General features: G+C 36.9%; 5 protein-coding genes and 1 long non-coding RNA gene across 7 annotated transcripts in view; 2 read left to right on the top strand and 4 right to left on the bottom strand.

Annotated features, from left to right (window-relative positions):
- The window catches only part of OR6P1 (olfactory receptor family 6 subfamily P member 1), a 9,977-nt gene extending 5,022 nt beyond the window's left edge, over window positions 1-4,955 (bottom strand). The window contains exons 1-2 of the mRNA XM_054678523.1: window positions 4,817-4,955; window positions 1,119-1,213 (exon numbers count right to left, since the gene is read on the bottom strand). The gene's annotated coding sequence lies outside the window, so the exon portion shown is untranslated. The remainder of the gene's footprint in view (window positions 1-1,118; window positions 1,214-4,816) is intronic.
- An 8,328-nt stretch (window positions 4,956-13,283) lies between these two features.
- On the bottom strand, window positions 13,284-14,264 carry LOC469531 (olfactory receptor 10X1). Its single transcript, XM_016951137.1, has one exon. It carries the CDS (start codon window positions 14,262-14,264, stop codon window positions 13,284-13,286), a length of 981 nt encoding a protein of 326 aa, XP_016806626.1.
- Window positions 14,265-40,534: 26,270 nt separating this feature from the next.
- OR10Z1 (olfactory receptor family 10 subfamily Z member 1) lies at window positions 40,535-41,850 on the top strand. Its single transcript, XM_016929934.4, has one exon. The coding sequence runs from the start codon at window positions 40,808-40,810 to the stop codon at window positions 41,747-41,749; it is 942 nt and encodes a 313-aa protein (XP_016785423.3). The 5' UTR covers window positions 40,535-40,807; the 3' UTR covers window positions 41,750-41,850.
- A 3,224-nt stretch (window positions 41,851-45,074) lies between these two features.
- SPTA1 (spectrin alpha, erythrocytic 1) lies at window positions 45,075-120,547 on the bottom strand. 2 transcript variants are annotated; one of them, XM_009435126.5, is made up of 53 exons: window positions 120,484-120,547; window positions 120,308-120,351; window positions 118,921-119,160; window positions 117,184-117,309; window positions 115,338-115,478; window positions 114,396-114,542; window positions 112,221-112,354; window positions 111,510-111,654; window positions 109,968-110,122; window positions 108,375-108,510; window positions 108,164-108,265; window positions 105,890-106,027; window positions 105,174-105,284; window positions 103,545-103,622; window positions 103,244-103,399; window positions 101,698-101,902; window positions 100,157-100,338; window positions 96,543-96,786; window positions 95,111-95,233; window positions 91,628-91,845; window positions 90,715-90,807; window positions 88,775-88,912; window positions 87,437-87,588; window positions 86,630-86,816; window positions 85,519-85,620; window positions 84,009-84,100; window positions 82,659-82,803; window positions 81,689-81,870; window positions 79,651-79,750; window positions 79,345-79,542; window positions 78,410-78,553; window positions 77,480-77,583; window positions 76,972-77,134; window positions 76,569-76,700; window positions 74,010-74,147; window positions 73,722-73,826; window positions 72,173-72,381; window positions 70,905-71,025; window positions 70,176-70,297; window positions 68,811-68,943; window positions 61,925-62,023; window positions 61,145-61,313; window positions 60,454-60,530; window positions 57,299-57,508; window positions 54,493-54,789; window positions 53,544-53,656; window positions 52,361-52,378; window positions 51,859-51,910; window positions 49,538-49,725; window positions 48,577-48,630; window positions 48,045-48,191; window positions 47,137-47,281; window positions 45,075-45,744 (listed from the first exon to the last, which is right to left on the bottom strand). In XM_009435126.5, the coding sequence occupies exons 2-53, from the start codon at window positions 120,329-120,331 to the stop codon at window positions 45,619-45,621; spliced, it is 7,260 nt and encodes a 2,419-aa protein (XP_009433401.4). In that variant the 5' UTR covers window positions 120,332-120,351; window positions 120,484-120,547; the 3' UTR covers window positions 45,075-45,618. The 2 variants fall into 2 exon arrangements, with proteins under 2 accessions (XP_009433401.4, XP_016785405.3); XM_016929916.4 differs by lacking the exons at window positions 52,361-52,378; window positions 120,484-120,547 and having other exon boundaries at window positions 120,308-120,468.
- Window positions 113,041-120,392, top strand: LOC134808719 (uncharacterized). The gene is made up of 3 exons (XR_010152200.1): window positions 113,041-115,108; window positions 117,759-117,833; window positions 118,993-120,392. It is a non-coding gene; the product is annotated as an uncharacterized LOC134808719 (long non-coding RNA).
- A 13,001-nt stretch (window positions 120,548-133,548) lies between the features above and the next one.
- On the bottom strand, window positions 133,549-134,526 carry OR6K2 (olfactory receptor family 6 subfamily K member 2). Its single transcript, XM_001149392.6, has one exon. It carries the CDS (start codon window positions 134,524-134,526, stop codon window positions 133,549-133,551), a length of 978 nt encoding a protein of 325 aa, XP_001149392.4.
- Window positions 134,527-144,179: the final 9,653 nt, after the last annotated feature.

Here is a 144,179-nt window from a genome sequence, read left to right as displayed (position 1 = left end):
TTTTTAAATTTACTGGAAAACTATCTCATAATAATGTATATTATGCTTTTGTCCAATGTTTGTCTGTATTGTAAGACTTATTACCACAATGAGAAACATTTTAGCATCGATTCTATTCTGAATTTTCATTTTGGAGGTGTAAACACTAAGAAAACTAGTTCACATATAAGTAATATTGATGTACCATAGCTCCATGAATGAAAGTTTGTTTTGTTATAGAAATAACACTGGATTATTTAAACTTTTTATTAGTTGTGCGCCAGAAAATATTCAGTAACATATCATCAAAATTATTTTCATTCATCTATTAGCTGACAACTTGATTAGCTTCTATTTCAATTGCATTGAAAGAAATAGATTGCAAACCACTGACCTGCAAAAGGATTTGATACCCAGTTATTAGCCATTTACTTTCTCTACACTGACATTGGCACTGGCATTAACTTACACTCTTGGACATTTCCATATGGCAAGATTTTGCTATGCCTTTCCTTGTTAAAAAAAAATAAAAAAGAAGTGGGAAAGGAAAAGACACTTTCTCTAGCAGATCAATTTTAAGAGCTCTTAAAGGAGTTGAAGATGAGAGAATCAGTCCTTTGGAACTATTCTTGCCTGGACATTGGAAGATTTTTATTTTTATTTTTATACCCTCAAGTGTCCAAAAAGTCCAGTTTGGAAACAGTGACTTTAATGCATCAGATACTTTTCTGAGTGAGAGTTTAAAGAGAAGGTATGCGTGGTAAGGTTAGGGACATGGTAGGAAGCAAGCCCAACATGCCTCAGGAGTAGGTAATAACAGAGGATGGGAAAAACTTGAAAATGATGGCTGGAAACTCTCAAGAGACAAGGTAAGGGAACTGAGATGCTAAGGCAGACTGAACATCTGAAAGGGGACTTGTCCTTACCCCTCTATTATCAGTGTAACAGAGCAGTAGCAAATCATAGTAGGCACTCAATAAATATTAGTGGAATGAGTTTCAGTCTTGATTTGTTTAGTCTTGAATTTACATCATTCAGATTGATATTATACTTTGAAAATATAGGTAATTGAACTAAAGGAAAACTAGGGTTCTTTTCCAGTTATTGCACTGCATAAAATTGGTGAAATTCCAACTTACCAGGGTCAGTCCTGAGGGATGTGGGAGAGTTGTTGGAAAACGGAGTGAAGGGTGGGAAGCAGCAAAAGAAACCACCATCAGAGTCAACAGGCAACCTACAGAATGGGAGAAAATTTTTGCAATCCACTCATCTGACAAAGGGCTAATATCCAGAATCTACAAAGAACTCAAACAAATTTACAAGAAAAAAACAAACAACCCCATCAACAAGTGGGCGAAGGATATGAACAGACACTTCTCAAAAGAAGACATTTATGCAGCCAAAAAACACATGAGGAAATGCTCACCATCACTGGCCATCAGAGAAATGCAAATCAAAACCACAATGAGATACCATCTCACACCAGTTAGAATGGCAATCATTAAAAAGTCAGGAAACAACCGGTGCTGGAGAGGATGTGGAGAAATAGGAACACTTTTACACTGTTGGTGGGACTGTAAACTAGTTCAACCATTGTGGAAGCCAGTGTGGCGATTCCTCAGGGATCTAGAACTAGAAATACCGTTTGACCCAGCCATCCCATTACTGGGTATATACCCAAAGGACTATAAATCATGCTGCTATAAAGACACATGCACACGTATGTTTATTGCGGCATTATTCACAATAGCAAAGACTTGGAACCAACCCAAATGTCCAACAATGATAGACTGGATTAAGAAAATGTGGCACATATACACCATGGAATACTATGCAGCCACAAAAAATGATGAGTTCATGTCCTTTGCAGGGACATGGATGAAGCTGGAAACCATCATTCGCAGGAAACTATCGCAAGGACAAAAAACCAAACACCGCATGTTCTCACTCATAGGTGGGAATTGAACAATGAGAACACATGGACACAGGAAGGGGAACATCACACTCTGGGGACTGTTGTGGGTTGGGGGGAGGGGGGAGGGATAGCATTGGGAGATATACCTAATGCTAGATGACGAGTTAGTGGGTGCAGCACACCAGCATGGCACATGTATACATATGTAACTAACCTGCACATTGTGCACATGTACCCTAAAACTTAAAGTATAATAATAAATAAATAAATAAATAAATAAAACCACACAGACAAAAAAGAAAATTACTGACTGTTCACAAGTTTGTTGGAAGCCAATCCTGCTCTGTAGCCTACAGTGGCTTATATTGTCTGCTGATTCAAAGACAAGACTGCAAGTTGGTCCCCTTGTGCCCAGAGGTGCCCATACCCCACCTCCTGCCCACCCCTCAGACATATTATGTCATCATCTTCACGCGTTTCAAGCTCAATTGCTGAAAACTGAACCCTTTTTGCTATTTAACCTGGCCTGCTATTGCAGAGAACTTTCTTCTCCAACCAAGGCAACTTCAGCCCTTATTGTCCACCAGAAATGGTCTGTTCTTTTATTCTTTTCCTGCTCCCAGTCTGCCCTCCCTTTTTGAAGAGGCCCTCCTCGATAGACTACTTCTGAATCATAGTACTCAGATCCCCTCTGTAGCTCTGAGTATATCACGGCACTGTGCCCACTGAACTCTTCTTGTATTTGTTCTTTCTTTTTGTTTCTTACTTGCTTTAACTTCTAGGTGTGTCTTCTCCATCATCAGTCTGGGAGCCCTTCCTCCTCTATTAGTGCTACAAAATTTTTATATCAAGGGAGGATTCTACCATCAGGGCAGCAGAGTACAACTTAGCCTGCAATGTTAGCAGTCACACAGTGATGATCTCTTTAAACATACCCTTCTCATTTGGCAACTTAGATTCCAAGTAATAATTAATGGGGAACACCTTGAAGAATTCTCCTGTTGCATTTTCCCTCAGAACCAAGAACAGCTCTTTATGGGTTGGTCTTCTCAGGACTAGATGATATTGATGCTATTGTACAATTTATCTTTTATTTGCCTTTGAATGCTCCCCTTCAACATTACCCTCCCCTTTACTCATGTTTTCCATTCCTCTCATTTATTCCTCCAGTCACAGCAGAGTTCTTCAAGACACCACTCTGTTATTTTACCTCTGGTCTTTTGCACATGAATAAACATAATAAACAACAGAGCCTCTGTGAGGACTTTGTCCAAAAGGTCCTTCACACTCACAGCTGCTATTATGACCATGACTCTATTAATAGATCTATGGGGTAGCTATGTACCTTCCTGGATTTGTCCTCCTTGGTAGCAGAGATCTCACTCATTGCTCTATTCTAGTGAAGTTCATTGCTTTGGCCATAATACATAACCAACGTATATTTATCAAATTAGTTAAGAAATAAATAAGGTAATACTTTAAGAACTTGGAAATTTAAAAGGTAGAATGTCATTTCAGGGGTGGAATGTCGAACCTGTTTTATTATTTGTGAAATAGTTCTGCTGCTGCCACTGCTGGTAATATTTGTCATTCCTACTTCACTAGATTATATCACATTAACAGAGACGATTACCTGAGAATTATTTGCCCATAATATGAAACAACTTATTATTGTAAAGCGCATTGGTGATGCCATAGCTCTGTGGGCCTGAAACCATGTAGATATCACTTGGATCTTCCAAATTAGCTATTCACACCAGCACATTTGCCTGGATTCCTGTTTAACCTCTACCTTTTAGATGTTACATAAGTGAAGGTTAGTAGTAGATTGCCTGGTGTTCAGTGGTGCTCTATGGGAAGCAACACAAGCCTTCATCTGGAGACACATTGGGCAGAGCCCTATGCATAGGTATATCCCACTCCCAGAGAAAACTGCCTGTTTTGTTTTTCTTTGTTTCCCTGGACTTCCTCATTTATCATCACAAATTGAAGAATCTTAATGCACCTACCAAAAAACTGGTGAATTAACAACTGAGGACTGTCTGAAATTATTATAATTACTGTCTTCGTCTCTATCTATAAGGCATATAAAGAAGATATAATAATTATTCATTACTCTGTGCAGGGTAGTGAGAATTTTTCATATGCTAACTTAATTCTCACAACAGCCCAGTGAGTTTAAGCACCATTATTTCTATTTGTAAATGACACAGAAAGATGAGTGATTTTTTTCCTCAAGTTCATACATCTAGAAAATTGCAGAAGTGGAATAAACTTTGATAATCTCGCTATGTAGATATGGTGGGAAATTTAACCTCTATCCTGTACATCTTCCATGGAAATAAGTAAATGTCCATGGGTATAGCCAAGTGGACTCATTTACATAACAATAAAGGGTTTTTGTTTGTTTGTTTGTCTTCTCTGTGTATGGCAGTCAAATTCATTCAATAGTTGTGTTTTTTTTTTTTAATCTCATTCGAATTCGTAGATACAGACTTAATATGATAGGTATTTCTTTGGGTCTTGCCTTAGGGCAAGGGAAGTGCTACAGCCTAAACACACAAAGATTGGCTTCTGCCTCTCTTATCATGGCTTTCTGCTTTCTGGGTTCCCCTTTCCCACACATATTTTCCTGCCCTGACCAATGCCTTCACAAATCTCTAACATTTTACCTCATTGCCACTTAAAAAAAATCCCTCACCCTTGTGAACATTTCAGATGCATTTTTCAGGTGCTATCTCTAGAATCATAAACACATGAACAAAAGATTAAAATGACAGGGTACTCACTCTGAGATGTTCGAATGATTAAGCTTTTTCAAATTTTAAGCACATTGTATAGCTCGAGAAATTCAAGCAATTTTCAGGATTATAAGGAATTGAAAATCATAGGGAATGGATGAAGGATTTGAGGGTGTCTAACCTGAATAAGGACAAAATTTGTCACAGAAGTTCACCTACTTCTTTGCTTGCCTGTCTTCCACGTTCACACACATACCCTGCCTTTTGATATTTGTCAATAGGCTGATTAACTTTTGCCTCTGGGCAGGTATGGTTTGCCCTAGAAACTCTTCAATAAAGTTGATACTTCATGCTGGTCTCTAAGTTGTTTGTGGCATGGTAGGGCTGAGGTTTTGCAGATGGGGCCCTGAAGCAAACAGAGGCAGCAGTAGCAAGCCCTTATTACATTTCCCTTATTATATTCTCATCAGGGACATAGCCCCTTAGTATGCATTGTCATGGTGACCTACCTCTCCCCAAGAAGACTGTGTCCAAGTCGCCTCAGGGACCCTTTGTTCTAGGGCATAGGTGATACAATGAAAAAGCATTGTCCAGAGGGACACGGGTGTGCACTGAAGCGGAGTAACGTCCTCAGGTTCATTGCCTGAGTGTCATCCATGTAGTGCTTCCACAAACCCTATTTTCAGAAGTGCCTAAGAGGTGCCTAGATATAATGATAATTCAAAACTAAAATTCTGTTGAGGAAATAACACAATAAAGTAAGAGTTATGGACAAGTTAATTCTGATAGGTTATTTAGACTGTTACATTTTTTGAGAAGATGTTTATTTGTTAAACTCTGTTCACTGTTGCTTCTTATTACTTGTTTGTGCTTATGTATGAGGGAGAAATGCTTTATCTCTCTTCCATAAGTCTACAAGCTCCGTGAGGAAAGCCTGTTTGCTGCTTGCCCTTCTTTACAACCCTTTGTAAATAAAACTTGGTGCATGGGGAAGATCTCAGGATAATTGGTGGGAAGATGTGTAGAGGAGTGCTTGTGAATTCCTGAGTCCTGCCTCAGATCTGAGTCTGTTTCTGAAAATAATGGGGTTTTCTTTCTCTTGCCACTCTGGTTTTCCTGACTGTCATTCATACCCAGGTTACTTCTTTGCTTCTTTTTCTTCTGAACTGTAGCAAATGGAGTAGGGTTTCTCGTGGGGTATGTGCTAAGCAGCCTGTCACCGAAAGTGTTCAAGCAGAGCCCAGACGACCTGTTTAGGATGCAATATTGGAGAGGAAGTGCCTCCAGTAAAAATGATGGCTCTCTTCTCTTGGCAATAATGATAATTTGTTGTTACGCAGAACAATAGAGTTGTAAGTAAACACTTTGCAAAAGATTAAATGATGCTATAAGGAGTTGGAGAAATGCAGTTATTGCGGAGATTTTAGCTCAAATGGTAAGGAGATGGCGACTTTCAGAAAACACAGAAGGCAGAACAACATGAGAAAGACAGGGATGAGTTCAGTCTTGACATATTAAGCTCAAGGGAAAGGCAGATATATGCAGCAATAAATCAGAAATATTGGCTTGGATCTTAAGTCTGTCTTCAGTTTATAAACTTGGGAGTCAGCATTAATAAATATGTAAAATCACACTTGATAAATGTAACCAGAGGAACAGAGTTGAGAACAAAAAGAAAGAGAAAGATGGAAAGGAAATGCTTGAGAAATGCAGACCAAAGAAGGAAAAAGACCAAAAATTGTCCAAGAAAGGAATTGTAAGAGTACAGTGTTTTCTGGAAGTTAAGGGGCTAGACAATTTCAGGAAGGTGAGGGTGGTGATAAAACAAGAAAAAAGTATTAAAATAAAAAAGAGGAAGCTGTTTTTACACTTTTTCCTATTGGTGCAAAAAAACACAATTGCCATTTACTGAACAATCACTGTATACTGGACATTTTGCTGAAAACTTTATACATATTTTATTTAATTATCTTAGCAATACGATGTAGCTATAATCTAAACTGCCAAGTTTAGAATGGTACAAAAATACAACTGCTTAAATAAGACAGAATTTATTTCTCTTTCATATAGCCCTACAGTGATGAGTGGTCCATAATTGTCCGGGCCTGTGGAACAGCTTGATTTCACAAGATTGTAAAAAGCACAGGCAGATGGTTGGTCCCCCCAGACTCAATAGAAGGCTTCTACTGGAAGTCCAAGGCACTGTTCTGTTTTTCCATGTCCTCGTCATCAGGGAAGCAGAAAGAGAGAAACTGATCTTCAGAGAGAGAGATACAGAAGTTTCACCCATCATTTCCACTTATATCTCATTGATTAAAAACTTGGTCACTTAATAGTCAAACCCGGCCACAAAGAAAGCTAATAAATGTAGTAACTAACTGGCCATCTGTGTACTCAGCTAAAATTCCAGAGAGTTCTATTACTAAGCTTGTAGCGAAAATATATATTATCACTGGCAGTTTCAGACACAAGAAATTATGATCCTGTTAAAGAGGTAAAAATGATGCTTAAAAAAAGTAAGTGATTATCATAGAATCACACACTTAGTATATGGCAAAGACAGAAATTAAACTCAAATCATATTGATTCTGAGTTTATTTTTAGATGACTGTGGATTCATATGCAATTATAAGAAATAATACAGAAAGATCTCACGTATCCTTTACCCAATTATCCTCAAGAGTAATATCTTACAAAACTATACTATGCTGTGACAGCTAGGATGTTGACATTATTACAGTGAAGGTACAGAACATGTCAATCACCACATGATTCCATTCTGTTGCTCTTTTATAGGCACATTAACTTTTCTCTCACTCACATTCTTAACCGTTAGCAGCTTGGCAACCACTAATCTACTTTCAATTTTGATAATTGCTTCATTTGAAGGATGCTATACACACACACACACACACACACACACACATATCTCTGTGTATATATATATATGACAGAATCACAAACCTAGTACGTGACAGAGACAGAAATTAAACTGAAATGTAAATATTTATATATTTATAAATATAGTATGTGTTTACAAATATATATGTATATACATAGCTGTATGGATTTATAAATTTACATGTATACATTTATAAAGGTACATACATATATGTTTTAGTGCTCTTGTGAATTCTTCTCTTCAGTGATTATACTTTCAACTCTAGAGTTTTCATTTGGTTCTTATTTATATGTGTTTATAGTATGTACCTTTAATGATATTTTTCATTTGGTATAATTGTCTAGAGATTGATTTAGATTGTGTGTTTCTATCAACAGCTTGTCCCTTTTCATTGTTGAGTAATTTAAGTAGTTTCTTCTTGAAGAAAATTTTGGTGGTTTCCAGTTTGTGTGTGTGTGTGTGTGCGCGCGTATGTGTGTGTGACGCAGTTTCACTCTTGTTGCCCAGGCTGGTGTGCAATGTTGTGATTCTGGATCACTGCAACCTCTGCCTCCTGGGTTCAAGTGATTCTCCTGCCTCAGCCTCCTGAGTAGCTGGGATTATAGGTGTGTGCCACCATGCCTGGCTAATTTTGTATTTTTAGTAGAGACAGTGTTTCACCATGCTGGTCAGGCTGGTCTCGAACGCCAGACCTCAGGTGATCCGCCTCCCTGGGCCCCCCAAAGTGCTGGGATTACAGGCTTGAGCCACCACGTCTGGCCTCCAGTTTTTGATTATTTTAAATGGAGACAATTTTTAAATCCCTGAGATTGAATTCTTAGTTAACAAGTTTTGTTTTGTTTTTTTGAACACTGAGTATGTTATCCCACTTTTTAGTTTTCATTGTTTCTGCTAAAAAATCATCTGTTAAATTTATTGGGGCTGACTAGTAAATAATCAGCCATTTTTCATTTGATGCTTTCAAAATTTGCTCATTGTCTTTGACTTTCAGCATTTTTACTATGATGTGTCTTTTTGTGTACCTCTTTGCATTTATCCTATGTGAAATTTGTTGAGCTTCCTAGATGTGTAGCTTTATGTTTTTCAATAAATTTAGAAAGTATTCTGCCAGTATTTCCTCAAATATTTTTTTCTTCTCCTTTCTCTTTGCTCTTTCTTCCTGGTACTCTCATTACACCAGTTTTGATGTGTTTAATTGCATCCCAGACTTTTCTAACGCTCTATTTTTTTCACGTTTTTTTTTCTCGTTTTCCTTTGAGCTGCATAATCTTTATCATTCTAAATTCAAGTTCATTATTTTCTTTTCCTGTTAGTTCTAATTTATTGTTGAGTGCTCCTGTAAACTTTTCTCTTCAGTGGTTATACTTTCAATTCCAGAGTTTTAATTTGTTTTTTATTTATAATTTCTATCTCTCTGTTGGGATTCTGTATTCGATGTGATATTGTCATATATCTTCCTTTACTTCTTTAATCATGATTTTCTTTACATCTGTAAATATATTTACAATGGTTACTTTGAAGTCCATCTTTTAGATACGGCATCTAGTCACACTCTCACCAGCAGTTTTTGTTGTCTGATTTTCTTTTTTTTTCGTATGGGTCATATTTTTCTCTTTCTTTGCATAGTTTATAGTTTATATTGGAAACTGGAATTTTGCATAATATATTGTAGAAACTCTGGTTACTGGTCTTTCTCCCTTCTCTCCCCACTAGGTCTTTTTTCATTATTTGCTTGTTTACTTGTTCAGTTGCTGGCTGGATTATTTTAGTCTATCCTCCCCTATACTTCTGCTGTGTTAAGTCTTTGATGTTGCTTTTCAGAGGATACACATATGCCTAGTCACCCTGGGGTGACAATAATTTTGGCAGAGCTTATGTTGTCCCTTTTCCTGACTACATCCAGCTTTTAATCTAATAATTACCTGCTGATTGCTCCATTGTTTCCAAAATGCCCTAGAACATAAGTTTCTCTACTGAGTAATGCAATAAAATTCGGACTTCTTGGAAGGAATGATTACTGAGGTCAGTGTTTGCGATTTGTTATTACCCAAAGAGGGTTCCTCCTGGCTCTTTCTTTTTCCTGTTTAGAGGATGTATTACATGATATTCAGGTGGAACAGTCTGTTCTGGGGATGTTGGCCAACAATATAGGTAAATTCTATAGTGATCTTATGTGGGTACTGTATCTCCTGAGTGCTCCCATAAATCTGTATGAACCTTAACTCATATTGCATCATAATTTCTAAGCCTCCCCACTAGTAGAATGTAAGTTTTTTGAGAGAAAAAAATATATCTTGTATGTTCTTGTTTTCCTCATGGTTAGTGTAGCGTCTTGAACAGAATGAGTTATTCATATATATGGAAGAGACAAATGGACATTTTTTTCACAAAAAGCAATCTACATGTAGGTGCAGAACAGAAGTAATTTATCTCCTATTTTGATTCTTCATTAATGTCTTACTATATTGCTTATTGACAAGAGAGAATATTTTCATTTCTTCCCATTAAAGAAATTTCTTGGGTATAAAAATTTAGAAAACCATAATGAGAAATTGGGTCAGAGACAAAGTCTTGAATTATAATAATATCTTAGATTATAGAAGAAAGACATGATATAAAAAGGAGAAAAAGAGTTTCACATGTGTGCTGAAGTATGTAGCTATAGTTTATTCATTTTTATTACTGCATGCTGATACATACATGAATATGCCATAATTTTTCTATCTATTCTGTAGTATATTAGCTGAGTAATTTTTGGCTCTTGCCATTTTGCAAATATTGTGTCTAAGGACATCTATGTATGTCTTATGACACACACGTGCAGACTATTCTTTAGGGCATACGCATAGGAGTAGAAAAGTTTAACCACAGGGTATGAGAATCTCCAAAATAAATTTATAATATTAGACTGTTTTCTAAAATGACTAAACAAGTATACACTCTTATTAAGAGCACTGAAGGCCGGGTGTGGTGGCTCACGCCTGTAATCCCAGCACTTTGGGAGGCCAAGGTGGGTGGATCACCTGAGGTCAGGAGTTCGAGACCAGCCTGGCCAACATGGTGAAACCCCGTCTCTACTAAAAATACAAAAATTAGCCAGGCATGGTGGCAGATGCCTGTAATCCCAGTTACTTGGGAGGCTGAGGCAGGAGAATCGCTTGAACCTGGCAGGTGGAGGTTGCAGTGAGCCAAGATCGCACCATTGCACTCCAGCCTGGGTGACAGAGCAAGACTCATCTCAAAAAAAAAAAAAAAAAAAAAAAGGAACACTGAAGAGTTCTTGTTGCTTCATGTTTCTTTTTTGACACTCGTTAATGTAGCCTTTTAATTTTAGCCATTCAAGTGAGTATGTGGTAGTACCTCATTGGGGTTTTAATGTTCATTTTCATGCTTACTAATGAGACCAAGCACCTTTTAAGGTATTTATTGAACATTTGGATATTCTCCTTTATAAAGGATCTATTTGCATCTCTTAGAAATTTTTCTATTGTCTTTTAATTTATTTTTTGAGAATTTTATTTCTTTTAGAAATTATTTATACAGCCATATACCACATAATAATGTTTTGGTCAATGACAGACCACAAAGACAATGATGGTTTCACAAGAGTATAAAATGGTATTTCTACTGTACCTTTTCTATGCTTAGATATGTTTAGATACATAAACACTACTGTGTTAGGACTGCCTACAGTATTCAGTACAGTAACATACTGTACACATTTGTAGCCTAGGAACATTAGGCTATATCATACAGTCTATGTGCATTGTAGGTTTTTGTAAGTACATTCTGTGATGTTTACACATTGACAAAATCACAAAGTGACACATTTCTCAGAATACATCCTTATTGTTAAGTGACGCATGACTGCATATACCAAATGAGGGCCTTTGCCAGTTACATGTTAGAGACTTTTTTATCTTTCTGTGCATTGCTTTGTTTAATCCTTACATTAGAAAATAAAATGTAAACACAGAAAATTATCTAAACAAATACATAGCTTAGTGAATCTTTCATGGGCAAAAACCTTTGCAGTTACTACCTAACCAAGGAAAAGAACTTTGCCCATCAGGAGTTTTTCATGTACCCCTCATCCTACCCAATCACAGACCCTCCTTCTAAAAGTAATTATGATCCTAAATTTCGTACTTATCAGTCTCTGAAATTTCTTTATAGCTATATGATTTGGCTTTCTTTTCCACTCTCTCAATAGCGTCTTTTTGATGAATAAAATGTCTCAATTTTGATTTAATCAGCCTTTTTCATTTTAGTTAAAAATTTTACATACAGTTTAAACAGTATTTTCTATCTCAAGTTGGTGAAGATATCTTTTCATTACCTTTTAAAAGTTTTATTGCTTCACTTTTCAAATTTAGTTTTCGATTTCCAGAAATTGATTTTTTTTTTCAGATTTTGTTTTTCCCATATGGATATGCTATTTCCTAGCACTAGTTATATTGAAAGTCTATCATTTTCTCACTGTACTGAAATGCTTTACTTGTCGTAAAGCAAGTGCCCATATGGGCATGAGTCTTTGGGTATTTTCAGCTTCCATTTACTTACTTATTTCTGGCAACTAGCAATCCCCGCCACAGTCACTAAATCAGGCACAAGCAGGCTAATTGGTCCAAATTTAGGTTCAGGATCTTGAGTCTAGACTTGACATAACATCCTCTGCATCCATAATAAGGGAGTAAATAGTATTTATTTTTGAGACTTTTAGCTTCCCTAGATTGAATAACCAATTGTCGGGAGTGGAACCAAAGCAAAAGAAAATGCTTGCCACTAAGTAATGGCTGCAGATTGAAGGTAGCAGAGATTTTTGTCTGCACCTGTATCATGAAAATAATCCCAAAGAAAGAGTGTCATGGTCAGGGGTAAACTTAATCAGTTAATGTGCATAATAAATTTATCCATTATTTCATTTATTTCATAACATTCCCATAAGTAACAGAACTCAAAATTACATCAATACTCTTACATCTCTTATCAGAAATGATTTGTCTCATGGGAGGTGCATTTCAGTGCTTCATAACATTTGCCTAAAAAAACCTTAACTTTTACATCTATTATTATTATTATTATTATTATTATTATTATTATTATTATTGTTTGAGATGGAGTTTTGCTCTTGTCACCTGGGCTGGAGTGCAATGGCATGGTTTCTGCTCACTCTGCCTCCTGGGTTCAAGCTATTCTCCTGCCTCAGCCTCCCGAGTAGCTGGGATTACAGGCACCCACCACCATGCCCAGCTAATTTTTGTATTTTTAGTAGAGACGGGGTTTTACCATGTTGGCCAGGCCGGTCTCAAACCCCTGGCCTCAAGTGATCTGCCTACCTCGGCCTCCCAAAGTGCTGGGATTACAAGCCTGAGCCATGGTTGACATCTTTAGATATTTAAAACATCTCTCAGTGCAGTGGATTTATATGCTGTTTTTTCCTTCCACACTTTTTACTCAATTCATAAATACTGCAGGACACCCGGAAGTTGATTATCAGAATCTTTTATCTGCAGGGACATTCTTCTTCTGATACTGGATAGTAGAAGTGTTGGACAGCTTCTCTAACAAGCTAAGTGGATGCCTGTGGCTACTTAGTTCCCAGTCTGTGTCACTTGCTTCTTACATCCCAACCTCTGGAACAAGGCAAATGGTATAGGTTTCTCCAGGGGGTCACAGGATAAATGCCCCTATTGAATTCTGGGGACATTGAGCCCTTCTTCAAACAAGCAGCAACAACCCAAGATTATTTTTTCAAGGCAACTGTGTTTCCCATCATTCTTCTGAAAGCATTTTTCATGTCCTTATTCCTCAGGCTGAATATGATGGGGCTGAGGAAGGGGGTAATGACAGTATAAGGGACTGCTATGAGTGTGTCATCTCCTGAGGCTTCTGGCTTCAAATAAACAATAGATGCAAAACCAAAGTGGATTATAACCACTGTGAGGTGGGAGGCACAGGTGGAGAAGGCTTTCTGCTTGCCCTCAGCTGAAGGGATCCTGAGGACAGTAGAAATAATGAAGACATAAGTCAGGATGATGAGCAGAAGGGTACCCAGCAAACCAGACACTGAGATCAGTGTTACAATGAATTCTGTGTGGTTACTGTCTATACAAGACAGCCTAATAACTGCCCGCATATGGCAGAAGAAGTGTTTGACAAGGTTGGGTCTGCAGAAAGAGTCCCTGAATATCAGTGCAGTCTCTGTAAGAGAGATAAAGAAGCCTGCAGCGCAAGCAGAGGCCACAAGTTGTCCACATACAATGTTGGTCATAAGCAGTGGATATCTTAGAGGGTTACAGATGGCCAGGAAGCGGTCATATCCCATCAAAGTGAGAATGATACAGTTTGTGCCACCAAGTCCCAAGAAGAAGCACATCTGTAAGCTACAACCTATGACTGAAATGCTTCTGTCCTTGGCCAGTAGATCTTCCAGCATCTTGGGGACGATGGTCAGTGTATAGCAGGTCTCAGAGAAGGAGAGTGCAGTAAGGAAGAGATACATAGGGGTGTGGAGGGACCTGTCCACCCAAGTTAGACCCATGATGGTCAGATTACCTGCAAGGGTGAGAAGGTAGAGACAAAAGAAGACCACAAAAAGAAATGTCTGTACATGTGGGTACACAGAAAAGCCAACAAGAATGAATTCCTTCAGGATTGTCTGGTTGATCTTCATCGTTTGAATGCCTGAAATTTGAAAGAAACAACAATAAACATTCAACTCCATTATCTTTTGATACCATCAAAGGAAAATTGTGATGACTAAGATAAATCATCAGAATTACAATTACCAACCGCTTTTTCTTGTAGTTTAGCAAAACTATGTGTATGTAGGTAATGTGTTTTTCTCATTTTTCATCCATTCATTTTTTTCTTTATTCAGCAGCTAATTAGTGATGACTTAGTATATGACATCACTATGTATATGACAAGAAGTCTTGCTCTGGCCTATTTTTAAAAGGATTTTATGAGCATGTGGTATAATATGGGAGGAAACACTCCAGTTGATGCTCAGATAAAGGAGGTTCAGATGCATTAGGTGAGCTTTATTTGGATGAGCTTCTGAACACAGAGAGAACTTTTAAGTGGCGAATAGAGTCAGGGTCCAACACAGAAACTTCCACACAATGTATGGTCTATAAATATTTACTGCGTAAATATTGAGAATTGATTTCCAAGTAATTTTAGGACAAAACTTGGACAATCACTTGCAATTGTTGGAGAAGCCCAAAGTCATTAACCCTTCTTGGAGAATATATTTAGGTCCTAGAATTTTAAAAGAAAGTTAAAAAAAATGTGTCATTATTTCTGCTCTGAGAAGAGGGAAAGAAGAAAGATAGGGTAGCCTAGGACTCTTAGGATTAATAGTAATTAATTAAATCTATGGATGGTTTTGATAAGCAGACTATACAAGCATAGTGCAGGTGGCAATTGAGATTGTGCCTATTTTGTTAATTCCCAGCTCAGCACTCAAAGAAAATAAGTGGCATTTAATAATTGTATAAATTTTTCAATAATGCTACATCTGATTTAATCTCATAGTCCTCTGATTTCTATAGCATGTTGTTAGTCCCTATATTTAACACATTGTTTCAGCCCTGTAGTATATTGAGCTACTGTTTTCCCTGCCCCATATGTCAACATATTTAATAACTAGCATTTGTGGGGTTTATATTTTTCCAAATTATTTCAAATGTTTATTGATTTTACTCTTCACAGCATAAATATAAAGTGAATGGGACGGTTGTGAAATGGGTAGGACAAGTGTGATTACTTATTTTAGAAATAAAATTATGTCTCAGAAGTGGCATATTTGTGACTAGAAGCAAAGAGTTTTGACTTGAATTGTATACTCTTTTCATTTATCAATGCTTAGTGCTTCAAGAAAGAGACCATAAGTCTTATATTTTTGTATTTTTCAGAGTAATAATATGGAGCACTTTAAGAAGGTAATAATTCCTGTTGAATGTTAGATGGATGGGTTAATCATCAAAAAGTACTTAGTATATAAATGATTTTTGTTTTCCTTTGTTATTCAGCACTGTATAGCATTTGATTTTTGAGCATGGAGGTTAACAGACTTTCCACTCTAATTAGGTTTTGTTTAGGCTAAGATTAAGCATTCTCATGGCAGAGTCTAACTTATCACTGAGAGTCAGAAGACACAGTAGAAAAATGGCCTGAATTATAAGTGGTTCCTAAAATAATCCACAACCCTTTGGACTCTACTTTAAAGGTCCCTTTGGTTCTTTGTCTTCTTAGACCTTACAAGATTCTTACTCTCTGACAGTCATACATGAATCACATGACTTAATCTTTTCTTATCTCCTATCAACTCTTCCTCCATTCTGTTTCCCTTTCACTCACTGTATCTACTCTTCTTAGTGAGCAGTCATTTCCCAATAAGAAGACCATTTTTCTGTTCTCTTACCTAAGGGAATATTATAGAGGACCATGTCTATTATAACCCGGGGCTTCCTCTTGAGGCCTTTTGGTGTGAGCCTCTTTAGTAACCACATTCAGTACGAGTATCTTTGGTTTCCAAATCTACTTGCAGATGATTGTTCCACTTTTCTCTATGATCAGCATTCTGCTACATTTTCAACTATTTCAGAGGCATCTTTTTCCTTCCAAAAGTATTAGGTTTCAATAGGTTCCTTCTGCTTATTCCTAAGCCACTGTAAAAAATTCCTCCTATCAGTAGAGCACTTCATACACCAATGCTCCCAAGCACTCTTGACCCTTCACAGTAACTCTGTAAGAAAGGAAATTATGTGAATTCTACAACTAAAGGACTAAATATAGCAAAGGGTAAATATGAAATAGATTAGCAAAACAATAAGTTATTTTAGTACTTGATGGCCTTGGTACAAAACCCAAGCTTTTTCTAACATACTACCAGAAAAAAAACAGTTTGATTTTACACGTGTTCTACCTCTTCCAACACAGCCCTGGGATTTGAAACAGGGACTAGGGGGCAGCGAGGGGGTTGGAGGAGGTGCTGTTTTTAAAGTCACCATTAAATTCATAAGCTTTTTGAAAATGCAAATAATCACCAATACAAATTCCAAGATAGGTCTTTTCTTATCTAGTCCTTACTTGACTGTGTGCTAAATATTTCCTTGGTGAATCATCAGCAGTAGAGTATAAATGTCAGAATCTCTACTTCTGGTATATTCTAAATGTGTGAGTGATTTTGTGTGTGTGTGTGTGTGTGTGTGTTGTGAGGATATTATGTCCCACCCTACCTCATCTATCTCTGAAGTTGTCCCTAAATCCACCTGTGTCAAATTTAATTTGGGTTATGAATCCACTGACATATATATATGTCAAATATGACATATATGTGACATATATATATATACACACACACACACACACACACTCACACATACACACACACACTTTCCAAAGAGAAATGGTGATATGGAAAAGATATGTAATTTTATCCCAATGACCGTTTCTTTTTGTAGTGACAATTAGTTATGAGGAGAAGAGAGTAAAACCGTCTAAAATAGTTTCCTACCTTGTTTATTTTATCAGGCTCCAAAGCCAATTCACTGTCACGATTATATTCTTCCAAAAGATAATCTTCACAATATTGCTGGAAGCATACTTTTTTTCACCACTCAAAAGAGACTGAGATTGATTTAATATGAAAAACACTGGTGCTAGCTTAGTGACATTGGGAAAGCTGCTGTATCTTCTGGATTTGAGTTTCTCCAGATGGGAAGTAAGAAAAAAGGTCCTGAGTTTATGCAAGCTTCAATATTCTATGTCTTTAGAGTTCTGTGACATGAGTTGTGAGGTTAGGCCATACGTGATGTGATCAACCCCCACTGCCCACTAAATTACAATGGTTTAGAACCTTCCTTTCTACTGATTTAGAGATATAATTTGATTATTATAAGTGCTTGAGATTCCTGAGCTCTAGAGGTTTGGTTTTGGTTAGGAGATCCTAAGGGATTCCTCTCTCTTTCATCAGAGAAAGCAGATAACTTCCTCACCCAACTTTGTAATTTGCTCTCATTAGTTACAGTGCTTTGTGTAACATGTGACTTGTAAAGCTCTTCTGGGAGTCTCTGGAGATTTTAAACTTGCAGAGTTTATATCCTGCCCATAAACAATGCTTTCTGCTACTTTATAAGTTTTGTTTTGGCAGGGAGGGTGAATAAAATTTGCAACCCTAATGCTTATTCGATTCATTCTTTCGTTGTCAAAAATGCTCACCTAGACCAGACTTTAGTCACACTCCTTTAAGCTCTCTTCTCAACTGGGCTTCAAATTATCCATCCTTGTTGAGTCTGTACCACCTAGTTGTAGCAAGAACCTTGCTAAGTCATTTTGGAGAGAATCCCTTACCCTCGATATTCAGTCACCTCAACATCTAATAAAATTCCTCATCCTCCACCATCCTCTGGGTAATATCTAATCATCCTGGCCTGTCTTCAGCAAGTGTCCTGTTACATCAGTTCAGTGAGAATTCCTCCTTACTCCTTATGTGGAGTCCTATTCACTGACTCCACTACCCATCCTTTGGCTATGGATCCCCAGTTTTCCACAGTGTATTCAAAATTGAGCCCAGTATTAAATGGACGTCTGTTTTTCTCTATTGCAATAGCTCCTGAATAAAATATATTTTGCTATCTTAACTACTGCGTAGTTCTGGATTTCATTGACACCACTCACCACAAATATACTCACTATTTCCCTTTCATCACTGACTCCCTTTCTGGGTACTTAAGAAAGATCTACAGTGTGTAAAAGACTGCTCCAAGCATTGCAGGAGAACTCAGAAAAATACAAGAAATGATATCTTCTTACAAGAGGTTTATACTTCTTTGGAGGAAAGAAGGTTGTGCCCATGAAAAGTGTATTGGAGTAAGCAGCACTGTAGTAAGCTGAGAACTACAACAATGATTAGATGAGGTAAGATAAAAGCAACTGGACCAGGTTGTCAGAAAGACATATAGAGTAGGGGTGTTAGGAAAGACTTCTAAAAATAAGCAGCAAGTCAGTGGTGTTTGCTCATGCCTGTAATCCCAGTGACTCAGGAGGCTAAGACGGGGAGGATTGCCTTAGACCAGGAGTTTGATACAAGCCTGGATAACATAGTGAGATCCCATCTCTAAAAATAAATAAAATAATAAATAAAATAGAGTTGAAATTCCGGTTTCCGTTGTACTATAGGTTGTACTATCTTGTAGCAGTTCAGTACAAAGATATAATTAGATGGGAAATAAGTACTTGAAAAGATACTCAGCCTTATCATTTATTAGACAATACAAATTAAAAACACAATATGATTCTACTACATAAGTGTTCAAATACTTAAAATTAAGAAAAAAAGATTGACCATACCAGTATTGGTGAGGATTTGAAAGAACTGTAACTCATACACTATTCTTAGAGATGTGTAAGTGATAAAATAGTCCGGAATTTTGAAAAATAATTTGTCAATCTCTTGAAAAGTTTAATCTATTCAGGTTCCCAGACAAGATGATGTATATTCACTGTTTTTCTGTCCTTCTGTAAATACAACCAAATAACCTGGAAAGAATTCAATAAACCATCATAAGATGACTCTAAAAGGTGAAAAAGAAAGGAAGGTGGACTGACCACATACATCAGGACTTGAAGAACACCACAGTAAGCTCCCTAGGATTTATTTTATCTCTCATTTATTTTATGTTTCATCCCAGACTGGGATGTGGAAAGCCCTACAGCTCAAAACCTTGAACTGGCAACAGGCATAGACAAAAACAAAGAGAGGAAAGGTAAAATCCATTGTCTTTGGTCAAAGGAAAAGAAAAAGGAAGCCCAACAGAGGCTTCATAGGGAGACTCATAACCAATGGCAATGAGAACTCTAATCTGTTCATAGCTGCAATACCAAGAAAGCTTGAATCCTAATTCAATCTCCATCTTGCACCAGCTATTCAGACCTCATCTGCCCATAGCTGCATGGCCAGCAGTGCCTAGAAGAGCAATCTATCCTCTGCCTCGCACAAGCTGACAGTAGCAGGATGATCATTGCCAGAAAAACCTGGGAAGCTCAACTTGTCTCTTGGCCCAGTGTTGATAGGTGGTGAGCTCTTTGGCTCCAGAGTCTATGTCAACAAGGCCTGGGATGGTTTCCAGAACGTACGCACTAAACCTAAATATGGAGACCTTACCATAATATTAAATATGCCAAGATTCAACTGAAAATCATCCCTGATACCAAGAACCAATAAAATCTCAATTAAGTGAGAAAAGACAACCATTTGATGCCAGTACCAAGTGAACCAGATAGTAGAATTGAAAATGATTTTAAAGTAGCCTCCATAAGATTGATTCAATAAGTAATTACAAATTGCCTTGAAACATTAAAAAAATAAAAATTATAAAAGCAATAACAAAATGGGATTACAGAAATGAAAAATATAATAAGTAATATCTCAAGTTATTTCAGATCTGCTTGGGAAGTTCCCTTTATATTGGGGACTGCTAAATATTTATTTACATATGGAGATAAATACCTATCTATCATATATTATATATATATTACTGTTTTAACTTAGCTCATTTAAAAAAATGTATTCAACACAATTTAAATGCAACAGTAATTTGTTGTTTTACATCTTCCGCTAAAATATATCTTATTTTTCTTTTTGAACATTTCTAATACACACACACACACACACACGTATATATATAATGTGTATATATCTTTGGTTGACTGCCTTATACTTTTACTTATACTTTTCAACATTTACTTATAGTTTTGAACATTTCTAATGCACACACACACATATATATATATATGTATATATATATGTATGTGTATACCTCTTTGGTTGACTGCCTTATACTTCTCTATAACAAAATGTTCATTGGTTGATTGTAAAATAAGTTTTTATTATACATTATATAAAAGAGAAAATGTTATTAAATGTGATAGTTAAAATTTTAAAGTACAATTATCCTTGAATAAAAACACTGCTTTAAAATTACTTCATATATCCATGACTAGCATTTATTTTTATAAAAACAAAACAGATCAGAATCAATTTCATTGCAAAATGTTTTATTTTTACAAATAGAAACACTGGAAATTCTCATTTATGGTAACATGAAGAAAGTCATTAAAGGAGCTTTAATGAATTTATTTTTTAATAGTAATGCTACTTGATTCTTTGAATTCCATCCAAGTTATATACCATTCATAGATTAATGATCTATCACTTAAAGTTCAATTCAATGATTTAATTAGAGGATAATTTTATCAGTTCCTTTTTCTATGTTCCCAAAATAATAAGGACTCTACTTGACCTGTACAAAAAGGTATTCACTGTTTTTCATTAACATTCAATTTTCTTTCAGTTTCTGAGTAATTCGTCATAAGTTTTCCAGTTATTATCAAATGATTGTTAGGTATGATTGTTCAGCTCTTTCTTCTGAACACTTTGTTTAGTGTTTTATGTCCAAAAGTTTGGGAGAAATGAAAATACTATTGATTTCAGTCACCTTGGTTCATAGATATTTTGGTAAAATCCTTTTAGCCTACAATATGCTTTAGCTATTTTATACTCTTCTATTCACCCCATCTCCCACAGAGGTGTTTGTGGAGACCATGTAGGAACCTGGGATTTCCACCATCACTTGGAAGAAGTAAGGCACTCTGTGGTGTCAAAGACACTTACTGCAGAGCCAGGACTTTCACCACTTCCCAGAGGTAATAAAAATGAAGTAGAGGTTCCTCTTCAAAGGGACTTTTTTCCCAGTCAAATTAAGAATAAATAGTAACCTCTCTGATAAGCAAAATTTACTCAAATACCTGTGCTAATATTCTTAAATATCTGCTAGCCATAATAAAGAAATCAATATACTTTGTGTTTTTAGATCCTACATTTTAGCCTAAGATATCTGCTCTGGCATGCCTAAACAGGTCCAAGTAAGCATTAGGTCATAGCCTGCTCCTCTTCCTTATTTGGAGGTGTTTTTGCCTTTCTCAGCATTCCATAAGTTACTTCCTCTATTCCTTTGTTCTCCTCTGCTTTCACCTCTTTTGGAAAGTTCTAAGTTGCTAGTCAGTCGGGACAAGGATAGAATGTGAGGTCTTGTTCCAGCTGATGGAAACTGGACACAACCGTAGGGTGGATGCATCAGGTTATAAATGACCCTGTCTCCTTTTTTCATGTGTGCTCTTGTGGAAAGGCTGCTAGCAAGTGGCACCCTTTCTGCAGAAAGTAAATTAGCCTTGCTGAGAGATCCTTTGTCTCAGTGTCAATTCTTGTGACACCGAATGCCCATTCCCAACATAATCCTCAGTGATGTCAGTGGAGGCTAAGGGAGCCCTAAAGGGGCACCCCTTCAGAATGGTCAAGGTAGGGTAAGCAAAAGAGAGTGGGGAGCTGGAAATCCTACCCAGCCCAGCAGTAAGGAGGATTCTCTTGCTGTCCCTGAAGTCGACAGAGGCTGAATGGAGAATCTGGACTTCCAGCCTAACTAGTAGTAAACGTCAGCACTCCCACTTTCCCCTGTTGGAGCAGTGTTAGAAGAAGCCAGGTAAAACAGAAGGTTTAGGCCAGGCGTGGTAGCTCACACCTGTAATCCCAGCACTTTGGCAGGCTGAGACAGGCGGATCATGAGGTCAGGAGATCGAGACCATCCTGGCTAACACAGTGAAACCCTGTCTCTACTAAAAATACAAAAAAAAAAAAAAATTAGCCAGGAATAGTGGCAGGTGCCTGTAGACCCAGCTACTTGGGAAGCTGAGGCAGGAGAATGGCATGAACCCGGGAGGCAGAGGTTTCAGTGAGCTCAGATCTTGCCACTGCACTCCAGCCTGGGAGACTGAGTGAGACTGTCTCCAAAAAATACTAAAAACAACAACAACAACAAAAACCAGAAGGTTTAAATGAGATCCAAAGTGTCATAACAAGATAACTCAAATACCCAGGTTCCAACAGAAAATAACTCATCATGCTAAAAACCAAGAAAATTTCCATTTACTTTTTCTTTTGTTGTTGTTGAGCAAGTACCAAACAGGATAAAACCAAATAATTCTATACGAAGACACATCATAGTCGAAATTCCAAAAGACTAAAGACAAAAGTATCTTGCAATTAGCAGAAAAAGTGACATTTTACCTACAGGGAAAAACATGTTTAGCAAAGAAGTGAACTTTTTTGGCAGTTGATGAGTGATATGTGTTTTCAGTATTCCATTAAAGCATGAGCCCTTAATGGAAAATTAAATTATCAGTTTAGCCAACAGCTCCAGCTTAATATCATTTAGTTGTATCAATATCAGATACAAACGGTCTAACTCTGACAATCATCTCATTTCAAGCTTTTAGCATCAAAAAGAATACAAACTCATAAATAAGACACATTGAGGTATAGTTATAATGCAGTTTACTTGCCTCAAAGAACTTATGTCTTTTTTAGGAACTAACATATATAGTATTTTATTTAACTTAAACACCAATTCACATGTTTACTTTTAATGGAAATAAGAGTTAGGTTTATGACAGTCATAAAAACAGAGTTGACTCATCCAAAAGTGAATATCACATTTCATTTTAAAAAGCATCATAAACCAAGGTAATTTTACAATGTATATTTTCTCTAAACTGCAAATATTTATTGATTCTCTCTTCAATGGAAAATTGTTTTCCTGGCTATTAAAAAGTCAAAAAATAACAGATGTTTGCAAAGTTGTGGAGAAAAGGGAATGCTTATACACTGTTGGTGGGAATGTAAATTACTTCAGGCACTGTGAGAAGTAGCCTGGAGATTTCTCAAAGACCTAGAGGCAGAAATTTGACCCAGCAATATCATTCCTGGGCATATACCCAAAGAAATATAAATAATTCTACCATAAAGACACAAGCATATGTATGTTCATCACAGTACTATTCACACTATGAAAGACATGGAGTCAATCCAGATGTTCATCAATGGTAGAGTGGATAAGGAAAATGTGGTACAGGTACACCATGGAATACTACACAGCCTTAAAAAAGAATGAGATCATGTCCTTTGCAGCAACATGGATGAAGCTGTAGGCCATTATACTGAGCAAATTAACATAGTAACAGAAAACCAAATACTGAATGTTCTCATTTGTAAGTGGGAGCTAAACATTGAATACACATAGACACAAAGAAGGAAAAAATAGACACCAGGGCCTACTTGAGGGTGAAAGGTGGCAGGAGGGTGAGGATTGGAAAATTATCAGGTATTATGTTGATTACCTAGGTTACAAAATTATCTGTACATCAAACCCCTGTGAAACGCAATTTACTCATGTAAAAAACTTGCACATATACCCCTTGAACCTAAAATAAAAGTTGGACTGTGAACAAACAACAGCAAAAAACCTAAAAAAATTAGCGACAAAACCACATGCTGACAAGGCTGTGAATATATAGAATCTCTCGTAAACTGCTGGTGAGAATGCAAAATAGTGCAGCTACTTTGGAAAAATAGTTTGTCAGTTCCTTTTTAAATGAAACATATACTTACCATACCACCTTATAATTACTTTGGGCTTTTCTCTCAGGGAGATAAAATTTACATCTATACAAAGCCCTGTATTCAAATGTTAATAACAGCTTTATTTGTAATAGCCCAAAACTGGAAATTAAACGACGTCCCTCAATAGATGAATGGTAAAACAAACTGTAGTATATCTATATCATGGCATATTTCTCAGCATTAAAAGTGAATGAACTATTGATATTGATTTAGATGAGTCTCAAGTGTATTATGTTGAGGGAAAAAATTGTAAAAGGTCACATACTTTATGACTCTATTTATATACAATTCTGAAAATAGCAATTATAAAGAATGAAAACAAATTAGTGTTTGTCAGGCGTCATTAACGGTGAGGGTAGGTGGTGAATGTGGCTATAAAGAAGTAGCACAGGAGAGATGGAATACATCTTGATTTTGGTGAAGGTTAAATAAACCTACACATGCCATAAAATAACATAAAAATATACACATATTCCAACATCAATTTCCTGGTCTTGTTATTGTCTTATAATTATGAAAAATGTAACAATTGAAGTAAACTAAATTAAGATTTTAAAAAAAGAATCATTTTCCAAGAAGACCTTGTCAAGTTTTGTATCTGCAATTCACATCAAGAAGACAACATATTTTAAAACTGAGATATTATTTAATACAGTAGGATGCACAGATCATGAGTGTAGAGTGAGTGTTGACAAACACATGTGCATAGGAAATCAAATCTGAATGCAATATCCAGAACATTTTTATTACTCCAGAGAGGTCCCTCATGTTCCTTTCCAATCAAAATGCCAGGCAATCACTGAGCTGATTTCTGTAACCATTATAATATTTTCTTGTTCTGTAAACTCATACATGGAATCATACTGTGTATGTACTCTGTTGCTTCTCTCTTCTTTCACTCAACATGTTTTTCAGATTTATCCATGCCGTTGCATATTGATTCATTTTAATTGCTAGGTATTATTTCATTGTATGAATATTCCACAACCTATTTATTTACTTGCTTATGAACTTCGGGCTATTTCTAGTTTTTCATTATTATGAATTAAACACTAAAACTTATTTCTACAACTCGGTGGAAATATATATACTCATCTATGTTTAGCTAAATAGAAATGGGTATTTCTTATAAAGTAGTTATATAATTTCCTCTGCCTTTCTGCTCCTTGATGAGCAGTTTTTAATTTTCATAGTTTCATTTGTTAATTTTCTAAGTCTATGTGTTTTATGTTCTGGCTAAAAAATATTTTCCTACCCTACAATAATGAAGATATTCCCTTATGTTGTAGTGTAGCCACTCTATATTTTTGTTTCTTCATTTAGGCCTGTGCTCCATTTTGTATAACTTGTATATATAAAACAAATAGGAATTAGGGGATTGTTTTTGTTTTTCTTATACCAAAATGCAGTTATTTTAGTACCATCTGTTGGAAAGATTTTCCTTTCTTCATTTCATTGCACAGGCACATTTGTGGAAGTTAAATTGGGATATATGTATGAGTTTAGAATTAGCCTATGAATTTCTATAGCAAAGTTTGTTGGAATTTTGATTAAGAAGGCATCAAATATATGGATAAGTTTGAGGGATTCATATGTTTACAATATCGAGTTTTAAAATAAATTAATATTGCATGTATCTCCATTTATTTGGGTTTAACTTAATTTTTACCCATTAATTTTATAGTTTTAATTATAGGATACTTTACCACTTTTGTTAAATTTAATTCTAATTGTCTTATATTTTTGATGCTACTAAAATTGACATTTTAAAATTTCATTTCTTATTTCTGTTACTAATATAGAAAATTGATTTGATCTGTCATCTATTTACCTATCAAGCTATCATAACCTGAGATCTTGCTAAATGAACTGATTAGTTCTAATAGCTATTTTTGTAGATGTAGTGATATTTTCTAGGTACTCAGTCACATCATCTGCAAATGAAGAAAGTTTAATTATTCCCTCCAAATAATTGTACCTTTTATATCTTTTTCTTGCATTAGTGCACTGGTTTGGGCTTTTAATAAGATATTGTACATAGTTGGCAAGAGTGGACATCTTAGGAGAAGGAGTTCAATATTTTGCAATGAAGTGTGATGTTAGCTTTATGTTTTTCGTAGAAACAAAATATTTACCAAGAATAAATATTGATTTTTACAAATACATTTTTTCTCAAATATTGAAGTGAATGGATTAATGTTTCACTGTTTGTTCTGTTAGTGTAGTGAATTATATTAATGTATTTTCAAAAAGTAAATCAGTCCTGCACTCTTAGAATAAATCCCCTTTGACATGGAATATTATCCTTTATATACATTGATGTAATATGTTTTCTATTATTTTGTTAGAAACATTTTTGAAGGTATTTTAATATATTATAGTGGTCTCTAATTTTGTTTTCTGATAATGTGCTTCTTGGGTTTCAGTTTTAGTGCTATTCTGGTTTCATAAAATGAGATATTAATGATTCTCTAACATTTTATTTCCTGAAAGAATTTGTGTAAGCTTGTTTTATCTTTTTTCTTAAATAATAAAACAACCTTGGAGTAGAGTTTTCATCCTGGGAAGTTTTATAGTTTAAAATCAATTGTTTAAACATATTTTTTATTTTTGGTAGGCTATGGTTTTAAGGGAATTTGTTAGAATCTAAGTTTTCTCATTTATTGACAGTAACTTGTTCCCAACATTTGTAGGACCGGAATTAATATTCTCTCCTTCATCACTGCTTTTGTAATTTCTTTCTTTTTATTCCTGATCAGTCTTCTTAGGGATTTATCAATTTCTCTAAGAACTGCAAAGAATCAAACTGTGATATTGCTGATTTTCTTTTTGCTCTTTTTTAATTGTTTACTTTTCATATACTTATTATTTTCTTCCTTCTCCTTATTTTTGGGTTAAACTTACTTTTTCTTTTACATTCTTAATTTTAAGCTTAGACTGTTATTTTATTACTATCTTCTTTACTAATATCAGAATTTAAAACCATCTCAGTATGGTTCTATATCTAGAAAACACTAAAGACTCCACCAAAAGGCTACTAGAACGGATAAACAATTTTAGTGCTATTCCTACCAAACTACCACATCATTCTTCACAGAATTGGAAAAAAAGTATTCCAAAATTCATGTGGAACCAAAAAAAGATCACAAATAGTCAAAGCAATTTGAAGTAAAAAGATAAAGCTGGAGGCATTACAACACCAAACCTCAAACTATACTATAAAACTATAAGGTTATAAGAATCTAGTAACCAAAGAATCATGGTGCTGGTATAAAAACAGACACACAGATGAATGGAACAGAAAAAAAACTCAGAAATAAAGCCTCACACCTACAACCATATGATCTTTGACAACACTAACAAAAACAAGCAACGGGGAAAGGACTCCCTGTTAAACAAATGGTGCTGGGATAACTAGCTAGCCATATGCAGAACATTGAAACTGGACTCTTACTTTTCACCACATATAAAAATCAACTAAAGATGAATTAAGGATTTAAAGGTGAGACCCAAACTATAAAAATCCTAGTAAAAAATCTAGGAAATAACCCTTGTGATATTGGCCTTGGCAAATAATTTTTGGCTAAGTCACCAAAAGCAATTTCAACGAAAACAAAAATGGACAAATGGGCCTAATTAAACTAGAGTTTCTGCACAGCCAAAAAATAAAATAAAATAAAAAACACTATAAATAGAGTACACAGATAACCTACTGAGACCTACTGCATGGGAGAAAATATTCACAAAGTATGCATCAGACAAAGGCCTACTATCTAAAAATCTATAAGGAACTTAAACAAGTCAATAAGCAGAAAACATATAATTGTATTAAAAATGAGCAAAGAACATGAACAGATACTTCTCAAAAGAAGACATACGATTTGCCAATTAACATATGAAAAAATGCTCAGCATCACTAATTATCCAAGAAATGCAAATCAAAACCATAATGAGATACCATCTCCCAAAAGTCAGAGTGGCTATTATTAAAAATTCAAAAACCAGCAGATGCTGGTGAGGCTCAGAAGAATAGGTAATGTTTATATACTGTTGGTTGGAATGTAAATTAGTTCAGTCACTATGGAAAGCAGTTTAGAGATTTTTCAAAGAACCTAAAACAGAGCTACCATTCAATTCAGCAATCTTATTACTGGATATATACCCAAAGGAAAACAGATCATTATACCAAAAAGACACATGCACTCATATGTTCATCACTATGCTATTCACAATAGCAAAGACATGGAATTAACCTAGGTTCCCATCAATGGTGGATTGGCTAAAGAAACTGTGGCACATATGCACTATGCAATACCAAGCAGCCATAAAAAAGAACAAAATTATGTCCTTTGTAGGAACATGGATGGAACTAGAGGCCATAGCCCAAAGTGAATTAATGCAAGAACAGAAAGCCAAATCATGCATGTTCTCACTTACAAGTGGAGCTGAACATTGAGTACACATGGACATACACATGGGAACAATAGAAAACTGGGGACTATCAGAGGAAGAAGGAAATGATGGCAGCATGGGTTGAAAAACTACTTATTGGGTACTATACTCACTACCTGGGTGCAATACACCCATGTAACAAACTTGCACATATACCCCCTCTATCTAAAATAAAAGTTGAAATTAAAAAAAAATTTAAACTGTAAATTTTCCCTTAAGCAATTTTTAGGTGCATTTCATAAACAAAACAATTTTTGTTTTAATTATCAAGGTGGAAATGTTTCCTTATTGAACTTGTGTATTACTTTTTGGCCATAAACTACATAAAAGAACAAAAGAGAGAGAGAGAGAGTTATTAGCCTGGCTTTCTTCATTTGCCCACCACTTGTACCAATTACTGCATCCAGAGACTTATGTACTCAGATTGGCCCAGTTAATATTAGGTGGCCCTCCTAGATTGAGACATGGGTTGAGAGAAAAGGATATTAAGCAATAAACATGGGGAATAGGGATGTTGTATATGAAATAAAATAGAGATAGTAAGAATGGAGTGAAAAGGTCCAGTTATCCCTCCCATAGGTAAAAACTATGAAACATGAACAAAAGCATTAGAAACAACGATTTGAAGTCATTAGAAAAAACAAAGGCAGTCATGAACTTGAGGAGCAGTTAATATTAAAATATTGCTATTTTATATTATCAGTAAGAACTGTAGGTTTAAAGCTCTATTGTTTAGGAACAGTCTCCAGCATACCCAATGCAACCCCCAAGAGGGCAGATTATAGAGTTTAAAGCAGACACAGAATTGAAAATTTAGAAGAGCCATTTTGTAAATGAGAGAACCAAAGAAGAGCTAAAATACCAAATCTGACTATTATCTCTGCAAAAGCCCTGACTTACCACGGGAAGCTCAGTGGAAGATAAAATACATAGACAAGGAAAAAGGAATATACTCTTGAAAGACTGAATGACTTTTGGTATTATTTGTGAGTTTGATAGTTTATAAGCATTGCCTGAGTGTATTCCTCTGGTACCATACAGATTTGAAGGCTGCAAGTGGACACCATATTGGCTTAAGTTGTTAGACAGCAGAATTCAGAAGTACTACAGATCTAGGAAAATACAGAGAGAAAGAGTCTCAAGATCTGAGGATAAATTCTGTACAAATATTTGCTGCTAGCTAAACTATATGCAGATAGCTAAACTACACATTCAGTGGAGATAATCAGGAGGCCAGACTAGAAAAGAAAGAGAAAAGAAGTAAAGCAGCATCTTGAAGCCAAACAACATGAAAAAATACATAAATTGCTGCAAGAAGTTGGTAATAAATATTTTGCATTGGTCCAGAAAAATGAACTGCCTGTTAGACACAAAAAGAGTAACTCCCCAAAAAATCAGATTTTAGAATTACTACAATTTCTTTTTAAAATGTTTGGTTTTCAACCAAAAATATTTACTAATACAAAAATTTTGTAAACTACTTATACACAAGAAAAAATGTAGCCTATAGAAATTGATTTCAAGTGAACTCACAATTTGCATTTTGCAGTATTCACATTCACGTTTTTGAGAAATATGCTCGAAGAATAAAAGGAAAATATGCCAATAAAGAGTAAACATGTAGATAATTATTAGAGCAGTGGAAATTATAAAAAGAAACCAATTGGATATCTGGAGCTTACAAGTCCAACAATAGCTGAACTGCAAAGTGTGTGAAATGGCCTCAACAACAGATTAGAGATAGTAGAAAAAAGAATAAGTGAATCTGAAGCAATTTCAATAGCAATTATCTGATCTGAAAAAATACAGAAGAGAAAATATAAATAAAATAAACAAATCAGACTTTTTTTTTTACAGGGTCTCACTCTGTTACCCAGGCCAAAGTGTGATCATAACTCACTGCATCCTTGACTTTCTGGGCTCAAGCAATCCTCCTGCCTAAGCCTTCCGAGTAGCTGGGACTACAGACATGTGCCACCATGCCCAGCTAATTTTTTGATTATTTGTAGAGACAGAGTTTCACTATGTTGTCAAAGCTGGTCTCAAATTTTTGGAATCAAGCATTCTCCTACCTCGGCTTCCCAAATTGATGGAATTACAGGTGTGAGCCACCATGCCCAGCCTCTTTCAGACTTTTGAGACAATATTAAATGATCCAACATATGTGTAATTGAAATCTCAGAAAAAGACAAAAAGAAAGAAGACTTCAAGATGGCTGACTAGAAGAATTTCATGCCTGTATCCTTCATTTAGAAGAACCAAAATAGCATGTAGACAGTCACACTGCACATGCATTATCCAAGAGGGAACACTGGAATTCAACAGAGAAGCAACAGGAAACATCAAAAGCAGAGAAACAAAAGGGAGAGTGGTAGTGTGCCTGGCCAAGTTCAACTAGGAGCCAGGAGTGACTTCCATCATGGGCAAAGGGTAAGTGAGAGACTTCTAGCAGCCCACATTTGTACAATGGAATCATACAAACCTGGCCACAAGAGAATTCCTTGATCCTCCCAACTCCTAAAATGAACACAGGGAGCTCCTGGGATACTGTGGGATGGAGCTGCTCCAGAAAGGGAACTCATGATGAGTCCCACACCCTGTCTGAGACATAATTGGCTACAGTAAAATGCGAGCTTCAAAACTAATCTTTGGCAGACTCCCATGCTTTCCTGGGCCCCAGAAATGCTGGGACTGAGGTATTTCAGAAATTCAAGCTATCACTTCTGGAATGGAATAATGAGCTGGGGGTACTCCCAACACTGGAGCCAAGAAGTGAACAAGGTGTGGGCTACAGCTGCCAGTGCCAGGAAGCAAGTGCTACCAGGACAGAGATGGGAATCTGAGTGGGGCACAAGTTGCCACTGAAACTTGGTCACTAGCTGGGTTGGGGCTCCTGTAGCAGGAGCAGGAGTGTAAGCTAGTCATGGGCTATCACCACTAAGCCTGGGAAGCAAGCCCTGTTGAGACAGGGGAATGAGAGGGACACTCTTTCCTGGCCTTGGCAGTGGTCACTGAGGATGGCCCAACCCTCTCCATTGGCAGGGCCTCAACATGGATGGTACTACCCCTCACTGAACACTCCACCTGGGGCCTGATGATTGCCCTTCCCAGCAGGCTAGTGCCTGCTCTCATCATTGGTGGGGCTGGAGCACTGGGTGACCAAACCTGGTTTTGCCCCCCACCTCAAGAGCACATCTCCTGAAGTCCTGGAAATTGACCAATCCAATCCACCATGTTGGACACCTGAGCACTCCTGGGTGCCCAAGTTTTAGTATAAACTTCTAGCTGTTACCCCCTGTATTAGTTCATTTTCATACTGCTATGAAGAAATACCCAAGTCTGAGTAATTCATAAAGAAAAGGGTTTAATGAACTCACAGTTCCACATGGCTGGGGAGGACTCACAATCATGGTGGAAGGTGAAGGAGGAGCAAAGTCACATCGTACATGGCAGCAGGCAAGAGAACATGTGCAGGGGAACCGCCCTGTATAAAAAACCATTAGATCTCATGAGACTTATTCACTATCATGGAAACAGCATGAGAATAAACTGTCTCCATGATTCAATTACCTCCTCCTGGGTCCCTCCCATGACACATGCAGATTATGAGAGCTACCATTCAAGATGAGATTTTGATGGGGACCCAGCAAAACCATATCACCACCTCAGATGGCACCTACCTGAAGGCCTGAAGACTGCCCCACCAAGCCCATCACATTCAGTGCCAACATCAACACACACCATGCAAGACCCAGAGAATCATCAAACCACAGCTATTGCCGTCACTCACACCATGCCAGCTTCCCTGTGTCCTGAGAACCTCACCACTCACCTAGTCTACTACTGCCACTACTGAATCCAAATAAGTCACATGGAGGCCAAATAATTGGCTCGCCAGTAGCTGCTAACACAGGTGTCAGTATATACCACCCTGGTGCGTAAAGATAGGCACTCTCAGCCCACAGCTGCCACCACTGGGGCCTGACGACTAGCCCAACTGGCATCCTAGACTGCAGCACCATTTACCACAGCCTCCATTAATAATCACACCTTAATCCACCAAGGAAATCACAGATGCCACTAACCCTATTTGTAGGCAAAGAAATCATACAAAGACTACACTAATGCACACACCTAGATTCAAAGCCAAAGTACCCTACCCAGCCAACAACATAGATATATCTTCAAGAAAAAGTCCTCCCCTACAAAAGTAAATTCAAAAATTGAAAGAAGTGATGGTTATATCAGATGAGCAGATATAAATGTAAGACATAAAAAATATGAAAAATCAAGGAAATATAACACTTCTAAAGAAACATGTTAAATCTCAAGCAATAGATCTTAAATTTTAAAAAAAATTTAAAAATTTTTAAAAATTCAAAATTCAGGAAAAAGAATTAAAAATATTTATTTTAAAAAAGCTCAGTGAGACCAAGAAAATTGTGAACAACAATATAAAAGCTACAAAAATAATAAAGGATGTAAATAAGAAATAGGTTGTTTAAAAATAAGCCAATTAGAAGCTCCAGAACTGAAGAATTCATTGAAGGAAATACAAAATACATTTGCAAATGTCGACAATAGACTAGATCAGGCAGAAGAAAGAACCTCAGAACTTGAAGACAGGTCTTTTAAAAATAATCCAGCCAGACAAAAATAAAGAAATAATAAAAAAATGAGCAAAGACTTTGTAACATTTGAGATAATATAGAGCAATCAAATATTCAAATTATCAGTGTCTTCTAAGGCAAAGAGGCAATAAAAGAATTCAAAAACCTATTTTAACAAATGATAGATAAAATATTTCCTACTTTAGCAAGATATGTAGACATTCAGATATAAAAGGCTCAGTGATCCCTAGCAAGATATAGTGGGAAAAGTGCTTCCCCATGGCACATTATAGTCATATTTTCTAAAGTCAAAGAAGAAAGGTGAATTCTAAAAATTGGAAGAGAAAAGCATCTAGTAATCTATAAAGGAAAAACCATTAGATAAAGAGTGGATTTCTCAGTAGAAACCTTATAGGCCAGAAAAGAATAGGATATTTTCAAAGTGTGGAAAGGAGAAAAAAAGCTAACAACAAATAATACTATGTCAAGCAAAATTATCTTTCATAAATGAAGATGAAATAAAGTCTTTCCCAGATAAGCCAATGCTGAGGAAAATAATTGCCATTGAACTGACCCTAAAAGAAATGCTCAAGGAAGTCCTAAACCTGGAAGCAAAAGAACATAATGGAAACACATGAAGGTATAAAACTCACTGGTAAAGTAATCACACATAAGATAAAGAGAAAAGACTCAAATGATACCACTACAGAAATCCACCAAATCACAAAGATAGTCAATATAGGAAAAAGAAAGCAACAAAGAATATAGAAAACAAACAGAAAACAACTAATGATATGAGAGCCTCACAATTACTAGTAACCTTGAATGTAAATGGATTGAATTTTCTATTTAAAAATATAGAATGAATGAATGGATTAAAAAAAAATTATCAAACTATATGCTGCTTAGAAAAAAACTGGCCTTAAGGAAAAACTTAAGAATTTTTTTAAAAATCATGAAACAAATGAAAATGGAAGCACAACACACCAAAACCAGTGGGATACAGCAAAAGTAGTGCTAAGAAGGAATTTTATAGCAATAAATGCCTACATCAAAAAAAAATAGAAACATAACTTAACAGTCTAACAACGCACCTCAAGAAACTTGAAAGGCAAGAACAATGCAAACTTAAATTTAGCAGACTAAAAGAAGGAATAAAGATCAGAGCAAAAGTAAATGAAATAGAGACTAAAAAATTACAAGGGTAAACAAAATGAAAAGTTAGTTTTCTATAGAGTCAAACAAAATTGATAAATCACTAGCTCAAATAATGAAGAAAAGGAGAGAAGGCTCAAACAAAATTGGTCATTAAAAAGAAGACATTTCAACTGGTACGACAGAAATTCAAAAGATCATCACACACTATGCTGACATATAGGCTGACAAACTGGAAAACCTAAAGGAAATGGATAGATTCCTGGAAATATAGAACTTCCCAAGGTTGAGTCAGGAAGAAATAGAAAACCTGAACAGTCCAATATCAAGTAGGGAAGTTGAATCGGTTATAAAATGTCTCACCACAAAGATAAGCCCAGGAGCACATATATTCACAGGTATATTCTACTAAATGTACAAAGAACTAATACCAATTCTTCTGAAACTATTCTAAAAAAATTAAAGAGTATGAAATTTTTTTCTAACTCATCTATGAGGCCAGCATCACCTTGATATTACAACCAGATAAGGACACAACAACAACAGCACACCACAGGCCAATATCCTGATGAACACAAATGCATAAATCCTCAACAAAATACTAGCAAATGGAATCTTGGAGCTCATAAGAAATATATATATGATGATCAACATATTTATACTGGGCATGCAAGGATGGTTCATCATATGCAAATCAATAAACATGATACTTCACATTAATGGAATGAAGCATAAAAACCATATGATCATCTCAATAGATGTAGAAAAAGCATTTGCTAAAATTCAACATTGCTTTATGATAAAAACTTTCAACAAAGTAGGCATAGGAGCAACATATCTCAAAATAATAAAGGCTATATATGATAAACCCACAGCTAACATCATATGAATGAAGAAAATGTGAAAACCTTTGTTCTAAGATATGAAACAAGGATGCCCACTTTCCCCAAAACTATTCAACATGATACTGGAAGTTTCAGCCAGAGAAATCAGGAAAGAGAAGGAAACCAAGGCATCCAAATTGGAAAAGAGGAAGTCAAATTGTCCCTCTCTGCTGTTGATATAATCTTATATATAGCAAAATCTAAAGACTCCAGCAAAAACTACTAGATTTGAATTCAGTAAAGTTGCAGGGTACAAAATCAATGTAGAAAATTCAGTAGCATTTCTATATATCAACAATTATCTAGCCGATACAGAAATCAAAAGGCAATAACCTTTATAATAGCTGCCCTCCTCCAAAAAATACAGAGGAATAAATATAACCAAGGAGGTAAAAGGTCTCCACAAGGAAAACTATAAAACATTGATGAAAGAAATTGAAGATGACACAAACAAATGGAAAAACATCCAGTGCTCATGGATGGGAAGAAATAATAGCAAAGAACAAGAAAAAAAATACTAAAATTTATATAAAGCCCCAAACAAGCCTGAACAGCTAATGCAATTCAGGGCAAAAAGAACAAAGCTGGAGGCATCACATTACCTGACTTCAAAATGTATTACAAGGATATAGTACCCAATACAGCATGCTGTTGTAGAAAAATAGACACAAAAACCCATGGAATAGAATAGAAATTCCAGAAAGAAAGTCACATACTTAGAGCCAACTGATCTTCAACAAAGCCAATGAGAACTTACATTGAAGACAGGACATGTTCTTCAATTTATGGTGCTGGAAAAATTGGATAGCCACATGCAGAAGAATGAAATTAGACCCCTATTTCTCACCATAAACTCAAAATTGATTAAGGACTTAAACATAAGACCTTAAATGATAAAACATTAGAACAAAACCTAGAGAAATATTTCCTGGACATTGGTTTAGGCGAATAATTTATGACTAGGACATCAAAAGAACAGGTGACAACAACAACAAAAAAGTGGGACCACATTAAACTAAAAAGCTTCTGCACAGTAAAGGAAACAATCAACAAAGCAGAGAACAATCTTTTGAATGGGAGAAAATATTTGCAAAATATTTATCTTACAGAGAAATTATATCCAGAATATACAAGAAACTCAAACAACTCAGCAGGAAAAAAACACCCAAATAAACCCATTAAAAAGTGGGCAAAGAATATGAATAAACATTTTTCAAAAGAAGACATACAAATGGCTAACAAGTATATGAAAAAATGGTCAACACCAAAAATCATCAGATAAATGCAAATCAAAACCACAGTGAGATATCATCTTACTTCAGTCAGAATGGCTATCATTAAAAATAACATGTTGGTGAGGTTGTGGAGAAATTTTCACACATTTGCTAGTAGGAATGTAAACAAGTGCAGTCACTATGAAAACAGTATGGAGAGTTCTCAGCTATTTTATCCAGCTATCTCACTACTAGATATCTACATAAAGGAAAAGAAATGGCTATATCAAAGGGATAACTACTACACTCACATGTTTATTGTAGTACTATTTACAACAGCAAAGATATGCAATCAATCTAAGTGTGCATAGATGGATGAATGCATAAAAAACAAAAATGTGGTAGATATACACATTGAAATAATATTCAGGCATAAATGGATGAAATCATGCCATGTGCAGCAACATGGATGGAACCGGAGGTGATTATCTTAAGTAAAATAAACCAGACACACAAAAAGTAAATATTGCATGTTCTCACTTTCATGTGGGAGCTAAAAAATTTGATTCCATGGAAGTAGATAGTGGAAAGATAAATTAAAAATACTGGGAAGGGTCAGGATGAACTGTTGCATGAAGATAATTCTGTTAAATAGTGTTAGTCAGGGTTCTCTAGGGGGACAGGACTAATAGGATAGATGCATATATGAAAGGGAGTTTATTAAGAAGTATTGTCTCACACAATCATAAGGTGAAGACCCACAGTAGGTCATCTGCAAGCTGAGGAGCAAGGAAGCCAGTTCGAGTCCCAAAACCTCAAAAGTAGGGAAGCCGACAGTGCAGCTTTCAGTCTGTGGCTGAAGGCCTGAGAGCCCCTGGCAAACTAATGGTGCAGACCCAAGAGTCCAAAAGCTGGAGAACTTGGAGTCCGATGTTCGAGGTCAGAAAGCATCCAGCATGGGAGAAAGATGGAGGCCAGAAGACAGTCAGTCTAGTCATTCCACACCCCTCTGCCTTTATCCTAGCTATGCTGGCATCTGATTAGATTGTGCCCACCCACATTGAGGCTGGGTCTGCCTCTTCTAGTCTACTGCCTCAAATGTTAATCTCCTTTGGCAACTCCCTCACAGAGACACCCAGGAACAATACTTTGCATCCTTCAATCCAATCAAGTTGACACAATAATAACCATCACCCAGTGCCAATATACAATGAGATGGAGTAATGTTTGATATCAGAATAGGGTGACTATACTTAACAAAAATGTATTGTACTAAGGTGACAGAAGCCCTGGATACCCTGACTTGATTACTATGCATTATGTACATATAACAAAATATCTCATGTACCCTATACATTTGTACAAACAAAAAAGAAAAAGATAAAGAAAAATATTGAAGAAATAACAGCTGAAAACTTCCCAAATTTGGTGGAAAATATTAATTCACTAGTTCAAGATATTCAAGAAGCCACAAGTAAGAGAAACACATAAGGTACATTCAAGTACATTTTAGTTAAATTTCTTATAGTAAAGAGAAAATATTAAAGCAACAAGAGAAAAATGACACATTATATGAGTGGAAAAATGATACAATTAATGGTAGCATTCTCAACAGAAACTTTTGAAGACAGAGACATTGAAAATGGCATAGAAAGATGAAAGAAAAAGACCCTGATGACTAGTAATTTTATATCCAGTAAAAATACATTTCACAAAGAAAGAAAAAGTGAAGATATTTTCAAATAAATAAAAATGGAGATAATGTATTGCTAGCAAAACTACACCATAAGAAATACTAAGAGAAATCCTTAAGGATGAAGGAACATAAAATCCGATTATACAAGAAAGATTGAAGAGCACTGAAAATGATAAACATTGGTTAAATATAAAAGATTTGCACAAACATAATTTTCTCTTAATTTCTTTATAATAGCATATGCCTGTTCAAAAATTATGACAACGTGTTAGTAGATTTACATAATTGGGACTAAGACATTGCAAATTTTCTACATTTAACTGGAAATAATGCTAAGTTTAAGTAGATTATGTTAAAAATACATGCTGTAATTGCTAGATCAACAACTAAAACAATATTGCAAGAAAAATAGTTATAAAATCAATTGTTATTTTGCTCCAACATCTAACTCATCTTCCTAACCCCAAAGCAGGGTCCTGGGAATAGTATGGTAAACAAAAGAAAGGCTTCTTAAGTCTACTTACTACTGCATCACCAATTGACTGTGTTATCTTGGGTAAGTTATTTAATATTTTTCATGCCTCAGTGTTCTTATTGGAAAAATAGGAATAATAATAATACTCACATATTTTATTAAATTTATATAATGAAATTAGTCAATATCTGTTGAATACATGTTGCCAATTATCATTGTTGTTTCTATTAAATCAGTCAATGAGTGAAGATGTATATTGAAGGTGCAAATATTTACACCATTAAGTATATCAGAGAGACATGCATTTTAAGAGTGACAAGTCAGATTAACCTAGTTGTAGGTAGACTTTTGGGACATTTTAAGGTTTCAGAACAATCTGAAGGTGGAAAGTATATCACTTGTCTGGATGCAGATATTGCAGCATTGTTGAAACAAAGGAAGAAGATGAAAATAAGGTAAAGTTGCTTTTAAAATGATGCATCTGAGAAAAAAATGGAATAGACAGATGAGGATGCAGGAATAAATTGACCCTGAAAGAGATCAGAATTTTCTTCAGAATGACTTTGAAACCAGGCACATATCCAAAGTAGTTATATCAAGCTCTTGAGACAGCAGTGGGGAACAGCTGAATTCTTGTTTCATTTTTAAATTATAAATCTTATGGTATAAATTTATAAGCATAAGTCCTTAGTTCTGTAATTTTGGACCAGTTATTTAAAGTCTATTAGGCTCAGTTACACTTCTATAAAGTGTAACTATTAACACTATCTCACTAGGCTGCTGTAAATTTTAAAAGAGATTTATCTTGTGAAAAAAATTAGTGTAATACTTAGCACATGATACAATACTTATTATTTAAATCATGATGCTAGTATCTCTTGTTCACATTCCCCTTTTTGCTTTCCCCAAAAGGATATTCCCAACTAATGACAAAAATACACAATTAGACGTGCTTCCTGAGACAGCACCCATTGGGACTAGAGAATCCTCTGAGAAAGAAGCTGTTTGGATGGAAGAAGGTATTATTTACCACCTGGAACTAGGGGTGTGGAAGAAGGTTTCTTTGTATCATTTGGAGACATCACACTGCTCAGAGTAGGAGATTTCAAGATGCATCTCAAGTCTTTCTCCTGTGGTCTATCCTGCTGGGAGGCAGTCTAGTGCATGGGAGCTAAAAGGCAGGACTTGCTTTGTGAGCCTCTTCAGGTCAGCGTGAGTCTGTTCAGGTGAGTGGAGAATCCTCCCTTGACTTATGCTTTGGTTTAGAGTAGAGTTTTTGGAGGCAGCAGTACCTGATTTTGGGCTGAGAGATGCATGCTGCACAACCTGCTTTGAGCCCTGACATTTTCTTCAGTGCTTAACATAGATTCACAGGTAAAAGAAGCCTGCCCTACTCTGCCCAAGGAATTTGGAAAGGGTAAAATGGCTTGGAAGAGGGGTTGTATAGATAAAGTGATTATCGTTGAACTAACTATTTCTTACTCCATATTCATATTAGTGTGTGTTCCATAGTCTCTAAAGAGAGTCATCATTGTATGGGGAAAATAAGGATAGATTAAGACTCACCATACTTGTTTTCTAATACTGGTTCTGTGTGACTTCAAGAAAGTCACTTCACCTCTCTTGATCTTTGTTACCTGATCTATAAAACAAAATCCATCAAGATCAAGTTTCCCTACCTCCCCACAAAGTTCTAACAAGCAATATGGGTGTGTCCATATGTGTATTCTTATGTGATAGTGTATGTATAAAGACAATATAAACGTATATGTGGTGTATCTTTATATGTGATGTGTGTATCTACGAATTTGCATGCTATCTATATACATATGTGTTTGTAATGTATGTGCCTGCCTGATATATTTGTGGATATGGCCATTAATAGCAAATGTATAATTTATAGTTTTGAATGTGTAAGATATGCATAATTATGTGTGAATGCTATAAAGCATATATACACCTGCATGTATGTAGTCATACATATGTTTGTGTGCAAGTATGTGCATATGAATGTCTGTGATTGTGCATCTGTGTATGTGTATATGTACATACAGTCATATGGGAATGGACCCATACATTTGTGTCTAATTTAACAAATACTTTTTTGAAGTTTGAGTAGAGTCTAAATCAGAGCTTCCTTTTTAAGTTACAACAGGAACAAGAGAAAAAGAATCCATATCATCCACCTTTTAAAGAAGTTAGGCATCTACTGGCAAGGTGGAAGAAATCAACAAATCTATCAGGGATATACCTCTCAGAATGGGGCAGACCAACGTAACCTCCTGGAGGGATTTTGTCTTCCTGGGCTTCTCCAGTTCTGGGGAGTTGCAGCTCCTTCTCTTTGCCTTGTTCCTCTCTCTGTATCTAGTCACTCTGACCAGCAATGTCTTCATTATCATAGCCATCAGGCTGGATAGCCATCTGCACACCCCCATGTACCTCTTCCTTTCCTTCCTATCCTTCTCTGAGACCTGCTACACTTTGGGCATCATCCCTAGAATGCTCTCTGGCCTGGCTGGGGGGGACCAGGCTATCTCCTATGTGGGCTGTGCTGCCCAGATGTTCTTTTCTGCCTCAGGGGCCTGTACTAACTGCTTCCTTCTGGCTGCCATGGGCTTTGACAGATATGTGGCCATCTGTGCTCCACTGCACTATGCCAGCCGCATGAATCCTACCCTCTGTGCCCAGCTGGTCATTACTTCCTTCCTGACTGGATACCTTTTTGGACTGGGAATGACACTAGTTATTTTCCACCTCTCATTCTGCAGCTCCCATGAAATCCAGCACTTTTTCTGTGACACGCCACCTGTGCTGAGCCTAGCCTGTGGAGATACAGGCCCGAGTGAGCTGAGGATTTTTATCCTCAGTCTTTTGGTCCTCTTGGTCTCCTTCTTCTTCATCACCATCTCCTACGCCTACATCTTGGCAGCAATACTGAGGATCCCCTCTGCTGAGGGGCAGAAGAAGGTCTTCTCCACTTGTGCCTCGCACCTTACAGTGGTCATTATTCATTATGGCTGTGCTTCCTTCGTGTACCTGAGGCCCAAAGCCAGCTACTCTCTTGAGAGAGATCGGCTTATTGCCATGACCTATACTGTAGTGACCCCCCTCCTTAATCCCATTGTTTATAGTCTAAGGAATAGGGCTATACAGACAGCTCTGAGGAATGCTTTCAGAGGGAGATTGCTGGGTAAAGGATGAAGGTTACCCCAATAGGACACTTTCTTCTGTGTAGGCTGGGCATAGACCAAGAACCCAAGCCAAAGGGCCAGGTATTCAAGGCCTCAGGCCAAAGCTGTCCTACCCCCAATCTTCTGGGAAAGCCTTATCCTGCCTCTTGCCCTTCCCCCCGACTGCTTGGAATGCAGAGGTGGGGCTTCCTGCTCTGCTCACTGTGCACAACTCAAAATGAGCCCAAAATCTGAATTTTAACTTTCAGCCTCCTAGATGCCACCCCTAGTTACTGAAACCCATTAAGAATTAAAAATTTAATTAAGATAATCAAGAATTTTTTAATTGAGCTGAACAAAATGAGGGAAGTTTGGAGTGTTCAAGTTCAAGGCAGGGCTGGCAGGAGCCCATCAGGGATACTGTAGAGATTTCTAAAATCATTACATAATTAGACTATTTGACCTGTAATGTTCTTCCAAGATTTGAAACCTGGGGAATATCAGCTTGACAGGTTAGTTTAAAGCTTTGTTAAATGAACAGGTGGGTCATTTTTACTCCCACTGGGTGTCTTTCATCTTTTTATGTTTTTATTTTTTTTTAATTTCAACTATTATTTCATATACAGTGGGGCACATGTGCTTATACGTTCCTCATTGTGCTATTGACAGTAGCAAAAACATGGAATCATCTTTTTATATAGTTGTCCTCACTATCTCTGACTCTGTTACTTTGCCCTTTTTGTTTTGATTGATTTTCCAAGCTGGGTGGATTCTATTTCAGAAAATATATTTACTTCCTCTTTTTTTTATAACTGTTAATGTTCTCTGGTAGCTTCAGAATCTTGAGTGTCAAAGACCCTTCTCATTTGGGTAGCTTACCAAATTGGATACTGTTCTTTTGAATCTACTGCAGAACTATCTATTCTGCCTATTCCACTTTCCACATATAATGTGGTTATATATAGCGGCAGACATTATTAGAGAAAGTGTAATGAACTCACAAGACCATCAGGCAAGAGTTTGAATCCAAACTCTTCAACTTACTAGCTGTGTGACTCAAGGTAAGTTATTTAACATTTTTTCAGCTTCCGAGTTCTTATCTTTAGAATGCTTGGTGACTAAACAGGATCATGCATACAAAGAATTTAGCACAACCCTTGGATCATAGCGATCGTCCAATAAATTCCAGTTGCTACTCTTAAAATGTGTGAAGGAAAAAGATATTGGCTTTTAGTTTAGGTAGAGTTTACTCTAGGTGGAGGATCAGAGAAGACTTCATGTCTTAAATAGTATCTGAACTTGTTCCTAAAGGATGGGTGAGCTTTGAATGCACTGACTGGGGAGAAAGTACATTCTCAGAAGAGAGAATGTAATAGCCAAAGGCTTGATGGTAAGACAATATAGGCCTATTTTAGTGTGTGTGAGTTATTCAGAGGGGCTGGAAACAACTCACAAATGATGCCAAGAAGTTAGTTTGAGTCACGACTTACTTGTTGAAATAATTTGAATACCTTGCTTCAGACATGGTCCTTTTGTCTATAGGAGATAAGGCACAGTAAAACGTTGAACAGAGAGAGGCATCTGGGAAGGGATTCAGGAAGATTAATCCAGCAGCAAAGGGGATGATAGATTTCAGTAGAGAGAAACCAGAGGCAAGGAGATCAGCAAGAAACCCATGGATATCAGCTTAAAAAAAGGCAAAGAGGCTTGAATATGGATAGTGACATTCAGAGACTGAAGGAAATCACAAACATGAGATTTTGAGAAGGTAGAATTCATAGGATTTGGCAGTGAGATAGAAGTGGGGCATGGCTTGAGAGACAAGGAAAGACCTTAGGCCGAGAAGATATTTTTCAGACAGAAATCCATATTTTTTCATGCTTTAAGGAAAGAAATACATCCTCTAATTGGAATTTGATGAAAACTGAATTTGAGAGGAAGGAAGCTAGAGCTCAGAGAAGAGAACAGGATGAAGACAAGTAGATGAGTTAGTCAGATAGCCAAAAGGGCCTCATCAGGGGAGAAAGGCCATCTACTCTGAAGTTCTCAATATTGGAAGAAGTAATCCCTCATTGCACTGAGGCCATGTGAGCAAATTCATTTCACCAGTTCATTCAGTCTGCCCAGCATAACATTGACTAAATGCACAGTGACCAATGGTTAGTAAGGATGTTTCAAGTATTGCTAAGTAATACTTAAAGGTCTAACTTCCACATGTAGTAGTCTTAAGTATGGAAGGGTATAAAATCACTTGGAGGGATTTTTCCAAATAGGTGTTTCTGGAATCTATCTCTATTTGTTTCTACCTTGAAACAATTGATTTGGGATAGGGACAACTTAATAGTCTTCAAAATCTCGTTTGGTGATTCAAATTTCCTCTCTTGATTAAGTATGTGACTACGTGCTTAAAAAGGGCAAACTCTTCTTCCAGGTACACACATTTGACCCACTAAATGACTAATAATTTGATTTAGGCCTTGAAAATTTTTGGCAGGGTTAGCATTGGGGGAATGGAATCACATCCACCTTTGCTTGTGATTATTTTCAGCACAAATAGTTTTAGACTATCCATATGTGGTAAGTGTGATATTAAACAATGCTAATTTTCGATGGCCTATATCTTTTCTAACTGTACTATTTTTGGTAACTTATAATCAGACAATTTAGACATTTGTGAACATTAATTTTGAAAATACTTTCTGCTTGTTATATTCCATAGTATTTGACTATTTAAGAAAAGAATCACTAAAATACCTGTATGTTGTTAGTATCAATGATAACTTTTTAGCTTTAACCAACTTGTTTAAAAAAGGCTCCTATGACAGGATTTGTCCTGCACAGATTCGTTTCTATGCAGAGGAAGGGACTGAGACTTAAGATGGTAATCAAGTGGCAACATGAATGGATTGGTAAGTGGGGACTATTTGTGCAGAATACTAGCAGTTTTATACACAGCAATTAAGATAACTAAGAATTCTCACCAGCAAATGACACCATTACCTTTTATAAATCAAATCAGAATGTCGGCATGTAAACCTGTTCAGAATAAACCTGGCCTGAAAATTTTTGAAGATAGCATCACCTCTTCTTTTTTAAAAATTAATTCTTAATTTTATAAATAATTCTATTAACTGTTACTTTAACAGGATATTGAAGTATTATTTTTATTACATTAAAACTTAAGAGAAAATACGGGAGCTTGGAGGACAAGAGAAAGCCCTGCTATGCTGGAATTTTGTCATTCTGAGAGAAATAACATCTACAATAATTTTGAAGTATGGAAAAAAAAAACAAGAAGAAAACAGGTGTTATGCTGATCTGTGTGTTGTTTCATTGTACAAACTAAAATATTCATGTTCCCCAGAAAATCAAATATCTTTATTTTCAAATTTAAATTTAAACACATTCCAAAGTTTAAAAAAATTATTTGAAAATTGCCTTGGATTTTATTTATCTACTATACCATGGCCCTTCTTTACAGTAAAATTAGCTGCCCACTCTTATATGAGTACAGTTCCCAGAAATATAGAAGCTCAACATTTTACTTAACTTTGCCCCAAAAAATATTTTTAAAAAGAATTACTTTATTCCATAATCGAAATAAAGCAAAATGATAAAGACATGCAAAACAGAACAAATAAAAATAGAAACTTTGACACCCCTCAGCAGTGACTAGTTGCATACAAAATAGCTTCCACTCCTCCAACTCTATTAACCTTTCTATCTCGCACCCTTGAGATTTTTTAAGATCCTACAATAAATGTAATATGCACACAAACACAAGCACACACACACACACACACGAGGCCATCTTTATCTTCCACATTTGCCTGTACTCTTTACCCCTCAGTAAATTTCCCACGACACTAAGATTTTCTACGATCCACGAGGAGCTGCTTATTAGTTGCCAAAGCAGGAATTGGTGAAGCCAACGTAGTCATAGCCAGAGAGATGGCTTCGACCCCGTGGGTCCATATATTGCTGCATATGTGTGGCACAGAATGACACTTGCTCTGGGGTAAGGGCCTGAAAAGTATAAAAAGAGAAAAATACAGTTATAGGGATTCAAAATAGCTGGTTCCTTGGGGCTTCCCATATTACGCCCTAAATGCAGGAGATGGAGAGTCTCTGGAAGACACGAGCCCTATTTCTATTACACACAATTTTTTTCTCATAAATTTATAATTTTTAATGAGTAACTTAACTTTTAATCTCAGCTCTTTCTTGAAAAAGAGAGCTTACTCACTTTGATTATTCTGTAAATCTCATTCCCTAAAGTTGTTTTATTAAATAGAAGGCATTATATGCCTAACAACATTAGTTGACCACTTGATCTATTTCATCTTCCTGGCTGCTTTGAGATGTGGGGACTAGCATGTTTTATGAGTAAGGTAAAATACTCAAGAAGGTAGAATAACTCACCAGTGGTTATACTGCCAGAAAGTGGCAGAGCTGGGACTTGAACCTATGATCCTCTTATGCCAAAGAGTTCCTCTATTCACTGTGCTGTTTGATTACCAAGTGGATCCCTAAAGACTCCAATAAGTTAGCGTGTGGGTGGGTGGCTCCAGATAGTGTCTGGAAGACCACATCATTTTCTTTTTGTAACAGCTTTGTCGAGGTATGATTGATAAAGAATTGCACCTTTAATGTGTACAGTTTTATTGGATGAGTTTGTGCAAAATGATACCATCATGTATGTGACCCTTTGTAATCTGGTTTCTGCTTAATTGTTTTCCCTTTCACTTCCTGTTACTATCTTCTTACTTTATGCTTTAGGTATTAGGAAAATCTGTTTTCTCAAGTTCCTTCGCACACACACTTGCCTTTGCCTGAAACACTTAGGCTTTCCTTTGATGACTTGATGAGTTCCTGCACGTCCTTCAACACTCACCCTGTGTTAATCATAGATGATACCTTCCCTGATGCAAGTATTTTAAGGAGAGGAATGAAGAAAGCTCTTGGAATCAGAGAGAAGAGAGATTACTTCTGGTTGTAATAAAATTCCCCACATCTTTGTTCCCATGACAGATGTGTTTGCTTCTGTTACAGTGTTTTTAACTTGTAAAGTTCTGTCTTCCCCACTACACCTGAATTTAGGGACTGTGTCTTACTAAAGTTTGCACTCCTCATGCCTGGAACATAGTAAGCATTCAATAAATGCTCTTTGAATTAATGAGAAAAAAAAAGAAATAGCCTTAAAAACTGAGTTGCAGATTTTGAATTGACTCTCACAGTACGTTTTTGAGTTGGGTCAAGACAAAATGAAGTGGTTACCAAAGCAAATGACATCTTGTGAAAAGGGAGGTCTGAAAAAAAAAAAGTGGGTGGGTTTTTTCAAAGTAGGCTACCGGGCCTGAGATGACCAAAATTCAAATTAGGATGACAGTGTAGTAGGGGAAGCAACCAGAATCGGACCTGCTTCATGTCTTCTTTGGTAATATATGACTTGCCCTCCGCCAGGGCTTGGAAGGCATTCTCTATTTCATCACTGGACTTGATGTTTTCTGACTCCTTGTCAATCAGGAAAGCAGTATAGTCCTCCAGTGAGACATAGCCCTTCCTGTGGGAGAAATGGATCAGGAGTTGAGCCTTCTCAAGGCAGAGAAGGAAGTCCCCTTTTTAATCCTACTCGGTGTCTCAGAAACAGAGGAAAGCCAGATTCTCCAAGTGCCTCTTCCAACTAAGCTTTCTGGGATGAGATGGGTTATGCTCTCCATTTTGGCTCCCCTTCATCACCCTCTTACAGCCAAACATTACTAAGCCAAATATTACTAAATATTACTAAGTTCCAGACTCCGTTTCAACATGGGTCATTCAGCCTGATTCTCAGTGAATTTTGAAATTTCCCATCAGCACCAGTCCTCAAATAATTTCTGGTCTTCTTTGGTTTTTAGTATTAGCAAGAATTATTCCCTAACAGTTACTTGATCTCTTGATGATTCTAACACACTCCCATAAGCTCATAACTACCCCAACCCCATGTGTTGGTCTCTGAATCACCTATGTCTCCTTAAAATCTCACATACATGAAGGGATTCTTCTCTCTAGTCTCATCCTCAAAAGTAGCTGAAATTCATAGATTGAACATAAATCATGAATTGGAGAAATTGTAAAGCTAGTCCTCGAGTTAAAATTAGCACCATTCACTGCTGAGCTAATCTTGAAAGGGCACCAAGAGCTGCCTAATTCATTTATGGTTACCTATTTCTTCCTATTTTCAGATGAGTTAATTTCATGTTTTATGGATCATTTTACTCTCTGTGCTTCTCCCTCCAAACCCCCATCCCTGCAGCGGTCTGACCCTTACTTAGTCTTGTTCCTACCTCCCTGGATCCACAGCATCCAGGAACTTCTCAAACTTGGGCTCATGTTCATCCTCCTCCACCATGGGCAAGTAGTAATTGAGTCCTCTCAGGCAGGACCGGAACTCTTTGTGAGTCAGGCGCCCTGTCAAATTCTCATCAAAGTGTCTAAAGAATAAAAAAAGAAAAAAAATTTATCAAGCTCAATAGAAAAACCAAGTGAGAACAGAAAGGAATATGTCTTATTGTGTCAGCTGAAGCTTTATTGACCTGTCATAAAACTATCAGAGGACTGAATAGAAAGCCTGTCTGTGTCATGTACATTTTTTTTAACCTAATGGATAGAGAGAAAAGCATAAAACATTGAGAATGAAGAAATGTATTTTTTGAAGTCTGAAAATCTCACAGAAAGCCATGACTGGAGCTAATGAGCATATCTAGATCTTCATTTAAGATTCCACCAAGCCTCATAGAGTGAGAGAAACATTATTTGTAGACTCATTCTGAATAATCTGAAAAACAAAGAAGCAGTTAACTATGAAATTATACTCACTTATAGATTGTGCTAAACTCCTTTAGGGTCTCTTCACTCACACCTTTGGTGTCCCTGAAAGAAAAAAAAAACATGAATTTACCCTGTATATAAAACACAGGTTAGCAGAACACAAGTCACATGGAAGAGAGAGGAATTTTAATGGACAATTTGCTATTTGAGTCATCTAGTTCAAGAGTTGGCAAACTATAGTCCATGGGCCAAATCTAGGCTGCCACCTGCTTTTGTACAGTCCATGAGCCAAGAGTAGATTTTACATTTTCATATGGTTGAAGATAATCAAAAGAAAATTTTTCGAAACATGAAAATTACATAAAATTTAAATTTCAATGTCCATATATAAAGCTTTATTGGAACATGGCCATGGTCATTCACTTATCATAGCTGCTTTTTTCACTACAACAGCAGAATCAAGGAGTTACAGCAGAAAATATATGTGCCTTACAAGGTTAAATTATTTATTATCAGACCATTTACAGAAAAAGTTTGCCAATCCTAATCTAGATAAAAATGTTGCCAAAATGCTATTGAGACCTAGAGCTGCTTTGATATAGTCAATTTATCTAGAAAATGAGTTTCTGCCCTTCTGCTCTATTTGGCCACACTTTAAATGTTTCTTTTATTCTAGACATTATATTTTAGATAAAATTCTATGAAAGGGAATGGTTTCCTAAGAGATCACATAAGATGGTGAAAGAACTCTGAGAAATTGGGTATAAAAGTCAGTTGTTGTCCAAGTGGGTGATGAGTAGGCTCAGGTGGATGGAGAGCACTGTCTTTTATTTCATGATGGATTTCAGTATAAAGAGAAATAGTCATTCCATGGGGCAGTAAAGACCCAGAATATTGGTTCTCTGAAGCAACTCTTTTATCTGGTGCACCAAACTCTCGCCCTTAGTTAAGGTCCTAACACCTAACACCACCTGCACCCCTCCCTGCTCTGGCCACATGCCCTCAATACTTGGCCTGGATCTGTTGCTCCAGGTTGTGTTGCATCCGCAACCCAAGCTGGTAGAGCTGGTCCCACTGCTGAGCCAATCCAATGGTGCTGTATTTGATATCAAGGATCAGAGCGTCTTCCAAGTTGTCCCCCAGGTCCACAATCTTGGTTAGTTGACGCTTCATCGCCTGGATCTCCTTCTGTTTTCTCTGGAAAAATGACAGAGAAGAGAGACAATTAGTTGCCCAGGTTACCAGCTCAAAACCTAGAGGTGGAAGAGGAGATAACAGGCTGATTTTATTTTCAGGGATCTTCTTGTTCTCTGTGAAAAGATGAACTACTTGGGAAAACCACTTCACTTCTACAGTCCTCATTTATAAAATAATGGAAAGTTTAGGTGAATAAAACTTGTCATTCTGGTATTCTGTAATATATAAATCTAAGAGTTAGTAGTTATACACACACACACATACATCTATATCTATATATTCTATCTATCATCTTTCTATCATCTATCTATCTGTCTGTCTGTCTGTCTATCATCTGTCATCTATCAAGAGAGCCAATAAAGAAAAATAAAATTTCCAGAGTCCATGCATCATCATTGGCTCACAGTGATCTGCACTGGGACTTATCTGCAACACTGATTGTGGCTGATCTCTCAGGCTCACTTAAGCTCCACAGTGTTCACTCCTGGGCCGCTTTCATCAACTTTGGATGATGTTCATGGGCTGCTCCTGCCACGCAGACATGTTTTATGCCAAATTTCTGCATCTTGCCCATGCTTTCTCAGTGAGGGAATATTGCTCATAAGGGTAAGTGTGAATTTATTCTGATGATTGTGGAGTGCAGTGAAAAAAATGTGGGATATGACAAAGCTTGTAGCCCTTCAAAGGTCAAATTTGCCTGACATCTTTTTTTTAAGTTTCATTTATATATAATAGATGTACATACTTCAGGGTATACAAGACAATTTAATACATTCATATAATTTGTAAAGATCAAATCAGTATATGTTGGATGTCTATTACCTTAAATATTTGTCTTTTCTTTATGCTAGAAACATTCAAAGTATTTTCTTCTAGCTATTTTAAAATATACAAGATATTATTGTAAACTATGGTCACCCTACTGGTCTATCAATTACTAGTCTTATTTCTTCTATCAAACTGTATATTTATACCCAATAATCAACCTCTCTTCATTCCTCTATCTCCCCCTACCATTCCTATCTTCTAGTAATCTCCAATATACTCTCTATCTTCATGAGATCCATTTTATTTTGCTCCCACCTACGAGTGAGAACATGCAATATTTGTCTTACTGTGCTTGGCTTATTTCACTTAATATAATGACATTCATTTCCATCCATGTTACTGAAAATGTCAGAATTTCATTTTTTAATGGACAAATAATATTCCATTGTGTATACCATGATTTCTTTATCAGTTAATCCATTGATGAGCAGTTAGGTTGATTCCATATTTTGGCTACTGTGAAGTCTCCCTGTTATCGCCTGTCATAAACATGAGAGGGCAGATATTTCTTTGATATATTAATTTCCCTTATTTTAGATATATACCCAGTAATGGGATTGCTGAATCATATGGTCTTTATCTTTTTAATTTTTTGAGGAATTTCCATACTGGTTTCCATAGTGGCTGTACTATTTCCACTTTCTCTACATCTTCACCAGCATCCATTATTCCTTGTTTTTTAATAAAAGCCACTTTAACTCAAGTGAGATGACAGTCAAAACTACCTGACATCGTATTCTCTAGTATTTCATTTTTTTGTTAGAAAAAAATTAAATGTAATCACTTAATTTTTTTCTCCTGCAAGAATAATAGTAAAAAAAAATGTTGAGAAACACTGTTCTAACCCATTACTTCGCTCAGTTGTCATGAGATGATTAGATTCAATTGTATCATCTTACTACGTCATATAATAACAGAAATTTGCCAGTGTTAGGCACTTTTACATTTGCTCCATTACTTCATCATCATGTTCTAAATCCTTTGTAGCCACAAAACGTGAAACCACCCACCCACTGTTCCCAAAGCCTCTCCCACTCTGGGCAGATCAGAGTCTCCCATGAAATTCTTTCTTCAGGGCAAACAGTGACTCTACAATGGGTACTAATTCTATTGTGTAGATGCAGAAATTGAAATTCAGAGATTTAAGTAGACTGAGGTTTATATTCATGATGTGATGGCCTATGGTTAAAATGGACTTCAGGTGATACATACCTAAAAGTATCACCTGGGCTTCCCTTAAGTGATTATTTTTACACTCCTTATAATTTTGGCAATATCTTCAGTTAATGAAAAGACAATACTTACTTTATTTGCTTCCAGCTGAGATTCCAGAGTTCCTGTTTCTTTGAGCAATGATCTAGTTAAGAACCAAAGGAAATCATTATGCATCACATCACAGGTCAATATTTCATACATGCATACCAACTTGAAGCTCCTCTGTTTCAACTTCTCCAAGGTTATGTGGCTTCCATGAAGCAAAATTTCACAGAGCCAAATTTTCACAACCTTGCCAGACTGATGAGAAGGGAAGACTTTCCCTAGTTCTTCTCTGACTAGGAGAAGGCTTTCACATACCCCTCTTAATTATTCTTCTTAAATACACACTTAAGCAATGTAGGCAAGATTCCATCTAGTGAAGTATAAGGGCAGAATGAAATATAATGAGCTTTTCCTTCTCACTCCACGTTTTTATTTACATACTACCAGATTACAATGGAATGAAGATGTCTCAGCACTAACTCTTTCTTAACAAATTCTTCCAGAATAATATAATAAAACAAACATGATGATAACATAAAATACTGACCCATCCAGAAAGTAAGCCCTGGACATGGAGGTCGGGAACAGGAATCACATGAGAGAAAAGGGAGATGATATGTTAAAATGGATTACTTTAAAGATCTCATTTCCTCAGATTTATGAAACATTTTAAATCTTTTGTTGCCACAAAACATGAATCTGTCCACCCACTGGTTCCCAAGGCCTCTCCCACTCTGAGAAGATCAGAGTCTCCCATAAAGCTCCTTGCTTCAGGACAAGGAGCACCAATGTCAAGGAATATGCTTGGTGTTGGACACACATTGCCAGGATGTGATGAAGTCACCAAGAAAAGAGGAAGAGAAGGGTGTTCTGTGTCTTCTCTGCCTTCTGTCAGATGGTTTAGACATGGTATAGGATTTCTTTTTGTTCATTTATCATTGTCAGTGAGTATGTAGAAAAGCATATATCATGAATTGTCTAAACCACCACATTAACCCTCAAAACACCACAGTTTTGACACACCTACTGGATACAACTTTGACCATGTATTCTAATATATTACATCTTCTAAGTCTCCTTTTTCTAGGTCATTTACCCCAGAAGATGTGACATATGTTATCTTCAGGTACAGAACAGTTTGCTATTAATAAGCACAATTAACATAAATTATCTCACTTGATTCTCATTAGAACTTTAGTAGGTACACAACAGAATAGCTTCATATGAGGTATTCATAGAAGATTCTGCTTCTGGTTATGCCAGTAAATATATATGTGACCTTGAGCAAGTAAATTTATCTACTTGAACTTTCCACACTTGGAAACAGAGCTAATAAGAGCTGCTCTGTATGCTTTTCAAGGTTGCTCCGACAGTTAAGTGAGGTAATGGATATGGAAGTACTCTGTAAAGTGCAATATGGCATGCGAACATAAGAAATTGTTATTATTTTGGACTGAAATTACAGGCAACAGAAAGAAAGGTGAGAGTATCAAGGAGAGAATACAGAAATGTACATAATAAGCAGGAGGATGAAATTGTCATTTCTTGGTTTTCCAAGAATTGATTCAGAAAACAGTCAACTCCAAATATAAAGCATAGGCAAGATATGGTGATTTTAGGGCAGAATACATGCTGTCAGAGTCTCTCCTCTTCCCTTCAAACATGTATTTCATCCCTATGGCAAATGGTGGTGGCATAGGGGTCATGGTTTGGGATGTAGCATAGCACACCTGGTTTCCAGGATCCATTGAAGGAAGGTACTGGCATTCTGTTCAAACTCCTGACACATCTCAAAGTTCTTGACCTGTCTTGCCTCTTCCTTTTGCAGCTCCTGCTCCCGTTCCTAAAACCCCAAATCACAGACAACGTGACTGACATTGAAGGCCTTTCTTTGCCATAAGAGAATTGGTCTGTAGGCTTAACTGCATATCTTTCCTCTCTTGAGTCTAACCTATCTTCCACAGGTATGTGCCTGTGTGCTCATATTTCATGCAGTCAACCTCTCTCACCTCTAAAATGTAAAGATAGCCTGTGTATTTCCCAAGAGTATTTGCAGGGTCCTCTAAGACCAAGTCCCGTAACAAGTAAGCTAGTAATAAAAGCAAACCTCCCCTGTTTATAATTTCTTTTGGGGAAATTTAATTTAAATGAACACAAAAGCAGCCTTAAAGGGCCTGCTACCCTTAGAAACAATAGTTACTATCTAAAAATGGTGACATTGTGGTTAGTTTTCCATTACACTTTTTTATGTTTCATAGTTTTAATAATGAACATTATTAACACAGACAAAAGTTAAAAATACATACGTAGCAAGGCACTTTTGGAGGTGTATATAAGAAAGAAAATGTCTTGAATGAGGGGGATATGTAGACAATGAATACATATAAAGCCTCATGAACTTTTCATAGCTCATCATTAGAACCATGTCTTGGGGCTTCTGTTTGCTTCTCAGAATCATTGTTCAATACTCAAAAACAGGAAACTGCCCAAATTATGGGGCATAGGGTATACCTATGATAAACATATTTTCCAGTTTTTCTTAGACAGTCATGTTTCATGACTTCTGTCCCAGTATAGTTATTAATAGTGTTCCTTTTATGTCAAAAGTCTATTTACTTGGATAATAAAGTGGTTATGTTCACTGTAATGAAAGGAAGTTTCTGCCATGTTCCAGGTTACCTCAATGATGTCAGATAGGTGCTTCCAGGTCCTTTCCAGCACCTCCACTGTTAACCAGGTATAAGGGCTGGAAGGCACACCTAAGGCCTTAATCTGCTGGTCTAGCTCCAGCAAACATTTAAAGTCTGCTTGAGCCCCAGCCAGGGAGGCCAAGAAGTCCTCATGGTCTTTCTGCAGCTGCCGAATTTCATTCAGGGAGACACAGTGCACAGGCTCTGACAAGTTTTCTTCCATCTTTTCACACCAGTTGTTCAAAGCTGAAGCCTTATGTGCAAATTCCACGAACAGGTCCTCAGCCTGCAGAAAGAAAAAAAGACACTACCATCTTTCCTGATAAAGCCTCTCAGCAGAAGAGAAGATTGAGGATAAAAATAATGCCTGTCTTTAAATATCTGCAGGGCCACCAATCTAAAAGGGTAGAACTAAAACCGATAGGGACTGTGTACTTTGATGGTTGAACATGTGAGTTAGCGGTACAAGCCCTGGTTCTGGCATTTTCTCATTGTGTGAAATTGTTTAAGTCTTCCATCATTTACAAATGAGGGAGGTCGAATTATTTCTAAAATTATTTCAGTTTTAAAATTCCAAAAGTAGCAAAGGTAGTTTTCAATTATATGATTTCTTATTCTAAAGTCTATCCTCCAGTTCTACCCGGCAAGTAGTAAACATGAAAAAAAAAAAAAAGACATTGAATGAATGGATGAAATAATGATTGAATAAACAAACCAAGAAAATCTGTTATCTCCTTTATCTTATTATCCTACAAGCTTCTGTAGACCACACCCAGCTGACTTCTCTTTGACAAGGCTATGTCATTTTCCTACCTTCCTTTTAAACCTTGTTCAGGCCTCATTTTATGCCTGAAGCTTTTCAAACCACTGCTTAAACTTATTTTCTACCCTCTAACCTGTATCCTTAGCACAAATATATGTATCATTGTATTACTGTCTGGCATTATCCAAGTGCTCTGAATAGCTCTGAATTTTCTGTATTACTGAATGACAGAAAAAGCATGAATTTTTTCAAACAGCAAGTGATCAAATATACTTTTATACTTAAAATACATCACAGATTTTGGGTCAGCAGATAGTACTTCTAAAGAAGTTTGTCTTGAACAAACATAAAAATGAATTTTTCATTCCCAAATACAAGAATTAAACAGAAGAAAACTGGCCCAAATGGAGGGAGGATTTCAAAGGTATTAAACCGTTACATCTGACCCTGTACTCATTTCAGCAATCTATATGCCAAAATAGATCAATACAGAGAAAATTAACATGACCTCTACACAGAAAGGACATAGAAACCTATAAAGTATTTAATATCTTTTTCATAATGTTATAGATTGAGTGAATATTTTATAAATATCTTGTAATCAGAAAATAAACAAAACTCATTGCAGTTTGAAATTATTTTAAAAAGAAGATTAAAAATATGAAGGAGCTTCCTATATAGAATGCACATATATGTGTAAAGTGGCCCACTTAATTGATTTAATTTTTCACCTAAGATTTATTTGATGTAGGCCCTATGTTTTTCAAAAGTGTGGAAATTAACTAAGACTCTGATTTGACTTTTACTCGTGTGTTATTTCCTAAATTCCCTAACTCCTTGACTTAATTTGTTACCAAGTACAATGATTCTTAGGGTCTAGGAGTGCTCAGTAATTCCACTGACCATTCTGATTTCCTTTTATTTATTTTTTGAGATGGAGTCTTGCTCTGTCGCTCAGGCTGGAGTACAGTGGCCGCGATCTGGGCTCACTGCAAGCTCCATCTCCCGGGATCACGCCGTTCTCCTGCCTCAGCCTCCTGAGTAGCTGGGACTACAGGTGCCCGCCACCACGCCCGGCTAATTTTTTGTATTTTTAGTAGAGACGGTGTTTCACCGTGTTAGCCAGGATGATCTTGATCTTCTGATCTAGTGATCCACCTGCCTTGCCCTCCCAAAGTGCTGGGATTATAGGCGTGAGCCACTGCACCTGGCCTCCTTCCATTATTGATATTTTTATGACCAACATCCAATGCCTTAGCAGCCAACATTTGAAGGAACATTTTGATTACATATTTATATGGAATTTTATATGGATGTAGTAATGTAATAATGTTACATTATTATATTAATCCACATTAATCATACATATTTATTATGTATTATTAATGTACATATATTTATGTACATATAATGTACATATAATTATGTATATTAATAATACATATTACATCCATACATATTTATATGGATGTAATAATGTGATAATATGGAATTATTACACTTTTAGATTCATTATCTTTTTTAATAGTGATAACAGAAAGGCAGAATAGAATGGTGATGCTACTCAATTTTCTAAATGGGGATATCAAGGTTTAGAGATATTAAGTGACTTTTACAAGGTCTTCAACCTAGGAAAGCTTGATATAAGGTGAGAACATGTTTTATGACAACTTGTCCAGTGCTCCTTTTATTTGGGTTAGGAAAAGTACAGGGACAACCTTGACTTTTGCCTGACAGTTTTAATTCTATCATACACAAAGACCTCCCATCCTCTTTTTCCATCCACCTCTTCCACTATGTTTGCCTGGCTTCCATCTCAAGTTAGTTATGCAACTAATCAATCAATCTAAAAAATTTTTTTAAAGCTTCTTTTCAATCTACTTTTTGCTCAGTAAGAATGTCTTCCCAACATCTTTCAATGCAATAAAAGGTTTTTGTATTATCCAAACTGAGTTTCCAATATCTGTTTCCGAATTTCATGGCTAATACACAGGTAACAGAGAACTGATCATGCCTCATAATTTTTTTAAACCTTCTGTAGAGGCAGCTGTTTCTCCAGCAATTTCTGTCTGTGGACTGCCGAGGCTTCCAGCAACTGTTCCCAGCGCTTCAGCAGAGCGGCATAACGCTCTTCAATGGCTTTAGACTGGTTGTGTTGAGCAGAAATCAGTTTGTCCTTCAGGTCGGTGATCTCGGGAAGTCTCTCTTGCTGGAAACTCTGCAGACTGGCATCCAGAGTGTCCTGAGAAAGATCAGGAGAGAGGCCATGAACAAGAAAATGGTGCAAGGGTCATTCACATCTGGGTTCCACCAGATTTTAATCATAGATAAGGCTAGGCAAGAATTAAGATGATGATTAAGAAAAAGGAAATATAACTTAGAGATGTAAGCAAACATTTGGGGCTGAAAGCTCCAGTTTACGTATATTTTACAATTAGATTTTATGTTAGGTATAAAATTAATTGATATGGTTTGGTTTGACTGTGTCCCCACCCAAATCTCAAGTTGAATTGTAGTTCCCATAGTCCCCATGTGTCGTGGGAGGGAGCCAGTGGGAGGTAACTGAATCATGTGGGCAGTTACTCTCATGCTGTTCTTGTGATAGTGAGTGAGTTCTCACAAGATATGATGGCTTTATAAGGGGCTTTTCCCCCTTTTGTGCAGCACTTCTTTCTGCTGCCTTATGAAGAAGGATGTGTTTGTTTCCCCTTCCGCCATGATTATAAGTTTCCTTAGGCCTCCCCAGCCATGCTAAAATATGTCAATTAAACCTCTATTCTTTATAAATTACCCAGTCTTGGGTATGTCTTTATTAGCAGTGTGAGAACAGACTAATACAGTACATTGGTACAGCAGAGACTGGAGTGCTACTATAAAGATACCTGAAAATGTGGAAGTGACTTTGGAACCAGGTAACAAGTAGGGGTTCCTAGGCTGGGCCCAGGGCTCCCTGATTTGTGTAGCCTAGTGACTTGGTGCTCTGCATTCAGCTGTTCTAGCTGTAGCCAAAAGGGGCCAAGGTGCAACTCAGATCATGGCTTCAGAGGGTGCAAGCCCCAAGACTTGGCAGCTTCCATGTGGCATTGAGCCTCCATGTACACAGAAGTCAAGAATTGAGGTTTGGGAGCTTTGTAGATTTCAGAGGATGTATGGAAACACCTACATGTCGAGGTAGAAGTCTACTGCAGGGGCAGAGTCCTCATGGAGAACCTCGGCTAGGGCAGCACTGAAGGGAAATGTGGGATTGGAACACCTGCCCCTGACAGAGTCCTCATTGGGGTACTGCCTAGTGTCCTCCAGACTCCAGAATGGTAGATCCACCAACAGCTTGCAACATGGATCTGGAAAAGCTGCAGACAATCAATGCCAGCCCATGAAAGCACCTAGGAGGGAGGCTGTACCCTGCAAAGCCACAGGGGTGGAGCTGCCCAAGGCCACCCCTTGCATCAGTGTGCCCTGGATGTGGGACATGGAGTCAAAAGAGATCATTTTGGAACTTTAAGGTTTAATGACTGTCCTATTGGATTTCAGACTTGTATGAGGCCTGTAGCCCTTTGTTTTGGCCAATTTATCCCATTTGGAATTAGTATATTTACCCAAAGCCTGTACTCTCATTGTATTTAGGAAGTAACTAACTTGTTTTTGATTTTACAGACAATCTCATGGAGCTAAAGAGACATAACTTGGCATAATGGGTAACCGTCAGCCAGGATTTGAGGGGCTATAATAAGGAAACTGCAGAAAAGTAGTCAATATTGTATTTTCCCCTCAAAGCATTTTAGATGCCAAAACTGTATAGGGCACAAGTCTAGAAGCCAAGCAGAAATGGTAGCTAAAAATGTAAAATCCTAACTAGAATTTTCAGTAGTGACACAGTGCTGACTTCAGAACCCATCAGGTAGGAGCAGCCCTGGTTAAAGGGCTTCCATTGAAATGCCTGAAAGGCCACAGAGGCAAAGTGAAAAAGGTGAGTCTTCAAAGAAATTGAAATTTTGTCCTGGATCATTTCAATCCCTGAACAAAAAGTAGGGGCTGGATGGCAGAGGGTGTTATTATAGCTTTAAACCAAAGTTCATGAGTTAATTATAATACTTTAAATATAAACAGACTCACTTTTTCCATAAAATTATCAAATTAGGTAAAGTAATACCCAACTATACAATATTTACAAAAGGCACATACAAATTATGGAGATAAAAATGTTTCAAAAAACCCTAAAAAGTGGAAATAGATATTTCTGCAGACACTAAAAAAATGTTGGTGCAGTATACTGGTATCTGAAAAAGTACACTTTAAATCAAGAAATGTAATTCAAGATAAAGAGGAACATTTTATAATTAAAAGTATCAGTCTGTCAAGATGATTTCACAATTTGAAATGTCAACACAACTTTTAGCCTATCCTCAAAATTTATAAAAATAATGAAGTATTTAAACAACATGATTAAAAATGAAAATCTGGTTGGTAATATAAACCACTGCAAAATACACATTCTTTTCAAATGTACATACAATATACAATAAAATAGACTGTTGCTGGATATAAATCAAGTTTCTGAAAAATATAGAATATATTTTTAAAATACAGTGGAATTAAACTAGATATAAATGTCAAAAAGATAATGAGAAAAGTCCCAAATATTTGAAATTAAATAATACACTACCAAATAATAAAAAGATAATAGAATAAACCAAATAAGAAATTTCAAAAAAAATTAACTGAATGATAAAAGAAATGACAAAATTTGCAAAATGCAGCTAAAGCTTTGTTTGGGAAAAATTATATATTTAAAATCGATATGTTAGAAAAGATGAAAGGCTAAAATTTTGATAATCTAATTGTACATCTCAAGAAATTAAAAGAAAACTTTAAAGTAATTCCAAATAAAGTAAAAAAAGATAATAATATAAAAAGCTTTTAATGGAATAGAATACACAAAAAAAAAACCCAGAGAAAAATTAAAAAGCTGAATGTTGGTTGTCTAAAAAAAAAATTGATGAAAACCCAGTAGCAAGATTCATGAGAGAGAGGGAAAAAATAATAATTAGGAAATTATTAATATTAAGAAGGGAAAATCTTACAGAGGCTACAGACAATAAAATCCCAAAATTCAGAAATAAATAATCATGGAGGATGAGCTTCTGTGTGAATCAGGTCTTGGGCTTACCTAACATCTATCAATCTCACCTGTTTCGCCAGGAGAGTGAGGAAGTCACCAAGGTCTGCACCATTGCCATTGGTCTTTAGGCTTGTTTCCTTATCAGCTGAAAGGCCAAAATAATTAAGAAGAGAAAGACATTTGGTCTTGTTTGAGTCCTGGGAAGCAGAAAAGGAATATTTACAACACACAACAAGAAAGCTTCTTGACTCTCAAAGTTGATGATTAATTGGAATATGTGAGCAGTGGGACCAATGGATCGTTTTTCTACCTAGGCAGGATAAAACTTAACGAAACAGAGCTAGGGTCATGAGAGCTTTTGAGTACTTCATAGAAAAAAAAAGAGAAATTGTAGATTAGATATGAATTGTAAGTAAATCTAACAAACATTTTAGATTGTTTCTTAGAACATTTTGCTATGGCTTTCCCTTTCTGAATGTCACACACAAAATCTCCAATTCCCCAAAAATGTGTTCTCTGGAGTTACGGTACATAATTACTGCATCATCATATCTATCTCTTTCTCACTTTGTGTGTGTGTGTTTATGTGTGTGTATGTGTGTGCAAATGTGAGTGTAATTCTGTCCAGAAAGGATAGGAATGGGTAGTGATGGAAACACCTCCTTTCATACAGTAAAAGTCCCAGAGACCATTCTACACATGGATGGGATTTATTAGGATTTCTCAAACCCAAGGGACCCTGAACCTGACACATCATACCTATCCAAGCCTCTACCACATCAGCCTTCCAGTTGAATTCCTGAAAGGCATAATCGTCTTCCAATTGCAACTTCCAAGCAGCTATTGCCTTGGCCAGAGAAGGGGTCTTTTCATTCAGAGCCTCTATCTTGGAAGAAATCTCTTTGTTCTGACTTTCCTCCTGCAACACCTGTGAGAAAGGGAGAGACAAATATATTTATAAATGTGCAGGGCTGGAAATGTGAATCCATTAGTACCAATAGAAAGCACTCATCTCTCCCATTTCAAATATATTACCAAGTGTGACCGTCTTAGTTTGTGTAAGTTTCTAGGAGGTAGGGAGTCATCTCTGTTTAATGGTCTTTATATAGCAGTTAGATCAATGAGGATTTATTAAAAACTACATTTAAAAAAAGAAATGATTCTCAAATTTAAAAGAGCTTTCAGTGTTGTTTTCCTCTTAGAGGCTTAGAAAGCAATTTCTTCAAATTCTTATAATATTCTATGGCCAAAGCTAGTGATAAGACTTTTATAAACACCATGTTCTGTACAGGACAAGATGTCAACAAAGGATTTAAGGAAAACTGAAATGTGTATGTATAAGAACTTAAAAAAGAATTACAGCAATTGAGTAGATAATTATTTGCTAACCACAACAACAAAAGGCAGTTTAGAAGAGATTGTTAAAGTTCTGCATATGATCTTAGCACTGCTCTCTGCATATGATCTTAGCATTTCTACATTTGGGCCAGTCCCTTTTGGAGAATGGAAGTTTGAGCTGGAATTCCTGAACTAGCTCACCTTATTTAGGATGTCTTCTCCTTGTGCACACACATTTTGTACTCGGGTCTCATGGACAGCAAAGTCATTTTCCAAAGCTTCATGCTTCATTAGCAAGCTCTGCATAAATGAGTCAGTGAGAATCAAGATATCCAAAGCTGGAAAATCTATATTCACTCATATTCAGACTCACTGATATATTATTCCCTAGGGTTGATTCAATGAAATTGGCAGACTAGGTGAATGCCCACTTTTTCTGGAACAACTATACTCAATTGCTTTCTCAAATTCTCACTTGTCACTGAGTGCAACTTACTGGAAAAAAGAGTCAAAGATATACAAGTGACACTCTTTCTAATTTATTATGTGACTAATCTTATTTTGATTTTGGAATGAGGGTTTTGACTGGGGTCGTATATAAAGATTCCTCCATATTGAGATTTATCTAATTCAATGAAACAATGTGTCTAGCAGAAAAAAATTTAGTATCAAGAACATCCTAAACTAAGCCCTGATCCTAAAGAGAAGTTAAGGGGAACATGGAGCTGCCATTGACAATTACTCCAATAATTCTCTGACTGCTTTCTGGAAACATGATGTCTGTGTAGCTGGCAGAATGAAAAGAGAAGTGAGGCTGAAGCATGAAGAATGGTACTTTGTCTTCTGTTGTACCTTCCAGAGAAATATCTGTAGAAGCCCATAATCACCACCACCACGACCACCCACCACTGCCACTGCTCCCACTACTGCCTTCACCTCCCTCTTGTCATAAAAGCACTCTGTCAATTTTTTTCCTATACAACATAGTAACTCAGGTTAAAGGAAGAAACAGAATTTCTATGACTATTATACTTTTGCAAAATCCCTATTGAAAATAAAAGAACTTTCAGTTCATGGTGTTGAGGCACTAAAATAAGATGGTTACTCATTGTAAAACAAGATGGACTACATTATACATTATGACTGTATTACATTTTATTTTTTGAAGAAACGGTAAATGAATATTGGAAAGGTGATTGACTTTGTATGACTGAAAGCCTGAATGAATCATATTTTTATATATGTATACTGCATGAAATAAAGTATCTTTAACATCTTCACCTTCACCTTCTATTTTCAAATAATAAATTCAAAAATAAAAGAGGAAACATTAGAACTGTTGTCAAAGAAATAAAAGAGATCACAAGAAAAGATTACAACTAATTATATGCCAATAAACTAGAATATCTAGAGAAAATAGATAAATTCCTAGAAACGGACAACTTACAAAGACCAAATCATGAAGAAAGTCCAAACAGACCCATAACTACTGTGGAGACTGAATCAGAAATAAACCTCTCAACAAAGAAAATCCCAAGACCAGATGGCTTCACTGATGAATTAAATCAAACATTTAAATAATTAATACCAATTATTCTCAAACTTTCAAAAAATTTAAGAGGAGGGAACATTTCTAAACACCTTTGCAAAGTCAGCATTACCCTGATACCAAAGGCAGGTGATAATTCTCTCAATAGATAGATAGATATGTCTATCTATCAAGAGAGACAAAATATATCTCTATCTATCTATCTATCTATCTATCTATCTATCTATCTATCTGAATATAGAGGGCCTAATATCCTTAATATCCTTATTGAATATAGATGCAAAACTCCTCAACAAAATACTAGCATATTGAATCCAGCAGCACATTAAAATGATTATATACCACAAGCAAGCAGAATTTATCCCTGTGATGCAAGGATGGTTCAACATATGCAGATCAATAAATGTGATACAACACATTGACACAAAAAAAGATAGAACTAAATCATCATCTCAATAGATTCTGAAAAAAAATGGACAGAATTCAGCACTCTTTCATGATAAAAACCATCAACAAACTAAGAACAGAAGGATATTACTTCAACGTGATAAAGTACATGTATGAAAAGCCCACAGCTAACATTATATTTAATGGTGAAACTAAAAGCTTTTCCTTTAAGTTTATGAACAAGGCAAAGATAATCGCTCTCACTATTTCTATTTAAGATAGTACTGGAAGTCCTAGTAAAAGGCATCTAAATAAGAAAGGAAGAAGTAAAATTTTCTTTGTTTGCAAGTGACATAATCTTAAATACAGAGAACTCTGAACACTCCATAAAAGACTGTTAGAACTAGTAAACCAATCAGCAAAGTTACAGAATAAAACTCAAAACATAAAAGTCGGTTTAGAAATTGTAAACAATAAACTATCTGAAAAAGAAATTAAGAAAATAATTCCTTTTACAATCACATCAAAAATAATAAAATATATAAAAGTAAATGTAACCAAGGAGGTGAAAAGCTCATACACTGAAAACTACAAAACATTGATAAAAGAAATTAAAGAAGCCACAAACAAATGGAAAAATATTCTGTGTTCATGGATTAGAAGATTTAATATTGTTAAAATGTGAATACTACCCAAAGTGATGTACAAAGTCAATGAAATCCCTATTAAAATCCCAATGACATTTTTTACAGAAATAGAAAAATCAATTCTAAAATTTATATGGAATCAGAAAAGACCACAAATAGTCAAATCAATCTTGACAAAGAAGAACAAAGCTGAAGGAATCACACTTCCTGATTTTAAAATACATTAAAAAGCTACAATAATTAAGAGTATGGTACTGGCATAAAAACAGACATAGATGAATGAAACAGAATAGAGAGTCCAGAAATAAACCCATGTATATGTAGTTAACTGGTCTTTGACAAGGGTGCCAAAAACATACAATGGAGAATAGACAGCTTCTTTAACAAATAGTGCTGGGAAAACTGCTTTTCACTTGCAGAATAATGAAATAAGACCCTTATGCCATACCCAAGAATCAACTCAAAATTGTTTAAAGACTTAAATGTAAGTCTTGAAACTATAGAACTCCTGAAAGAAAACGTAGGGTAAAATCTTCATGATACTGGTCTTGGCAATGATTACATAAATATGACACTAAAAGCACAGGCAACAAAAAGAAAAAATAAACAAATGGGAGTATATAAAGCTAAAACTTCTGCACAGCAAAGAAAACAATCAACAGAGTGAAAAGGCAGCCCACTGAATGAGAGTTAATACTTATAAATGATTTCCCTAACAAGGGGTTAATCTCTAAAATATATAAGGAACTAATATAACTCAATACTAAAAAGTAAATAAAAAATAAAAATAAAAGTAAAAAACCCCTAATAACTTGATTTAAAAATGGGCTAAAAACAAACATGAAAAAATATCCAATATCACTAATTATCAGGGACATGCAAATTAAAACCACAATGAGGTATCACCTTACTCCTGAAAGAATGGCTATATTAAAAAGTCAAAAAATAATAGATATCGGTGTGGATGTGGTAAACGGGACACTCTTACACTGCCGGTGAAAATGTAAACTAGTACAACCACTATAAAAAACAGTATGGAGATTCCTTAAAGAACTACCATTCAGTTCAGCAATCCCACTACTGGGTGTCTATCCAAAGGAAAATAAGTCATTTATGAAAAAGACACACGCATACTTGTGTTTATAGCAGTACAATTTGCAATTGCAAAAATAACCAACCAACTTATTGCCCAATTAATGAGTACATAAAGAAAATGTGGTATATATATACATCATGGAATAGTACTCAGCCATGAAACAAAACAAAATAATGGCGTTTGCAGCAACCTGGATGGAGTTGGGGGGCCACTCTAAGTGAAGTAACTCAGGAATGGAAAACCAAATGTCTTACGTTCTCACTTATAAATAGGAGCTAAGCTATGAGGATGAAAAGGCATTAAAATGATACAATGGACTTAGAGGACTTGAGGGAAATGGTGGGAAAGGGGTCAGGGATAAAAGACTACATATTGGATATAGTGCACACTGCTCGGGTGATAGGTGTACCAGAAATTTAGATATCACCGCTAAAGAACTTATCCATATAACCAAAACCACCTGTACCTAAAAAAGTATTGAAATAAATAAATTTTAAAATAATAAGAATGAGCTAAGAAATTTAATAGAAATTTCCCTAAAAAGGCATGCAAATGCCCCTCAGGTATATGAAAAGATGCTTCACATTATTAACCATTAGGAAAATGCAAATTAAACCATAATGAGATATCACTTCACACCTGTCAGGATGGCTATTAACAGAACATAAAAGGCCAGAGTTAGTGAAGATATGCAGAAATTGAAGCCCTTCCACATTATTAGTGGGAATGCAAAATGGCACAGCTGTTATGGAAAACAACATGAATATTCTTCAAAACATTTAAAATAAAACTACCTATCATCCAGCAATTCTATTTCTGGGTATTTATCCAAAAGGATAAGGAAATAATGATTTCAATAAGATATTAGCATCCATATGTTCATTGCAGCATTATTAACAATAGCCAAGATATGGACACAACCTAAATGTCCATCAACAGATGAATGAATGAAAAAAATGTGGTATATTCATTCAATAAAATACCATTTATTCTTAAAAAATAAGAAAGTTATGCAACATTTGACAACATAGATGAGCCTTGAGGACATTACACTAAGCAAAATAAGCCAGTTATAGAAAGATACATGCTACATGATTCCACCTATATGAGGTAGACAAATTTATAAAATCAAAGAGTGGAATGCTAATTACCAGAGGCTGAGAAAAAAATTGAAGTTTTACTAATCATAAGGCATAAATTACAGTCAAGCAAGATGAAAACGCTCAAGAGCATTTCTATACAGCCTACAACATTGTACCTATAGTCAACAATAATATGTTATACACGTATAAATGCATTAAGAGAGTAGATCTCATGTTCAGTGTTTTTGTCACAATAAAACAAATCAAAATGAACAAACTAAAAATTCAATTAGAAAATAGAGACATTTCACTGAGGAAAAATACAGATGTTAAATAAACACATGACAAAAAATGTAAAACATCATTACCCATTAAGGAAATGCACATATGAACTACAATGAGGTATCATTATATATCTATGTGAATGGCTAAAATAAAAGTAGTGACAACACAGAATGCTAGCAGGGATATAGGGAAACTGCATCATTTATGCATTGTTGTTAAGAGTGCAAAATGTTATAGCCATACAAACAGGAAAGCAATTTGGCTTTTTTTTTTTTTTGGTCCAAAACTAAATAGGCAGTTACTATATGGTTCAGTGATTGGGGTCATGTACATTTATCCCAGAGAAATAGACTTATGTTTGCATTAAAATCTGTGCATGAATATTTATAGTGGCTTTTCTCATAGTCATCAAAAAGTGGAAACAGCCCAGACGCCCCTCAACAGGTGAGTGGTTCGACTGTGATATACTTATACCACGACACTGCTCAGAAATAAGAAGGAATGAACTATTGTTACACACAATAACCAGAATTAATCACCAGAGTATGGTGCTGAGTGAAAAGGTCAATCTTCAAAAGTTACATACTATATGATTTCATTTGTATAGCAGCGTGGAAATGACAAACTTATAGAAATGTAGAACAGATTAGTGGTTGCCACAGTTTGAAGAGGCAGGAAGAGGAGGTGGCTATAAAAAAGCAACAGCAGTGATCCTTGTGATGATGGTAGCCTTCTGAATCTTAACTGAATCTTGACAATGTCAATATCCCATTTATGATATACTGCTTTTCTGGATGTTTCCATTAGAGAAAACTTGGTAAAGGACATGAGATCTGTCTGTGTTATTTCTTATAACTGCATGTGAATCTATAATTCTCAAAATAAAAAGTTCCTTTTTAATGCCTGTAATCCCAGCACTTTGGGAGGCTGAGGTGGGTGGATCACCAGGTCAGGAGATCGAAACCATCCTTGCTAACATGGTGAAACCCCTTGTCTACTAAAAATACAAAAAAATTAGCCTGGCATGGTGGCAGGCGCCTGTAGTCCCAGCTACTCGGGAGGCTGAGGCAGGAGAATGGCATGAACCCGGGAGGCAGAACTTGCAGTGAGCCAAGATCACTCCACTGCACTCCAGGCTGGGAGACAGAGTGAGACTCTGTCTCGAAAAAAAAGAAAAGAAAAGAAAAAAGAAAAAGTTCTGTTTTAAAGAAAGGGAAGCCTTTGAGAGCACTTGATAGGAAGCCTTAAAATGCTTGAACATGTGCAGTGGGGTGCACATGCATGATCCAAAAGACTTACAAATAAGATGAGCTGATAATTTGAATTATATGCTGTATAGGTTTAAGTTATCTTTTGCAAGTCTAAGCCTTTCCTTATGTCATCATATTAAAGTGAATTAATTTCTACAAAGAGTTCTTGGTAAATTCCCAATTTTTAGGGTTACTAGGCACAGTTTCCAAACTCCTAATACATTATTGTTTTGTAATCACTCTCAAAAGCTGTGAAAATTTACATTAACTCAAGATCACACTGATTACTTGTTCATTTCTTTATAGAGAAACCGAATCCTGCATTTAAAATGATGTCTATAAATTGTGGAACTATTTTGTCCAGTAAGCCCTTCTTCCTAAAATTATATTTTGTTGAAACTGCAGCCAATGTCCAGACATAAGAAGATTTTTTTCCAAATCAATGTAACATGAAAATTTAAGGGAATCCTTTCAAAATCTATAATCTGCAAGGAATCTAACTTGTAAGGAAAGGTCTTTAACCATTATTTCTTTGACTCACAGACAGATCACAGATTATGGAATTAAGATTTGAGTCCTGCCTTCATGCCTGATTGGTTCCATAATCTTGGGCAAGTCACTTACATGCTTGGACTTTAATTTTTCATATTTAAAACTGTCAGGATTATTCGTATTTCCTTCATCTTCTTTCACCAGAAAAATGACCTAATATTACAGGTAAAAACACTGACTATCCAAGAAAATAACCAAATTGAAGAGAAGAAAATTGATTCATTCTTCCTGTTCCTCACCTGAGTAGCAGCTAATGTATCTCCAGAATCTCCTCGGACAGCCAAAGCATTCTTTTCATTGATCCAAGCTTCCTCTTCCTCAGCATTCTGCATGAATTGCAAGTATTCTAGGGATTCTTCCAACTTAAGTCCTCTATAACAAGGTGGTAAGCCCCAGTGAGGATAAGAACAAACTGGTAAGCAGTGGGAGTACAGTGGGGTGGCACAATCTCATTCAGGCAGACCAGCTTATTCTCACAAGGCAGCCACAGTTGAAGTGGGCCTCAACACAATACAATACGTGCCTACTGCTCAGTGGTGAAGATCTGCTGTGAAATGGAGGAGACGCCTGCTCTAGAAGTTCATTTTGTGGCACCATCTACTGTCTTAAGAAACTTTGTTGGAGGGAGGAAACCCACCCTAACCAAAAAAAGGGAAATGATGACTTCAGTGTTGGAGAATATCAGCAGTGACACAATGTCTCTTTCTACTGTGAGCACTGCCTTCTTTCGTATATGATGAAGACACCACAAAGTGCCAGAATCTCCCTTTTAGCCCCCCAGGAAAAATGGAACTACAGTCAGAAATTGTTATATTTGGCTATATGTGTGATATGGTTTGGCTCCGTTTCCCCACCCAAATCTCATCTTTAACTGTAATCCCTATGTATCAGGGGAGGGGCTGGTGGGAGGTGATTGGATCACGGGGGCAGATTTCCTCCTTGCTGTTTTCATGATAGTGAGTGAGTTCTTTCAAGATCTGGTGGTTTAAAAGTGTTCAGCACTCTCCCCGCCCCTGCCCGCTCCCTGCCTTGCTAAGATTTGCTTCTTTCTTTGCATTCTGCCATGACTGTAAGTTCCTGAGGCCTCCCAATTATGCTTCCTGTACAGCCTATGAAACTTTGAGTGAATTAAACTTCTTTTCTTCATAAATACCCAGTCTCAGGTAGTTCTTTATATCAATGTGAGAACGGACTGATACATTGTGTATGTGGTTCAAATTGGCTATATTGCTATAGGGAAAAATAATTCTTTGTCCTTACATTACTAAGGGCTGCATATAATATGAAAACTGGGAGATAAAGCAAAACAGATGGTGGCTAATAACCTGATATGAAGGATAACACATGTAGGAAAACAATAATAAAAGACAGCTGCATGTAAATGCAGAAGGAGAGGTAGATTTAGAACAGAGGCAGTGATCATCGTGTCTGGGGTACATGGAGGAAAGCTTTGTGGTAAACTTGTCATTTGAGAAGGGACTTAAGGAGATAGATAGGTAGTTGGGGATAGTAGACAATGCTGAGCAGGCACTTAAGTATCCTCCCAACACCTGCCCAATATCCAAAATCCAGGAAGGGAACTGGGCCTTCTGTACCCCACTCACCGGGCCTTGGCCAACTCTTTGAGCTTCTCCCAGTGTTCAACAAACTGAGCCAGCCGCAACTGGATCTCCTCTTGCCCCACAGCAGCCTTGTCTTTCAGCTTCTCTGCCATATCCAGCACATTCTGAAGGACAACCCCGATTCATGTTCCATTACCCCACAATCTCTCCCCATTTAGCCATAGTCCCTGAGCAAAGTATCTAGCCCATCCTACCCTCCAGATTATTTATAAACTCCATGGGACTTTGTGAGGGTCTTGAAAGTCCAGGGAGAATGATGAAAGCTGCAAGATGATTTTCTATGCTAAACTTTCCCAAGTATTTTGCAAATATATCAGTACTTGCACTAGTCTACTCTCCCTAATCTGCTTTCTCATCTATTCATGGTCACAGAGTGACCCTGCTGCCAAGTCAGACCCAGAGTTGCCTTCTTCCCAGATGGCTCAAGTACAGTTTTCCCAGATGTCCCAACCTGCATCCCAATTGTCGATCATTCCCCAGGAGTGTTAAGAGTGCTCCTTCCAGGGAAGAGCATGGGTTCTTGTTCAGAACTCTTCTACTTATAGGAGACTAAATGTGGAAGAGAAAAGAATATTTGTAAACTCTTTGACTAACTCTCTCTGACCTTGACATCCTATTTTCACGTTTTGTAGCACCCTCTTATTTATCTGTAACACAAGGGGTTGCTATAGGATGATTTCTATATTTTCAGATCTGGTATTCTATTCCTACCTGGATGGCAGGCTCATGTGCCACCAGCTCCCCCTCTAGGCGTTTGTGCTTCTTCAGCAAGTTCTGAACGCCCTGAAGATCTCTCCCATAGTCCTGGGAGCTCACTCGTATCAACTTCTCCCTAAAATCACGGAAGAAAACAGAAAGTTTGGAGTCTAGACATCTAATGTCATCCTACAGCAATAGCTTTCTATGACTATGTCTGTGGCTGGTGGTGAGGCAGGTGGTTGTAAATTCTGTAATACCCTGGTGCCAATGACCAAAAATATAATTGGTGGAAGAGGCTTGCAGCAAAACTTCTGACTGAGCCAATACAAATTAAAGTAACATACTGATCTCCACCATAGGCACAACTGTAACAGCCTTTCCATTAGTCCCTTTGCTTGTCCACCTGTGTATCTTCTCTTTTTTGCTCAAGAATATACACTAATGTTTCCTATTTCAAAAAAATGTGAAAATTATATATGACCTCCACAGGTTTTGTTATTTTCATTTATTAATGTCAATAATAAATTCAGCTAGAATGGGTATAAAGAGCTGATTTCATAGGAGTCATGGCAGTTGGGATGCTTCCAAGTGCAAAAGGTTTGAGCATCACCACGAAGTACAGTCGAAGACTACATGGACAAGATTATTCTATCTTATGGTCTTATCCAAAAAGGTTTTTAAAACATGTTATTTGTTGCCCTGTGCATGGTGTTTCCCTCTAATTTATTGATTACTCATAATAATCAAGCAGCTTTGTAGAAGAGAAGCGTGATGAGGCAGGTTAAATGGGAAGTAGGCAAAATAGTGTAATGTGCTAAGATTTTCCAAATCATATTTTACAACAAAAATGGAATGAGTAATGAAACCTTGGCAGATACTTTATAATATTCTCTATTGAGTGCCCAATTCAGTGTCATATAAGATATACTGGATATAGAATGACAAGGATCTGATCAGCTGTGTAAATGTCCAGGTGTCTCTGTGAGTATTGCATATTATTCTATGAACTATAGAGCAAATGCAGATGGCTTCTTAGTTTTGTTCCTGTCATGTATGTTAACTGCTCCTCACTTCCTCCACACCTGCCTTTCTCTGGCTTGCATCCAGTAAGGGAATTTGGGAAAAATAAAACCAATGTTAACCTTAAGCTGAGGCAAACATGAAGTAATGCTATCTTCAAGAAACAAGTACACATTTCATTTCAGCATAAATTGGAACAAGTTTGGTGGATTATCTACTCGCTTGGATTATCCACACATTTTTGAGCTGGTGGCACATACTCTATCCAGGATTCCTCATCATCTAGATCCTGGAAGAACTGGAACAAGGCATAGGCCTCTTTCAATTTTTCATGGTGTGCAGCTGCCAATTCTTGGACATTCAGGAAACGCTTGTTGACATTATCTTTTTTCTCCATAATCTGATCAACGTTGAAAGTCCCGCTGGAGAGCAAATCTTCAGCCAATGTATTCAGGTCCTTGAGTGCATCCTAGAAAGTCTCGGGATACTCAGTGAATAGTATAGTATAGGCATTACTCAGATCCCACACTTCAACAACAGCTGGTCTGGCTCAAAGACTGGGCCAAATGGATTGCTTTTAAAGACATGGAGTTTGATTATGTGTTATACATGTTAGCATATGTTCAGGTTGGAGAAGGGCCATATGTGGGAGCGATAGAGGTAGCATGACTACATTACTCAAACTGTACATTTAGCCTGTGTCCTGTTTCTCCTTCTGATGTTTTCAGTATTTGCCTTCTCTCCCCAACTAAAAAAGAAAACCAGCAAGGTGCAGTGGCTCATGCCTGTAATCCCAGCACTTTGAGAGGCCAAGGTGGGTGGATCAAGAAGTCAGGAGTTCAAGACCACCATGGCCAACATGGTGAAACCCTGTCTGTACTAAAAACACAAAAATTAGCCGGGCATGCTGGCATGTGCCTGTAATCCCAGCTACTTGGGAGGCTGAGGCAGGAGAATTGCTTGAACTGGTACCAAAAAAAAAAAAAAAAAAAGAGGAAAATCTTGGCGGGCAATCATTCGTTCCCATACAAGACTGTCTTATACTGACTTTGACAGCCACAGATTGATTGATTTGACAGTACCAACTTTGGCAGCCACAGATTGATTGATTCAATATTCAGCAAGAACTACTCTATGGGCAACATTCTTAGCTGCCCATCGAACACACCTATCTCTTCTGTGTCTACTCCTATTCTAACCCAGCCCCTTAGTGATGTCACAGGAAACATCACCAAGTCCCAAAGCCTTTGACTTCCTGCCTTTTCTGTGTGTATCTGTATTATCAAGTAAAATGATAATTATAAAATTCTTTAGTATAAAATTAACAACTGTCAGCATTTTTATCACTGCTCTCAGCACAAATTTTTGGTTGCTATTAGGATGCAACCAGAATCCTTGACAGGATTTCCAGAGTGTTTGTGTAGTTCATCTTCATTTCACATGCCCCCATCTGATTTTTTGTTTGTAATTCTATAAAGTAAACTTCCACTTTCTTTCAAATACCAGATCAAATATATAGCTTAAAGATAATTGGCTTATATGTATGCATCAGTAAAAGATAAAAAAGATAGTTTCCCGGGTCCACTTTCTGGAATCTTAAAGTCTATAGTTTAGGGATAATTGATTATCAGTGACAGTTTTAATGTCTTCACAGCCCGTTAATTTTACCTAATTAAAATGACTGCTGGTTGAGAACACTAAGAACAATTTTGCAAGGCTATGTTTTCAAATGGTCTCCTAACATGGGAGGGAGAAGAGCCAGAAATATTTCTATTCTGCCCAGAGGAGAGGGATGCCAACACTACTTACCTCTCGAGCCAACATCTCTGTCTCCAATAGCTGATGCTTCTTGAGTAGGTTTCCTGCTGAAGCCAAGTCCCTGGCCTGATCTTTCATGGCCAGCAATGTCTCTGCCTGGAAATAGAGAAATAAGCAATAAAGCTGCCAGGTGAAACTGCCTTTAAGGAGAATAAGATCAGCAGCTATGTCCCCAAACTTTTCCCAGGAAAGTTCAAGGAAATTGCCCATGCATAAATTCATTTGTCTGACAAGTATGTATTAAACTCTTGTGTCTCTACTGTTTCTGGGTGCAATTACCTCTGAGAGCCAGAACTCAAAGTCCCGGATGCTTGTGTTGAACCTCTGCTGACGACTGGCCTCATTGAGCTTCTGCCCTTTGTCATTTGTTCTCTCAAGCAGATGATCCCAATGTTCCTTCAGCCGTTCCAGTTGCTCCTAACCCAAGGACAGTGAGGAGTCATTACAATCTTTAGGATCCCGGGCCCTGTGACTACTTGAGAGAATAATGTAGGAAGGTTGTGAAGGCAGCAACTAGCCAAAATTTGCTGATACTTGAATATCATACATTTCAAACCAGTTATACTTAATCTGGGAAAACAATAGGAGTTGTTGGACAAAAGAGAAAGTTTAAAAAAGGGTCCTGTGTTGAGTAAAGAGACTGACATACAAATGTCAAAAAACTATTGGCAGAAGGGATAGAAAATGTAAAACAAGCATGATAAGAGTTTGGAATTAAGCCTGAAGCTTTCTTAGGGTTCCAGGTACTGAGTATGATGGGAGTGATAAGGTCTGGGCATCACTCCTTTTCTCCTTCTTTGTGCAACAATCAGAGGGAAGACTGTTTTTCTGTGATATGTTCACAGAACATATTTTATATTTCTACTCATGGAACATTAAAGTCTCAGGATACAAAATCAATGTGCAAAAATCACAAGCATTCTTGTACACCAATAACAGACAAACAAAGAGCCAAATCTTGAGTGAACTCCCATTCACAATTGCTTCAAAGAGAATAAAATACCTAGGAATCCAACTTACAAGGGATGTGAAGGACCTCTTCAAGGAGAACTACAAACCACTGCTCAATGAAATAAAAGAGGATACAAACAAATGGAAGAATATTCCATGCTCATGGGTAGGAAGAATCAATATCGTGAAAATGGCCATACTGCCCAAGGTAATTTATAGATTCAAGGACATCCCCATCAAGCTACCAATGACTTTCTTCACAGAATTGGAAAAAACTACTTTAAAGTTCATATGGAACCAAAAAAGAGCCCACATTGCCAAGTCAATCCTAAGGCAAAAGAACAAAGCTGGAGGCATCACGCTACCTGACTTCAAACTATACTACAAGGCTACGGTAACCAAAACAGCATGGTACTGGTACCAAAACAGAGATATAGACCAATGGAACAGAACAGAGCCCTCAGAAATAATGCTGCTTATCTACAACCATCTGATCTTTGACAAACCTGACAAAAACAAGCAATGGGGAAAGGATTCCCTATTTAATAAATGGTGCTGGGAAAACTGGCTAGCCATATGTAGAAAGCTGAAACTGGATCCTTTCCTTAAACCTTATACAAAAATTAATTCAAGATGGATTAAAGACTTAAACGTTAGACCTAAAACCATAAAAACCCTAGAAGAAAACCTAGGCAATACCATTCAGGACACAGGCATGGGCAAGGACTTCATGTCTAAAACACAAAAAGCAATGGCAACAAAAGCCAAAATTGACAAATGGGATCTAATTAAACTAAAGAGCTTCTGCACAGCAAAAGAAACTACCATCAGAGTGAAGAGGCAACCTACAGAATGGGAGAAAATTTTTGCAATCCACTCATCTGACAAAGGGCTAATATCCAGAATCTACAAAGAACTCAAACAAATTTACAAGAAAAAAACAAACAACCCCATCAACAAGTAGGCGAAGGATATGAATAGACACTTCTCAAAAGAAGACCTTTATGCAGCCAAAAGACACATGAAAAAATGCTCATCATCACTGGCCATCAGAGAAATGCAAATCAAAACCACAATGAGATACCATCTCACACCAGTTAGAATGGAAATCATTAAAAAGTCAGGAAACAACAGGTGCTGGAGAGGATGTGGAGAAATAGGAACACTTTTACACTGCTGGTGGGACTGTAAACTGGTTCAACCATTGTGGAAGACAGTGTGGCAATTCCTCAGGGATCCAGAACTAGAAATACCATTTGACCCAGCCTTCCCATTTCTGGGTATATACCCAAAGGATTATAAATCATGCTGCTATAAAGACACATGCACACATATGTTTATTGCGGCACTATTCACAATAGCAAAGATTTGGAACCAACCCAAATGTCCAACAATGATAGACTGGATTAAGAAAACGTGCCACATATACACCATGGAATACTATACAGCCATAAAAAAGGATGAGTTCATGTCCTTTGTAGGGACATGGATGAAGCTGGAAACCATCATTCTCAGCAAAGTATCACAAGGACAAAAAACCAAACACTGCATGCTTTCACTCATAGGTGGTAATTGAACAATGAGAACACATGGACACAGGAATAGGAACATCACACACCAGGGACTGTTGTGGGGTGGGGGGAGGAGGGAGGGATAGCATTAGGAGATATACCTAATGCTAAATGACAAGTTAATGGGTGCAGCACACCAACATGGCACATGTATACATATGTAACAAACCTGCACATTGTACACATGTACCCTAAAACTTAAAGTATAATAATAATAAAATTTAAAAAATAAAATACAATAAATTAAAAAAAAAAGAAAGAGTAAATGATTCCTCTTCATGTGACTTTGTAGCCCAAAACTCATCCTGAGCTTTACCTTCATGGCCTCTTCATTGCCATCACAAGCGCTACGCTCAATCAGGGAGTTCCCCAGGTTGATGACGTCATGCACCTGCTTAGATCGGCCATCGACTTCATTTGCAAAGGTCTGGTGTTTCAGGTATTTCCTCTGAAGGGAAAATGAAACAGAAATTATATTATCTTTTTATTTATGGTGACAAGATAAGGTAAATTGTATTTAAAAGGAAGGGCTAATATTTCTATCATAACTGAGGTGACGGTGACTTCTGAAGAACCTGCTCCACATCAGACTCTGAAGTCTCTGAGAGCAGGCATGGTAGCCTCAACAGTCAGAAAGTGTTAAAGTATCAAGGTTGATGACTATCCAACCAACAAGCTCGGAATGGTGAAATTTTCCAAGATTCCTATTTTGAACTTGCCTGAATGTTAGTGGGGTCTTTGTAGGATTCATCACAGGCTGTGGGCAGCATCTCACTGATCCATTCTTCCAGCTCCTCAAGGTTTTGGTAGAATTGTTTTAGGTCGGCATAGTCTCCAAGCTTTGTCCGCTCATCAATCAGTTGTGCTTTGAGAGCCTTCCACCTAGAGGATGGAGCCAGATCACTCTATGCCCTCCTCCACCCTTCCCATGCTCTGATGCCATATCCATAAATCTTCCCATTTGCCAACATGCCTCTTTTCTTCTCACATAGTCTTATTATTTTCATTATAAAATGCAGTGCTAAAGCCAGTTAATTTCTAAGGTATCTTTCATCTTTCATGTCTTTCCTTCTATAAATCTAAGTCAGAAAGTCTGCATAGGTGTCAAGATAGTTTTAGTCACCTAGAAATGACAGGAAGTCAGAGTATTCCCCCCTCTCAATGCTAGCAAAGAGGTCAGTTTGCTACATCTTCCTGTAGCACATAAAACAATCACTCAGGCCTGACCTGTCTAGTACACGTTGCAGCCGAGTAGCAATCTCTTCTTTGGCATAGTGTTCATCAGCAATGAGGCTCTCAGCAAAATGTTCTAGGTCAGTGATCTTCCCTTCCTAAATAAAGGAAAAGGAAAGAGCCCAGATGCCTGGAGATTAGGCCCTTGGTGCAATCCCAGACTCCCTCCTAGAAAAGAATGAAGGTATCCTTTGTGGATTCAGAAGATATACTCAGGGTCAAACAATATATGCCTTACAGGGAGGTAGGTTTCAACTTAATAGGAGGAGAAACATCTAATAATGGGTACTTGTGTGGTACAGAGTTCCCTAAAGAACAGACACTTCTCATGACCATTGTAGAGGGTGAATCCTGTATTGAGTGAGATGATGAAATGACTATTTCGTCAATCCTAAAAGTCAGAGTTTAGAATGCTGGATTTAAAGTAAGAGAGTCCGCTTGCTGCCTGTGACTTGGGTGAAAGAATGTCAAGTGTCAGGCTGCCCTGCCTGCCTCAGTTTTTCTGTAAGAAGCAAACAAGAATCAGGGCTGGGCACGGTGGCTCACTCCTATAATCTCAGCACTTTGGGAGGGCGAGGTAGGTAGATCACTTGAGGTCAGGAGTTCGAGACCAGCCTGGCTAACATGGTGAAACCCTGTTTCTGCTAAAAGTACAAAAATTAGCTGGGCATGGTGGTGGGTGTCTGTAATCCCAGCTACTCAGGAGGCTGAGGTAGGAGAATCACTTGAGCCCGGGAGGCAGAGGTTGCAGTCAGCCAAGATCATACCACTGCACTCCAGCCTGGGTGACAGAATGAGACTCCATCTCAAAAAAAAAAAAAGTAAATCAAAATGTTTATAAATTATAAAACCAGACAAATGTGTAGGATTTCTGTTATTATTACTATGGATTATTATTTTAATTCCATTACTAGTCATTATTACCTGGGCAGTGATTGCTTTGTCCAAATCTTCCCGTTTCTTCATCAAGGCCTCCAGACTGTCTAAGGAACCTTTGTCATCTGACCTCAGGGAATTCTCACGTGCCACCATCCAGCTCTCAACTTGATCACAGTTCCCCTGGAACATCTATGAGGAATTAAATGAGAGGGGTATGGTATAGTCCAGGTGGTGTGGAGGAAATGATGCTACACCTCTTTCATGATAGTGACACAAAGGGTTTTGCAAGGAGTACTTACCATCTTCCAAGAAACACTCATGTGACAAATCTTAGCTGTACTGGAACATTTCCTCTTTTCCAAACATACACTTTATGTTTCTGTATATGCTACCTCCAATTCCTGGGGTGCTATTTCCTACTTCTTAAACCTTGTTAATACTGGCTGGTCATTTCCTTAAGACTTTGTGAAACGTTATCCTTCAGGGTAGGCTGTGACACAACCACTTACTTCCCCCAAAAGCTTTAATCACTTCTTGTTTTTTAGCCTCAAAGCACTCGTACATTTTGGTTTATTAATAATCATCTCACTGTACTAGTAAAATTTATCTATATGTCTAATTTCACTATTTAAGAAATGGGAAACTATCTTACTAATCTTTGTGGCACTCCGAGCCTCCACAGAGTAGAGTCTCAACAAAAATCAGCCAATCAATTCCTCAGTCAATCAACAAATGATAATCAACCCACCTCATGCTCAGGACAGATCACCATCTTGTTTGGCTCTTCTAACAGGAAAGAGCAGAGAATATGACAATGATCCGTATACAAAGCATAGTACAATGCTAGGTAATTAAGAGATGAGCTCCCTTTGTGTTTATAATGTGGAAAGTCTAGTGAACGGAGCCTGTAATGACCATATGAAATTGCATAGGAGAAACAGACTACTGAACCTGCTTAACAATTGGGAAATTTGCTGTACCTGCAACTCCAGGCACTGGTCTAGGATCTTCTTGCGTTGTTCCCAAGCCTTCTCCAAATCATCTCTCTCTAGCTTGACAGCTTGAAGCTTTTTTTCAATTTCAGGGCTAGCATGGTGCCCACTGTCGATAAGTTCTGCACTGAAGTCCTCTAAGGCCTGGAAGGTGGGAGCCTTTGCCTCCATGTCAGCATGGTGCTCCTGTGGGAAAAAGGGGGAAGAAATCAGTGAGGCCAACTCCATTGGAAATTTTAAAATTAGTAGAGGTTTCAGGTCAAGTGATCAGTGGCTGTGACTTTGTAGTTTTACCTGATGTCTCTCCAGCAAGATCTCTATGCCAGTTAAGTCTTCGGCCAGCTCCTGTGATGATACCATGCCACCAATGTTACTGATCCAGTTCTGCAGATCCCTAGATAAACAGACACATTGGAATTGACAAGAAAACCTTGCAACTTGCTACAGTGCTGTTTGTCCTACAGTTTTCCATTCTCTAGAAAACATTTCCAGAATAACATTTTTTATCTGGCTTTATATGCTTTACAGATCTTACGTTTGCTGTTTTTATTATATCACCTAATGATAAAAATCCCTTGTATTTGAAAGCCTCTTCACTTTTATTATCTTTTTCAATTCTTGAAGTAATCCTGCAGAGATTCTGGGAATTTTTTGTTTTCATTATGGAGATAAAGAAGTCAGCTTAGAAAAGATAATTAATTTGCCAATGTGATATAACTAAAAGCAGACATCTTCAATAAAACCTAGACCTCTGGAATCCTGGACTGTTATATATTTCATTACTTCTCTTGGTTACTGTTCCTTTTAAGTGGTTTCTAGGGTTTGAAGATACATCTTATTACAGAGTCTCAAAGAAAACATGTCTTTCCTCTTACTTTTATTCTCAAGTGAATCTAGCACATATTTTGGCCAACATACATGTACACACACAGGCCTCCACACTGTTGATTAAATCAAGGTCTATTTCCCTACTCTTTCAGTAGTCAGGAAGTTAGACAAGCAAAACTAAGGTCTATCTTCTTAAAAGGCAAATTTTAACCATGCATTAACTTTAAAGCATATATGGTGGATAAATTAAGCATCTCATAAAGAATGTCATTACTCTTGTTTGCTCAATAGGAACCCTTAGCTCTAGGAAAGAGAGGTCTCTTCTTTTGTAAATTTATTTATTGAAGCAACTAAGTTTTATTGGGTGCTTACTAAGTACCAAACATTGTGAAAAAGGCATATCTGTGCCTTCTAGGAACTCATACTTTAGGTTAAGAATGGATAAAAACAAAACAAAACAAAACACAAACAAAAAACAGAGCATAGGCACTAACAGCAATTAAAAACAAAACTGAAAGCAAAAGTATCATATGGGGTAAAATAAGATATTAATGTTGCTCAGGGGTGGGAACACTACTCTGAAATACTGAGGAGTACAGCTTCATAAAGGGAAGGAAGCACCATTGGAATGGGTGTGGGTGCTATTTATTTAAACTGTGTCAAAAACTATAGCTTTCCAGTGCTGAACTGGGGAGGGGATTTCCAAGAGGAACTACAGTCATTTGCCAAAATTTGCCTCCTTTTTTCTTGAGAAGCATTGCATTGAGAGCTACGACTTCCTGGACCCTCAACTCTAATGCTCCTCTCAGCTGACTGATGCGATAGAGCCAAACGTGGGAACTGTTCCACAAAGTATATGTTTGAGAGGTGAATTTTGGATTGTGATAATGTCTAGACTTTAGTAAGATATTCACAGTTCTCTGGAATTTGGTCCCAATATTATTGTTAAGTTTATCTCTTACTACTTCTCCTTACCATCCCCTCCCCAAACATGTTCTTATGCTTATTCTTTTCTCATGATTATGTCTTTTTTTGCACAGTTCAGTCTACATGAATTGTTTTCTCTTCTGTTAAAAGTTTGACTGATAAGGTGTAATAAAATGTTACTTTATCTACAGTGCATCATCTATTCTACCCAACTCTGAATTCCCACTGCTGTTTGTCACAATGTGTGTTTTGGGCCTCATTATGTTCTACCATAGTTATTTGTATTCAACAGAATACTGAATACAGTAGAAGACTGAATACTACTGTCTCTTCAGTAGAACAAAAAAGCTTCTACATTATAGAAGCTTACTTAATTGGCCTACATGGCTTCATATTCTTTCAAACTTTGTATTTTATTGCTTCTAGTTTCAAACCTGAAATTTTTTATGCCTTGCAAGAGGTGAGACTTAAACGTAGTGATGCCCTCCAAAACCAGCAGTGAACAGCATCTGTACCCAGACTGCTCCCAGACAGTCTACTTAGAGGCCAGACACGGAAATTACCCACCCCACTCTACCTGGCCTTGCTGAGGAACAGGTAGAATTTCTGGGCCTCATTTAGGCTCTCCTTACGATCCTTTGTACGTCCCTGCAGGTCTTCCCAGGCCTCATTCAGCTCCATTTTCTGTCTCTGCAGGTCCTCAGTGGCATCTGGATGGGACTCACTGAGCCGCTCTGCTGTCTCCCCCAGTATGGTCACCTGGGGAGGTACAATAGCTCTGATAATCAGCCTAGAGACACACCTGAATCTTAGCAAAAGGAGAATCCTGAGTCCCAGTATTCAGCTCCTCAAATAGATATCAGTGATGTACAAGTATGTCATAATACTTTACAAAATAATATCAACCTTTTAGTCCACATAACTCCCTAAAGTAGTTACAATTGGCATTACCATACTTCTTTTTAAAAATAAGAGAGTTGTGGGGAAGAGTGGTTAAGTGACTCTGCTGGTTAGTGGCAACCTCAATTAGGAAACCCAAGGGTCTTGATTCTTCATGTGAGGAGCTTCTTTTTGCTCTGCATGATAATGCCAAGCCTCTGAGTATATCTGACAAGCTCCAGAGTACACTTTTGGGTTGAAACAGAGTTAAACAACTCATTCAATTCCTTGCTAAGAAAAACATGCACCATACTCAGATATTGGCCTGATCATCCTGGGTATGGACATTTGCTATTTCTCCTGGGCTACTGGCCTCCACCTAGCTGCCACAAGATCTGGTCACTTGTAACCCACCAAAGAGGCAAGGGGATATAGGGTGCTCACTCAGACAGCAGGAGTTTAACAAGTTTTTTCCCCATGTTAATGGTCATGGGGCATATCCTTTTCATGGTCTTGCCTTAGGGACAGTGTACAAGAATAAATATGGCACAGGACAGAGAGAAATATAAGAATAAAAGACTGAAAAAGAGAACCAAAGAAGAGGGCATTGGTACACGGCTAAATATAAAGTGGAAAGTGTTGGAAAAGCTTTGAAGGACTTGTCTCACCTTATCTCCCAGGGGTACGAGGTCCCTTTCAAAGCCCTCATGCCGTCGCTGAAGAGCCTGAACACTGAACAGATCTGAGCCAGGGTCTGCAGCACTGAGGGCCTGGCATTTCTTCTCAATCTGCTCCTTCGTGTCATCTGCTTCTCTGGTATACAAGACAGTAGAGAGTTCAAAAGTAAGGATATGTACCAGAGGCAGGCTAGTGGGGATCACAAGAAAGTTATCATCACTACCACTCACCACCCTCCCACCCACCCCCCAACCCCAACCAATTATCATCATTGTTTTTTATGTGCTAGAAACTTAGGCTCATTTAATCTTCACAACTCCAAGAAGCATAGTTACTATTACTATTCCCATTAAATAGATCAGAAAACTGAGGACTAAAGAGGATAAGTATTTTCTTAAGATTATACCACTGCTGAATGGTGGAGCCTAAGCTTGAACCAGGCCATCTGACAGCAGTTACATGCTTAACCATCATATTTCCATAGCTTTCTATCTTAAGCATTCTACACACACAGACCTGTCTGAGTCTGTTTTTCCTTCCCTGCATCATCAAAAATACATTCATACACAATGAAGGTGTTTGGTTTCTGTTTTGTTTGTTTACTTTTTTGTATGTGTCTTTGTGTTTCTTAGTTTGAAAATCAAACAAGAAAAATGTTGAATGAGCTGATAGTCAATGTGATGTCTGTTGCCCTCTACTGTCAGCAGCTTCTAGTTCAGAAATGTAATTACTTAAACCTCCTGTTTCAACGTCAAGTTTCTTTCTTTCTGTTTTGATTTTAAAGATAAGGGTCTCACTCTGTTGCAATAGGCTGGAGTGCAATGGCGTGATCAAGGCTCACTGTAGCCTCAGCCTCCTGGCTCAAGTGATCCTCCCAGCTCAACCTCCCAAGTAGTTGGGACCATAGGCCTGTGCCACCATACTGGGCTAATTTTTCATTTTTTATTTTTTTGTGGAGACAATGTCTTGCTTTGTTGCCCAGGTTGGTCTACAACTCTCGGCCTAAAGCAATCCTTCTGCCTCGGCCACCAAAAGTGCTGGGATTACAGCTGTGAGCCACTGCCCTCAGCCTAAGTTTTATTCATTTTCATGGAAACATATATAGACTACTAATTATGTTCCAAGGCCCAAGCCTAGGCTTTAGAAAATTGAAGCTAGTTGTCTGGGAGTATCCTGCTTGTGAAGTGAGAATTATACTACTAAAAAACCTAATTTTCTATTGGCACATTGTCTCCATCTCAGGAAAAAAGATTATACTATCGTTCCACCATAGTAATAGACTTAGAAGTTTAGTGAGTGGGTTTTAAAGCAGCACTGCTTTTCAGAGTTATAATTATTACCTGTGAAACACTTCAACAGCATGGGCACTGCCCAGCAGCTGCCGCTGTTCATCTGCAAGCCTCTGCAAAGAACCCCAGCGGGCATTCAATTCCTAAAAGAGGCAAAAACATCAGACTTGAGACAGAGAACTAACTCACATGGCTCAGTGGCGTCTGAAGACCAGACAAGATTTAAACCATAGTTGTTTTTACGTTATTTTCTTCAGAAATTGCATAGCTTTGCTTCTTTCTTGGACAGCTTGAGCTTGGGCCTCATTTTTGCCAGTGCAGCAGAGAAAGTGATTTCTTCCCAAACTGATGCTAAAGGGTGAAACCATCAACTCTGGAGCAGTAAATAAGTGCTTGCTATTACAAAGACTGCACTGTAAACTCCAAAAAATGAGTGGAAAGTGTTGCCTTGGTAGTTAGAAGTGATCACATTTCTCTAAGACAAACAATCCTGTATTCTGAATTGAATAAACCAGGTAGCCTTTTAAAGGCCTACTTTCTACAGAGGGTAAGTACATTGTTCCCCTTCGTATTTCTTCACCTTCTTATCCCATAACAACCACTACAAAAACAGGCAGAAAACTCATCCTCACTGACTATGGCATTCCAGAGAACTAGACTGAACATTTACTAATGTTCATTAGATCTTTTATGGAATCATAGATCCAGATCTGAATCAGGTCAAAAATGACCTCTCCTCTATCTCTACTGACCTATATTCTCCTTCTTCAGCACGTTGATCAGAACCTGTGTCTTCCAGTAAACTTTCTTGATCAACCTCTTCCCACTATCACAGCTTCTTTATCTGCATTGTCTTTGCATTCATGTAATTGAGAATTTCTTGTGTGTGTGACAGTGAAAGAGAGGTGAGTACGTGTTGTAATTTAAGAATTTTAGGTCAGTTCAAATGTATATATTCTAAAATTGCAATTCAAATTCAATTATATTATTGGGTGGACATGTAAGGAAAAACTTTACATTTAATTTGGTGTAGCCTGGTACAGAAGATTAAGAGGAGGTTTGGATATTGTAATTTGGATATTGTGCTATCCAATATTTGCTTTCAGATATAGAAACTGAGGTTTTTAGAAATGGAGAGACTTGTCTGAGGACACACAGTCAGACAAGAATACAGCTATGACGTAAATCTAATTTACCTAATGTCCAGTGTAATATTATCTAAACCTCCTAATCCTGCCTTTTAAAGCTACATCTTAATTTCTGCTACCAATACTTTTGTCTCCTTTCCCACCCCATCCATGAAATGACATATGTGAGGGCATGGAGGACACTCAATATATGTTAACAAATGTGCCTGCTTTAATTAAGTTAATTTAGACAACAAAAATATGGCGACTATTTGGGCTATTGTCTTTGGCCTTTCCTGTAGCTAATTCCATACTGCTGTTACCTTCTGCATGTTCTAGTGGATCTGCAGAATATAAAGTTCCATGTTGAAGTGAAATGAGGGCTCCCAAAGCCCAACCTGGTAGTGAGGAGTAATGGAGGGGGCATTAGTTACCTGCCGGATTTGAGCTCCTTCTGGTGTTAGAAGTCCTTCAAACAGTAGATCATCAGCTACCTTGTTGATATCCCTTAGCCGAGGCTCATTGGTATTCAAATCCTGAATGGGAAAATTCATCCAAAGAAGTGTAAATTCATCCAAAGCAGTGTAAATCCCCTCATCAAGAATCTACCATACTTACCTGTCCATCTCTGCCCCTACATCACCGTAATACACACTAAGCTCCTCTCCTCCAATCCACCACTGAGAAGAGTATCCTTAAAGATCTTGACACCTAGTGGCTGTCCAAAACTTGTCAAGATAACTATCATTTATCTGCAGTATGAAGCATAGCCATTTTTCTAGATTTCTTAAAATCTCCTCTGGATTAAATCATACCATTAGAGGGATTGATACCTGAGCTGTGTGACATCCTTTTCTACCAGTACAAACTCCAGCTTTAAAGATTTCTTTAATTGAGTTATTATCTGCCTATATTATGAGATATTGTAAGAAACAGCTCTAGGGAGTGCTCTCTCTCTCTCTCTCTCTCTCTCTGTGTGTGTGTGTGTGTGTGTGTATGTGTTAAATCCCATGTGGAAGATATCAAAAGAAAAAGAAAGAAAAGAAGGAATGTACACTCACTGCTAGTTAAGATAATGGAAAAAAATCTAAGGGAAGAAAGAATGTTGAAAGGGTTTTAGGTAGGCAAAAAATTAGAAATTGTTTGTCAAGTCAGGTTCTTCCTTCTTCCACCCCAAACTCTGCCCCATAATTAAACTTTACACATGGTACAACAATACCTTATCCCAACCTGGGCACTGGAAACAAAGTATAGTATAGGGCAAGTTGTGAAGAATTCAGGAAGACCAGCACTCCGGGGAGGATTTTGGAGTGGCAGGCACTGAAGGCTGCAGTTAGGGTAACTAGTTTTTTCTGCATTTCCCTTCCAATTATTAGCAACTACAATACCTAGAGGGAGATCTCAGCCACAGAGTTGCCAATAGCTTTGGGGAGAATATTTAACAAGTGTGAAATAAATTAGAAGATCATGTAGGATATGCTGAGGGATAAAAGGAAACAATGGCAACCTTCAAAAAGGTGTCTGGAGAAGGTTCCTCTTTCTCACCTTTTGGAACTCATCAAACTTTTTCTGCAGCTCCCAAACATCATCTAGTTCCACTCCAGTGTTTTCTGCCTTTTTCTCTTGAATCCATTCCAGCATGTCTCCTGCCTCATAGGCCAATAAAAATTCATTATAACGTTGCAATAGACGACGCCTGCGTTCTTCTGCCCGATCCAAGAGGGAGCGGTATCTGGATGGAGAATTGGGAAAAGTGGAATAAAAGAAGGAGAAAATACAGAAGAGTAGAGGCTGAGTGACAAACATAGAGAAAGAAGGAACGAAAATGAAAGGGGAAACAAATCAAAAGCAAAAGAACAGTAGAAGAGAGGAGGAAATAAACATAGAAGGAAAACAGCCTTGGGGGCAAAAAGATAAACACATAGGATTGCATTTAAAAATAGTAAAAATGCCAGTGACCCAATAGTTTGACTGGCAACATTCCTTTCCCATTTCATAAAAGTGACAATTTTACATGGTAACTGACAATTGGATATGAAAAGCCTGGCATAGTAAACAAAGTTCATATAGATGTCAGGAGACTTTAATAACCTTGAAAGAATGTGGGGCAGGGAATCAGAAGAGCTCTGTGAAGTGTCTGACCTCAGGAAATTGATGGAATGATTCTGGGGTTGCCTTTCCTCAAAAAGAAACCGAAACATTTAAAAGATTCTAGGTTTACTTTCAATTCTTAAAATCTTCAAATTTTCTGTGGCATCTCAAATCTAACAGATGCAGGGTCATGAGAAGAAATGCCTTTGGCCAAAAATGTCTGGCCAAATACTGTTCAGTTCTCCAGGCTCCAGAACTTACTGGTTCTCAATCTGCTCCTGGCGCTGGGTGATGTTGCCTGGCTCTTCTCGTCGCCGCTGTGGGAGCATCGGGAACTCATCGTGGGCCAGTCTTCTGACATAGACAGCTGGGACAATGCCCTGATGATCAGCAGCTTCCACCTTCCACCAGTCCTGAAGGGAGAGCAGATCCCCACTCCTTCATTAATTCTTGGAAAAGCAACAAACGGGAGAGACTTCAACACTAAGTCTCTTGGCCCAGGCACAGGTTAATGGCAAAGATAAGCTAACCATGTCTAATGAGTGGCACATAATTTTCATATATGACCAAGAAATGAAATGAAGAATTGCATAGACAAGCCCCTGAAATCAAGTAATCTGATACTTAATGTTAGACCCTTAACTTTGGAGAGATTTTCAAACACCCAAGACAGCTCTTTTAATGATGGGGCACTTTGTTCATGAGGAATTTACAAAAAACACATGGAGCCAGGCTCTAGCTGGATTTCTTGGCAGTGGAGCGTCTGTGTAAGAGGATATTGCACAAAAATGTATTCTCTTCTATTCTTCTTGCAGAGGTCTGAAAAATGTGAATTGCTCTGACATTCATATACCTGAGTGTTATTTTATTTTTTATTTTTGAACTGTTGCCACATCTACCAAAACTCTGAGGTTAACTTCCTCAAAAAATAATGAAGAGGCCTAGACAAAGAAAAAATGGACTGGCACACATTATTTGATAATGAAACATCTGCCGCTCCAAACATTTACTTGTCTTTGGAATAACTATAGCCCAAACTATTTTCTTTTCTTCTTAAGAATTTTTGTAGATTAATTAGGTATCAGAGTATAAAAAATTACTTCAGTTTTTATGAAAAATATATTTAACAATCTCAACCAATATTTTATCACTGTTCTCCCAGGCACAAGATCTAAAGAAAATCAAGTTGACAAAAGACTCATCTTTTAGTAGGCTCCTTCTAACCCCAGACATTGTTATTTTATCACTAGAAATACTGGCACAGAAGAGGAACAAGCAAAGAGGAAGAAAGAAAGAGATAGCTTAGCCCTTTAAATATATTATAGAATTTCCACTCATACTTTCTATATCTTTGGGCTAATTATATAACTTCAATTCTTTGTGACTTTAACTGCAACATTGGGATTATAATTCCAAAAGATATGTGTAGGATCCTGCAAAATATCTACAGGAAAAATACTACTTAATCAGTTATAGTTATTCAAGAAATAAAATAATAAAATAAATGTTAGATGGTAAAAATATGAATATCTGGCAGGATTGGGAGAGATGGTTCTGAAAGAGCCACTTTTTGATGGAAAGATTAGAAGGAAAAGTCACCTTATTGATGGAACTGAGCAGCGTTAAGACATCACCTTTCTTCATGGTGACTTCTCGGGGGCTGCGGGCCTGGAAGTCATATAAAGCCATGACCCTTTGTTCTCCAGCAGCTCCCTCCACTGGTGCAGCCTGTTGTTGCTGAATAAAAACAGGAAGCAGGTGTCAGTCACGCACTGGAAATATCTCCCTGTACAGCTTACCAGGGGTGAGTAGTCCTTTAGGCTTCCCAGGAGAAAAGAGCCTCTGGCTGGAACCTCTTACGTGGCTGCAGAGATTAAAGTATGTGGTCTTCAGAGAGACTGCTCCATTCTGACACTTATCGGGGACAGGCAGGTTGGGAACTATAAACCCAAAGCAAGGAAGCAAATACATAATTTGTCAGAAACGTATTAAATGCTCTAAGCCATCAGTTCTTAAAATGGGAGGAGTACATTTTAAGAAGTGTACTCCCTTAAGAAGGTGCAAAAGGATTATACACATCAACATTTCAAAAAATTGTTTGAGAAAGTGAAAAGACCCACTCTCTGTCATCGCCTTTCCCTGTACCTCCAGTGATAATTCTTCCCACTCCTTCTGGCCTTTAAGTTACTATGTCAGGAGCTCCGGACCTTCTATTTGAGATATGAGTGATCAATAGCACAGGAAAGGCCACAGAATTTTAAAAACTGAGAACATTAACAATATCTTGTGTCTCAGTTTAGTAAGCAGCCTGCATTCTAAGGTAGAATTTTCTCTGATTTTTACTTTCTGCCAATTTCATGTCTCTGAGAAATCAAGCAAAACATAACCCCTCTTCCTAAGGAATGACCCACCCCTTCCTCAGGTTGGAGTTGAATATGCACCTCCACCGACAGAGCCCTCTAATTTCATCTCCTTTAGGTAACATGTTTCCTCATACCACACAATATATAAATCCTTCTGTTCTTGTTTAGGCACCCACTGTGCAGAGCCTGGTGAAGGCACAGTATAGGAGGTCTGTAAATATACACTGATTTGACAGACTGAGTCTAAGTCTTTTGTTTACTCTGAATGTGTGGATTAACAACCTCTCATTAGAAAGAATTCCTTGAAGGTAAGAAGTGTATCTCTTTTTTTCTACCACTACATACAGTAGACATTGTTATAACATTTATTTGATTCCAGTTCAATTAATCTTCATGACACCCAGTTTTGCCCTGTACCTGAGCCATTCTCATATTCTCAACCAATTGCATCTTCCATTCTCACATTCTTAACCAATTGCATTTTCCACAAAACTTGATTGTTTTGTGCCTCAGTGCATTTGCTCTCACGGTTTATTGACTAGAAAAACCCTTATCCTCTTTCTCTGCACAGTAAACTACCCATCTGTCTTTCCTTAATAATTCAGATCAGGTGGTTTCCCTTAGCTTACAAAATTTTTCCTATTTTCCAGTACTGTTATTTCAAGAGAACACAAGAGGCCTTTCTTTGAGACTCTTTGTCCTGTTTATACATCTATTATATGCACTTACTGTTAAACATCTGGCCTCCTAATAGACTGTAATTTTCCTGCAAATCAGGATTTTTTATTCATACTTACATATAGTAGACATTTAATAAGTTTTGGCATTAAAAATTAAGAAACAAAAGAAGGGAGTAAAGAAGAAAGATAAGAAGGAGAGATATAAATGAAGAAAAGTAAGAAAGAAAGAAGGGTAGAAATATAAAAGGAAGGAAAGAGGAAAGCCAAAAATACATCAATGAAGACATGATACCATTTATCAAAAACCTCTTTTGGACAAAGTCTCCTTTGGACTAAATTGTGGATGCTACAGTTCCTGCATACAAGGGTCATAGAACTTAGTGTTTTCTTTGTCATTGTTTTTGGGGTTGTAGAAAGTAAAAAATCAGCAATAAAGACAATTTCTTTTTCTTTGTGGTGGGAAGTGTGAATCTTGTCATCGCTAAGTTAGTCTTACCTGGCAGGCGTTTGCCTGATTCCGTAGAGCTTTCATACTGTCTCCAAATGAATTGAGATCTAATAGAAAGGCCTCATGCTTCTTTAGAAGAGCCTGCATTTATTGATGGAAGATCATCAGAATGAATATAGGAGGAACACTATTATTTCAACTACTATTATTTTGGGTTATGCTATTTGTCTTAAATCCTGGTAAAAGCTACTTTCCATCTATTATAAAGTTATTTTTAACCCTAAATTTGCAAGCATGAAGGAAATAGGAGTTAATAAATTATAATTTCAATATGTTTACTAAAATCAAAATTAATTCAAACTTGCAAAAGTATTTTTATCAACACAGATTATAGCTGAAAAGAGGATGCTGTTGATACTGTTACTTTATAGGATAAACATTAGTGTAACTTAAAATATGCATACCAATAATTTCTAGTGCCAGAGGTTTGTGAAATACTATACCAGCTTCCTATGGGACAATGTGCAAAACAAATACATGGATAAAAAGTGTGATTATAACCTTTGTGGTTCTTCTTGCCCCAACATATCTGTCCAATTTTATTTTAATCAAGTAATTAAGGTGTCTCTATCTTAAAACCATGATTAATTTATAAATGCTCGAGGTTACTCTGGAAAGTTTAGGATGGGATTATGACTATGACTCTGATCACACTTTTTTGATTTAGATAATCTCTAAAGAATATATGAATCTCCATGGGATGAGAAAAATGTAGCATATCTTTTGGGATTCCTGTCAACTCTGAGGGAGTCTCAGCAGATGAAGGCCAAAGGCGACCACTCTGGAAACCCCAAATAATCTGGCAGAATCTGGAGCTGTCCGACAAGCTAAGCAAACCCTAAATTGATAATTTGGTTGCCTTTGTTGAGGATTCACAATGTTAAACCCACCCCCACCTTACCCCAGCTGCTTCTTCATCAGCCCCATAGTTAGTATTATCTACAATAGGCTCCTTCTCTCTGATCCATGTTTCTGCTTCATGCAGGTCAGCCAGGTACTGCTGGAACTGGACATTGGCTTCAAGATTATTTTGTCGCCTAGCAGCTCGAGCACAGAGAGACTCCATATTCTGGTTCAAACTCTTGACCCTAGAGGCCACATCTTCTGCAGCAAAGTGTCCTATGGAGTAATTATAGAAAAGGTGAGTATGATCCTCATGAGTGTTTAACATGCTCTAATCCTTTTGGTACCTTGGAAAAGAGAAAGGAAGTGATAAAAATGGTATGTTATTTAGTCGACGTTATATTTTTCTTGAGTTACCTGGTAATTGAAATATCCTAAGTGAGATTAAGTAACAAAAGGTACTAATGGGAGATATGCATGTGGTGGTGAATGGGTTGGTATTGTTTGACAAATACAGACTTGAAAACAGAATACTAATGTGTGCGTGACTGAGAGTTCCAAAATCATGTCTTCTTTAGATGAAGCAGAAAAATCAGCTGATTTCCATTTCTTCCCATAAAGGAGTTATTACTATGAGAGTTGCTCTTCCACCCTGAACAACTAGAAAACAGGAAAAGCTGTAAGATAAAATGATTTTCAGATAATGGAGAGAGGACTGTGATCCCTGAGAGAAGGGAAATAAATGAGATATGTTCTATAATTGCCAAGCTTATGCCTCGGGAGGTTTCTGGGCTGTAGGCCTGGGGAGCTAACGCAGATAGAACCACCAGTCACACTGAATTGAGGACACAGAGATCAACATTTGGGAAAGACAAGAGAACTAGAACTTGTGAGGTTGAGTGTCAAAGAGAAGAGTGTTACAGAGAGATAGACCTTTTCAGAGAAGTTCCCTAGAGTATTTGTCTGACTACTCATATGCACACATGTATAAGGAAATCCTGGAGGGTGAGAAAAGAGTGACTTAAAAGCAGTGGACAAACAACTTCTAGGCCTCAATTAAGAATGAAAATAGTTAACATTCCACCCATCAAAGTGGAAAAATATTGTAATACATGAGATAGGGTCCTCAGAAGAGTAACATATCTCAATATTACTTTCATCTCTAAATCAGTCCCCGAATAAACCCTGCCCCAGGAGTACCATAACAAAACAGATCCAAGGAGCTCAACAATCACCAAGCTGAAGAAACAAGGAAAACTCCATCAAGTTATAGCATAATGAAATTGTTTAATACCAGTGATAAAGAGAAAAGCTTTAAAACAGTTAGAGGGGGAAAAAAAGACATATTACATACAGAGGAGCAAAGATCATGAAGACAGCAGACTTCTTATCAGAAGCTTGCAAAGTCAGAAGACAAGGCAGCACATCTTTAAAATACTGGAAGAAAGAAGTTGTCAACCGAGAATTTTATATGTAGTGAAAATATATTTCAAAAAGGAAGGTAGAATGAAGACCTTTAGATGAACAAAAGTCTAGAGAATTTATGGATAGAAGACCTGCAATATAAGGAATGTTAGATGAAGTTCTTCAAGCAGAAGAAAAATAATACAAATGAAAATATTAACCTAAAGAAAGAAATGAAGAATACTGGAAATGGGAACTATGAGGATGAATTTTTTTCTCATTTAATAATCTCATTCAAAACCGGTTGACTACCAAAGCAAAGATAATGACGTTGAATTATAGGGTTTATAACATGTAAAAATTTAAAATATGTGACACCAATAGCACAAGGGTGAAAACAAATGGAAGTATCAATTTAAGAATCTTATATTAAACATGAAATGCATAATATTATTTGAAATTAGACTATGATAGATTTAAAAATCTATATTTTAACTCCTGGAATAGTGGCTCTCAAATTTGTGCTTTTGGGATCCCTTTACAATTTTAAAAATTATTAAGAATGCAAAATATCTTTTGCTTATATAGTTAGACTGATTAATAGTTCCCATATAAGAAATCAAAACAAGAAGCTTTGAAAGAAAAGAATGTACAAGTATATACTCCATTAGACAGAACAGTGACATCATCACCCATCTCTAGGCTCTGGGAAACTCCATTCTATGCTTATAAAAGAATAAGTCTGTAAAAGAAAACAATAGTCTTAGCATTATTATGAAAATATTTTAACTTTGTGAATCCACTAGGAGTGTGTCAGAGACCCTAAAAGGACTCCAAATCACACTGGCAAAATCACTGTGCTATAATAAACATACACACACAAACACAAAACAGCAATTGTAGCTAATAGGCCAATTTGAAGATAAGATGGAATCACAATAAATACAAAATTGATCTAAAGGAGACGTAAAGTGATAGATAAAAAGAAAAAATATAGCAACTTGCCAGATTTAAAATAAACCATATTGATGATTGCACTAAGTGTAAATTGTCTAAATATCACAATTAAAAAAGAAAAATTACCAGATTGAATAGAATAAAAACAAGGCCTGACTATATGCTATTTATAAGAATCCCACTTTAAATATAAGAAACAGAGTGCAAGCAAAAAGATGGAGAAATATGCACTATGCAAAAACTAATCAAAAGATAGCTCATGTGGCTTTTATTAAAGTTTACTAAAGGCTTCAGAACAAAGAATTTCACCAGGGATAAAGATTGATATTTCATAATGTGAAGATTTAACTTCATCAAAAAGACAGAACAATACTAAATGTATATGCATGTAATAACAGAGCTTCAAAATATACAAAACAAAAATTGATAGAACTGAAAAGAGAAGAAGACAAAATCTACAAGTATAGTTGAAGATTTAAAAAACGGGCGAATTTCTACAGTTGTTGGTTTGAATCACTCAGTTGGGATCTGAAGTTTTGCTCAGCAAACTGAATTTTAACCTATACTTTTGAAAACTAGATACTGGTTGGCATCAACTGATTCTTCAAACAACAGAGGGAAAATCCCAGTGTAATCTGCACTGCTTACACCATACCTGGCTTATGATGTTCAAAACTGAACATCATACTTAAGCATCAGAAATTTCTGAATTGGATGAAAAGAATGAACAGAGGTATTGAAACTATATGAAGTGAGAAGCTAAATAAATGGAACAGTTTACTATAAAAATAGTTCAACACTGCATAACTAAGATCTGCCTTCACAGATCTGGAAGCTCCCATATGGAAAAGAGACCTGATTTAATTCATAGGGCTTTGTAAATTAGATTCTGAATTCTGGAACTTCTACAGAGAAGCATATTAATGATTAGGATAAAGATATTTTACTTTAATAATTTTTGTTTTACAAACAAATAGTGGTTCACAGGATTGGAATATTCCTGTTATTGAAATATACAAACAAAACCATATGCCCATTTGTCAGAAATGCCAAAAGAGCATTAAGTGGGAAAATGAGTCAGATATTTTTAAATTCCCTTGAAACCCTAAGATAGTACAAACTTCTTCCCAGAGGTCTGGCCTGGTGATGCTTTGTCCAACTGAATCTCAATCATACACACCTTCCTCTACCATCTTGTTTCCCCTTTCTGTTATCTCTTGAATGCGTGGTTCATGGCTGGCAATGTTCTCCAGGATGACTCTGTGCCTATTCAGAAGCTTTTTGGAAGCAATCAGGTCCTTTCCTGCAGAGGAAAGGAATTTCAAAGTTTCGGAGTATGGAAATTTCAAAGTATCCTGGTGTATGGAAGTAGCATACCTCACTTTTTTAGAACTCTTGGACCCACAGGTTCTTCCCTTTGAAGTTCTAACCATTGAGTAAGATCCTTTAAATTTATATCATCTGTCTGAATTCACTCTACTTATCTTTGTTCTTCCCCTGGCCTCTTTTTATTAATAAATTTCAATTCACTGTTATACATGAGATAATGAAAACATCACTATTTTTGTTGAAAGATAGGTACGAAGGCAAGTAACTTCTTAGTTCAAATGTCCAATATTATGCACACAACTCTCTTTCAGCATATTGTGATGTACAAGGAAGGAACTTCTACTTGCTAATTTCTATGGACTTCAGAAAGTTTTTAAATCTTCTATGCCCAATTTTTCTCATCATGAAAAAGGCACAGTGTAACCGGTTTGAAGATCTATTTGTAATCATTAGAAATAACTTACAAAAAGTGCCTCATTGATTGAATAGCATTAACAAGCAAACAATAAATACTGCTTACTGTGAATTTCCTTCATCTTCTAAGATCCCGAAATCCTGCTGTCTGCTTTATCCTCCCTGTATCCTAACCATGCTTTATCTCTTTTCCCTCTAAACTTTCTTTCTTACTACTTCCCATTCAAAATATACTCTCTAGAAACTTTTTATGCCTTTCCAATAAGCCTCAGGCTTTTATCTTCCAGGAAGTTTTCCCAGACTAACCCTTTCATTGTCCTCATTGTCCAGTCTTTCATAGATGTTTCCAAAATATGCATACTAAGTTGCACTGTATTTGTGTACACCTTTTTCTCTGCCTCAGTATAAGTGTACTGGCTTTGACACTGGTGAACTAGCAGCTTCTGAAGGAAAGGACAATATGTGCTTTATCTGCTACTTCACCCCTGCTATTGTCAGAAGAAAAATCTCATATAATTTATAAGAAGGGGCCAGCTACAACCTAAACACAAACACTTAGTATCTCAGACATTAACCATGACTGTTCAAAGACCTTAGCAGTTTTAGAGCAAGCAACAAAATGCTGAGCACTCTAGCTCTTCCCAGGGGCCCTAAATTCATGGCATTGCTCATGTCCAGTTTTAGGAGGTGTAATTTTTTAGTATAATTTTTAAAAATTTTTTTATGAAGGGCTGGACAAATTTTCATGAGTGTGAGAAGAAACAGCTAAGAGCAAGCTTTCTAGACTCCAACTACAGTACCCCAGATCTCCCTTAATCCATAGATCTTGGTCCTTTCCTAATGGCTCAGCCTGCTCAGGCTGTACTAACCAAGGTAGGTGGAAGTAGCTGAGGGTTCAGTCTCTTGGATCCAGGCCTCCTCATCCTCTGTGTCTCTACAAATTAGCTGCAGATGGAGACGGTCTAAGAGATTCTTCTTTCGGGTGGCCAGTGGCTCTTTCAGAGCTTCAAATCGGCATACCAACGACTCCTGCCTTGCCCTTATATCCTTAGAATCAGGATGGCCTATTTCTTCAAAATATGCAGCCAGGTCTGTAAGGGTATCCACCTGATCCTAAGGGAGAAATAGAATGAATGCCAAGAAATCCCATCATTTAGTAGGAAGTAATAGGAGTTTGTCATGGTGGAAACGGGGTCATGGGAAAATCAGTTCCCATATGCACTGTGTTCTGATCTCTAATTAAATCAGTGAAATGGAGTTAGAGGGGTTGCTACACTGGGGACCACCACATCAGGTGAGGGCTATTCACACGAAAGTCGTTCTCAAAACATATTTTAGAAACATCAAAATAGTTATAGAATGCTTCAAGAAAATCAGAAAAATTAGAACTGCACAGTTTGATTGTTTAAGAGTATTGATAAACTGGGCCCCAAGGAAAAAACTGGAAGTGTTTTTCTATCTCAGTTCACCTTCTGTATTCTTTCTCTTTAAAATGAGCTATAACTGCAAATAAATGGAAACTTCTCAGGCTTAAGTTTGTTGCATAGCAGAAACAATACCTATGAGATGAAATGTGATGTTATAAAAAATTATCAGAAGCTCAGAAAGATAAATTTAACGGAGTGCCTTGCCACCAGCTAGTTGTCCTCCTGTGAGCCATATCTGAGAAAGGAGGGACACAGAAACAGGATTTTGAAGGCTCTTCCTAGAAATCAAATTTTAGTCATATACCTATAAGGTGAAATAGATACAATAGGTACACTACATTTTTATTAGTGAGGTAAACTATACCTGGCCTGGCAGACACAGTACCCAGGATTTTTATTTGCTTGTTTTTCTCGTTTGTTCATTGGGTATAAGAGTGGCACATAAGCAAGTGAGAGGTAGCATTAGGACAAATATCTAATGCATGCAGGGCTTAAAACCTAGATGACAGGTTGATGGGTGCAGCAAACTACCATGGCATATGTATGCCTATGTAACAAACCTGCACATTCTGCACAAGTATCCCAGAACTTACAGTATAATAATAAAAAAAGAAGTTCTTCAAGATACAGAGAAACATCTGGCAGTTTGTTTTATTTTTGCTATTTTGCCATTCAGTGCTCAATCTATAAAGGGTTTTATCTATGGCTCCTCAATTTGGAAAAAAGTTTAAAAATATGGACTATCAGTAACTTCTTAAAGCACATACTCACGTCTCCATAAAAAATTGGAGGCCTTACACTTTTACACTGTGGGTAGGAGTGTAAATTAGTTCAACCATTGTGGAAGACAGTTTGGTGATTCCTCAAGGATCTAGAACCAGAAATATCATTTGACCCAGCAATCCCATTACTGGGTATATACCCAAAGGATTATAAATCATTCTACTATAAAGATACATGCACATGTATGTTTACTGTAGCACTATTTACAATAGCAAAGACTTAAAAGCAGCTCAGATGCCCATCTATGATAGACTGGATAAAGAAAATGTGGCACATATACAATATAGAATACTATGCAGCCATAAAAAAGAATGAGTTCACGTCCTTTGCAGGGACATGGATGAAGCTGGAAGCCATCATTCTCAGCAGACTAACACAGGAATGGAAAATCAAACACCGCATGTTCTCACTCATAAGTAGGAGTTGAACAATGAGAACCCATGGACACAGGGAGGGGAACATCACACACCAGGGCCTGTCAAGGACTTAAATACCCACTGCATGCAGGGCTTAAAATCTAGATGACAGGTCGATAGGTGCAGCAAACCACCATGGTACATGTATACTTATGTAACAAACCTGCACTTTTTGCACATGTATCCCAGAACTTAAAGTAAAATAAATTAAAACCAAAAATCAGATAACTTATAAGGAAATAAAACTAAAATCCCTCAGTAGACAACTGTTCTCATTTCTTAGGACATTTTTGTAAATCAGAACATAATGGAAGGATTTTCAAACATAATCATTATCATCATCACTATAGATCCGCTGTACTCTTTGAAAACCTCTAATGTAGTGCAGGATGCACCAGGCGAGGGAGAGAGGATATCTGGCTCATATACTTGGCTGCCAGTCCATTGCCATTTGATCTTGGGGAAAGTTCTGTCACCTGTTTTGATCTTAGTTTCTTAAACTATATAATGAAAACTTTGGGCTAGAAGATATTGAAGATCTTTTTCAACTTTAACATTCTATATCTAAAATTTCCTTTGCAAATATCATTTCTTTGCCTCTACCCACATTAGGAGTTCCAATTCCTGGTGACCAGCCACCCTAACTTTCCCAAATGGTGTCACACACTCCTATTTCTCAAGCTCTTACACATAAAGTTTATCTTCTTCAAGACGTCCTTTTTTGTTTGCTTTTAAACAACAAAAAAAATTAAACAAATTATACCCTTCCATCCTTTGAAACTCTGCTCTCCGGGTAGATTTCAAAGCTATATTTGTATGATTTTTCCTACTCCAGTCTTTTACCTTACTTAAAGCCCCAGAGAGCCATCTCTAAAGGTATACAAATGACTTTTTTCCTGTTTTCTGTAGATTCTTCTGTTTTTTTCCATTTAACTCGAGTGACCATAGAGTAGGCATCATGAAAGTGTATTTTTAAAAGGCAGATTAGTGGGATCTTCTAGGGAATGGTGGAATCATTTTTAAATACAAGCTAGGATTCCTGGGATGAGAAATTGAATTGGCTGGAAGTGGATTTCCATTGAAATCTCCCAAACCTCACATAGAATATCCACAACCTAGGAACTTTTGGAATAAATTCATTTTAAATAAGAGTCTGTTATGATGTTGGAGAAAATATCTCTGAAACTAGAAATCTTGACATCAGTTCACAGTTCTGGCTCTGTTGTTAATTTTCGCTGTGACATTGGGAAAGTCACTTTACTTCTATTGGTTTCAATTTTCCTTATTTTAAAAAAATGTAGGATTTAAAATATTTTTAAGCTTTGAATCACAGAATACCTGAACAGGAAAAGACAACTTTATCCCAACCCCTTATTTTATAGGTGAGGATAGTGAAGATACTGAGATGCAAAAAGTGAAATGACCTATCAAAGATCACATAACTAGTAAGCCCACAAGGATGTATATACAACCCAGATTTCTAGATTGAGAGAAGAGTTTATGTTTAGAAAAGTCAATAAAGACTTACACTAACCATGAGGTTCTGACCAAAGACACTGAGCACCCAGCACCCCTGGCTAGATTGGAGGAGATTTTGGGAAAAGGCAGTTGGTTTACTAAAAATTTTGAATTTTTACCTTTGGTTCTTTGCTCTTTTGCTCTCTGAATAATAATAATTACTTATTAAGTAATAAGTACTTATTACTTAATAATCAGTGTGCTCAGAGCATATACACCCATTGCTTATTATTACTTATTAAGTAATTAATAAGTAATAATTACTTATTACTTAATAATGAGTGTGCTGAGAGCATATACACCCATTGCTTATGGCTGGCCAAAGAGCTAACAACAAACCTGACGAGCAGCCACAGCCGACTCCAGGAGGCCGTGTTTCCTGAGTCGATTCTGTACATCGGCCAGGCCTTTCCCATAATCCTCAGAGGTGACTTGCCACTCAACATCCTCCAGCCAGTGCTGCAAATCTTCTGCATTATTTTCAAATTGCAGCTGCTGGTTGGCCTCATGCAACTGGGTCCCTGGGAGAAGACATCAGGTAGAAGACATTAGGGACCATAACTATTCCTCTTTACACTATAATATACCTTCCTCCAATTGAAGGATCAATATAGTATTTTAATCTTGCAAAGAGGGAAATATAACTGTCTCACATGTCTCACAAAAAGTCGTCTTAAATTTGTAGAATTCTGATAATATTTGTTTCTGAATATAGTAATGTTCTCAAAGCAAAAATAAATAAGAAGTTATATTGCCTGATAAGATATAGTTCTGCTGTGTCAGATTTTAACCATCTTCGGTGTTTCCTTATGTGATTTTTACTCTCCATCCAGACCTGTTTTTCAAGGAAATTCAAAGCCAAACACTCTATTTTCTAGGAGAAGCGTAATGAGGTTGGTTCAGTTTGAAATTTGTAAGTTTCTGTTTATAAAATTATTTCACTGAACTTTGCTTTCCCCCCTTAGTGCCTGTCTTTCGTCACCAACTGTTCCCCATAATTTTATCTTCCAGAAAATGTCTTCATTCACACTCTGCTCAGATTGATTCTGTACTATGATCTTATTGCAATTATTTGCATTATTTCTGCAAAGGAATTGCTGTGTCTCCTGATGGTGAAGAGTAGCAGTGATATATTGTCATACCAAGTTTGATCTTGTTTTTCTAAACCAAAAATAAGGATGGTATCCAAAAAAAATCAGTATGACATATTTATTCTGTAATCAAGGAAAAGTTATGTTTATAGATGATGTTTATAACAAGGGGCACATGAATAGAAAACTCATTATTTGTGTTAATTACTAAAAATTGATTAATTTTCCAAAGTAAAGGGTAAAATATAAGTGAAGACTCTCCAAGAAGACATGTGAGATTGTTTTAAGAGCTTATAGCAAGCCTAAACACTTTCAAATAGGTTTAAAAAGATCAACAAGTCATCAGTCTCTGTAAAAATAAAATGTAGGAAAATCACGTGTGACATCAACAATCTTTTAATGTCTAATGAGTCATAATATCTTGTCTAGCTTATAGAACCAAAATATGTAAAACTCATGGTTCAAAAATACTTGTTCAAGGGAAAGAAAAACAACAAAGTAGGAAAAAAGTGAGGAAAACAAAAGCAATTTCAGCTCACCTGCCACTGCCAAAAAAAATTTTTTTGAAAACCCTACACACTTGAAGGAAACATAAAATTGTGTTAATATATAGTGTTATAAATTCAGGTTGGATTTTTAAAATTTTACCAATAAAAGAAAGACACATGGAAGCAAATGAGTAGTATGCCTTCTCATAGAGGCCACCAGATAAATTTACAGTGGTAAAGATAAATGTAGTAGATTTCAGAATTTAGAAAATGACCTTTCACCAAAACCTCTGCTTTTTACCTTTCTGTTCTGTAGCCTCCATCAACTCCTTCCAGAGGCTGACAACTTCACTCAGACGAGTGGTCACATTGTCAGAGGCATAGTGACCACCCTCAATCATCTCTTGGCCAGTTTTCTGTATGTTTTCCAGCAGGGTCTTATTAACTTCCAACTCCTTTTCAAAGACTTGCTGCTTTTGAACCCTACTCTTCAAGTTCTGTATGTCCTGAGATAAGATGGAAAAAAAAAAAACATTACTTGAAGAATGAGGGACAGAAATTTTGAGAATAAGAGGTTACTTCTCACTATAAATCTAACGAACGATGCTAACAAGAAGATGAAAGGGGGAACTTTCCCAGTCCAACGTTTGAGAAATTCATGCAATGAATCCCTCTTTCCACATGTGGCAGACATGGCAAACTAAGCTGGCAATTTTTTTTGCTGGACTTAGACATGGCTTGAAGATCATTTTGAATATGACACCCCATTCAAGTACTAACAATCAGAGCTGTGATGAAAGGTGAAAATTATCTTCCATTCCTCACCGCATACATGAACCTTCCATCCATTTGACCCATATAGAGATCTGTTTATTAAACATATAGTGGAGCCATAACTCATCTAGTGAATGCAAACACATATGAACAAGCTTCACAAAATGAAATGCAAGGATAAGATGTTCATAGCTCTATCAAGATATAAGAACAAAATGATCAGAAGTATACATTTAAGATTAAATAATATCAGGAAAATAAATACTTTCAATAGATACTGGCCTAGAAATCAAAAGCCTAATTCTTGTCCTGATGGTAAATGTGAAGGTTTGTAAACATACAAGTGTGTACATAATAGTTTATATTATATAACATTTTTGAGTGCAATGTATGTGTTAGTACAACCCTAAGGAAGAGGAATCTATGGCACAGAGATAATTCAGGAATTTCCATAAAAAACTAAAGCAAAAATTCAAGCCCAGGTTTACCTGCTCCAGAGTTCATGCTTCTAACTTTTTGTTAAACCACCTTCTAAATAACTGGATAACTTTGGGCAACTCACTTCCCGACTTAGATCCTGGTTTCTTTAACTATAAAATAAGGGGCTGTTCTCTTCCAGCTACAAAATTTTCTAAGTTTATATTATACCAAATATTTAGGTTACTTTTGAGTTCCTAGTAGTTTTCACAAACTTTAAATGTATTGGTGGGATTAGACACAACATTTACCTACTATAGGGATGCAGAGGGGAGCAGAAAAGGTAAGAAAAGGGCAATAAGCAGCTCAATAAGGAACATTCCCTACCTTCCTCCATTTGGCTAAGAATCACTAGAAATTGTGCCAGAGGAAAGAGGTGAAGAACACCAGAGTATAGGAAAACCAAAATCTAGATCCTTGATATTTAACTGTATAAATAGCCTTCAGGGAGTCATTGCCCTTTTCTGAGCCTCTGTTTTGTCATCTATAAAATGAGGATCAGCCGCTGAACGCTAAAGTTCATTTTACTCCAAGACTGTACTTCCAGTGAAAGTAACTCCTGATAACTACATCCAGCTCCTGAAAACTCTGCCTACCTTGTAATCTTCATCATCTGCCAACTTTTTCTTCTTGTTGATCCAGTTCTTTAGGTCATCTGAGTCCTCATACAGTTTTTGCAGAAGCAATGACTCCTTCAGCAATCTATGTCTAGTGGCAGCCTTTTCACGTAGGGCATCCCGCCGGGCTAACAGCTGCAAAAACCATGAGTAAACTTACTGTCAGCACAACCAAATATGGACACGTGAGATTCGCTGACCACCCTGGTCACCATGCCCACCAAAACTCTTCTTGATTCTAGTGCGTAGGCACACAGAAGCTCTAGGCCCTTGGACATACCCCGTCACAGATAGCCTCGATGTTGTCTGAATCATAATGGTTATCACCAATCAATTTGGTTGCAGTCTTGTCTACAGTCTGAAAAAATAAAAATAAAAATGAATGCTATTCCCTCAGTGACCACTGAGTAAGTGGCCACAGTTTGGGTAGCTGTTTAAAGATGAAGAACAGCAATGTGGGAGGAGAAGTTTGAAGGCCAGCAGATGTAAGTCCTTATTCAGGTTTCTGTTATAAATTGTATTTCAAAATATATACATCAGGGCATGTCAATTACATTCTCTGTACCACAATATTTTTTAAATACAGGTTACAGTAAATGAATGCAGATGTCGCTATGAGATGATTGATTTATTCTTGTCTTCAAGAGGAAGCACTACCAATGATATAGCCATTTCCATGGCCAGTCTGTCCATCCATCTATCTATCCATGTATTCATCTCTCAAATATATCCCTATCTCTATCTCATCTCTACCTCTATCTCCTTCTATCTCTAGCTCTAGCTATATCTCTATCTCTATCTCCAGTTACATAGGAGAAAAGTCAGAAATTATAGAGGTAAGTTTTACCTTGTTTAACCAGAAATCCCCCAAATTGCTAGAGCTCAGAATTAATTGATTGGAATAAGAAAATGATCTAAAATAAATGATAACACTTTATAAACAATAAATTATTTTACACTGTTAGCTTTGACCAATGAGAATCAACAGAAAGGACACACATATCAATTAATGAGGGACTTGATATTAATTGGACTTCCACCTCTTCACCATATTGATTTAAGATTAACAGAGAAGACTAGGAATTTGCCTGCTATTTTTGTTGTTGCTGCTGCTGGTGGTGGAGGTAGTGGTAGGTATGTGCATGTGGCAAGGGTGGTGTTAAAGTCAGCATCATCCTAGGAACAGCCAGAGACATACAATGTATTGGACCCATGAAGTCTTCCTTTCACTTCTCTGAGTCCTGCCTTTACATTCACCAGCTTTCTGGGACATCGTAACTTAAGGCACACAGGAAAACTCTGTAGTCGTATTTGATGAAAAACAGAGATAAAGATATACTATAAAGGAAAAATATGCTGTAAAGGAAAAGAGTAGACAGTACTTAGATATCTAGATGTTACCAAGGAAGAGAAAATTATATTAAGATATTGCTGGAGAGGAAGAAATGAAAAAAAATAAAATTTCTAAGTAATGATTCTATACTAAATAAGAATTCAATAATTTCTATTTACACTGAAGAAAATATAAAACAAAATCATACACTTCATCAGAAAAAAAAAAAAACATGGCTACCATCTAGAAAAACTTTCCAGATATGCTTTGTAGAACAAGAATTGTGTGATAAAAATTGGTATGAGTATTTTTCTGGCTATTTTCACTTTTTTTCTAAAGATTAGTATTAAGTTTTGGCTTTCTCACTATATAAACATTTTATGTTTATAAAATTAAAGAGTTTGAAAAACACACAAATAAACACACCAACAACGAAAGAAGAGATGCAACTTGATTATGGATAATCCTCAGGCTATGTCTGGTAGTTACAGGAGCAATGCTGTCTGGGGACAGGTATTGTGTAAAATTATGTATACAGAGAGGGAGCCAATGCCCAAACTAGGGCCCATTTCTTACTGTGATCTTCTCTTCCTGGGCAGTAAAGGCTTCCTCAAAGTCTTCATGCTTCTGAAGAAGGGCTTCTGCACTGCCCAGTGAGTTTCCCAGATCCTCGTTTTCCAGGAAGGCCTGTAGAAGACAGAAAGACACACCTAAGCTGTGTCTGACCGGTAAGAAACATTCCCCTTGGCATATCTCTGAGACAAGGACTAAGGCAGGAGGGAACAAGGTGGGAATTAGCACACATTATGATAATGGGTAGAAGTTAACTTTAAACAGCAGGAGTTTCAGGCCTCCTTCCTGATACTCTCATACAATTTTCTCACCTATGTTTCTGGGTCTGTCCACATGGAATTCCTCAACCAGTCTAGACATTATTCTGAGCTCTCAAAACTGCCTCAAGTGGCCTACTCACCTCCACTCTGATGTACCCTGCCTGACTCATCAGTTTTCTCTTCCTGACCCTTTACCAATTTGATATTTATTTTGCCTTATTTCAATTGTAGTTAAAGCCTCTCTGCTATGTATTTAAGTATATATGCTTTTGTTGATGAGGGAATTGTAGGAGCCTTATAGAAAGGGCCCATCTTTTCTTTTTCTTGTGGATCACCCTTTAGTTCCCAAGACAAGCTTTGACTCACAGGAGTGGTTGTGAGGGAACTCATGGTAGTCATGGTAGCAAATGAAGGGTGAGAGAAATTACTTCTAGAGATGGTATGGACCCCTCCCGTTACCTCTTGTCTACTCATCCAACTGTCCACTTGCTCACTGTCTCTGTAGAAGAGATGAAAGTCCAAGCACTGCTCATACTGATGATGACGCTTGTTCCACAGTTCCAGCAGGGCAGCCCAGTTTTTGGTAAGTATTTCCATCTTTGGAAAGAAGGAGATAATGTATATGGAAGATAATTAATTTACTTTATTCTATATTTATTGAGCATATAATAAATGCAAAGCCATTTAAGGATACAAAAATAAACAGCAAATGGGCTTTTAAGATTCCAACATTTAAGCAAATGATTGTACTATAGGAAGAACGGGATAAATTCCATAAAAGAGGTAAAACACTATATGTATAAGGAAATGAAAAAGACTAATTCTAATTAAGAGAGCCAGGAAGTAGAAGTATGGGAAAGCATGGAAAATCTCATACCAAACAGAGATTTAAAAGGTAGGGAATGGGTATCAGGACTTAATGCCATAAGCAAATGAACTGCAAATAATTGTTAGATAATGTAATGTGAGCTAGAGAAAAGTGCAGTGTCTAAAAACGTGTAGACAGTCAATGAAATCCAAGTTCATAGAGCACATAAAACATCACACTGAGAAATTTGCATTTATTCCCAAAACAAATAAAAACCGTCAGAGAAAGAGAGAAGAGACATTCCCAAACACATGAAAAAGCCTTTGTTTCTGGTCAAGCGTATGCCCAAGAATTTCCAGCTTGTTACACCTGCAACTGTATTATCTCCATCAAAAAAGCAGAATAGGGCCAGGTGAGGTGATTCATGCCTGTAATACCAGCACTTTGGGGAGCCAAGGTGGGTGGATCACTTGAGGTCAGGAGTTCAAAACCAGCCTGGCCAACACAGTGAAACCCGGTTTCTACAAAAAAAAAAAAAAAGTAAAATAAAATAAATATACAAAAATTAGCCAGATGTGGTGGTGTGCACCTCTAGTCCCAGCTATTCAGGAGGCTGAGGCAGGAGAATCACTGGAACTCGGGAGGCAGAGGCTGCAGTGAATTGAGATTGGCCACTGCACTCCAGCCTGGGCGACAGAGTGATACTCTGTCAGCAACAACAAAAAAGCAGAATAAACTATCAGAATCCCAGGATAACTGTTAAGTTTTTAAGGACTTTGAGTTCTGCTTTATCTTTGACAGAGCCTTGTCACAAAAAAAAAAAAAAAAACTATATTATAATGTCCCCACAGAGTTCTGGGAGAATTCAAAACTCGGTTATCTCAACCTCATCCACTGCACAGTGCTAGAGGCTGTGCTTGGCATCTAGTGAGATGCAAAGAGGCATGCGGATCTTACTGTAACTATCATTCCAAGGTGTGCCTAGACTCTGCCACTGGTGCAATATCTCTGTGGATCAAGGTGCAGAGGTGAAGCCCTATGATGTAGGAGGTTAGGATGATGGTAAAACTGATTTCTTCATTCAGTGGAATGCTGGGTGTTTAAGATTGTCCTGTTATTTAATGCAAATTTGAAAATCACAGATGCAGGAATGTCAGCTTAATTTGAGATTGTATAGAGGAAAGAAGAACATGCACAGATGTCAACCATGTCAGATGCTGTACTAGGCACTGTGGGGAACCCAGAGATGAATAAAGTGCAGTCCTCCTGGAGTTTACAGTCTAGAGATGAGCATGGGAAGGTCACGAAACTGGGCATACGTCAGGAGGCAAAATGGAATGGAGGTTTCAAATTAGGTAGAAGTCAGAGGGTTGATGAAATAAAGGCTCAGAGATGAGGAAGCACACATCATGTCTTGAAAATTTCAAGTGACTCAATTTAGCAAAACAGTAGAGTTAACTCCCCATATCTGTAGGTTCCACACCTGTAGATTTAACCAACCATGGGTATAAAATATTTTTTAAAAATTCCGTCTGTACTGAACATGTACAGACTTTTTGCTTATTCCCTAAATAATACGGTATAACAATTATTTACATAGCATTTACATTGTATGAAGTATTATAAGTAATCTGAAGATAATTTAAAGTGTACAGGAGAATGTACATGCATCGTATGCAAATATTATGCCGTTTCTTGAGCATCTGCAGATTTTGGCACCTGAGGGAGGTCCTGGAACCAATGCCCCATGGATAATAAGTGATAACTGTATATGAAAGGAAGCAGCGTAAAAGTTTGATTCATATTATTAATACGTTTAAATGACTTCTATTCTTTTCCCATTTAGAGATTATCATATTATTGTGAGATTATGTAATGACTACATATATAATTGGAATTTGACAAACTCTGTTAAACTAGATTACCTTTTCCCGAACTTCATCGGAGGCTTCATGATTGGCATTCAGGAGGTCTTGACCAGTCTCACGAGCAGATTCAAATCGGTCATTGTAAGAGTCAATCTCATGCTGTGGCCACAAAACAAAGTGTCTCAAAATGCAGCAAGAAACCTGGCATTTCTCGCATTCAGCCAAATAACCTGCCCCCTCCTCCTACTGGGCAGCCTTTCTTCTCTACCTTATGCTGCTGATGCCTGTCCAGTAGAACTTCTCCACCAGCCACATCTGTTGGCAGCTCATCAGCATTGATCGCAGCAGTCTTCTCGTTCATCCAGCCTGAGAGTTCATCAAAGTCAGATGAGAATCGATGGTACCTGTGGGAAAAGTGAGGTAAAAGACAGGAAGGAGAAACCAGATATGAAAGGACATTGAACAAAGATTTAGGTTTGGGATGATGTAAGATGTGTGAGATGCTCCTTACTCTAACCCTAGGTTCCCTTTTTCCTGATTATTTCCTGTTATTTACAGTCAGAGATTTGGTGCAGGTTGTAAGTCCTTCACCCCAGGTTTTATATTTCTAGGGTACGTGTGTTGCTGTGGGATGTGACCCATGAGCATTACACCTCCACCACCTCAAGGTCACACCTACCCTAGAGGTACTTAAAATGGAGTAAGGTGCTCACAATGCAACCAATAAACATGTTGTTATATAAATAAGAATCACCTTGTGGGAAGGAAGAACTAGAATTAGCGTTAGGATTCCTCATCTATCTAGCTCATCTTTAACCCTGTTAATAAGAAACAAGAGCTGCAAAACAGTTTCCTATTTTAAAAAGTTAAATGCTCATCTTTTGTTTTGAAATCACAACCATATGACAAGCACTTTCCTCTGGTTATTTAAGGACTAACCATAAGAATTAATACTGAAATGATGCCTGATTATTAGGGGTTTTTGTAAGCTTGGAATCCACATTCAGGAAATAATACTGAAGTTATTTTGATGCTCTTCAGCTTGTATTGCATGTCTTTCAGTTCCTTATCTAGAGTCAGAATTTTGAAATGTTTCTTCAGTTGCTTTTCCAGCTTTTTGAGCCACTTCATAGCATCCCACAATAATACAAGCAGGGGAAGATGGAAATTTGCAGATGAGTGGAGGTGTGATACTGATCACAGGAGTCTCCCTTTATTTGTGGGAGATACATTTCAATATGCCCAGCAGGTGCCAGAAACTGCAGATAGTACCAAACACTATATACACTATGTTTTTTTCTTATACCTATATGCCTATAATAGAGTTTGATCTATAAATTAGGTACAGCAAGAGATTAATAACAATAACTAATGATAAAATAGAACAATTAAATAAAATAAGAATTATTTAACATAAGCACTGTGATACTAAGACAGTCAATCCATAACTTAGACTGCTACTAAGTGACTAATGAGTGAGTAGATATACAGCAAGGATATGCTGGACAAAGGAATGATTCATCTTCCAGTGGGACAAAGTGGACCAGGCAGAAATTTTATCATGCCTCTTAGAATAACAAGCAATTTAAAACTTATAAGTTATTTATTACTGGAATTTTCCATTTAACATTTTCAAACTGTGGTTGACTGCTGGTAACTGAAACCACAGATAAGGGGGTGCTACTATATTATATCAGTCACAAAGGACTTCCTTTGGCAACTTAAATCTTTTGTCTCTACTGAGCAGGCAGGAGAGCTGATTCTCTCGTTATTTGACTCCCTTTACTCTTATTTCTTCTCTTGCTATTACATCTGGGCCCTGTAGAGATAGGTAGAGCAATAAAGGGGAGGGATTTCCCACCAATAAGTAGCCTGCAGTTTTTCATATCTGCTGGTGGCCAGGGCACGAATATGCTCCCAGCTGGCGACCAGATCTTCTTTCATCTCCTGGATCTGAGGTGCATCTGAAGGATGGGAAAGTGTCAGCTTCTCTGCTTTAGCACATAACTCCTTCACCTTTGGGATGAAAAAGAAACCTAGTAGGAAATCCAAGTACTCTGACTCCCCCTGGCAAAGCTTTGTGGGAGAGGTATAAAAAATCATATGAATAATAATAATTTAGAAATAGACATATGAATAGATTTCTATTAATATACTAATGTACTATATTGATAATTACAATTCACTAAGTACTTTTCAGTCTCTCATTATGCTAAGTACTTTACATGAATGTTCTCATTTTATATTATTCATTTAATAATACCATGAGGTAGCAATTACTCTTTTTCTTTTATGCGAAAACTGAGAGATTAAGTATTTTATTTGCTTAAGATCATTCAGCTAGAAAATGTCGGGAGCAAGGTTCCAAACTAACTTTTTCCTTCTCCACCCCTCTATAACATTTCCCTAAATATTACTGTGGGAGGCAGAAAGACATTTCTGTCCACAAGGCCAAGAAAATTTCAGTAACGCTGGATAATTTTCAGCACAACCTCTGAGGAGCAGGGTTACTAGGGCAAAATGTGGATATGGGTAGGTTTTCACATGTTATTAGCCCTTTCATTATACTCAACTATAATCAGATGATGTCTAGGGATTGGAATTTCAATACCATTATTTGTCAAATTATGGGTTTTATTATTCATTATTACGGAAAAAACCAAAAACAACAACAACAAAAAGGAAGAATGAAAGAAAAAGTAGAATGGTGGAAGTTTGCAGAAACTGGACGCAGGGATAGGCCTAAAATTAAATTACAGCAAATGTGGATCTTTCTGTGGGCTGACTCCCCTGTGCACTCTCAGTAGTAATTGGTTTACGTTCTGGCTACATTTGTGAGGGGAAGAAGTAAAGGATGGAAATCATTTAAGAAAATAGGCTTGTTCTAAGTTCTAGTGTGCCTGAGGTTTTCCAGGTTTTAAAAGGAAACCTAAAGGTAGGTTTAGCATTAAGTGTCTTGAAGTTTATTTTAAAAGGAGAAGACAATGTTTTTCTGATCTACTGAGTACAAAAAGAATCAGGATTCAGCTGCAACAGAACAAAATGTGGTTAGATGAAAGGGTAGAGTCTGGCCACGGTGTATTTTACTCAGTGAGATTAGGAATCAATCTTGAAGGTGTATTTGTTTTGTTTTTAAATTGTGAAATAAGTTAGGAAAACACAAGAGAATATAAAACATATGTGTATATTTAAATAAAAATAATTCAAATGAAACTAAGGTATATCCAGTATCCACGTACGAGTTATGAACTAGAATGAAGAAGCGTATTCAAGTGCACACAATTTCTTCTTCATTGAAAACAGTGAACTTATTGTGCTCTCTGGAGGCATGGTAACAGGCAAGATAATCAACAATTGCCTCTTCTAGCTCAACAGGCTAGCCATTTCTCTAACAGCGCCTTACCTTGTCACTCATGACTGCAAGATTTCTCTCAAGTCCCTTGTGACTGTGAAATAGTCCTTCAGAGGCAACAAGGTCTTTGCCATAGTCCTCGGAGGTGAGTACAGGTTCCTTCTCCTTGATCCACTGGATGGCTTCAGTCACATCCCTGCAGACATTAACAAGAGCTCCAACCAAAGAAGACAGCAGGCATTACAGGGCAAACGGTCCAACAGAACTCACAGCAAGGACCATCCTAGTTGACCCAGGAGCAATTATCCTTTCTTCCTACATACTAGCAAAAAGTAATATAAAATGTTCTTACTTAATGGTTATTTCTATTGAGATGTTAAGGTCCTGGGCTTCTTGACAGCTGAGCCTCTAGAGATATGTTCCATATCTGGGTCAGCTCTTTACGAATGCTTTTCTTCTTCCTAACTCCACCTTCCATTTAATTATTAACCTGCTTCCCTTCCGTCTGCAGCGCTTCCATTCCTAAATTACCAATGCTACTTTTTTAGTTATTTTGATCTCCAATCTCTACATCCTTGGCCATAGAGTAGGTCACAGATTTCTTTACCTTCTCCTTTGCTGTCCCAAAGGCAAGTACATGATCCACTTTTGTTTGAAGGGTTGACCACTAATTGCTAACAGAAGTACAAAGAGCCTAATACAAAGACACGGTTTTTATAAAGCACTTCAAAGTTTTCTGTAAAGCAGTGGCCAGATCCATACCTTTTGAATCGTTGTAAGTCTGCAGCATTGGACAGAGCTTTCTGTCTCTGGAGAGCCAAACCACGAAGGCGCTCCCAGGCAGCATTCACCTCATTTTGCTTAGACTGAATTAAGGGTAGGTCAGGATGGTTTTCCTGTTGAAGGAAAACAACACTGGAGTTATACAAAGAAGAGATTATATTTAAAAAATTATTCAAACACTTTTCATTTTACATTAGTTCATACTTTTACAGAAGTGAAAACTGACCACTGTAGCCAGACACTGAACTTCATCATAGCCCTCCTCCCTAGCTCCAACTTGATGTACACTACCAAAACCTAGAAAAACAACCTGCCAGATGTTGCATCTGTGCCCACAGCAGTGGACTAGCCTATTAGCACAGGTTGCCCAGCCCTGATGTTATTTTTAGAGCTCCACCTTGTCAATGCTTGAGATCTCCTTGAAATCCTGGAAACCAAGGAAAAGAAGAGGAAATTCCTTTTATGAAATATGACTTAATTTTCTCAAAGACTAGTGCTGTGGGTCTTAACTTTTTTGTGGTCCTCACACCTTTGAGAATCCAATAAAAGCTATTTTTCTCTTCCCAGAATTATAGACACGTGCTTTCACGTATGATTTTGAATAAAATTTCAGACATTTTTGCAAACCATCCAAAGTAGTGAGATCTGTGAATACTAGATTAAGCTGGAAGCATCAGTCTATTTTGATACTTTGCAATTTTGAGGCATTCCCATATGCCTAAGTCTCCTTACTCTTCCTGTCCCTGTTTCTCTCCATTTTCATTCCCATTCCCAAGTCTCTCCAGACAGAATTTTCTACATTCTCCTTCTCAAGTACATGGTTCTTTCTATTACAGCAGTGTAGGCCCCACTCGAGAGCACAGAATATAACCTAGCTGTGTTGGATTTATTCTTTCTATGATAGATTGGAAAAAATGGCATGCTATTTTGCTGCTCATCCCTTCAAAAGGTAGAGTATGTTTCCTCAAGTCTTGGATCTTGGATGGTCTTTAACTTGCTTACTGATGAAAAGTAGCAGAAGTAATTTTCTATGAGTTCCAGCACCTAGGCCTCAAGAAAACTTTCATTTTCTATTCTCACACTCTTGTAACACTGGTATGTAAGAAGCATGGTCTACTGCATGATGAGAGGTCACCCAGAGATCTCCTCAATCCTCCCAAATCATCCTCACCAGGGCCCCAGACATGGGATTGAGGCCACCTTAGATCCTTCACCCCAGCTGAGCCACCTGATCACTTCAGACACATAAAAATGCCAGGTAAGATCAGGAAAACAGCCCAGCAGAGCAGCTCAATCATCTGACTCACAGAGTCATTAACAAGTAAGACGTTAAGTTTCTTGATTAGTTAGACAGTAATAGATAAATGAAAAACTTCCACAGCAAGAGAAAAGTGATGGAGGTAGAAAATTTAGAAACTACTGGAAATATGGCCTGAAAGAAAAATAGGAAAACATAGGTTATTTTTCCTACTCCAGCACTCATTCATTCTGAAGTCTTTTTATTAAGTCAGGAAAATCATTCTCACTATAGAGCTGCAATCATAATGAAACTATAAATGGAAAAGCAAAATATAGCCAACTGTTGGAGTTTATTTATTTTATATCTATATACTTACGTATACATGTAAACTTATATATATACACATCACAAACTTAAGTATTTTCTTAAGTAAATAGAAGTAAAACTGCTTCCTTTCCTTCCTCAATCCTCCGAAATAATCTTTTATAATGATATTACATATGCATATATATGTATAAATAATGATAGCTCAACATTATTTTATATGCTCTGCTACTTTATTTTTGTGTTTTTTCATGAAGAAAGAGTGCCCCATTAACATGAGTAATCAGTGTACTGCATGGTACAGGAGCTACTATAAATGGCAATAGCTTCACTGCCTATTGTGTATTTAATTTCTCCAAACACACAAAAACACACTCTCTCTTTCTCTCTCAACCCTCCATTTCAATAGACTTGTAAGGGGTGGGTCCAGAGGGGAGAGGAAACTGCTCAGAATATGTTACTCCAGGGACATGCCAACCTCTGTTTTCTCACAATGCCCCATCTCCTTCATATCCATCTACTAATGGCCAGAAGTTATTCTTAAAGATCAGAACCCTTTGCACGGAGTGAATATTTTTCTCCCACCTCACCTCAGCACACTCATTGGCATATTGGTTCACTTCAACAACTCTCCCTTCTTTAGCTACCAGCTCCACTTGGAAGTCTTCAAATTTCTTATGCAGAACTTCGGTGCGCTCCCAGTCTTCACCTAGCTCCACTGATGTCGCTATAGCCTCCTGTAGACACATAAGTTTATTGAGTTGCCAGCAAACATTTAGGAGTTTCTGTAGGTCAAAAACTCAAAACTCCTGCTTGCATTCCCAGGATAACTCAAATGGAGATACTGGGGGAGACTGGGAGAAGCTCTCCTGGGAAAGGCCAGCAGCAGAAGTATATTTGTTAAGGTAGCACCTTGGCACAAAGGAAAGTGCTCTTTCAGGCAGTTCTTTATCAAGTTTGTGGCATTACTGGCAAGAGATCCTGAAAGTACCCTTTTGTGTTTTGAAACATGAGGGATAAATTCATCCTGTTTCTACTCAATTCAACATACTCAGTATCTATGAAAGTATTTTGTTAGGCATTTGCTTATCTAAATCTTTAGTCCTATTAAATTGTTCCTTAAGTATTTAGAAAAATAAAACCCTCCATCTTTATAGGCACTGAGACACAAAGGATTAGAGAAAGAGCTGTCAATACTCTCAGCCAGACCCCAGAGTAAGAGCAAAAACATAGGAGAAGGAGTTAAAAATCATGGAAGTGGAAGAGGGATGAGCCTAATTATCTTTCAATGCATGGTCTTTGTGTAAGTCTTGCCTTTTTCGTATTCAGATCCATATGTTAAGACTTACTTCCATACAATGTTAACCTCCAGATACCCCTAAATTTTGGCCCCAATTTCCTCTTGTTCCAAAGAACAAAGGCCAGGAACAGACATCCTGATTTCCTTGTGAGTAGTCTCCGGTAATTTGCTATGGGGTACCTGGGACAGAGGAGTGGGAGGCCCTCTGTGATTGCTGTTTTAAGTTCGATACCTTGTCTCCAATCCATTCTAAGATGTCAGCACACTCCTGTACATACTGCTGGAACTTCAGGGCCCGCAGCAACAGGGCACCCTTCTCCAGGGTCAGCTCTAACAGCAGGTCCCACAGGCGGCGTAGCTCCTCTATGTGGGCCTTTAGGAAAGAGGGGCAGAACCACTTAGCCACAGACACTGGGAGCAGGGAAACACTCAGAGACTTGTGCAGAAAGAGACCTGGTTAAAAATTCTTCTCTCAGTTACTCATGCATTAGTTGCTCAACAAATATTTAAAAGAGGAAATAGGATAGATATATGGAAATAGCTAATAAGCCAAGCCAAATGTGATCTTATGTAAGAGAACAATTTGTAAAAATGCTTTGCAGTTTTAAAGGATGGAATAATTACAAACAATAAGATGGGAAGGAGGAAGAAAGCATGGAAAAGTGTTCATTTGAACTGAGCCTTACAGAGCAGAAAGATTTTTGACAGGTCAATAATAAGTGTAGCATGTTCTAAGAAGAGCAAACAGCAATAGCAAAGGCGTAGGAGAAACTTAGCATGAATTGTCTGCCAGAAAGTGTGAGAGCTATAATTTTTATAAGTTATAAGGAAATCATTGGCACCAAAACAATAACAGTGTTTTGGGACTATACAGTTTGAGACTCTACAGAGGGCTTTGAATGCCAGATTAACTCAGAACATTATGTATTACCTGTCTTATATAACTGAAATTGCCACCTATGTCATATCTTCAAGAATCTTATATTTTTCAACTACTCCATTGCTCTGGGTAGCATGTGGACCACATATGTCTTTAAACCCTGCAATGGTACCATTTGCTATCGCCCCAGTGATTCTGACAGAAATGAAGATATTTCAAACATTTCTCAAATATTATAATTAATGTAGATGCTGGTTACATGCAAAACTGCGCATAATACAAAAGTTAGTTATACTTTATACAAATAAACAAGTTTTGAAATTTTCCTTTTATGGATTCTTCTTTAAAATAAGATTCTATTCTGTCTAAAATCTGTGTTCCTTGACCATATTTTGATGACAGAATGGGCTAGAATTTTTATGCTATCTATAGAAAGGCCAGACCCAGTTTTAAGATATATAATGCAAATTTGTTTTGACAATTTAAAAAATACATAAACAGTAAAAAGTTCACTCACACACAAAAAAACTGAATTGACAATATTAGCACAAACATTTGGAAGAGTTCGTATATTAAGTCCAAAAATAGCTGTTACATTAATAATAGGTTACAGAGTATGAATGCTTATTGAAATAGTGATGATCTTCAGTTCTAGATGTTCAGAGAAAATTTTCTGAATACATGACATTTAGGAGTTTTTAGAAGTAATAAGAAGGGACAGTTTGGAGAGGTGCAATAGTAGTCATAGGGTATGGTGTATGAAAAGAAAGAGGCATCATAGACAAAGGAAAAATATTTTGGAAAACAGTCAAATGAGAGAGCATTCCTTGTTTGGAGAAGTTAAGAGACAAGGACATTGAGGGTAGAGGAAATAATTAGAAAGAACATTGGAAAAAAACTAATTGATCTGGATAATGTGGAACAGGTTTAAGTGGGCTTGATCTTGAGCCAAATTATCCTGCACTGTTGTAGGAGGAATTTTATGCCATTTAATGACAGCTTTAATATTACAGCTCTCTTCACCCCAAGAAACACAAAGATATCCCATCATTTTTTCTGCCTCAACCCCCGGGAAAGATAAGAGGCAGGAGTCCCGGGTACAAGCCAGCCACCTCAAGGTTTATATCTCATATAATCAATTAAAACCCTGATAACATAATCAATAATTGGAAACTTCTTCAAGGGCCCATACATATACCTTCGTTTCTTCGTGGGCAGAATGACCCATAGTAAATCGTTCTTCCCTTGTTTTTTCCAGTTCAGACATGAGTCTTGATTTTGTTTGCACCTCTGCTTCAAGGGATTGATGCTTCTGATATTTCCCCTAAAGTTTAGAAATCAGAGTTTTTGGCTAATGAAGCACAGTCTTCATGGGAAATGTTCACTCTATGTAGAGCCACCAAACACAGGTTCTCAAAGGGTCCCAGACTCAGTTAGAGGCCATAAAGAGTATTTTCCTGTCCCCACTGGCTTTAGGAAGTTTTCAGTAAATACTGTCCTGAGCTATGCTGAGCCTTATGATCTATGCCGAGCCTTATTTTAAAGGCTCAATAGACTGCCATAGGAATAAAAGAGTGTAACACACAGTGTCCTTCCTCATCAGAAAAGAGGAATAACTGATTTTTTTTGGAAGTAGAGCACAATAAGAAAGATGATAGTTATAATAATGGTTTTTTTTAAAAAATTGAGAGTTTTTTTTTGCATGCTGTGCCTGTTCTTGTAATCTATAAATTGATCCATTCAATATAGCACATTATTTTTCTCTTGTTCTAGGTGTTTCCTGTCCAACATCAATTGCTTCTGATTATGACAACACCACATGCTATAATTTTAGGTGAACAGAAAGGGGTAGGTGCTTTCACCAAATTTCTTCTACTGAAACCTCTCTTTTGAAGTTAAGAGCCATGAATAGCAATTTAGGGGAAAAAAAAAAAACTCTGGTTAACTCATCTTTCTGAGAAGAGTAGAGAACAGATATCACATGCTATAATTTTAGGTGATCAGAAACGGGTAGGAGCTTTCACCAAACTTCTACTGAAACCTCTCATTAGAACTTGAGACCCATGAATAACATTTTAGGAAAAACTTAAGAGCCATGAATAGCAATTGAGTTAACCAGGTTAACTAAATTGGATTTTAGTTAACCTGGGTAACTCTTATCTTTCTGAGAAGAGTGGAGAACAGTTGCTTCAGAAGCATTGATGACTCTTCACCCTATTTCCCTTCTTAATGTCCCAAAATATCAAAAATCACATGATTTGTCAGAAATTTCTTGAATTTGCAGTTGCTGTTTTGCCTGTAGATCAATTTCAGATGAGTATTGTAACCATCAAATTCTATATAGAATAAATCTCCTTTGCAAATAACACCCCAATGTTTATGAAGTTGAAGACATGGACTATTTAGAGGCAGAATTACTGTTTCTAACAGACAGTCTAATTTTTCCATTACATCAGTCCCACTACAGTTAACCAGATATACACTTACATTACCATAATATTTGTGCTGGATCTGAAAAAAAATTGATGTAATTTTTTACTTTTGGCATTGATGAATGCTTCACCATGAAAATACGTAAAGTATCCTATGCCCTTATCAATAAGCAATATCCTTGGTTAATGATTTAAAAATGTATATTCTGAATGGAAGTTCATTGTAAGAAACAGTTCTGTGCTTTCAATAACTGAAAAACTGCCGCTTTTTGTTTGATTCTTATTTTCTCAGTCTCACCTCTCCAACTTCATAAGGGAAAATGCACTTTTAGATTTTCTATTAATTTATTTCTTTAACTTCCCACTCCACTGACTTATTTTTGTTTCTAAATGGAATCTAATTGTACCCACACATACCCATTAACATTAACATAAAGAAAAACCTATTTCCTTCTCTAGAGATCTTAGGGTCTGCTCTGAGGCAATCAAGAGAACTGAGTGACCTGTATATTAGTTGGGTCTTCATAGCTCTTATCGGTTAAAATATTGACTTTCTCCATGATCCACTTCCCCAGATCATCTGCATCTCGCTTGAAAACTTGTAAGTGATAGGAATCCTCAAGCTTCTGACCCCTCTCAGCGACCCGCTCCTTGAAACTTTGATACCGAGTCAACACTTCCTGACGCCTCTCCTGGATCTCTTCTGCTGTTTCCAAAACCTTTGGCCCACTGCTCTCCACAACCTGCAAGTTAAAAAGATTCTGTTAATTGCTAGTTCTCAAATATTTAACGTGTTGCCCCGCTTATATGTGTCAAGGTGTTTACTCATGTTGGACCTATATTCAGATATCCTGAAGTCTGTAGGGACTATTGTCAGAAGAGCTGTAGTATATTTACGTAATTTTTAACCAGACATAGCTACTGTTTAGGTTAAAGATTCTTGATTATCCAGAAGAGTCTCCTCACTTTTTACATAAATTTGTGCTAGCATTTAAGTTCTATAGATAGAATTATATTGAACTGATCATGGAGCAAGTTTAAATTAGCAAAATCACATAATTTCAGATAGATAAAAAGAAATATAATGTTATTGCTTTCAAGGGCTAAAAAGGTGTTGAGAAGTGCTTATTATTTTTAACTTTATTTAATAAATAATTAAGAATGGCTTGCAATTAGTTTAGTTAATGATATATGCAACAGTTTGAAAATTTTGTTTTCTTCATACTTAAAAATAAATCTCATATATTTACTCTTTACTTGCTATACTCACAAACACTATAAATCAAAAGTTCAGCTATCTTCTGCCCAATTATCACAAATTTCAAATTATTAGCATGTCTGCAATTGATTTTTGAAATATAAAACCTTTTACTCTAAAACAATATATAAGTATCCTTTTCCCAGAGAGGGAGCCAACCTGTTTGTGACAATATCCAGCAAAATCACCGTAGGGTTCACCTTCATTCATTTGGATATGGATACCATTTTCCCTAGCTTACCTCAGCCAAAATGTTTAATATAGAGTTTAAATTTTAATCTCCCATTATTCCTCCTAAGTATAATTGCTACTCTGTGAATTGCCATTACTGGCATGGCTATAGAATTAGATCATTCCGTGGAGACTCACGTTGTTACTAGGTGTTATTTTGCTTCAAGCTCCCTACTTATTCTCTCTGGGAACCGACTTAAGCCATTACTGGGTCTTGGTGCTGCACAGACATAAGCTCAAGGTTATTGTTCACAAAAAATAGTTAAAATTAAAATTATCTACTTGTTAAAAGCCAAAATAATTTTTAATATTCCTGGGAAAGATAGTATAGAAAGTTTAAAGGAAACATCTTTCCTAATAATATTAGTGACAAATTGCATGGAAGAGAAATATGTACTCACGGTTTCCTTTGGAAATTGCTCCATTTTTCCTAAAGGTTTAGAACCTGGCAAGATAAAATGTGTCAGAGAGAGAGAGAGAGAGAGAGAGAGAGAGAGAAATAATTCAAATGGAACTGTCCAGTCGAATTCAAATAGAAATATAGAAACGTTAAGTATGTGGGGGAAAAAAAAAAAACCTCTTTCTTGGTCCTAGAATCCCATCAGCCATACACAATCGACATTATCTTTAGAAGACATACTCAGCTGAGGCAACTGCTAAGTTTTACAGATACTGGGTGACACAGCAGTTTTGGGAGGCTCTGGCTTTCAAAGTTACTCAATAAGACTTAAAAAATGAAAGTAAGGTTTTTGGATGAAAACTTAGAAAAAAAACCCATATATTTCTAGGAAATATAGCTCAACAACTTCATCCAACTCAACTGCAGATTTTTCACAGTCTTTAAGTCAACGAATTATCCTGGCTTTTTCTAGAGAGTCTTTCACAAAATAAGATTTTATTCCTAACCTCGACAATTTGGTCTTTAAAAATCTGATTTAGTTGTACTCTTAATCATTTAAATGGAAGGAACAAAAAAAGTTATATGATGTGTTCATTAATATTTTGTAAAACAAAAATTAGGATACCTTATTTGACAAACCAATGATGTCACAAAAAAGTTGAAAATATGGCTGACTTCTGATATATATGGTATAAATCATCCTACTGTATGTATTAATTTTAATGGAGAACAAAAGGAGGTAGACTTTTTCCATAGGCATAGTTATTTTAGACTAACTTACAAAAATGAAACAAACAAGCAAAAAGAAAATAGTGGGATGCTCTTAGACCTTTCTACAAGCCAGTGGGGCTATCCATGCCAAACTTCATTCCAGTGTAAATGCAGCTTGAATAATCTAACTTCCATGATCTACAAGAGAAGATTTTGATTCTACATTTGTGGTTTCCCCTGTTCTTGGATCTCACATAGAAAAACTGAGAGTCCTTTACATTCTCTTCTTGAAAGTCTGGATTACTTTACTTTTCCATATAGTTTCATTATATTCAAGTCAAATTTAGTAGTGAAGGCAGGAACATAATTTTAGAGACTGCACTATAACACATGCACTGAGGAACATTTGTCTGAAGTTGGGATAAGGAGAGGAAATTATTTTAAGAGAAAAGAACCAATGTCTATGAAATATTTATATATTAACATGATCAATTTACATTAATTTCTAATCTTTAAAAATTCTGTGAGGCAGGTATTATCATACCCATCTTTATATGAGAAAACAGTCCCTAAAAAACAAAGTTTCATTCTATGGTGATTTGGTTTGAAAGTATTTAAATAGTCAAATCCATATCAATATGACTATCATGGCACTCTGCTGCTTATTTTTTTAGTCAATCTTCTCTTAGTCCATCAACATTATTTGTTCAGTTTCCCTGTTCCAGAATCATCTTAGCAAGAATGCCAAACATGTGATAACCTTGTGACCAAAGAAATAGTATGGCCTGTTGTGAATAGTGCCACAATATACATATGTGTGCATGTGTTTTTATAGTAGAATGATTTATAATCCTTTGGGTATATACCCAGTAATGGGATTGCTGGGTCAAATGGTATTTATGGTTCTAGATCCTTGAGGAATTGCCACACTGTCTTCCACAATGGTTGAACTAACTTACACTCCCACCAACTGTGTAAAAGCATTCCTATTTCTCCACATTGTCTCCAGCATCTGCTGTTTCCTGACTTTTTAATGATCGCCATTCTAACTGGCATGAGATGGTATCTCATTGTGGTTTTGATTTGCATTTCTCTAATGACCAGTTATGATGAGCTTTTTTTCATATGTTTGCTGGCTGCATAAATATCTTCTTTTGAGATGTGTCTATTCATATCCTTTGCTCACTTTTTGATGGGGTCATTTGTTTTTTTCCTGTAAATTTGTTTAAGTTCCTTGTAGATTCTGGATATTAGCTCTTTGGAACCAACCTGAATGCCTATCAATGAAAGACTGGATAAAGAAAATGTGGTACCTATACACCATGGAATACTATGCAGCCATAAAAAAGGATGAGTTCCTGTCCTTTGCAGGGATATGGATGAAGCTGAAAACCATCATTCTCCACAAACTATCATAAGGACAGAAAACCAAACACCACATGTTTTCACTCATAAGTGGGAGTTGAACAATGAGAACACATGGACACAGAGAGGGAAACATCACACCCTGAAGCCTGTTGCAGGGGTGGTGGGCTAGGGGAGGGATAGCATTAGGAGAAATATCTAATGTAGATGACGGGTTGATGGGTGCAGCAAACCACCATGGCATGTGTATACCTATGTAACAAACCTGCATGTTCTTCATATGTGTCCTAGAACTAAAGTATAATCATCACAATAAAAAGAAAGTAAAAATGCTTACTAATTCTATAATGTTTATTTAAAAAAAAAAGAAATAGCATGGCCCAATCAGCAGAACTGATCATAAGGAAATAAAAGTGTCTTTTCAACATATGTGTTGGAAAAACTGCATATTCATATAAAAAAATGAAATTGGACCCTTATGTTATGTACAAAAATCAACTCAAATGGGATTAAAGACTTAAATTACAACCTGAAACTGTAAAACTCCCGGAAAAAAAAACACAAGGAAAAAGCTTTATGACTTTTATCATATATAATAAGAATTATATATTTAGTATTTTATACAGTTTTAAAAGGATGGAGATAATTTGGAGGGCTGTTGTATCTGGCCATGGTTATCACCTCAGGGAGGGTTTGTACTTTACATAGTAGTTTAATCAGCACTGAACAGCTTGCCTCAGCCGCTGCTCAGGCATCAGAGCAAAGTGATCTGTTTGGTCTTGCCAAGTACTTCTTGGATACGGTACCAGAAACAAATGCAACAAAAGCAAAAACAGACAAATTGGACTTCATCAAACTAAACATCTTCTGCACAACAAAGAAAACAATAAACAATAAAAAAAAGTTCTCTTATGGAATGGAAGAAAATATTTTCATACATCTAACAAGAGGTTAAAATCCAAAATATACAAGGAGCTTCTTCAAATCTATAACAAAAACGAAAATTAGAAAATGAGCAAAGGACTTGAACAGATGATTTTCCAAAGAAAACATACAATTGGCTAACAGGTATAAGAAAACGTGCTCAACATCACTAATTATCAGGGAAATGCAAATCAAAGTGATACTGAGATATTATCTCATATCTGTTAGGATGGCTACTCTCAAAGGAATAGAAAAATAAGTATTGCTGAAAATATGAAGAAGTTGGAACAATTGTACACTGTTGATAGAAATGTAAAATGGTGCAGCCACTGTGGAAAACAGTGTAGCATTGCCTAAAAATGAAAAATAGACCTATCATACAACCTAGCAGTCCCACTTCTGGGTATACAGCCAAAAGAATTAAAATCAGGATTGTAAGGAGGTATTTGCACTTTTGCACTTTTATGTTTATCGCAGCACTATTAACGAAAGTCAAGAAATGGAAACAATTGAAATGTCTATGACTGATGAAAGTGGCATGTACATACAATTGAAATAATTCAGTCATAATAACAAATGGAATCCTGTCACATATGACAACATGAGTGAATCTTGATGAAATTATACTAAGTGAAATAAGCCAGTCACAGAAGGACAAATACTGCATGATACTACTTATATGAAGTATATAAAATAGTCCAACTCATAGAAGCAGAGTAAATAGTGCTTGTCAGAGGCTGAGGGAAGGAAAAATAGGTATTAAGTAGGTATGAAGTTTTATCCATGAAAGATGATTGAATTCTAGAGCTGTGCTGTACAACACATCGTATAAGTGTTAACAATACAGTATTGTACACTTCAAAATGTGTTAAGAGGATAGATCTCACGTTAAGTTTCTCATCACATTAGAAAAAAAGTGTATAAGAATCATAGTGTTTTTTGTTTGTTTGGTTGGTTGGTTGGTTTTTTTTTTTTTTTTGAGATGGAGTCTCGCTCTTTGCCCAGGCTGGAGTTCAGTGGCACGATCCCACTTCACCGCAATCTCCGCCTCTCAGGTTCAAGTGATCCTCCTGACTCAGCCCCCCTAGTAGCTGGGATTACAGGCATGCACCACCATACCCGGCTAATTTTGTATTTTTAGTAGAGACAGGGTTTCATCATGTTGGCCAGGCTGGTTTCAAACTCCTGACCTCAGGTGATCCACCTGCCTCGGCCTCCCAAACTGCTGGAATTACAGGAGTGAGCCACCGCACCTGGCCAGAATCATAGTCTTTAGAGCAAAACTGCAATATGGAAGTACACAGGAGACATTCAGGGGAAAGTTTTGACACATAAAAACTGGTGAGTTCCTTGAGTTTTCCGTCATTGTAGACAGCAGAGATTCATGTAAAGTTTGCTCTGACAGTACTCTGGCTGCTGCTCTGGCATTTAGTGACTTAAAATTCAGTCCCATCCTGCACTCAAAGTCCCTTGAAACTAACATTGATTCTCCAGTCTCTAAGCATTGTTTATGATTATTAGTCCACATAACAAGGCATGTTGCTGAGATAGAAGAAAGGGCATGATGAAAAAGTCTTATACCTTGGTGGTTTAACACTTGGGCCTCTGACTTTCTTCTTCTACTTCTACAATCTCCCAATAATATTCATTGGCTCTGATCACATAGAGACCCTTATTTAAAAGGACTCAGAAAAAAAAATGGATGGCAAATACCATGGAAGTATAAAAGGAAGTACAGTCTATAAAACTGCATGCCCCAAATGCCCATCAATGATAGACTGGATAAAGAAAACGTGGCACATATATACCATGGAATACTATACAGCCATAAAAAAGAATGAGTTCATGTCCTTTGCAGGGATGTGGATGAAGCTAGGAATCATCATCCTTAGCAAACTAAAAGAAACAGAAAACCAAACACTGCATGTTCTCACTCACAAGTAGGAGTTGAACAAAGAGAACACATGGACACAGGAAGGGAAACATCACACACTGGGGCCAGTCATGGGGTGAGGGGCAAGGGGAGGGAGTGCATTAGGACAAATACCTAATGCACGCGGGGCTTAAAACCTAGATGATGGGTTGATAGGTGCAGCAAACCACCGTGGCACATGTATTCCTATGTAACAAACCTGCATGTTCCGCTCATGTATCCCATAACTTAAAGTAAAATAAATAAAATAAAATGAATAAAAACTGCATGCTATGCTATATACATTGGTGCTGAGAGTTTACAGGAGACACTAGGGTTTGTTACAGACAGATTATTTAAAGAAAAATTGGAAAAGAGTTCTATTTTTTATTAGAGAATTATGAACTTGAGTAATAAGTAAATTTTCAAATAAAGTTAAGGGGTAAATAATCTTAGAGGACCTGAAGTGAAGTTAAAATGAATACAGTTATCTGCAAAAACAAACAGACAAACAAAAAAAACTTTATTTTTTGAATTGTATTATCTAAATGCTCTGGCCCATTTAGAAGTCAAAAATTAGAGAGATTTTAAAATGAGAATTATATATTTAGATATATTTTACACCACTTTACAAGGGCAGGAATAATTTGGAGGGCTGCTGTATTTGGCCATGGTTATCACCTCTGGGAGGGTCTGTACTTTACATGACAGTTTAATCAGCACTGAACAGCTTGCCTCAGCCTCTGTTTAGGCATCAGAGCAAAGTGATCTGTTTGATCTTCTCCTAGACTCAGAAACTTTAAGAGATGCTTTATATCCAAAAATTCTAAAGTCTTCTTAACTGGAATCAATAAAATCCATACCTATTTTCTGTGGATCTTTTGGAGTTCAGCTTTTTCTGCTGATTACCAATAAAGACAAATATTTTAACTTAAATGTAAAACTATTTTTTCTCATAAAATTTGTATTATTTTAAATTTTTACTTTGTGTTTCTCCAGAAATAGTTTTTATTTTAAAATTCCTCCAATTTTGACTTATAAATGAGTTAGAACAGTAGATAATGTCATTCAAAAAATTTTACAAGGCCTTTTGCAGTTTACTGTAGCCACCTTCATTTATCACTTTAGGGCTTCTAAGGTTATTTGTCCCTTGACTCTTTGCTTACAGAACTGCAAACTTGAGCAATGTATAAGTTATCAGATGTATATATTGCTCATTTATAATTCTCTAATCAATGAAATAGAACTCTTTTCTTTTCCTATCTTGATCATCTCTCACTTTCTTATTTATTTTATTATCTTTCTGTTGACTTATTTGGTTTTACTGCTTTGAGTAAGAAAAACCCTAAAACCATGGTTTTCTTTAATGCAATTAACTATGTAATTGAAATTGGAAGACAGCTTAGGCCAACAGAACATACACTGATTTAAATTCTGGTTCTAGCATTTAATGATCAGATGATTATTGGAAATTTACTTAAAATATATTAAGCATATAATAAGTACAGTAATGACTAATCCCTATTCCAGAAAATCATTATATGGCTCAATTTAGGTGGCAGACTAAAAAGCATTTGCATGTAAGTCTACATAGTAAAATAATTATTATTGTAAACTGATTTGAATAATGTCAACCACATATATTTAAGCCTTTAAATTTATATATTTCATTCCGAATCATTCAATTTTGAAAACCAGAATGTAAAGGACAGGGATTTGATATGGGATAATTTCTCATAAAGCTAAGTACTTATCTCTTAAAGAATAATTTTGCAACGTATCATTAGCATATCTTGCATAAAATTGCTTCATGCTCCTGTCCACTAATAATTATCACTGATTACAGCAACCCCGAAGGGAATTATCTAAGCCTAAATTTTCAGAAGCTTTACAAAACCAGCATACTTGGTGACGTGGTCCCACTCAGGGAAATAAACTTAAAAAGAGCTCAATGGAAGAATATAATTTCTCATTTGAATAGAGGCAAGTAGGAAATAAAGCCAAGTGTGGAACTAAATGTATAATTGCCTTCAAAGCCATGACTAAACTATGAAGTTTAATTACTATGTTTATGGTACTAGAGTCTCAAGATATTAATGAAAGCCCCATTTAACATCTAGGTTTATGTCAGTCATACAAATCTAAGTGGATTACCTGTTGTATAGCTTCATTTTACCATTAAAAATTGTCTCTATGGGCCACATGCTGTGACTCACGCCTGTAATCCCAGCACTTTGGGAGGCTGAAGTAGGTGGATGACTTAAGGTCAGGAGTTCAAGACTAGCCTGGGCAATATGGTGAAACCTCGTCTCTACTAAAACAAAACAAAACAAAACCAACAAGCAAAACAAAAATTAGCCGGGTGTGGTGGCGAATACCTGTAATCCCAGTTACTCAAGAGACTGAGGCATGAGGTTCACTTGAACCCAGGGAGGCTGAGGTTGCAGTGAACAGAGATTGTGCCACTGCACTTTGGTCTGAGGGACAGGGCAAGATTCTGTCTTAATGAAAAAAAATTGTCTCTAAGTGAAAATATACTCTGCATCTTATCTTTACACATTCTCTCCCCTATCCCTGCCATTTTCTGTTGAATATGAAAATAGTCTGAGTTTCCTTTTCTATAATGTATAGCTTCAAGAGATAAAGGCTGCCTCTAATTATTCATTTACTCATTCAGCAAACTATTATAGAGAGTTTCTATGGGCAAAGCATTCTGTTAAGCTTGGGAATGTGGAGATAAACACAGTAAGATACCTTCTTTCAAGAAGCATACAAATTAGAAAAACATAAGATATATAAACTGTGACATAAGAAAGTATAAAAATCATGCCAAACAGAGGGTCCAAACAGTGTGTTATAGAAACAAAGAAATGTGTGTTTACTGCTCTATGAATAGGCTGGAGAAGACCTCAGGGGAGAGACAATATTTTATGACTCTCACTGAATTCAAAAAGTAATAAACCAAGGACCTGTGTACAGTTTTATCTTACTTTCTTTGAATTCTATGGTTAATCAACCTCTGAGGACATTTACTAAGTCCACAGAGATAATAAGAACGACTAAACATCATTTACTACCTGTACACCAAAAAAGGAAGCACAGCAGCAACAAACACACTGAACGTATTAATGTAAATATTTGCATAAATATTCTTTGATAATTAAGAGGTGTGTATTTGGTCTTATTTGACATGATGTGTGCATATCATTGATTGGTGCATGTGTTTTTTTATTGCTTCCTTTATCTCTTTATTCCTCAGACTACAGATAATTGTGTCGGTGACAGCACTGCAAACATTAGGCTGATGGTTGTGTCCCAGAAAAAGGAGTACTTGGCAGAGAAGAACAGGTACATCAGGGCTACACTTCCAAAAAAGATTAAGAAAATAGCAAGGTGGAAAGCATAGGTAGAAAATGCCTTTTGGCATCCATCAGCAGAGCAGTTTCTTAGGATCACTGCAATAATCTGGACGTAAGCCAAAGTCACAAGCATTATAGCTGTGATGATCTCCATGGCATGTACAATGTCCACAACCTTGATTAATACAACTGGGCCAGTGTCCACACATGCTAGATTCAGGATAGGATCAAGGTCACAGAAAATATTCTGTATTTGATTTGGACCACAAAATGGCAGTGTGGATATCCAAGCAATCTCAGGGAGCAGAGTGAAGAAGCCACAGATGCAACAACCTAGAATCACCTGAGTGTAGAGCTAAGGTGTCATGACTGTGGGGTAGCAAAGGTGATTACAGATGGCCAGGTATCTGTCCATAGCCATGGTGGTGAGCAAGCAAACCTCAGTGATGCCGAGGGAGTGAAAGAAATACATCTGCAAGAGGCAACCATCCAGGGAGGTGGTCTTCTGCTCACTGGCTAGGTTGAAGAACACCTTGGGGATGGTGATGGTGGTATACCAGATCTCTAGGAAGGAGAGGACACTGATGAAGAAATACAAGGAGCTGTGCAGGCAGAAATCCAGTTTGATGGCAAAGAACACCATAAGACTACCAATGATGGTGAATAGGTAAATGAGGAGCAGAAGGATAAAAAACAAAAGCCAGCCGGGCGTGGTGGCTCATGCCTATAATCCCAGCACTTTAGGAGGCTGAGGCGGGTGGATCACCTGAGGTCAGGAGTTCGAGACCAATCTGGCCAACATGGTGAAACCCTATCTCTAGTAAAATTACAAAAATTAGCTGGGCATGGTGGCAGTCGCCTGTAATCCCAGCTAGTCAGGAGCCTGAGGCAGGAGAATCACTTGAACCCGGGAGGTGGAGGTTGCAGTGAGCTGAGATCGTGCCATTGCACTCCAGCCTGGGTGACAGAGTGAGACTCTGTCTCAAAAAAAGAAAAGAAAAGAAAAGAAAAGAAAAGAAATCTAGGCGTGTATGAGCTTAGACTCTCCCTGGGTGGGTCTAGTGCGGCTGCTGTTGGGGATCGGGGTGAGGTTCCCAGGTCAATGGAGTTGTGTACCTAGGAGGATTACGGCTGCCTCTGCTGAGTTATGCAGGTTGTCAGGAAAGTGGGAGAAAGCTAGAGAACATATATGAAAAGAAATCTAGAGAACATATATGAGAATAGATAATAAGGATATGGAAAAATAGTGGAAGGAACATAAAGTTGGATCAAGTTAAATTTATTGATATGGGCTCACTAAGCAGAGATTTTGAATTTAATGTTCCAGCTCAGGGAGTAGGAAAGGGCTGTAATAGGTTGGTTGGTTGGTTGGTTGATTGGTTGGTTGATTGGTTGGTTGATTGATTGGTTGAAAGATGGCTCAAAAGATGACCCACCAAAAGCAGAGGAAATGCTTTAAATTGGACTGTTATTCCATAGATTCCACAGTGAAGGGAAGGAAGAGTATGTCTGGTACACAGGAGATTCTTTAGCATGGCCTTTAGTATTTCCGTGCCCTGTGATTAAGGACAATAAAAAATTACAACACCACAATCCAGAAAGGACTACTAATGACCAAGATCCTTGAGGAATTAATGTTCGGGTCACCATATCAGTTAAGGAACTATGACCAATAGATGTGCTTGATGAAGGCAAAGTGAATACAGAATGACTAGTAGAAGAAGGTAGTTATAAATACTAGCTATGATAACATGACTAGTTATAAAAATGGAAACTATAACTATAATTGCCAGGAGTGTTTCCTCCTTATTTTGTTGTGAACATGTTTATATATACTCACACACATATATATACACACATTAGCAAATGTGTTTTCTTTCCTCTCTTATTTTTATTATATAACATAAGACACATTGCTTTATATCAATATTTAATAATTGTTAATTCTACATCATAGTATTTAAGTTATGAGATATTAAGAAAAAAAGTAAACATCACTCAAGGATTTACCGCCTCTTCTGATCCTTTGAAACCCTAAATAGAACAAAAAGGTAAAGGAAGGGCAAATTTGTTTTTGTTTTGAGATGGGATATTCATCTCCTTCTGCCTTTGGACACTGGGTGCTCCTGATTCTCAGGCCTTTGGATTTGGACCTGGGTTTATACTATGAGTTTCCCTGGTTTTCAGGCCTTCAGACTCAGGTTAAATTATGTCACAAGTTTTCCTGATTCTCTAGCTTATAGGCAGCAGATCATGAAGTCTGTGGTCTCCATAAGCATATGAGCCAATATTTATAATACATTTTTATAGATAAATAGATAAATATCCTATTGGTTTGGAGTCTCCAAAGAATGTTAGATAATACATCTCTCTATTTCCTCAAGAATATAGCTAGAATATTTAAAAATGTAGCATGGTAGTTAAGAGAAAAGCTTTTGAACAAGCAGAGACCTGGGTTCAAATTATAACTCAGCTTCTTACTAAATGTGTATCCTTGGACAAAAGCTTAAGCCCTATAAGCTATAGTTTCCTCCCTCTTAAAGCAGCACTGATATTAATACCTATTGCAAAGAATTTCTATAAAGTAATGTATGTGTATGTACACACACACACGTGTGTATGACAATGTCTTAAAAGTGAAGAGTGCCCAATAAGTGGAAAATTGCATTAATATTATTATCAATAAATATAATTACAATTGTGAATATACTAGGTATATTAGTCAGCGTTCTCTAAAGGGACAGAACTAATAGGATAGATGTATTACTAAAGCGTATTGACACACTATCACAAGGTGGGGTACCACAATTGGCCATCTGCAAGCTGAAGAGCAAGGAAACCAGTCCGAGTCCCAAAGCTGAAGAGAAACTTGGAGTCTGGTGTTCAAGAACCATAGAGCGTGGGAGAAAGGTGTAGTCCCGAAAACTAAACCAGTTTAGTCTTTCCACGTTCTTCTGCTAGCTTTTATTCTGACTGCACTGGCAGCTGATTAGATTGTGCCCACCCAGATTGAGGGTGGATCTGCCTTTCCCGGTCCACTGACTCAAATGTTAATCTCCTTTGGCAACACCCTCACAGACACACCCAGGAACAATACTTTGTATCTTTCAATCCAATCAAGTTGACACTCAATATTAAACACCACATATGGTATTTTATTATTACTAGTAAAAATTTGATTAATAAATGCAGTGCAATGTTAGGTAAAATAAATATACTTAAAATTAACAGCGAATAAGTTAGCAGTTTCTGTCCTCTCCAGGCCAGAAGGCATATATTTCCTTAATCCTGTGTATTCACTAAGAGCACATTTACAAGGTAACAGGAACATCAACACACGATGAACTTTTTTCTCTGTTTTATTTTCTCTTGTTTTTCCCACAGCTTGGAATTTTTTTTATTACATGCATGCACACACACACACACAGAACTAGTAAAATTACTTTATGTTCATAATTTGAAATGAAGGTATGTTTAATCACAGCAGTTTTTAAGGCAGGCTAATAAAGCAATCAGATTTAAGTTGTAAGAACAGCTCAGTTTGCAGTGGGGAAAGAAGCTTGAAGTTGAGAAAGTATGGATGTAAGGTAGGTAGTGTTAGCTATATTACTTTTTAGGGATATTGATAATATTTAGGAAATGATTATTTATTGAAAAACTTAAAAGTAGAGAGGACAGAGAAAAAATGGTGTGACCCTTTCACATAATGGAGCTTTATGTAGATCAGCTCTGTAAAAATATTGCACTTACAACAGCATCAATTAGTCAATAAATTGGAAAAATAATGACATTTTTCATGTCACTTGAAGAATATTAAAAATACATGACTTAAACTCAGTGATACTTCTTGCATTTCTTTTTCCCTCTGTCTTCTTGTTCTTCAGCCAAGTATCCCCTAAAGCCTTTCTTTTACCCAGACCCCCTGCACCCACAATCAACAGGTTTTCTCTGATTTTTCTTCTCTTCTGTATCCCAGACTTTTATTTGATAGCATTAACCCTTTTTATAAGATCTCTCCTTAACTTGTCTTTCCATTTTATTTTAAAATATCATAAGATTTAGGAGTAAAAGTAATGAAAGGATTGTGGCACAAAAGTGGGGAAATCACACTGACAGCTATAGGATTTGTGTTGGCAGGCTAGAGAAGGGTAAAAATTTATTAACATTTGCACAGTAATAAGCTTTATCCTATCCCAGCTGAATCATGAGCCCTGGAGAAAAATCGCTTTTTATAAAGCATGTATGACATGAAGACTCAGCAAGAGAAAGAAGCGTCAATGAGGTAGGATAAAAAAGAGTTTGGAATCCTAAAAGCCAAAGAAGAGAGCTTGAAAGAGTTGTTGCCTAACACAATTGATCGATTGTCTAAAACAATCAGAATGCAGCATGGTGGTATGTTGGTTTATTCATTCAACAGATCATTTTTATGTTTATTACTTAATATGTACAATGCATTTGATCACAGTGAATGCAACATCTAGGTTTTTTATTTATCATGAAAAAACTGATTATTTAATGAGTTACTTAATTAAATTGCTTATTGATCAATACTTGGATACTCAATTTAAAAATTTGAGTCATTCTTCAACTATAGAAGCTAGAGGCACCATGGATAAAACTTAGTCTTATGAAGGACACTTTTTAAATTACCATGTCTTACAGACAAATATTTTAATTGCTTTAAAATTAAAGTAAATGTTTATGCAGAACATTTCAACAAAATGAATTTACTTTGAATAACTTGAGTGGCAGAAAATGTAATTAATAAAGTCAGATTGAAAAATATGTCTAACTGAGTAAAGATTAAATAGAAGTTATTGACGTTAGCTATTACTGAATTTGTTTCCTTTTGTTTGGTTTGGTTTGGTTTGGTGAGCTTTGGGAGACCAGTTTGAATAGAAGGTTGATAGGAAAAGACAGATTGCTGAGAGCTGAAGGTGAAGAGGAACCAGCAACTATACAGAATCTCAACTAAAATATCTTACTTGAGGTCCCTGGTCTTATGGAAAAAAATATTTTAGCTTGACCTATGTGCTTTTTTATAGCTTCTTTTATTTCTTTATTCCTCAGGCTATAGATAATGGGGTTGAAGAAGGGAGACAAAACTGCAAAGGCCAGAGCAATGGCTATATCCCAGAACAAAGAGTAGGTGGCAGAGAAGCGTAGGTACATGAGAGCCACACTGCCAAAGAAGAGCGAAAAGACAATGAAGTGAGAGACACACGTGGAAAATGCTTTGTGGCAGCCTCCAGCTGAACGAATACGTAGAATTATAGCCACAATACCAACGTAGGACATGAAGATGAGCATCACAGCTGTAATAATCTCCACTGCATGAATGACATCCACTACCTGAATCATGACGATGGCTCGTGTGTCTGTGCAGGCCAGACGCAGCACTGGGAGGAAGTCACAGAAGATATGCTCAAGGTGATTCGAACCACAAAATGGCAGTGTAGAGATCCAGGCAATCTCAGGAAGGGGTGTGATAAAGCCACAAACACAGCAACTCAAAGTCAGTTGGGTACATAGCTTGGGGGTCATGATAGAGGGATAATGAAGAGGGCTGCATATGGCCAGGTAGCGGTCAAAGGCCATAACTGTCAAGAGACACACCTCACTGATGCCGGTGGAATGGAAGAAATACATCTGCAGGAGACAACCATTGAAGGAAATGCTCCTCCTCTCACTAAGCAGGCTAGACAGCATCTTTGGGATTGTGGCTGTGGTATACCAAATCTCCAGGAAAGAAAGAGCACTGATAAAAGTATACATGGGAGTGTGGAGGTGAGTATTCAACTGGACCACTGTGATGATGACCAGGTTTCCAACAACAATGAAAGCATAGATGAAGAGCAGTGGAACAAAGCAGACAACAGACTTAACCCAGGAATAAGGGAAAGCGGAGAAGATAAACTCCTGAACGGTGGTTCGATTGGGGATCTCCATCTCCAAGTTGGAAGTGAGAGTTTCAATTTCCAGTGCACTCAAGCCTTCTAGGAGGCATCTACTATTGGATAAAGGAATACACTTACAAGAAGCCAGCGTCTGAATAGAGCCCTGTAATGGGGATAGAGACGAAGACAAGGAAGAAGGACATGGTCCATATTCTATAGTTGTTTACGACTTAAGTTGTAGTGTGGAAAAAATCCAGTCAGAAAGCACAGTCAATATTTTGGATGTGAGATTCTCAAATATTAACATGCATCAGAATCACCTGGAGGGCTTGTTAAAACTCATATTGCTGGTCCTCATACTGAGAGTTCGTTCCTAATCTGTAGTTCTGAGGTAGGACCCAAGAATTTTCATTTCTAACAAATTTTCAGGCAATGGTGGTCCTGCTGGTCAGGGGACTATATTTTAAAACAACTTTGTTTAGGCGAATATAGAATTAGACAGGGCATTGAAGGAATAATAAATAATTAAGAGGATGTTCTTTTCAATATTTAAATCTTATTGATTCCCTAATAATCTCCCCACACTGTTCCATATATTTTTTTTTCAAGCTCCCAATTTATTGGATTCTTGGCATATGATTTGATTGGCATATTTTTATAATAAAGACAAAACCATTACTGGTGAATTCTTTCAACCTCTTTCTCTAATAACTCTTCCTCTCTTCATATGTATATTCTTAACCATAATTCAGAGAATATATGGAGAAAAAAAGCCATATAAATAATCATAAGTTATTTTACCTTGTTTTATAAGATAGTCTATTCTATCTCCTTCCTTTCCTTCTCTTCTACATCTTCTTGGTAAGGAGATCTTGAAGTGGTTTTGTACCAGAAGCCTTTGGTCAAATGAAGTAACTTATGAAAACTAACTATATTAATAAATAAATGCTTAATATAGTTGTACACTTGCTCTGGTACAATTGAATGGTGGTAGTTAGAAGGAAGGGCAGAGCTGCAGTGCCCTGTAGAATACAATTTAAACTACACACATTATAGGAAATTGTCCTATTAATTTATTCTCTTTTCAGAATGTTTTGTTTTACTTTATTTGTCTCTTCTGCAATCAAACATGCACATTTCTTCTTATCTTGGGAGAAAATACTGTTTCTATTCAGGTTATTTCCCTCCTTTGTAACAACTGCATTATTTTTCCAATGTGTAAAAGGTATTTATTCTATTCATTCTTCTTTGAATCTCTGAATAATGTATCCACCCTCAACTTCCCATATCTCTTTTCTTAAGGTATACTAGCGACTTTCTCATTGAAATTGAATGGCCCCCTCTGTCTTCATTGCCACTAACTTCCAAAGGTCAATTGCCCAATGTTTGAAACTCTCCTTTCTTTGCCTATTTGACACCACACTATCCTGGTTTTCCTCACTGATTATTCAATTTTTTATATCCCAAGTGTAAACATAACCCCAAATTTTCTGATCATTTTCTCTTTTCTCTATATTTCCTTTCACACAGAAGAATCTATTGTTTCAAGATCTTATTTATTCAAAATTATTTATCAACTCGTATTGGCCTTCTATTCTCGGTGGTTATTATGACTCCAGAATTCCTTGTTTTTGATATCTCTCATGACCTCCACATTTTCCTTTTTTTTTTTTTTTTTTTTTTTTTTTTGAGTCGGAGTCTCACTCATCACTCAGGCTGGAGTGCAGTGGCGCAATCTCAGCTCACTGCAAGCTCCGCCTCCCGGGTTCACGCCATTCTCCTGCCTCAGCCTCCCGAGTAGCTGAGACTACAGGCGCCCACCACCACGCTTGGCTAATTTTTTGTATTTTTGGTAGAGACGGGGTTTCACCGTGTTAGCCAGGATGGTCTCCATCTCCTAACCTCGTGATCTGCCCGCCTTGGCCTCCCAAAGTGCTGGGATTACAGGCGTGAGCCACTGCGCCTGGCCGTGACCTCCACATTTTCTTCAGGACTCTCTTACTTAGAAACCTCACCTTGACCCAAACGTACATCCTCACCTATTATGGGCTGTTAAATTGTGTCCCCTGAAAATTTGTAGGTTGAGTTTCTAACCCCCAGTTCCTCGGAATGTGGTTGTACTTGGACATACAGTATTTAAAGAGGTAACAAAGTTCAAATGAGGAAATTAGGGTGGCCCTTAATTCAATAGGGCCAGTGTCCTTACAAGAAGAGGAAACCGGCTGGGCGCGGTGTCTCACGCCTGTTATCCCAGCACTTTAGGAGGCTGACGCGGGTGGATCACGTGGTCAGCAGATCGAGACCATCCTGGCTAAAACAGTGAAACCCCGTCTCTACTAAAAATACAAAAACAAAATTAGTCAGGCGTGGTGGTGGGCGTCTGTAGTCCCAGCTACTCGGGAGGCTAAGGCGGGAGAATGACGTGAACCCGGGAGCTGGAGGTTGCAGTGAACCGAGATTGTGCCACTGCACTCCAGCCTGGGCAACAGAGTGAGACTCTGTCTCAAAATAATAATAATGGTAATAATAATAATAATTAATAATAATAATAATAATGAAGAGGGAATTTAGACACAGTTTCAGAGGGAGAACCATTTGAAGATTCAGTGAGAAAACAGCCACCTACAAGCCAAGAAGAAAGGAGCTGAAAGAAAGCAACCCTGCTGAAAACTCGGTCTCATACTTCTTGTCTCTAGAATTGTGAGAAATTAAATTTCTGTTGTTTAAACCACTCAGTGTGTAGTACTTCTTATGGCAACCCTAGCAAACAAATATAACACCCTTACCCTCAGCACTAAACCAGTTTCTCTTGCTGACTTTTTAAATTTTTGTCCACCTAGATAACAACTTTACTCATTTTATGTCTATTATTCCTTACACTCTCAAACCAAATTAATCATCAAGGTCTGCACAATTTATTTATTTTTTACTATATCACTAATATCTTTTATTTCCACTCTTTTTACCCTAATTGGATGCCTAGTCATAATGTATACACTATTGCAATGAGTTTCCAGAAGTTTCTGCATCCAGTCTTACTTTTGGCTACCCAAGCCTCCATTCTCTGAAGGTCATCTTTGTGAAGCTAGTTTCCTCTTGTGACTCTCCTCTCATATCTATACTTAAGTATCATTTTCTCATCATTTTCTTCATCCAAATTGTCTCTTCTTTAAAAGTGAAACAACCTCATATCCTCTAGGGTAACTCTTTCCTAATCACCGAATCAGGAAATAATAAATTCCCTTTATTGTCTGGCATTAATAATAGTCTTGCTTTCTATACGCTTTAAGAAATGGAAATTTATTAATAACTTCCTATTTATATTAGCTATACATGCATTTGTTAATTGATTATATGACTAAGTCCCATCAAACTCCTATTTTTTTACACACAAAAGTTAGCATCATCTTCCTTTAATATGGTCCTAAAATTTATTTATTGTTATTTTGTGCAGAAAACAGAGAGACTTTGTCTCCTGTTGCTATTGAAACTTGCAAATTATCTATCCAGTTTAGCAAAACTGTTATTTCAAACATGTAACATACGTTTTTCTGGTCTCTGAACATTCCTAAAAGGAATCTCTCCTTCCTCTCCTTTCCCCTCCAATTTCTGAATTTCTGCCTCCATGTTTCCTAAGTTCTACATGTGTCTTTTCTAGTTTTAACAAGTGTGTGTGTGTGTGTGTGTGTGTGTGCATGTGCGCATATATAGAGAGAGATGATGTGTGTATTACATATATATATATACTCCTATAAAAATATTTTTAAGTGTTCTTGAGTTTTTACATACTCATCTGATTTTTCCATAAGTCTTAATGTCTCTAAAAGTAGTCACCACATCTAACTATGGCCCTCAGGACAGGGTTTTACAAGTTGAATCGGGCTATGAGTTCAAGAAGGTGTCTTCTGAACAGACCCAGACCTAATTCCCTAATCTTTTGAAGAGATGCAATTATGACAAAGAAATAATCAGTAAGATTTAAACCAAAAAGAAACACATTCAACTTTACCTATTGAACACTCTATCTACATGCAAAATTGAGTAATAGTAAGTCTAGTGCAAATGTCAATGACATTAAATGACCAACAGATAACTGGAAATCTCACCTGATTGCTGCAACATTTATTCCTGAAATATATCAGAAGTTAATCACAATACTTATTTGTGGTTTTAAAGATATCCTTTGAGCTTTGACCCTATTTGAATCCCACCCCTTCCCTAGGATATTTAGTAACTGAAATCTTTACCCTTTGTATTAACTTGCCCTATAATACTCTTTCCTAAGTACTCCTCGCTCAAAACCTTCCCAACAGCTATTCTGAATATCTATAGGCATATTTGGATATCTGTTTTTACACAGTTGTGTTATTCTTCCTCTATCTCTTATTCCCCAAAATGAGTTAATTCACTGACCTTGCTGCTGTTGGGTTCTGGAGTTAAAATAAACATGGATGAAGACTATCTTTTCTACTTTGATAAGGGCTATATAGAGCTACTAAGACAAACTTTCTTTGCTCTTCTGCCATGTTTCTACCCTGAGTCCCTAAAGATGAATTTCCTTTATTCAGTGATATATAGATCTGACTCTTTCTGTAGAATTCTTCTCTCCCTCTTTCCCTCTCCTCTCTGTCTTTGTCTCCTTCTATCTCTCTTTCCCTCTGTATGTGTGTATGTGGGTATGTTTTCCTAAGCATAACTAGAATAAGAAGACAGACTCTCTTGGGAATTCTACACAGATGACTCAAGATTTAAGTAGGAAAACAACTATCCCTATAATGGCTCCAATTAGGTAAAGCAGTTTAGGCTGGTAATTAGGGAAACCCTACTACTGCCAGGAAACTCCAATTCACAGAGTTGTAGGCATCGGAATAAATGTTCTTTTTAAAAACTTCTTTTTTCTGTGGCACCTTTTGTTGGACTGAATTTTTAATGAATCAAAATGCTAAAATCCAAGACCCAGGTTTGAGGGATGTTCGTACAACAGAGGGAAGGAGATAATGAAAGGAGGGAGCTAGACTCACATCCTGTTTGTTTCCAGGCCATTTTCCCCACCTTAGAAAAAACAACTGGTCTTCCACGTGTTCCATCTACTAGTTCCTATTGAAATTTGGGGCCAATATTTTATCTAATAATGTTGATTTTCCCTTGTTTTACTTTCTTTATGCACAGAGGTCAGAGACATTTCTAGGCAGAGAAATGACAGGCAGGGAAGTCTCCCAAGGCTAAAGCAAATTAACAGCATCATGTGCTAGTCCCAACAAAATTGTTTCCACTTTCCTTCATTTATTCATGAAAACTTTGAGAATAAAAAGATTAATGTGATATGATTCCCTTTCTAACAAAATCAATATGTACTATAGAATAAAGAAATGCTGACAAATTTGCATTTTGCAAAATGTTAATCTCCCAAGTAGATATCAAAACAAAGTGCTGGAAGGGGGCAATTAATTCTCCCTCATGAATTCAGAGGAGGCTTGACCAAAAATAACTACATCTGAAAGAACATAGCTTGCTAAGATACCTGACTTGGAAATGGTGAGATGAAGATCCAAATTCAGCTCTGTTCAACTCCCAAAGAACACACTCTTATGTAGGTAAGGATCAGAAGCATGAAAAACAGAAGGCCTGCCTGCAGGTACTGGTGTCAGTAGGGTGTGTGCTCCCTTCCTATGCTCTGCAGAGCTGTCTCTGCGTAGGTGCTGTCTTAGGAAATCAGGATCTGACAGACAGATCTTACCTTTCATTTTAGGAACCAAGGTCCCTGTTTCCTTTTCCAGCTCTTCTCTTCTCTTTCTATTAACTTTTAACACTGTTAAGAGGTTTCTTATATAAAATTCACAAAGTCGAGGTCCTAAAGTGCTGGATTTGTTCACTTTTAATCAAAAATATCTGTTATTAAAACCAAACAAACGCACACACAATTATGTTCAGGAATACAACTCTTCCTATGCTTTCCTCCTGTTAGTTTTTTTCATGTGTGTTTTGGATGGGAAAGGGAAAAGTAAATGGGTAAATTTCTGTGAATTTTCAGACTTCAGATGAGGAGGGTGATATCAACATAATGAAGACAGCAATGCAATGAATTAACCAAGAAGGTTTGGCAGTCCACAGGTGATATGGATAACAAGAGTTGAAGATCAAAGACCAGTGGTTACAGATACCTTCAGAAAACATTATTTGTTGACTGAAAGAAAACTAGGCAAACTAGGTTGTTATACAGATGACCTTAATAATAAAAGAACATTTATTAAACCCTTACTATGGGTCTGGAACTCCATGTACTACTTAAACTCATTTAAGAACTATGATTATGCCAATTTTACAAATGAGAATAGTGTGGTATAGAGAGGTTAAGAATCCTTCCTAGGGTCACACAACTGGTAAGCGTTAGAATTAGAGTTCTGCTCTAGAAGTTTAATGTCAGAGCGTCTGCTATACTTTACTGTCCTTGTCTCTGTTATTTGGACTGTGTCTTTTTTGACAGAAAAGTGGCTACTGGGCTAAAACTGTTGCTTTAGCTCTGTGCTCCGAGTCATAGAGAATGTTTCAAGAAAACCTACTCTCTGTCCCATGAGGGAGAAATGATTAACTACTTTCTTTAACCTGAAGAATGGTAATAAGAAGTATCTTACTTTTTCTGGAATTTTAATAGCATTGGATAAAAAAAGAATAAAATATGGGGTGCTCAGTAATCTGGAAAATAGTGGAGTGGTCCTATGAAAGTAGGCAAATGTGGAGACTCTTGTAGGCCTTACAGTCCTTTCATTGTAATTGTTAACATTGTTTAAAATATGTCTCTGGAAGAAACTTGACATGAATTTAACTTATAGGTTATAAAGATAATAGCATAGACTGTTCTTATTCATTAAAAGGGCTTTTCACATCTGTGAGTAAAACACTTGAAAATAGTTTTACATGTTTTTTATAATCTACTTTATCATTGTCTGATATATTAATCTCATGTAAGCACATGGCTATTTAATAGAATAGAATTTTGCAGGGGGCTGTCCAAAGTGCTAATCTCATTCTAGCTTTTAGGGAAGATACAGTAATAAAAGATGCAATTGCACGTTGAAAGTCTTAAAATGGTTTTACAGTGAAGGATGTAGGTGTTTTAAAACCTAGGAGTAATGACATTTATTTAGTTAGCTACCTATTCCTGAATATAAATGTGCTTGAATAGACTTTTCATCATATTTTTAAGGTTCACATAACTAATTTATAAGAGTTATATTTTTTGTATAAATTCAAATCACATATATTAATTATTTGACAAAATCATTTAAATTGAATTGCTTCATTTTTTGAGTATCCTTATTGACATATAGATTTTATAAGCTTATTTTTAATTGAAACATCTATGTTTCAATTGTTATTTATTATTTTATGTTTTGCTCCAGAATTTTTTTTTTAATTTTATTATTATTATACTTTAAGTTTTAGGTTACATATGCACAATGTGCAGGTTTGTTACATATGTATACATGTGCCATGTTGTTGTGCTGCACCCATTAACTCGTCATTTAGCATTAGGTATATCTCCTAATGCTATCCCCCCCCCGCCCCCCACCCCACAACAGTCCCCGGTGTGTGATGTTCCCCTTCCTGTGTCCATGTGTTCTCATTTTTCAATTCCTACCTATGAGTGAGAACATGCGGTGTTTGGTTTTTTGTCCTTGTGATAGTTTGCTGAGAATGATGGTTTCCAGTTTCATCCATGTCCCTGTTTATAGCAGCACTATTCACAATAGCAAAGACTTGGAACCTTTGCCCACTTTTTGATGGGGTTGTTTGTTTTTTTCTTGTACATTTGTTTGAGTTCATTGTAGATTCTGGATATTAGCCCTTTGTCAGATGAGTAGGTTGCGAAAATTTTCTCCCATTTTGTAGGTTGCCTGTTCACTCTGATGGTAGTTTCTTTTGCTGTGCAGAAGCTCTTTAGTTTAATTAGACCCCATTTGTCAATTTTGGCTTTTGTTGCCATTGCTTTCGGTGTTTTAGACATGAAGTCCTTGCCCATGCCTATGTCCTGAATGGTAATGCCTAGGTTTTCTTCTAGGGTTTTTATGGTTTTAGGTCTAAGGTTTAAGTCTTTAATCCATCTTGAATTGATTTTTGTATAAGGTGTAAGGAAGGGATCCAGTTTCAGCTTTCTCCATATGGCTAGCCAGTTTTCCCAGCTCCATTTATTAAATAGGGAATCCTTTCCCCATTGCTTGTTTTTCTCAGCTTTGTCGAAGGACATGAACAGACACTTCTCAAAAGAAGATATTTATGCAGCCAAAAAACACATGAAAAAATGCTCACATCACTGGCCATCAGAGAAATGCAAATCAAAACCATAATGAGATACCATCTCACACCAGTTAGAATGGCAATCATTAAAAAGTCAGGAAACAACAGGTGCTGGAGAGGATGTGGAGAAATAGGAACACTTTTACACTGTTGGTGGGACTGTAAACTAGTTCAACCATTGTGGAAGTCAGTGTGGCGATTCCTCAGGGATCTAGAGCTAGAAATACCATTTGACCCAGCCATCCCATTACTGGGTATATACCCAAAGGACTATAAATCATGCTGCTATAAAGACACATGCACACGTATGTTTATTGTGGCATTATTCACAACAGCAAAGACTTGGAACCAACCCAAATGTCCAACAATGATAGACTGGATTAAGAAAATGTGGCACATATACACCATGGAATACTATGTAGCCATAAAAAATGATGAGTTCACATCCTTTGTAGGGACATGGTTGAAAATGGAAATCATCATTCTCAGTAAACTATTGCAAGGACAAAAAACCAAACACCGCATATTCTCACTCATAGGTGGGAATTGAACAATGAGAACACATGGACACAGGAAGGGGAACATCACACTCTGGGGACTGTTGTGGGGTGGGGGGAGAGGGGAGGGATAGCATTGGGAGATATACCTAATGCTAGATGACGAGTTAGTGGGTGCAGCGCACCAGCATGGCACATGTATACATATGTAACTAACCTGCACATTGTGCACATGTACCCTAAAACTTAAAGTATAATAATAATAAATTAATTAATTTTAAAAAAAAGACTTGGAACCAACCTAAATTCTCCAGAATGTTTTTAATGTAATCATCCTTTGAGCCCTCAAGACAGTACATTCTCTTCTTAAATTTATCCTGCCCCATGATATGGAGTAAGCTCTTTTTCAAGAAGTTCCAGTTTCCTTATTAAAAATAACTATTAGTAACTCAAATGAACATGTTAGGGAAATAAATGGCATTTTTTTTCTCCCTTGAGTATTATTTCATATGATAATAGACAGCTAGAAATTTATTTTTCTAAACTTGTTTCACGTTGACAACTTCAACTGGATGCTAACATTGTTTTTCAATATACAATTGTTTAGTAATTCTGTAATTAAACTATAGTTTACACTTATATCAGTTAGGCATGCTCTTAGCTTATTCAATTCCTAATTTAAAAAACTATTCTCCTGGACTTTTCCTTATGGTTACAAAGTTAATCTCTAAGTTTCAGGCATCACTTCCACATTCAAGGCAAAATGTTGTGTGATTGGGAGGCAAACAGCAAAAGCTATCCCGAAAACCCTAGTAGATTTCTGCCTGTAACACAATGGGAAGAACTCATTTACAAAGGTGGACAAAGAGTAATTGGTTTGAATATGGTTTTTGGAATAGACAGTTGAGCCAGT

This window comes from Pan troglodytes, chromosome 1 (genome assembly GCF_028858775.2).
Source record: "Pan troglodytes isolate AG18354 chromosome 1, NHGRI_mPanTro3-v2.0_pri, whole genome shotgun sequence".
NCBI classification, from domain to species: Eukaryota; Metazoa; Chordata; class Mammalia; order Primates; family Hominidae; genus Pan; species Pan troglodytes.
The sequence above is the reverse complement of the archived record's forward strand: the minus strand, read 5'-3'. Positions and strand labels throughout refer to the sequence as shown.

Bases quoted from the DNA above. Each gene is read 5' to 3' on its own strand.
- LOC469531 (XM_016951137.1), bottom strand. From the start codon at position 14,264: ATGGAGTTGAATGTTTATTGTTGTTTCTTTCAAATTTCAGGCATTCAA.
- OR10Z1 (XM_016929934.4), top strand. From the start codon at position 40,808: ATGGGGCAGACCAACGTAACCTCCTGGAGGGATTTTGTCTTCCTGGGC.
- SPTA1 (XM_009435126.5), bottom strand. From the start codon at position 120,331: ATGGAGCAATTTCCAAAGGAAACC. The intron at 86,817-87,436 runs GTAAGTTCTGGA...TTCTCCATCCAG, and splicing joins CAGGAGCAGATTGAGAACCA to ATACCGCTCCCTCTTGGATC. The intron at 84,101-85,518 runs GTAACTAATGCC...TGCCTCTTTTAG, and splicing joins AAGGAGCTCAAATCCGGCAG to GAATTGAATGCCCGCTGGGG.
- OR6K2 (XM_001149392.6), bottom strand. From the start codon at position 134,526: ATGGAGATCCCCAATCGAACCACCGTTCAGGAGTTTATCTTCTCCGCT.